The sequence below is a fragment of the Mustelus asterias genome, chromosome 26 (genome assembly GCF_964213995.1).
Source record: "Mustelus asterias chromosome 26, sMusAst1.hap1.1, whole genome shotgun sequence".
NCBI lineage: Eukaryota > Metazoa > Chordata > Chondrichthyes > Carcharhiniformes > Triakidae > Mustelus > Mustelus asterias.
In genome coordinates, this window is record NC_135826.1 from 143,663 (window position 1) to 287,841 (window position 144,179).

Genomic DNA, 144,179 nt, shown 5'->3' on the forward strand with positions numbered 1-144,179 from the left:
AATGCTGTGCGCAATTTTGATGCAATCCCGGTTACAAAGTCAAAACTCCCAAACTCAACCCTGCCTGGCTACAGAGACCAAACCACCGCTACCCCTCCCCTTCCAAACCCTGCTTTGAACCCCAAACCACTCCACCCCCAATTTAATTCCAAACCACTGCAAACCCCCCCAACTCCAATTTCAATCCCAAACCATACACTCCCATTCCAACCCCGATTCCGAACCCCAAACTACTACACCCCCCACTCCAAGCCACAGTGGTTAGCACTGCTGCCTCACAGCGCCAGGGACCCTGGTTCGATTACCAGCTTGAGTCACTGTCTGTGTGGAGTCTGTACGTTCTCCCCGTGTCAGCGTGGGTTTCCTCCGAGTGCTCCAGTTTCCTCCCACAGTCTGAAAGACCTGCTGGTTACGTGCATTGGCCATGCTAAACTCTCCCTCAGTGTACCTGAACAGGTGCCGGAGTGTGGCGACTCAGGGATTTTCACAGCAACTTCACTACAGTGTTAATGTCAGCCTACTTGGGACACTAATAAATAAACTTTAAATTTCAATCCCAAACCACTACACCCTCATTCCAACTCCGATTTCTAACCACAAACTACCATTCTAACCCCAGCAGCTCTAGCTCAAACCCTGGGCTTGGACCCCTGGCCCCAGCCTGGCAAAGCACAGCCTGTCCCTGTAGACAGGAGGCTTTGTGTCTCACCCGGACTCTCAGCAACAAGCAGCCACCCTGATAATCATCCTCCATCCACTGTTCTGACAATATTCTGACAATTGTACTGAAGACATGTGCTCCAGAACTTGCCGCTCCCCTAACCAAGCTGTTCCAGTACAGCTACAATACTGGCATCTACCCGGCAATGTGGAAAATTATCCAGATATGTCCTATATACAAAAAACAGAACAAATCCAACCCAGTCAATTATCACACAACCAATCTACTCTCGATCATCAGCAAGTGATGGAAGTTGTCACTGACAGCGCTATCAAGCGACACTTACTCAGCAATAAGCTGCTCAGTGACGCCCAGTTTAGTTTCCACCAGGGTCACTCAGCTCCTGACTTCATTACAGCCTTGGTTCAAACATTGAGAAAAGAGCTGAACTCTAGAGTGGGATGAAAGTGACAGCTCTTGTTATCAAGGCAGCATTTGACCGAGTGTGGCATCAAGGAGCCCTAACAAAACTGGAGTAAATGGGAATCAGGGGGAAACTCTCCACTGGTTGGAGTCATACCCGGCACAAAGGAAAATGGTTTTGGTGGTTGGAGCTCAATCATTTCAGCTCCAGGACATCACCTCAAGAGTCCCTCAGGGGAGTGTCCTGGACCCAACCAACTTCAGCTGCTTCATCGATGACCTTCCTTCCAACTTAAGGTCAGAAGTGGGGATGTTCGTAGATGACGGAAATGTTCAGCATCATTCAACTCACATCATAATCCCTAGATACCTCCAATGATAGTGAAGCAACCACCTCACTAGCTTTACCTACAAATTTTGTTTCAATCAATAATACCCACATAGTCTGTAGCCATTTCATTTGTTTAGCTACTTCAAATGAAATGAAAAAGGCTTCGACATCCTTCTCATCAAATCTTGGCAATACTTGGCCATATTTAAACAGATCCCCATCAGGCCTTTGACTACAATGTGCTCGCTCTTCCTCCTATCCTCATTACCATTCCCAGACTTTACCTTTACCTCCGCCATTTTACCTAGACATTCACTTTTCAGTTCCAGTTTCCAAAGTTCAAATTCTCTTTTTCCCTTTCCTCTCTCATTTTCTTTCTGTTCTGTCAAGGCTATTTTTTCCCTTTCTTTTTCCCTTGCCTGGAATTCAAGCAGTTTCAATTATTTTGCTTGTTCCTCTCTCTCTTGTTTTCTGCTGCAATTGCCTCTCTCTCTTTTGCTATCACTTCTACTTCAAGCTGTTTCATTTGTAATTGAATTCTAGCCATTTCCAATGACTCCGATTGTGTTTCTGAATTTTAAATGCTGAGCTATCGCTGCAATTATCTCCACTTTCCTTGTCCCTTCAGGTAATGTCAACTGCAGCATTTTCACCAATTCCAAAAGCTTTGCTTTAACCACTTTTTGTAAACCACCCTAAGTGACTTCTTCCACACCCAGGAAACTCATATATTCTGTATAAGCTTCGCTGTATCCAGTTATATTACCACATCTGTCAATCATCCCAATCAAGCTCCACTCTGCAAAATCCCAGGAGAACAGCAGAACAGCATTAGTACAGATTAAGCAATTATGCTGCAATAATACAGGATACCAATTGTAGACAGAACAGCACTGATAAAATGGAAAGGACTGCTAGAAACATTCTGCACAGAAACATGACTAAAATACATTTTTAAAGGCAGAGTATCGTCACAAAGGAAGTATGTTAAACACTAGAGAGTGTGTAAAGGAGATTTACGAGAATGATACCAGAGGTGAGAAATTTTAGATGCAAGGAAAAATTTGAGAAATTGGTCTTATTTTCCTTGGAGCAGAGAAAATCAAGAGGTGACATTATTGAGGTGTTCAAAATTATGAACAATTTTGACAGGGTAAAGAAGGATATTCTGTTTCCACTAGTTGATATGTCAGTGACTAGGAGTCATAATTTCAAGATGGTCAGCAAAAGAGCTGGGAGTGATAAGGAAAAACTTCTTAATTCAGAGGATTGTTGGGATTTGGAATATGCTGCCTGGGAGAGTGGTGTAGGTGGATTCCACAGGAGGTTTCAAAAGATACATATTTGAAAGTGATAAATTTGAGAGGGTGGGAGAATGGAACTCACTCGGTGAAGACATGATGGGTTGAATGGCCTTCTTCTGTGCTAGAATCATAGAATCCCTACAGTACAGAAGGAGGCCATTCGGCCCACCAAGTCTTTACCAACCACAATCCCACCCAGGTCCTATTCCCGTAACCCCACACATTTACCCTGCTAATCCCCTGAAACTAAGGGGCAATTTAGTGTGGCCAATCAACATAACCTGCACATCATTGGACTGTGGAAGGAAACTGGAGCACCCGGAGGAAACCCATGCAGAAACGGGGAGAATGTACAAACTCCACACAGACAGTAACCCAAGCCGGGAATCGAACCCAGGTCCCGGTGCTGTGAGGCAGCAGCGCGTGCTACCATGCTGTAAAAGTCTATGACTCTATGTCCAAATGCAGCAAGACCTGGATAATATTCCAGCTTGAGCTGATAATGGTAAATAAAGGCAATGACCAACTCCAACCAGGGAGGATATAATCATTACCTCTTGATATTCAATCATTACCATAGCTGGACCCCCCACATCATGCCCTCCACCCTTCACCATCCTGGGGTGATCACTGAAGCTTCATGGGACCAGCCAGTCTGTGGCTACAAGAGAGACCCGCTCTCCGCCAATCAGCGCCCCAACCCCGCCCCACTCTCCGCTCTTCACCAATCAGAGCTCTAGTCCCGCCCCACTCTCCGCTCTCCGCCAATCAGCGCCCCAACCCCGCCCCACTCTCCGCTCTTCACCAATCAGAGCTCTAGTCCCGCCCCACTCCCCGCTCTCCACCAATCAGAGCTCTATCCCCACCCCACTCCGCCAATCAGCGCCCCACTCTCCGCTCTTCACCAATCAGAGCTCTAGTCCCGCCCCACTCTCCGCTCTCCACCAATCAGAGCTCTAGTCCCGCCCCACTCCTCGCTTTCCACCAATCAGAGCTCTAGTCCCGCCCCACTCCCCGCTCTCCACCAATCAGAGCTCTAGTCCCGCCCCACTCTCCGCTCTCCACCAATCAGAGCTCTAGTCCCGCCCCACTCCTCGCTCTCCACCAATCAGAGCTCTAGTCCCGCCCCACTCCCCGCTCTCCACCAATCAGAGCTCTAGTCCCGCCCCACTCCCCGCTCTCCACCAATCTGAGCTCTATCCCCACCCCACCAATCAGCGCCCCAACCCCGCCCCATTCCCCGCCAATCAGAGCTCTAGCCCCGCCCCGCGCGCTCGGGGGGGAAACAATCCCGGTCACGTGTTGAAGCTCAGGTGACCCCGCAGTCGCGGCGCGAGCAAAGGGAGCACAGCGCCTCTAGTGGTGCGCAGAGAGCGGTACAGCCCGGTGTGTGAGAGCTCGAGCCCGGGTGGAGAGGGAGCCGCCTCGGGGACCGAGCCCGGGTGTGTGGGGAGACCGGGAAGACGGACCGAGCCAGCGAGGGGGCAGCACCGGGAGAGGTAGGGCCGCCTGGGACACAGACAGAGCCCTGAGCGCCCGGGGCAGTGGCTGAGAGAGGGAGCAGAGCCCTGAGCCTCAGAGAGACAGCTGGCCTGGGCTGCTGAGGAAACACTCTTACACAATACTGTCATTGGATTAGATTGGATTTGATTTATTGTCACATGTATTAGTATACAGTGAAAAGAATTGTTTCTTGTGTGCTATACAGACAAAGCATACCGTTCATAGAGAAGGAAAGGAGAGAGTGCAGAATGTAGTGTTACAGTCATAGCTAGGGTGTAGAGAAAGATCAACTTAGTGCGAGGTAGGTCCATTCAAAAGTCTGACAGCAGCAGGAAGAAGCTGTTCTTGAGTTGGTCGGTATGTGACCCCAGACTTTTGTATCTCTTTCCCGAAGGAAGAAGGTGGAAGGGAGAATGTCTGAGGAGTGGGGGGGTCCTTAATTATGCTGCTGCTTTCCCGAGGCAGCGGGAAGTGTAGACGGAGTCAATGGACGGGAGGCTGGTTTGTGTGATGGACTGAGCTTTGTTCACAACCCTTTGAGAACATTACATGTGCAGTGGACAATGGGGAACCTGTGGATGTGGTGTATCTGGGCGGCACGGTAGCACAGTGGTTAGCACTGCTGCTTCACAGCTCCAGGGTCCCGGGTTCGATTCCCGGCTCGGGTCACTGTCTGTGTGGAGTTTGCACATTCTCCTCATGTCTGCGTGGGTTTACTCCGGGTGCTCCGGTTTCCTCCCACAGTCCAAAAATGTGCGGGTTAGGTTGATTGGCCAGGTTAAAAATTGCCCCTTAGAGTCCTGGGATGCGTGGATTAGTGGGTAAATATGTGGGGGTAGGGCCTGGGTGGGATTGTGGTCGGTGCAGACTCGATGGGCCGAATGGCCTCCTTCTGCACTGTAGGGTTTCTATTCTATGATTTCCAGAAGGCGTTTGACAAGGTGCCGCACCAAAGACTGCTGCATAAGATAAAGGTGCACGGTGTTACGGGTAATGTATTAGCATGGATAGAGGATTGGTTAACTAACAGAAAGCAAAGAGTGGGGGTAAATGGGTGTTTTTCTGGTTGGCGATCAGTGACTAGTGGTGTGCCTCAGGGATCAGTGTTGGGACTGCAATTGTTTATGATTTACATAGATGATTTGGAGTTGGGGACCAAGTGTAGTGTGTCAAAATTCGCAGATGACACTAAGATGAGCGGCAGAGCAAAGTGTGCAGAGGACGCTGAAAGTCTGCAAAGGCCGAATTTGGAGTATTGTGTACAGTTTTGGTCACCTAGTTACAGGAAGGATGTAAATAAGGTTGAAAGAGTGCAGAGAAGGTTCACAAGGATGTTGCCAGGACTTGAGAAGCTGAGTTACAGAGAGAGATTGAATAGGTTGGGACTTTATTCCCTGGAGCGTAGAAGATTGAGGGGAGATTTGATAGAGGTGTATAAGATTTTGATGGGTATAGATAGAGTGAATGCAAGCAGGCTTTTTCCGCTGAGGCTAGGGGAGAAAAAAACCAGAGGGCATGGGTTAAGGGTGAAAGGAGAAAAGTTTAAAGGGAATATTAGGGGTGGCTTCTTCACGCAGAGAGTGGTGGGAGTGTGGAATGAGCTGCCGGATAAAGTGGTAAATGCTTTTAACTTTTTTAACTTTTTAACATTTAAGAAAAACTTGGACGGGTTCATGGATGAGAGGGGTGTGGAGGTAATGGTCCAAGTGCAGGTCAGTGGGACTAGGCAAAAAATGGTTCGGCACAGACAAGAAGGGCCAAAAGGCCTGTTTCTGAGCTGTAATTTTCTATGGATATAGATAATCTAAGTGAGTGGGCGAGGGTCTGGCAGATGGAGTACAATGTTGGTAAATGTGAGGTCATCCATTTTGGTAGGAATAACACCAAAATGGGCTATTTAAATGGTAAAAAATTGCAGCATGCTGCTGTGCAGAGGGACCTGGGTGTCCTTGTGCAAGAATTTCAAGGAGTTGGTTTGCAGGTGCAGCAGGTAATTACGAAGGCAAATGGAATTTTGTCCTTTATTGCCAGGAGGAGTTTAAAAACAGCGAGGTTATATTGCAGCTGTATATGGTGCAGGTGAGGCCACACCTGGAGTACTGTGTACAGTTTTGGTCTCCTTACTTGAGTAAGGATATACTGGCACTGGAGGGGGTGCAGAGGAGATTCACTAGGTTGATTCCAGAGTTGAGATGGTTGGCTTATGAGGAGAGACTGAGCAAGCTGGGGCTATACTCATTGGAATTCAGAAGAATGAGGGGAGATCTTATAGAAACATATAAGATTATGAAGGGAATAGATAAGATAGAAGCAGGGAAGTGTTTCCACTGGCAGGTGAAACTAGAACTCGGGGGCATGGCCTCAAAATAAGGGAAAGCAGAACTGAGTTGAGGAGGAACTTCTTCACACACCAGGTTGTGAATCTGTGGAATTCTCTGCCCAGTGAAGCAGTTGAGGCTACCTCATTGAATGTTTTTAAGGCAAGGATGGATACATTTTTAAACAGTAAAAGAATTAAGGATTATGGTGATCTGGTGTCAGTGGAGCTGAGTCCACGAAAAGATCAGCCATGATCTCATTGAATGGCGGAGCAGGCTCGAGGGGCCAGATGGCCTACTCCTGTTCCTAGTTATTATGATATGTTCTTGGTAGTTCCTTGCAGTCTTGGACAGAGGAGGAGTCATACCAAACTGTGGTACAACCAGAAAGAATGCTTTCTATGGTGCATCTGTAAAAGTTAGAGTTGTAGCAGACATGCCAAATTTCCTTAGCCTCCTGAGAAAGTAGAGACGTTAGTGGGCTTTCTTAATTATAGCACTGGCGTGGAGGGCCAGGACAGGTTGTTGGTGATCCATACACCTAGAAACTTGAAGTTCTTGACCATTTCCACTTCATCCCCGTTGATGTAGACAGGGGCATGTCCTCCACTATACTTCCTGAAGTCGATGACAATCTCCTTCACTTTGTTGATGTTGAGAGAATGATTATTGTCGTCGAACCAGTTCACCAGATACTCTATCTCATTCCTCTCTCGTCATTCATAGAATCATAGAAACCCTACGGTGCAGAAAGAGGCCATTTGGCCCATCGAGTCTGCACCGACCACAATCCCACTCAGGCCCTACCCCCATATCCCTACATATTTGCCCGCTAACCCCTCTAACCTATGCATCTCAGGACACTAAGAGGCAATTTTAGCATGGTCAATCAACCTAACCCGCACATCTTTGGACTGAGAGAGGAAACCGGAGCACCCGGAGGAAACCCGCGCAGACACGGGGAGAATGTGCAAACTCCACACAGACAGTGACCCAAGCCAGGAATCGAACCCAGGTCCCTGGAGCTGTGAAGCAGCAGTGCTAACCACTGTGCTACCGTGCCACCCATTGTCATTGTTTGAGATCTGACCCACTACGGTGGTGTTGTCAGCAAATTTGAAAATCGAGTTGGAGGGGAATTTGGCTACATAGTCATAGGTGTATAAGTAGTATAGTAGGGGGCTGAGAACACGGCTTTGTGGGGCACCGGTGTTGAGGATAATCGTGGAGGAGGTGTCATTACGTATCCTTACCAATTGCGGTCTTTGGGTTAGGAAGTCTAGGATTCAGTCACAGATGGAGGAGCGGAGTTTGGAGATTTGGTTTTGTAGGAATAATGGTGTTGACTGAGCTGTAGTGGTAGAAATTTGAAACTCCTATGTTGAGATAAATTTATGTTTTTTTCAGTTGTAAACTTTGGATATTTATTAACTGAGAATATTACGGTAAATGGGGCGTCGGTGGGTAAATAGTATTATATAGATCAGCTGTGATCTTGTTGAATGGTATGGAATGGCTAATGTTTAAGGAGCAAGTATATACTCCTCGGCATACAGCAATTCTGGTGCAAAAACACAACAAGAAATGTGGCTTACAAAGAAATTAAGGATAGCATTGGATCCAGTTAGGTTAAAAAAACTTAGAACATAGAACAGTACAGCACAGAACAGGCCCTTCGGCCCACGTTGTTGTGCCGAGCTTTGTCTGAAATCCAGATCAAGCTATTTCCTCCCTATCATCCTGGTGTGCTCCATGTGCCTATCCAATAGCTTCTTAAATGTTCCTAAAGTGTTTGACTCCACTATCCCTGCAGGCAGTCCATTCCACACCCCAACCACTCTCTGAGTAAAAAACCTACCTCGGACATCCTTCCTATATCTCCCACCATGAACCCTATAGTTATGCCCCCTAGTTACCACTCCATTCACCCGAGGAAATAGTCTTTGAACGTTCACTCTATCTATCCCCCTCATCATCTTATAAACCTCTATCAAGTCTCCTCTCAACCTCCTCCGCTCCAAAGAGAAAAGCCCAATTTCCCTCAACCTTTCCTCATAAGACCTACCCTCCAAACCAGGCAGCATCCTGGTAAATCTCCTTTGCACTCTTTCCAGTGTTTCCACATCCTTCTTATAGTGAGGTGAAGGATTGTTGTTTGGGTTTAATCTCAGTTGTTTGGATTTAATCTCAGTTGTTTGGGTTTCATCTGTCACCGCTCTGTGTTCCTGCTTTTTAAACTTCTTTCCCAGTGCACTCTGAGGAAGGGGAAAAAGGGTTCAGTGTTCCATTGGAGCAATTCTTTTTCTTTGTAGCAGTAAGTTATAAGGAGGGGATGGAAGTGAAGGCAGTGCAATGTACCTCCTGCAGAGTGTTTGAGGTGAGGGACACCGTCAGTGTCCCTGCTGATTACACCTGTGGGAAGTGCACCCACCTGCAGCTCCTCCAAGACCGCGTTAGGGAGCTGGAGCTGGAGTTGGATGAGCTTAGGGTCATCAGGGAGGCAGAGAGGGCCATAGACACAAGCTTCAGGGATATAGTTGCTCCAGGGAATGAAAATAGATGGGTGACAGTGAGAGGGGCTGGGAGGAAGCAGTCGGTGTGGGGATCCCCTGTGGTCGTTCCCCTTAGCAACAAGTATACCGCTTTGGATACTGTTGGGGGGGGGACACCTACCAGTGGTAAGCCGCAGTGACCAGATCGCCAGCGCTGAGTCCATCCCTGTGGCTCAGAAGGGAAAGGGGGAGAGCGGTAGAGCTATAGTTATTGGGGACTCGTTTGTTAGAGGGATAGATAGGAGGTTCTGTGGCAACAAGAGAGACTCACGGATGGTATGTTGCCTCCCGGATGCCAGGGTCCGTGACATCTCCGACTGTGTCTTCAGGATTCTAAGGGGGGAGGGGGAACAGTCACAAGTCGTGGTGCACGTCGGCACCAAAGACATAGGTAAGAGAGGGGACGGGGATTTAAAACAGGAATTCAGGGAGCTAGGGTGGAAGCTGAGAGCCAGGACAAAACAGGTTGTCATCTCTGGTATGTTGCCGGTGCCACGGGATAGCGAGTTGAGGAACAGGGAGAGAGTGCAGTTAAACACATGGATGCAGGGATGGTGTAGGAGGGAGGGTTTCAGCTATGTGGATAATTGGAACACTTTCTGGGGAAGGTGGGACCTGTACCAACAGGACGGGGTGCACCTGAACCAGAGGGGCACCAATATCCTGGGAGGGAAATTTGCTACGGCTCTTCGGGGGGGTTTAAACTAATTTGTCAGGGGGATGGGAAAAGGAGTTGTAGTCCGGAGGTCAGTGAGTGTAGTGAGGTACTGGGAAGGGTATCATGGTCAGAGGTGGGTACCAGCAGACAAGAAGGTGGGTTGAAGTGTGTCTACTTCAATGCAAGGAGCATCCGAAATAAGGTAGGTGAACTTGGGGCGTGGATTGGCACTTGGGACTATGATGTTGTGGCCATTATGGAGACATGGGTAGAACAAGGACAGGAATGGTTGTTGGAAGTTCCGGGGTATAGATGTTTCAGTAAGTGTAGGGTAGCTGGTAAAAGAGGTGGAGGAGTGGCACTGTTAATCAAGGAGAGTGTAACGGCTGCAGAAAGGCATTTCGAAGGGGATCTGCCTACAGAGGTAATATGGGCTGAGGTTAGGAATAGGAAAGGAGCGGTCACGTTGTTAGGAGTTTACTATAGGCCCCCAAATAGTAATAGAGATGTGGAGCAAGAAATTGCTAAGCAGATTATGGATAGGTGTGGAGGTCACAGGGTAGTTGTCATGGGAGACTTTAACTTTCCAAATATTGATTGGAGCCTTTATAGGTTGAATAGTTCGGATGGGGCAGTTTTTGTGCAGTGTGTGCAGGAGGGGTTCCTGACACAATATGTGGGTAAGCCGACAAGAGGTGGGGCCACATTGGATTTGGTAATGGGAAATGAACCGGGCCAAGTGTTGGATTTGGTTGTGGGAGAGCACTTTAGAGATAGCGACCACAATTCGGTGTCTTTCGTTATTGCAATGGAGAGGGATAGGGCCATGCGGCAGGGCATAGTTTACAATTGGGGGAGAGGTAATTATGATGCAATCAGGCGGGAATTAGGAAGCATAGGATTAGGTACAAAAATTGTCAGGGAAAGGCACTAATGAAAAGTGGAACTTTTTCAAGGAACAAATACTGCGTGTCCTTGATAGGCATGTCCCTGCCAGGCAGAGAGGAAATGGCCGAGTGAGGGAACCATGGTTCACAAAAGAGGTGGAATGTCTTGTCAAGAGGAAGAAGGAAGCATATGTAAGGTTGAGAAAACAAGGTTCAGTTGGCTCGATGGAGGGTTACAAGTTAGCAAGAAATGAGCTGAAAAAGGGCTTAGGAGAGCTAGGAGGGGGCATGAGAAGTCCTTGGCGGGTCGGATCAAGGAAAACCCCAAGGCTTTTTACTCTTATGTGAGGAATAAAAGAATGACCAGGGTGAGGTTGGGGCCGGTCAAGGACGGCAGTGGGAATTTGTGCATGGAGTCAGAGGAGATAGGAGAGGTGATGAATGAATACTTTTCTTCGGTGTTCACCAAGGAGAGGGGCCATGTTTTTGAGGAAGAGAGGGTGTCACAGGCTGATAGGCTGGAGGAAGTAGATGTTCGGAGGGAAGATGTACTAGCAATTTTGAATAAACTGAAAGTTGATAAGTCCCCTGGGCCTGATGAAATATGTCCTAGGAGTCTTTGGGAGGCAAGGGATGAGATAGCAGAGCCTTTGGCATTGATCTTTGCGTCCTCACTGTCCACGGGGGTGGTGCCAGAGGACTGGAGAGTGACGAATGTGGTTCCTCTGTTTAAGAAAGGGAATAGAAATGACCCTGGTAATTATAGGCTGGTTAGTCTTACTTCGGTGGTCGGTAAGTTGATGGAAAAGGTCCTCAGGGATAGGATTTACGACCATTTAGAAAGATGCAAGGTGGATATATGAAGTTATATACAAGTTGACCATGATTTAATTAAATGGGGTGGCGCAGTGGTTAGCACTGCTGCCTCACAGCGTAAGGGATCCAGGTTCAAATGCAGCCTCAGGTCACTGTCTGTGTGGAGTTTGCACATTCTCCCTCTGTCTCTGTGCGTTTCCACCGGGTGCTCCGGTTTCCTCCCACACTCCAGAAGATGTGCAGGTTAGATTGATCGGTCATGCTAAATTTCCCCGAGTGCCAAGGGGGACTAGCAGGGTAAATGCGTGGGGTTGCGGGGATGGGGCCTGGGTGGGATTGTTGCCGAATGGCCTCCTTCTGCACTGTAGGGATTCTATGATCACAGAATTCTGAGACTGAAGGGCTCAACTGTTCCAATGTTCATGCAGAGGTTCCCAGTCAAACTCAAAAATACTGATTGATATACCAACCCAATCACTGGAACGATAAGAGCTTTCTGCATCTGCGGTAAAGGAACACTTTGTCACAAATCAGTTCGAGATAACGGGAGCATTATTATTCTGAGTCCACGTTGGGATTTTGTTTGAAATAAGTACTTCAAATGAGTTGAACAGTTCCAAGCTGTTGCACTTGCTCCAGGGTGATTAATTACTAATGTTCTCATTTCCCCCCCCACCCAGGTTTAAAGCTGAAACATGAAGCTCTCTGTAATACTTTCCATCTGCTGTTTGCTCAGTCAGGCACTAAAAGCTGGTAAGTGTTACATAAAATATACAGCACAGAAACAGGCCATTTAGTCCAACCATGCTGCTATTGTATAGAGCCTTGGTGAAGTTGCACCTGGAGTATTGTGTCCAGTTTTGGTCTCCTTACCCAAGGAAGGATCTACTTGTGTGAGGGGACTAAGACTTCACACTGGATATTTTGAGAATATATATTTTATATATATATATAAACCTCAGGGCTGTTAATATGTTAAAAAATTGACAAAGATGGTTGAATCTATGTCTGTCCATGACCCTCAAAAGTAGCCACATGGTAATATCAAGGAAGCTTGTACCTCGTTATCCCTGAAGAGACACTAATGCATCTGTACAGACTAAATTCAAAGGCAGCTATACAAAGGTCATCTGAATTTCGTAGCCCAGGTTGACCAACTGGAATCTACTTGTCTGCTTGGATAAAGGGCCTGCACAACCTTCCTTTCAAATCTTAATGTTTGAGACATTGAACAATCTTGGGAACCCAGATGAGCATCCCTTATCAGAGACAGTGTAGAGAGGTGGGAGTCATGTGACATGGACCTCCAGCTTGTGGAGCCAGTTATATTGCCTTGCTGAAATGCAAACTCAGTCCATCAGCATCACTGAAAAAGAGCTCTGCCCAGACTGAATACCTGGCCCCGTCTACACTGATTCTACTGGGAATTCTGTACCATTGCCCACAAGACTGATTGATCCCTCCCTGTTTGTCTCATTGTGTGAAGTCAACAACGCCGGAAAAGCTCCTCTGGCCTTTGAAATTTTTTAATGTTATATTCCTAGATTCCCAGGACAGTCTGCTGTTAAATATCCAACCTTTCAACACCAAAGCAGGACTCCAGGCTGACTCCTAAATCCAGCCTTGAGTCAAAACCTCCTAAACACTGGATCTCTGGAAGATTCCTGCCATTGTCTGTAGAGTGGGCCAGGTTTCTGGATACCAACCTCATTTCCCTGACTGGAAAAGCTATAGTTCGAGTACTTTAGAGGGGTCGGTTTTTGTCCAATGTGTGCAGGAAGGCTTCCTGACGCAGTACGTAGATAGACCAACAAGAGGCGAGGCCACATTGGATTTGGTACTGGGTAATGAACCAGGCCAGGTGTTAGATTTGGAGGTAAGTGAGCACTTTGGTGACAGTGACCACAATTCGATTACATTTACCTTAGCAATGGAAAAGGATAGGTATATACCAAAGGGCAAGAGTTATAGCTGGGGGAAAGGAAATTATGATGCGATTAAAAACAAAATTGCTGCAAAACCCAGCAGCTCCACTGAGATTTAGCTGGCATAGGTTGGGGAAGGAAACTTCAGGGGATGGGCACAATTGTAATGTGGAACTTGTTCAAGGTACAGCTACTACGCGTCCTTGATAAATATGTACCTGTCAGGCAGGGAGGAAGCAGACGTGTGAAGGAACCGTGGTTTACTAAGGAGGTTGAATCTCTTGTGAAGAGGAAGAAGGAGACTTATGTTAAGATGAGACGTGAAGGCTCAGTTAGGGCACTTGAGAGTTACAAGTTAGCCAGGAAGGACCTAAAGAAAGAGTTAAGAAGAGCCAGGAGGGGACATGGAAGTCTTTGGCAGGTAGGATCAAGGAAAACCCTAAAGCTTTCTATAGGTATGTCAGGAGTAAAAGAATGACTAGGGTAAGATTAGGGCCAGTCAAGGACAGTAGTGGGAAGTTGTGCGTGGAGTCTGAAGAGATAGGAGAGGCACTAAATGAATATTTTTCGTCGGTATTCACACTGGAGAGGGGCAGTGTTGTCGAGGGGAGTACTGAGATGCAGGCTGTTGGACTGGATGGGATTGATGTTCATAAGGAGGAGGTGTTAGCAATTCTGGAAAGGGTAAAAATAGATAAGTCCCCTGGGCCGGATGGGATTTATCCTAGGATTCTCTGGGAAGCTAGGGAGGAGATTGCAGAGCCTTTGGCTGTGATCTTTGTGTCGTCATTGTCTACAGGAACAGTGCCAGAAGACTGGAGGACAGCAAATGTTGTTCCCTTGTTCAAGAAGGGGAGTAGGGACAACCCTGGTAATTATAGACCGGTGAGCCTTACTTCTGTTATGGGCAAAGTATTGGAAAGGATTATAAGAGATAGGATTTATAATCACCTAGAAAGGAATAATTTGATTAGGGATAGTCAGCATGGTTTTGTGAAGGGAGGGTCGTGCCTCACAAACCTTATTGAGTCCTTTGAGAAGGTGACCAAAGAGGTGGATGAGGGTAAAGCAGTTGATGTGGTGTATATGGATTTCAGCGAACCGATTGATAAGGTTCCCCATGGTAAGCTTTTGCAGAAAATACGGACACATGTGATTGAGGGTGGTTTAGTGGTTTGGATCAGGAATTGGCTAGCTGTAAGAAAACAGAGGGTGGTGGTTGATGGGAAATATTCATCCTGGAGTTCAGTTACTAGTGGTGTACCGCAAGGATCTGTTTTGGGGCCACTGCTGTTTCTCATTTTTATTAATGACCTGGATGAGGGCGTGGAAGGATGGATTAGTAAATTTGGGGATGACACTAAAGTCGGTGGAGTTGTAGACAGTGCGGAGGGAAGTGGCAGGTTACAGAGGGACATAGATAAGCTGCAGAGCTGGGCTGAGAGGTGGCAAATGGAGTTTAATGCGGAAAAGTGTGAGGTGATTCACTTTTTGGAAGGAGTAACAGGAATACAGAGTACTGGGCTAATGGTAAGATACTTGGTAGTGTGGATGAACAGAGGGATCTGGGTGTCCATGTGCATAGATCCCTGAAAGTTGGCACCCAGGTTGATAGGGTTGTTAAGAAGGCGTACGGCGTGTTAGCTTTTATTGGTAGAGGGATTGAGTTTCGGAGCCAGGAGGTCATGTTGCAACTGTACAAAACTCTGGTGCGGCCACATTTGGAGTATTGCGTACAGTTCTGGTCGGCGTATTATAGGAAAGATGTGGAAGTGTTGGAAAGGGTGCAGAGGAGATTTACCAGGATGTTGCCTGGTATGGTGGGAAAATCATATGAGGAAAGGCTGAGGGGCTTGAGGTTGTTTTCGTTAGAGAGAAGAAGGTTAAGAGGTGACTTAATAGAGGCATACAAGATGATCAGAAGATTAGATAGGGTGGACAGTGAGAGCCTTTTTCCTCGGATGGTGATGGCTAGCACGAGGGGACATAGCTTTAAATTGAGGGGTGAGACGTATAGGACAGATGTTAGAGGTAGGTTCTTTACTCAGAGTAGTAAGGGCGTGGAATGCCCTGCCTGCAGCAGTAGTGGACTTGTCAACATTAAGCGCATTCAAATGGTTATTGGATAAACATATGGATGATATTGGAATAGTGTAGATTAGAGGGGCTTTAGATTGGTTCCACTGGTCGGCGCAACATCGAGGGCCGAAGGGCCTGTACTGCGCTGTTATGTTCTATTACCAACTTTAAAGGACATCCTGTAACTCCTGCCATCAGCTTGCTGAACCTGCCTGAACTTTGACTCCAAGTGAAAAAGCCCTCATGGACTCTGACATTTATACAAATTAATATTCCTCTCTTTTTCTTTGTTCTAAGGTATTGCTAGTTGTAAAACTCTTCTTTACTTGCATGCACACAAGCAAATAGTTACATCAGCCATCCCCCAGGTTTGAATGTATGAATAAACAATACTTCTGATTTAACCCGAAAGAGAGTTTGCTGCAAGTCACTTTAAAATTCTCCTCTTGAAACGGAGGAACCTCAGTCTTATTTCTGAATTTAAAACATTTCTGCTTACAGACAAGCAGCACAGAAATAAGGGAATTCAGTTGGCCTCTCTCCCTATCCATAACGGAAATTGGGATCTCGAGCTTAAAATAGAATCCATGCCAAAATCGGACCAAATTTAAGAAACAAGTTTAATCTGACGCCAAAAGTAACCAATTGGAAGCAAAAAGGGAAAGTTCAGTAGCTGAAATTATCTTTAAAGCAATTAAACTATCGCAGGCAATTCTCTCACCCTAATGCCAGAGCAAAGTTGCAAATTTCAATGCACAGATGTTTGTACAACAGGGCAACTCAACAGGTGAAACACGAAGCAGAGAACCGTTCAAAGCTGCAGCTACGGAGGTTCAATTTAAAACTACCCAATAAGATAACCAGTTACTCAAGGTGTTGCTTAGGCATTTGGGTCTCAGTCCACAACCAGAACAGGATGAGGAGTTAGAACCTGAAACCAATCAACTTCCCATAGCCAAACTAAAGCTGCCAAAGCTTAGAATATGATGTGGAGATGCCGGCGTTGGACACGGTATAATATTGTATAATAATGGTTGGAATGCGAGTCTCCACAGGCAATCAAGTCTTAAAGGGACAGACAATATTTTTGCTTCCAATTGGTTACTTTTGGCGTCAGATTAAACTTGTTTCTTAAATTTGGTCCGATTTTGGCATGGATTCTATTTTAAGCTCGAGATCCCAATTTCCGTTAGAACAAAGAACAGTACAGCACAGGAAATTCGGCCCTCCAAGCCTGTGCCGCTCCTTGGTCCAACTAGACCAATCGTTTGTATCCCTCCATTCCCAGGCTGCTCGTGTGACTATCCAGGTAAGTCTTAAACGATGTCAGCGTGCCTGCCTCCACCACCCTACTTGGCAGCGCATTCCAGGCCCCCACCACCCTCTGTGTAAAAAACATCCCTCTGATATCTGAGTTATACTTCGCCCCTCTCAGCTTGAGCCCGTGACCCCTCGTGATCATCATCGTTATGGATAGGGAGAGAGGCCAACTGAATTTCCTTATTTCTGTGCTGCTTGTCTGTAAACACAGTAAGAAGTCTCACAACACCAGGTTAAAGTCCAACAGGTTTATTTGGTAGCAAAAGCCACGAGCTTTCGAAGCGCTGTTTCATCAGGTAAATGGGATTTCAGTTCACAAACAGGGCATATAAAGACACAAACTCAATTCACAAAATAATGGTTGGAATGCAAGTCTCCACAGGCAATCAAGTCTTAAAGGTACAGACAATGTGAGTGGAGAGAGGGTTAAGCACAGGTTAAAGCAGTGGTTCCCAAAGGGTGCGGCGCGCCACACTGGTGCGGCGAGAGAGGATGGCAAGTGTGGCGGGAAGATTCAAGAACAATCAAAGAAACATTTAAACATGGTTTAAACAAGCATTGTTTTATACTTTCTGAATGTCCCATGATATTATAAAGTAGTTGTGTTCTATGTTATGAATCAAGTACTGTTAGGAGTTGTTTTTTTTTGTTTTTGAATGTATTTCTTATCAATAAAAAATTCGGTGTGGCGCGAGCAAATTTTTATTCCAAAAGTGCGGCCCAGTGAAAAAAGTTTGGGAACCACTGGGTTAAAGACATGTGTCTTGTCTCCAGCCAGGACAGTTAGAGATTTTGCAAGTCGTAGGGGTTACAGATAGTGTGGCATGAACCCAAGATCCCAAGACGTGCCGGATCAATGACATGGATGCCATCATCTCACATGAGGACACCATTGATCAGGTACAGGTTGAGGCTGTCCTCGTGTGCGGAACTTGGCTATCAGTTTCTGCTCAGCAACTCTGCGCTGTCGTGTGTCGTGAAGGCCGCCTTGGAGAACACTTACCTGAAGATCAGAGGCCGAATGCCCGTGACCGCGGAAGTGTTCCCCAACAGGAAGGGAACACTCTTTGAATCATAGAAATCATAGAAACCCTACAGTACAGAAAGAGGCCATTCGGCCCATCGAGTCTGCACCGACCATAATCCCACCCAGGCCCCACCCCCATATCCCTACATATTTTACCCACTAATCCCTCTAGTCTACGCATCCCAGGACACTAAGGGGCAATTTTAGCATGGCCAATCAACCTAACCCGCACATCTTTGGACTGTGGGAGGAAACCGGAGCACCCGGAGGAAACCCACGCAGACACGAGGAGAATGTGCAAACTCCACACAGACAGTGACCCAAGCCGGGAATTGAACCCAGGTCCCTGGAGCTGTGAAGCAGCAGTGCTAACCACTGTGCTACCGTGCCGCCCTTGGTGATTGTCTTGCCTGGTGATTGTCGAGCGATGTTCGTTCATCCGTTGTCGTAGCGTCTGCATGGTCTCCCCAATGTACCATGCCTCGGGACATCCTTTCCTGCAGCGTATCAGGTAGACAACGTTGGCCGAGTTGCAAGAGTATGTACCGTGTACCTGATGGATGGCGTTCTCACGTGAGATGATGGCATCCGTGTCGATGATCCGGCACGTCTTGCAGAGGTTGCTGTGGCAGGGTTGTGGTATTTCGTGATCACTGTTCTCCTGAAGGCTGGGTAGTTTGCTGCAGACAATGGTCTGTTCGAGGTTGTGCCGTTGTTTGAAGGCAAGAAGTGGGGGTGTGGGGATGGCCTTGGCGAGATGTTCTTCTTCATCAATGTTGAAGGCTCTGGAGAAGATATCGTAGCTTCTCTGCTCCGGGGAAGTACTGGACAATGAAGGATACTCTGTCCGCCGTGGCCTGTGTTTGTCTTCTGAGGAGGTTGGTGCGGTTTTTTCGCTGTGGCGCGTCGGAACTGTCGATCGATGAGTTGAGCGCCATATCCTGTTCATATGAGGGCATCTTTCAGTGTCTGGAGGTGTCTGTTGCGATCCTCCTCATCTGAGCAGATCCTGTGTATACGGCAGCCCCGAACATCACCCAAGCACAACGCATCGCCATCCGCGCTGTCAAGACCAACCTCAACATTGTCACCAAACCAGCAGACAAAGGAGGGGCCATCGGCATACTGAACGGATTACTGCAAAGAAGTGTACTGACAACTGAACAATCAGGAATACTACAGACAGTTACCCGCAGATCCGACCAAAGAACACCCGTCAACTCAACAGACTGATCAAGACCTTTGATCCGGACCTTCAGAGCACCCTCTGTGCTCTCATCCCATGTACTCCCCGCGTTGGAGATCTCTACTGCCACCCGAAGATACACAAGACAAACACACCCGCCCATCCCATCCCATCGTGTCGGGCAATGGGACCCTGTGCAAGAATCTCTCCGGCTACGTTGAGGGCATCCTGAAACCCATTGTACAAAGAACCCCCAGCTTTTGTCGCGACACTACTGACTTCCTACAGAAACTCAGCACACATGGAGCAGTTGAACCAGGAGCACTCCTCGTCACAATGGATGTCTCGGCACTCTACACCAGCATCCCCCATGACGATGGCATTGCTGCAACTGCCTCAGTACTCAACGCCGACAACTGCCAATCTCCAGATGCAATTTTACAACTCATCCGCTTCATCCTGGACCACAACACCTTCACCTTCAACCAGTTCTTCATCCAGACACACGGAACAGCCATGGGGACCAAATTCGCACCTCAATATGCCAACATCTTCATGCACAGGTTCGAACAAAACTTCTTCACCGCACAGGACCTTCAACTGATGCTATACACTAGATACATCGATGACATTTTCTTCCTTTGGACTCATGGTGAACAATCACTGAAACAACTATATGATGACATCAACAAGTTCCATCCCACCATCAGACACACCATGGACTACTCTCCGGAATCGGTTGCATTCTTGGACACACGCATCTCCATCAAGGACGGTCACCTCAGCACTTCACTGTACCGCAAGCCCACGGATAACCTCACGATGCTCCACTTCTCCAACTTCCACCCTACACACGTTAAAGAAACCATCCCCTACGGACAATCCCTCCGTATACACAGGATCTGCTCAGATGAGGAGGATCGCAACAGACACCTCCAGACGCTGAAAGATGCCCTCATAAGAACAGGATATGGCGCTCGACTCATCGATCGACAGTTCCGACGCGCCACAGCGAAAAACCACACCAACCTCCTCAGAAGACAAACACAGGACACGGCGGACGGAGTACCCTTCGTCGTCCATTACTTCCCCGGAGCAGAGAAGCTACGACATCTTCTCCGGAGCCTTCAACATTGATGAAGACTAACATCTCGCCAAGACCATCCCCACACCGCCACTTCTTGCCTTCAAACTACCGCACAACCTCAAACAGACCATTGTCCGCAACAAACTACCCAAGCTTCAGGAGAGCAGTGACCACAATACCACACACTCCTGCCACAGCAACCTCTGCAAGACATGCCGGATCATCGACACAGATGCCATCATCTCACGTGAGGACACCATCCACCAGGTACACGGTACATACACTTGCAACTCGGCCAACGTTGTCTACCTGATACGCTGCAGGAAAGGATGTCCTGAGGCATGGTACACTGGGGAAACCATGCAGACGCTACGACAATGGATGAATGAACACCGATCGACAATCACCAGGCAAGACTGTTCTCTTCCTGTTGGGGAGCACTTCAGCGGTCACGGGCATTCGGCCTCTGATCTTCAGGTAGGCAGCCTTCACGACACACAACAGCGCAGAATTGCTGAGCAGAGACTGATAGCCAAATTCCGCGCACATGAGAACGGCCTCATGTCACACTATCTGTAACCCCCATGACTTGCCTGGGTTTGTAAAATCTCCAGCTGTCCTGGATGGAGACAATACACATCTCTTTAACCTGTGCTTAACTCTCTCTCCACTCACATTGTCTGTACCTTTAAGACTTGATTGCCTGTGGAGACTTGCATTCCAACCATTATTTTGTAAATTGAGTTTGTGTCTTTATATGCCCTGTTTATGAACTGAACTCCCACTTACCTGACGAAGGAGCAGTGCTCCAAAAGCTAGTGGCTTTTGCTACCAAATAAACCTGTTGGACTTTAACCTGGTGTTGTGAGACTTCTTACAAAGCTTGAAATATACAGTTCGAGTTTCAGGGCAGAAAGGCAAAGGAGTTTCTAGCTCTGAAAATTGGAATTACAGGCTGAAAGAGAGAGAGAGACCAGACAAGCTGCTGGGGAAACCCTCACTCTACCTGATAACGGTCCAGACACTGCTACCTCAGCACACGCTGGCCTGTATGATACTAGGTTCATTCCCAAGTTTGAAGGTGGTGATGTGGAGTCCTCTTGCACCACTTTTGAGGAGGTGGCAGATCTGCTACAATCGCCACCAGAAATTTGGACCCTAAGTCAGGGAAGGTTCAAGAGGTCATTCTGTGCTGACTCCTAAAATGTTTTAGTTCTGAATAGACCAAAGCCTCTGTCCTTGGCATTTAAGTTAGTGTTATAGAGGCACATAGCCAGCAATTCCAGAATGCTCATACAAAACCCATGCGGACCTACCAGAGTTTGAACGGCTAGAACAATTCACGTTGGATCTGCTCTTTAAAAGTACAGCTGACCAACAATGGGTTACAAGAGCTGATATCGCTGAGGTACTTAAACGCGGTCTGCTGTATTGGAACCAAATCTGCTGCTGATAGAGTATCTCCCATGCCACAGGTGTAGCACAGCAATGCAGCAGGATAATGGCTACCCCATCAGATCATTGCTCACTGTGTATTGTGCATACTCTCAAATGGACCAACAGGCTGCCACTTTCGGAACTACTAAGTCTGCTACTGCTATTTGCCATCTTTTCGATCTATTTTTCCAGTCCACTTTAACCACCTCTAACTTCACTCCTTTGGAATGAAATTCAAATTAAGTTTCTCATGCTCAAACTGAATCTGAAATTCCATCATGCTCCATCAATCTATATGAAGATTAAAATTGCCCAAGATTATTAAAATATCATTCTTGCAAGCCCCTATTATTTCTTGATTTCTACTTTGTCCAACAGTGCAGCACTTGTTGGGGATCTATAGACTATTCCCATCACTGACTTCTTTCCTTGCTATTTCTCATCGCCATCCAAATTGATTCTACATTTTGTATTGTTTGAGTCAAGATAATTTCTCACTGCCGTACTATTTGCCTCCTTTAACTGAACTACCCCACCTCCTCACAACACCAGGTTAAAGTCCAAAGATGTGCGGGTTAGGTTGATTGGCCAGGTTAAAATTTGCCCCTTGGAGTCCTGGGATGCGTAGGTTAGAGGGATTAGTGGGTAAAAATATGTGGGGATAGGGCCTGGGTGGGATTGTGGTCGGTGCAGACTCGATGGGCCGAATGGCCTCCTTCTGCACTGTAGGGTTTCTATGATTTCCTTTTCTGCCTATCTTTCCAAAACGTCAAGTGCTCCTGAAGGTTTAGTTCCCAGTCATTGTCACTTACTAATAGCTATCAGACCATACCCATTGATTTCTGTTTGTACCATCAGTTCATCTAATTGCAATTGCTGCATGCACATGACAACATTTAATTTGGACGTTTTACCATTTTTGACACTCTTTGACCAATATGTCCCTTCCTTCTCATTCTGGTTATCATTACCTGTAATTCTAATCAACACTTTTGCCTTGCCCTTTCTCTAACTTTCTAAATTTTCCGATACTTGAACCATCCCCTCTTTCCCCCATCTCTGCTATCCAGCCCTATCTACAGTCTATAATTTGATTCTTCAGAACACTGGTCCCAGCATAGTTCAGGCGAAAGCCATCCCATCTTTCCCCAGTACTAGTACCAGTGCTCCAAGGATCTTTGAGCCATGCAGTTCAACTCTCTGATCTTATTTCCCGATGGCAATTTGCTTATGACTGAGATAACCATTATTAATTTGTGATTCTACTTTTTAACCTGGGTCCTAGTCGTTCATACTCACTTTGCAGAACCCTATATGTTTGTCCCTATCTGGGTCACGACAACTGAATCCTTCTCCTCCCACACTGGGTTCCTCTCCAACCTTGAGGGGATGTCCTCATGTCTGGCACTGGGCAGGCAACACGACCTTCAAGACTCGGCTGTTGTGAAAGGGATCTACCCCGCTAAGTATAGTGTCCCTTACCTTTAGCATACCCTTTCTGCTCCCCCAACGTGAATGGTGCCCCATTTCATGGTGCTATGGTCTGTTTACCCATTCTACTTTTGTCCACAGGCTGCAAGAACCTCAAATCCGTTAAACAAAAACCAGGACTGATGTTCCTTTATTGCTACCCTTTATCTCTCTCTGTCACATCCGGCTGTCCCTAACCATGGACAAAATCTGAATTACTTATGAATATGCCCTGGAACGAAGGGTCCAGGTAACTTGCTGCCTTGTTGATGAATTGCAGGGTCTGAAGCTCAGACTCCAACTCACCAACTGTAATCTGAAGTTCCTTTAGCTTCTGATACATGCTGCAAATGTGCGTGCTGTTTCCACCAGCTCCCATATGCTGCAACACATCACCTTCCCAACCACCTCCACTACATTTTGTTTAATTTGTTTTTCACCTGATTGTTATTCCACCTCCTGGTGGTACTGAAGATTCTGACCATGCCTCATCTTCCTTAACCACCCACACAGGTCCTCTGATATGCTTCTCATTTGATGCTCATTTCTAGAAACCACTGGTTGGCCCCTCTCCCTCAAACAGTGATCATAGAGCCTAGATTACTAATCTACATAAACACAGCTGGGGAAGCAGTTATAACTTGTTGAAGTTAACAATCCGTTCAACGGCTTCAGCTAATTTATTGTGAACATTTGTGGACCAGGGATGGAGGTATCTGAATAGGAGTTCAGTAAATGGATAATGGTCTGACTTGGATGGCCATAATCACCATTTGATTATTCATGTTCCACTTGCTCTACAAGTGGCCACATCTTCTCTGGCCTGTCCTCGAGCAATTGAGCATTGTCCATATTTTCTGTGGAAGCAGGAACTTCTTCACCCGTCAGTTGTTAGGTTGTGGCTGGTGATGCTTGCAGTGTGCCATGGAGAGGTGGGGTTGTGGTTAGGGTGTGGAGTCTGCACCATGAGGGACTGTGGGATTTCAGATGAGTGCGTGGGACTTTTCGAGGCTTGTGTCAACGAGAGTTCAAGAAGGTGACAGAACCATGGCCACTGAGCTCCTGGTCAGAGGAGTAAAAACCCACTGGTGAGCTAAATCTGTTTGAACCAATATCTGAACCTTGAGGTCGTCTCGATCTGCGCAATACAGCGACCCATTAGGAGGACTCGCTGTACAGGTGCTGGCAGTACATGTTTGCTCCCATTTCGCTCTATATTCCTTTAACATTTACACGAGTATATTTCTAATTTTCTGCTTACTGCACTGAGGAGAAATTTAACCCCTTCTTTCTACCTGTTTTCAGAAATTGCTGTGACACTAAAGGCACCAGAACATGTTGACCTTCAGGTTGGTGGTGTTCGGACAATCAGCATTGCTCCAAGGTGGGTTCTGTTAAACCTGATTGGCCCAGCAAGCGCAGTGCATTTGTGATTGTGGTGTTCGGGTTATATTGTATTGTAGGGCTTCTTACGTCTAGGGAGGTAGGAAGAGCATAGGCTCAGGAGCAGGCCGTTCTGTCCCTTGAGCCTGTCCCAGTATTCAGTTAGATCATAGCTAATCTATATTTTAACTGTATCTAGCCAATGGTGGGTATTTAACATGAAGCCCTCAATCAGTATCAAATAGAAATTACCTGGCAATTTATCACATTGCTGTTCGTGGCACCTTTCTGTGAGCTAATTGCCTGCTGCTTATCCTCCAAAGGTCACAGCACAATTGACTGAATTATGTATTTTGATATCCTGATTTAGTGTGGTTCCTAAAATAGTTTATACTGTCAGTTAATTCTCGCAGGGAATTTTTGTACAGGCTGAATGATCACTTTCTATGCTTCAGTTATCCTTTGACTCTGTTAGCCATCACCTGGCCATATTGCTGCTGCTGATGTTTTAAAGAAGTCTCATAACACCAGGTTAAAGTTCAACAAGTTTATTTGGCATCATGAGTTTTCGGAACATTGCTCCTTCATCAGGTGAGGAGCAGTGTTCCGAAAGCTTGTGCTACCAAATAAACCTGTTGGACTTTAACCTGGTGTTGTGAGACTTACTGTGCTTACCCCAATCCAACGCTGGCATCTCCACATTGTTGTTTTAAAGATACAGCTAACAATGATTTGTACAGTTGTGAATGCGTAGAAACTTTCTGATCTGTTTTTTCCTCAGTGCGCCCCTGCAGGAGTCTCTAGTTGTCACATTCAACGTGACGTTCTCATCCAAACAGACCTCAATTGTTGAACTGCCTGAATATGTAAGTAATGATGTAATTTTCAGACATTGCTTAAATTTATTCTGTTCCTTCCCCAAGGGATTTTCAAAAGAGACATAAAATCTAGGTGGCACAGTGGTTAGCACTGCTGTCTCACAGCGCCAGGGGCCCGAGTACGATTTCCAGCCTCGGGTCACTGAGTTTGCACATTCTCCCCGTGTCTGTGTGGGTTTCCGCCGGGTGCTCCGGTTTCCTCTCACTTTCCAAAGATGTGCAGGTTAGGTTAATTGGCCATGCTAAATTGATTTTAGTATTAGTGGATTAGCAGGGTGAATATGTGGGGTTACAGGAATAGGGCCTGGGTGGGATTGTGGTCGGTGCAGTCTCGATGGGCTGAATGGCCTCCTCCTGCACTGTAGGGATTCTATGGATAAGTGTTTTTTGCATTTTGAATTTGGCTAGGATAAGCACGAGATGTTTTACTTCAGGTATTATTCAAATGACCCACTAGGGAGCATTTACCAAACACAGTTTATTTAAGAATACAATTAACATGTATAGAAACAAAATTAGCAACAACCTTTATCAATTACAAACAAAAACAAAACAACCACGATAATGTATAACCCTGAACAAATATATCTCAAATGTTTCAATCAAACAAAACTTCCCATAGACACAAACCCTTTCTACAGGTTTAACACAGCAAAGACTAATGCTCATGTGATACTGGAACTGAGTCTTTTGGTTAGAGAATTGAAAGCCTTGTAACTTCTAGCAGCCCTCTGGATGCACCCAGAGCAGCTTCCCAGAACACCAGGGAGAGGGAGACTCTAGGCAGGCAAGCCAACCACCAGCAGCAGATTTTCTACTCCAGGAAGGCAAGAAGCTTTGCTTTCAGCTAACCAGCAAAGTTTCCAATGCCAGGCAGAAACCGAGAAACACACTGCCTTCAGTCTGATGTCCACTCCCTTCTAAACAAAAACTGAAAATGAATCCTTAGATTTTTATTTCACCCTGGGGAGAAACCACCTGACTTTGACTTGTCAATCAATCTTCCCCCTCACAATGCAAGGTCATAAAAGATCCCAAAGTAAAAATAAACAAAACCCAGTTTGAGCCATTGAAGTTGTAATAAAAGGTCTTCTAGCAGTTGGCCCGGCAGCACTAAGGCCTGCTTGCAACTGCAGAGACCATGATTTTTAAAAATCTTAAAGGTACACTAATGGCCTGGAATGCGCTGCCAAGTAGGGTGGTGGAGGCAGACACGCTGACATCGTTTAAGACTTACCTGGATAGTCACATGAGCAGCCTGGGATTGGAGGGATATTGCACTTTGGAAGGACAAACCAAAGTAGAACGTACAGGGTAAATGGTAGGACTCTGAAGAGTGCAGTTGAACAGAGGGATCTGGGAATACAGGTACAGAATTCCCTAAAAGTGACGTCACAGGTGGATAGGGTCGTAAAGAGTGCCTTTGGTACATTGGCCTTTATAAATCAGAGTATCAAGTATAAAAGTTGGAGTGTTATGGTAAGGTTATATAAGGCACTGGTGAGGCCGAATTTGGAGTATTGTGTACAGTTTTGGTCACCTAGTTACAGGAAGGATGTAAATAAGATTGAAAGAGTGCAGAGAAGGTTCACAAGGATGTTGCCGGGACTTGAGAAGCTGAGTTACAGAGAGAGATTGAATAGGTTGGGACTTTATTCCCTGGAGCGTAGAAGATTGAGGGGAGATTTGATAGAGGTGTATAAGATTTTGATGGGTATAGATAGAGTGAATGCAAGCAGGCTTTTTCAGCTGAGGCTAGGGGAGAAAAAAACCAGAGGGCATGGGTTAAGGGTGAAAGGAGAAAAGTTTAAAGGGAATATTAGGGGGGGCTTCTTCACGCAGAGAGTGGTGGGAGTGTGGAATGAGCTGCTGGATAAAGTGGTAAATGCACTTTTAACATTTAAGAAAAACTTGGACGGGTTCATGGATGAGAGGGGTGTGGAGGGATATGGTCCAAGTGCAGGTCAGTGGGACTAGGCATAAAATGGTTCGGCACAGACAAGAAGGGCCAAAAGGCCTGTTTCTGAGCTGTAATTTTCTATGGTTCTATGGTAAACGATTGGTCTAGTTGGACCAAGGAGCGGCACAGGCTTGGAGGGCTGAAGGGTCTGTTTCCTGTGCTGTACTGTTCTTTGTTCTTTTGTTCTTTGTCACAGTGTAAAGTTTCTTCTTCTCCACACTTATCCTGAGTAAACTACTAGGTGAACAGTATTCCTGACCATCTGGCTGAGGGCTAATACACCTTGTCAAGTTGTTTGTTACTTGACTTCAGGTGTCCGTGTGACAAAAGTTTGATACATTGCTTTGTGAAGATCTCATGTAGTATCCAAAGGGTGTGATAGATCTAATAGTACAGTTACTGTGCTTTATTACTTTCCAATCAACTGTACCTGGAGCCCATCACCCTTCCAATTGATCCCTTCATGTTTATCCTTTTGTGTATTAGAAATATTAATTCCATATATTTTCTTCTGACAGATTACACTGCCTTCTCAGTCTATGAATTCAACAATTTTCCAAGTTAAAGGAGTTGAAGTTGGCCAGGCCACTGTGTATCTTCAAAACAACAGCAGCAGCAATGTGACCAGGTGGGTTGGTATGTAGCATAGAGTCAAAGAATAAAGCATGGAAGCTGAACATTTGGCCCATCCAGTCCTTGTAGCTTTCTGTAAGTGGAACTCAGCTTGTGCTACTTCCCTTTTCCCATAGTTCTCCTTTTTGAAAGCCATGATTGAATCTGCCTCCACCACACACTCAAGGCAATACATTTGAGGTGGCACGGTGGCACAGTGGTTAGCATTGCTGCCTCACAGCGCCAGGGACCTGAGTTTAATTCCAGCCTTGGTGACTGTGTGGAGTTTGCACTTTCCCCTCGTGTCTACGTGGGTTTCCTCCGTGTGCTCCAGTTTCCTCCCGCAGTCCAAAGATGTGCAGGTTAGGTTGATTGGCTGTGCTAAATTGCCCCTTAGTGTCAGGGGGGTTAGCAAAATAAATACATAGAGTTATGGGGCCTGGATGAGATTGTTGCTGGTGCATGCTCGATGGGCCGAATAGCCTCTTCCTGCACTGTAGGGATTCTATGATTCATGATTGAACTGTCTCCACCACACACTCAAGGCAGTTCATTTCAGAATCTAACCACTACATTTAAAATGGACTTTTTGTCATTTCTTTGCCATTCACCTTAAATCATTGTCCTCTGGTTATCCACCCTTCCGCCAAGGTGAACAGTTAGTTTCCCCCCTAGATCCCTCATGATTTTGTATATCTTTATCAAATCTCTCATCTATCTCTCCTCAAAGGAGAACAGTCCCAGCTTCTCCAACTGATCCACGTAACTGAAGTTCCTCATGTCTGGAAACATTCTTATCGACCTCATATCCACAGTTTAAAGTAAGAATATTGCCGCAGTGGGCAAACCTACCTCCAGATAACCCATGTAATGTCAGATGATGGAATAAACAGCGTTGAAGGGAACTGGATACAATGATCAATTTATCCTGTGCCAAAGATGTGTCACTGCACTTAGCTGTTTCACAGCACGCAATCTGTACACCAACTGCAATCAGGTTGTACTCTTTGCCCATCATAAAATTAATAAAATATGTTTAAGAAAAGAATACGACAGAAAATCTTCCCAGAATGGTTAGGTTGTGGGCATGAGCTTCATATGAGTCTTGTGACCTAATGACATTCAGTGGTTTGTTTTTATTCATTGTGTGTCCTATTGTTGGAATAATGTTCATCCACAAACTATTCCACACCTCTGGGCTGACCTTCCAGTGTGTTTGTTAAAATAGTGTTGGTTTGGGGTGGGTGGAAGGGAAAAGGGAAGATGTTTTTAAAAATGAAAAAAACAGTTTTAGCCCAGAGTGCCAGATATATTAAAATGCGGATAAACAATTTTTCTTTTCTCCTTCTCGTTTCTGGTGTTCTTAGTTTTATTGGATCAAGCAGCTTCCTTTTTTTTGAAAGCTAAGCTGGCTCATTTTGACATTAAGATTATTATAGAAAATAATTTCTATATTAAAAATGAATTTATCTCACCATATATTGGTACTTGTTGTTTTTCCATTTTCAAGGTATTCTTAGCAGCTAAATTTGGGTTATCTTAACTGAAACTCGCTGTTAGTAATTCTCAGCTGCCCTTTAAAGAACTCTCATTTCATTTCATCTCTATAGAGTTTTTTCTATCGTTGTTGTAGAATATTAAGAACATAAGAACATAAGAACATAAGAACATAAGAAATAGGAGCAGGAGTAGGCCATCTAGCCCTTCGAGCCTGCCCCGCCATTCAATAAGATCATGGCTGATCTGACGTGGATCAGTACCACTTACCCGCCTGATCCCCATAACCCTTAATTCCCTTACCGATCAGGAATCCATCCATCCGCGCTTTAAACATATTCAGCGAGGTAGCCTCCACCACCTCAGTGGGCAGAGAATTCCAGAGATTCACCACCCTCTGGGAGAAGAAGTTCCTCCTCAACTCTGTCTTAAACCGACCCCCCTTTATTTTGAGGCTGTGTCCTCTAGTTTTAACTTCCTTACTAAGTGGAAAGAATCTCTCCGCCTCCACCCTATCCAGCCCCCGCATTATCTTATAAGTCTCCATAAGATCCCCCCTCATCCTTCTAAACTCCAACGAGTACAAACCCAATCTCCTCAGCCTCTCCTCATAATCCAAACCCCTCATCTCCGGTATCAACCTGGTGAACCTTCTCTGCACTCCCTCCAATGCCAATATATCCTTCCTCATATAAGGGGACCAATACTGCACACAGTATTCCAGCTGCGGCCTCACCAATGCCCTGTACAGGTGCATCAAGACATCCCTGCTTTTATATTCTATCCCCTTCGCAATATAGGCCAACATCCCATTTGCCTTCTTGATCACCTGTTGTACCTGCAGACTGGGCTTTTGCGTCTCATGCACAAGGACCCCCAGGTCCCTTTGCACGGTAGCATGTTTTAATTTGTTTCCATTGAGATAGTAATCCCATTTGTTATTATTTCCTCCAAAGTGTATAACCTCGCATTTCTCAACGTTATACTCCATTTGCCATATCCTCGCCCACTCACTCAGCCTGTCCAAATCTCTCTGCAGATCTTCTCCGTCCTCCACACGATTCACTTTTCCACTTATCTTTGTGTCGTCTGCAAACTTCGTTACCCTACACTCCGTCCCCTCCTCCAGATCATCTATATAAATGGTAAATAGTTGCGGCCCGAGTACCGATCCCTGCGGCACGCCACTAGTTACCTTCCTCCAACCGGAAAAACACCCATTTATTCCGACTCTTTGCTTCCTGTCGGATAGCCAGTCCCCAATCCACTTTAACACACTACCCCCAACTCCGTGTGCCCTAATCTTCTTCAGTAGCCTTTTATGGGGCACCTTATCAAACGCCTTTTGGAAATCCAAAAACACCGCATCCACCGGTTCTCCTCCATCAACCGCCCTAGTCACATCTTCATAAAAATCCAACATGTTCGTCAAGCACGACTTTCCCCTCATGAATCCATGCTGCGTCTGATTGATCGAACCATTTCTATCCAGATGCCCTGCTATCTCCTCTTTAATAATGGATTCCAGCATTTTCCCTACTACAGACGTTAAGCTGACCGGCCTATAGTTACCCGCCTTTTGTCTCCTTCCTTTTTTAAACAGCGGCGTAACATTAGCCGTTTTCCAATCAACCGGCACTACCCCAGAATGCAACGAGTTTTGATAAATAATCACTAACGCATCCACTATTACCTCTGACATTTCTTTCAATACCCTGGGATGCATTCCATCCGGACCCGGGGACTTGTCCACCTTCAGTCCCATTAGTCTACCCAGCACTGCCTCTCTGGTTACATTAATTGTATTAAGTATTTCTCCTGCTGCCAACCCTCTATCGTTAATATTTGGCAAACTATTTGTGTCCTCCACCGTGAAGACCGACACAAAAAACTTATTTAAAGACTCAGCCATATCCTCATTTCCCACTATTAACTCCCCCCTCTCGTCCTCCAAGGGTCCAACATTCACTCTAGCCACTCTATTCCTTTTTATATATTTATAAAAACTTTTACTATCATTTTTTATATTAATTGCTAGCCTAGCTTCATAGTCTATCCTTCCTTTCTTTATCGCTTTCTTAGTCTCTCTTTGTTGTTTCTTAAATTTTTCCCAATCACTTGTTTCTCCACTATTTTTGGCCACTCTGTACGCAGCTGTTTTTATTTTAATACTCTCCTTTATTTCCTTCGTTATCCACGGCTGGTTCTCCCTTTTCTTACAATCCTTGTTTTTTGCTGGAATATATTTTTGCTGAGAACTGAAAAGGATCTCCTTAAAAATCCTCCACTGTTCCTCAGCTATCCTACCTGCCAGCCTGCTCTCCCAGTCTACCTTAGCCAATTCATCCCTCATCCTATCATATTTCCCTCTGTTCAAACAGAGGACACTGGTTTGGGACCAAACTTTCTCCTCTTCCATCTGAATCAGAAATTCGACCATATTGTGGTCACTAGACCCAAGAGGGTCCTTCACAATAAGATCCTTAATTCTACCTACCTCGTTACACAATACCAGATCCAAAATAGCTCGTTCCCTCGTCGGTTCCGTAACATGCTGTTCAAGGAAACTATCCCGACAGCATTCTAAGAACTCTTCCTCCATTCCACCCTTACCGACTTGAGTCTGCCAGTCAATGTGCATGTTGAAGTCCCCCATGATTATTGCCGTTCCGTTTTTACACGCATCCCTTATCTGCTTGTTTATAGCCCTCCCCACCTCAACATTATTATTTGGGGGCCTATATACCACACCTACTAGTGTCTTTCTCCCTCTACTATTCCTCATCTCTACCCATAATGATTCCACGTTTTGTTCCTCAGAGCCTATGTCATCCCTCAGTACTACCCTGATATTATCTCTTATTAATAGCGCGACCCCACCACCTTTTCCTTCCTGTCTATTCTTCCTAAACGCCTGATACCCCTGGATATTCATCTCCCAGTCCTGGTCACCTTTCAGCCACGTTTCTGTAATGGCCACTAGATCGTACCCACTCGTGCTGATTTGCACCATCAACTCATATACCTTGTTCCGAATGCTTCGTGCATTCAGGCAAAGTGTCCTTATTCCAGCTTTTATCTGGACCCGCTTTGATGAGTCGCGAACACCCTCTCCCTCTACTCCCTTATCTAAATTACCGCCTTCATTCACTTGCACCCTCTCCTCTACCATTAATTTTGTAATTCCCCTTACCCCTGCATCCTCCACCCCATCAATTAGTTCCTTGATCCTAGTCAACTCTTCTAGCTCCCCTCCCCCCAACCTATCTAGTTTAAATTCTCCCCAGTAACTTTAGCCAACCTACCGGCCAGGATATTGGTCCCCGTGTGATTCAAGTTCCACCCGTTTTTTGTATACAGATCACCCCTGCCCCTAAAGAGGTCCCAATGATCCAGGAACCTGAATCCCTGCCCCCTGCACCAGTCCCTCAGCCACACATTCATCTTCCACCTCACTCCATTCCTGCCCTCACCTTCCCGTGGCACAGGCAGTAATCCTGAGATTACTACCTTTGCTTTCCTCTTTCTCAGCTGTCTCCCTAATTCCCTGTACTCCCTTTTCATGACCCCTTCTCCCTTCCTACCCACATCAGCGGTACCAATATGTACCGCTACCTCAGGCTCCTCTCCCTCCCACCTCAGGATTTCCGGGACGCGACTAGCGACATCCTGGATCCCGGCCCCAGGGAGGCAGACCACCATGCGAGAATCCCGCCTACCTCCGCAGAAACGCCTGTCTGTCCCCTTCACCATCGAGTCCCCGATTAATACCGCCTTCCTCCTCTTTTCCTTAGCCCTCTGAGTTACAGGGCTGGACTCCACTGCGGAGACACGGCCACTGCTGCTTCCCCCAGGCGGGCTGTCCCCCCCAGCAGTACTCAAGCAGGAGTACTTGTTGTGCAGGGGCAAATCCACTGGGGTGCTCTCAACCACCCTAGCCTTACCCTTCCTGGCCATCACCCACTTGGCCTCCTCCCGTTGCCCTGGTGTGACCACCTGATGATAGCTCTTGTCTATCACCTCCTCATTCTCCCTCATCAGCCTAAGATCCTCGAGCTGCAGTTCCAGCTCCCTAACACGGTCCCTCAGGAACCGCAGCTCGACACACCCCTCACAGATGTGGATGTCCGGGAGGCCAGATGCCTCCAGGACCTCCCACATCCTACACTGGGAACAACACACTGGTTTCACACTCATACTGGACACTTTATGTCAAGTAAGACAGTGAAAAGTTAATAAGAGTGTAAGGAAACAAAAAAATAAATAATTAATTAAAGTCAGAAAACCCACTCTCTTACCCTCAGCCTGCTCCTGGGAACAAATCCCTGATATTAACAACTGATATTAAACCCAAACAACTGAGATTAAACCTAAACAACTGAGATTAAACCCAAACAACTGATATTAAACCCAGAACAACTGAGATTAAACCCAGAACAACTGATATTAAACCCAAACAACTGAGATTAAACCCAAAACAACTGAGATTAAACCTAAACAACTGATATTAAACCCAAACAACTGATACTAAATCCAAACAACTGATATTAAACCCAAACAACTGATACTAAATCCAAACAACTGATATTAAATCCAAACAACTGATACTAAATCCAAACAACTGATATTAAATCCAAACAACTGAGATTAAACCCAAACAACTGATACTAAATCCAAACAACTGATATTAAATCCAAACAACTGATACTAAATCCAAACAACTGATATTAAATCCAAACAACTGAGATTAAACCCAAACAACTGCGATTAAACCCAAACAACTGATACTAAATCCAAACAACTGATATTAAACCCAAACAACTGATATTAAACCCAAACAATTAAAACTATTTGTAAGAAAGAATCTCCAGATTTATAGTGTGTGATTAGACCTCCACCAGCTTCCACGCTGCAAGTAAAAAGCTGAATATTTACAACTGTTTTGTGACAAAACTGTGCCTTTAAGAAATGTATTTGTCATGTTTCTTTGTAGGATTTTTTTTTTAGCAGTCAGTTCTGTTTATAGGTGCCACCTTGTCTATAACCAGCAGCCTACATATTGATGAAAGAGAATTGTTTTTAATTGCTGGAATGTTTGTTTAATCTGGGCTAATGCAGATCTGCAATTTGTGTTTTCCCCTGGGGATTTTCAGAGTGGGGCTTGATTAGGTTGATTGGCAAGAAACGCCTTGTGACTGGGCAGAGCTAGACTCGGAGAGAAACAAGCTCAGTTGCAGCTTGGGATCTTTGGAGGGAAGTAGCTTTTTCTTTCCCTGGCGATTGGAGACTGGGATCTGCCAGGCATTAGGTCTCTTTCTCTGAAGTTCTGCTGTTTGAGGATATATCCTTCTTTAGAGATTGCTGTATGGGAATCAGAAGACAGGTGTCTTTCTCTGTCCAGAGGTGTTAAAAGCTGGAAATCTAGTATCCATGTGAGCATATCCTTTTTTGTGCTACTTGATTCTGAAGAAAGATTTGTGTCTGTGGAGATATTGCTTAAATTGGAACTATAATGTAGTTATGAGGAGTGATTGGATAGGTTGGGGGTTATTTTCATTGGAACAAAGAAGGCTGAGGGGTGACTTGATAGAGCTGTACAAAATTATGAGGGCAAGAGAGAGAGTGGACAGAACTAAGGGATATAGATTCAAGATAAGTGGCAGTGGGTGTAGAGGGGACACGAGGAAGAACTTTTTACCTAACAGGTGGTGGGTGTCTGGAATTCACTGTCCAAGTTGTTGGTGGAGGTAGAGACCCTAAACATTTTTAAGAAGTACCTGGATCTGCACCTTGAATGCCGTAAGCTACAGGGCTATGGGCTGGGTGTAGGAAGGTGGGATTAGAAAGGATACCTGGTTGTCCTCAGGCTGGCATGGACAAGATTGGCCAAATGGCGACAACCTGTTCTGTAACTTTTCTATTGTTCTAAGAGATAGATAACTGTTAAGGATTATATCTTGTCGTGTTTAAATATTTCAATTGGTAAAAGTTATGCTAATTATTTTTGTTATATTCTAACTCTTCTGAAATAAAGTTTGTTTTAATAAAAGCTACCTAGTGGGTCAATCGAATCATACCTGGAGTGAAACACCAGTCCTAATGCCAAAATCAAAAGAAATTGGGGTGCAGGCTACCTTTCAGAGTTTTTAATCTGATCCCTAACCATTTATATTGGGGTTTTTTTGTAGCCTTTGTACTTTTACACAGTGACTGTGAGCAATAAGGAGAGAACAACTGAGTTTATGAATACCGATGCAAGCACAGGGCACACTCCCTCCTCCTTCTTTCTTGTATTACTTTCAAAGATCTCGGTACATTTTAACATAAGTCCTGTTGAACCATTTATAAAAAAATAGCTGGTGCAGGCACGATGGGTCAAATCACCTCTTTCTGTGCTGCAATCATTTGTGATTCTTTTCTGAACGCGCTCTCCAAAGCCTTCACATCCACCCTAAAGTGTAATGCCCAGAATTGGACACACTGCTCCAGTTCAGGCTGATTCATTGTTTTCTAAAGGTTCCTCATAACTTCCTTGTTTTTGTTCTCTGCGCCTCTATTTATGAAGTCCATCCCTTGTGACTTTTAACCAGTTTTTCAGCCAACCCTGCCACCTTTAACAATTTGTGTACATATATTCCAGGCATCTCTTTATTCAACCATCCCATTTTATATTGGCTCACTTCATTCTCCCTATCAAAATGTATTCACACTACTTCTGTCATACTCCCACCCCCCCTTTATCTGCTTCAGTTTACTACATCTCTCATCCAGGGGCCTCTGGGTTTGGCTTTGATTGCCCTCCTACCTTTGTCCCTCTTGGGAATGATGCCTTGACTAAATTGTCTCCTTCAAAGGTAGCCAGTTGTTAACATTTTTGACTGCTAATCTTGATTCCAATTTAACCAGATTACCACCCTTAACCTGTCCTCCAGTTAACTACAGAAAACTCTGGATTGTTCCTTGTCCTTTTCCATGGCTAACCTACACGTTATAATACCATGATCACTGCTAGATGTTGTCACTTGACCCATCTCATTCCCCAGAATCAGATCCAGCGATGCAACATTTCTTGTTGGACTGGAAACATAACTGATCAAGAAAACGTTTGAGTGCACTTTCTGCTATTGACACCATTATTATCCCAGTCCTTTTTAGGATCATTAAAGTCCCTCGTTATCAGTACACAATAGTTTTTGCACTCTTCATAATTTCTCCGAATAGAAATAAATGAATATATTTGAGAGCCATTACAGAGATATGGCTGCAGGAGGACATGGACTGGGATCTGAATATTGAAGGGTACTGCATGTTTAGGGAGGACAGGAAGTGAGGAAAAGGTGCAGGATGGCTCAGTTTGTTAATGATGGTATTAGCACAGTGAAAAGGGAAGACCCAAGTTCAGGATATGGAAACAGTTTGGGCAGAAATGATAAAGGCAAGAAGTCGGTTCCAGGAGTGGTGTATAGGCCTCCTAATAACTACCGCATGGTAGTGTGGAGCACAAAGGAAGAAATAATTGGAAGTTGTTAGAAAGTGACAGTCATGGGAGGTTTTAATCCACGTATGGACTGGAAAAGTCAGATGGCAAAGGTAGTGTAGGTGAGGAGTTCACTCAGTGTTTTTGGGATAGTTTATTAGTACCAACAAGAGAGCAGGCTATACTAGACCTGGTATTGTGCATCAAGATGGGAGTAATTAATGATCCGAGTGAAGGTGTCCCAGAATAGCAGCAACCATAATATGATTGAATTTTGCATTCAGTTTGAGGGAGAGAAGAGTGGGTCCAAGACTATATTTTCAAACTTAAATAAGGGCAATTATGAGGGTATGAAATCAGAGCTGTCTGAAGTAATTGACAAATTAGGTTTAGCGATAGGTCAATAGAAATGCAGTGACAAACATTTAAGGAGATATTTCGGAATGCACAGGATAGATACATTCCAATGAGTAAGAAAAATTAGAGGAACAGACGTACCATCTGTAGCTAGAAAGGTTAGAGATAATATCAAATTTAAAGAGAAAGCATTTAATTGTACAAAGACAGGTGGAGGGTCAGAAGAACAAAGGATGATTAATAAATAGAGAAAAGTTAGAGTATGAGAGAGAACCAGCCAGAAATACAAAATCAGTAAGAGTTTCTATAAATATTTTTTAAAAGAAAAGAGGTAACAAAGTGAGCATCAGTCCTATAGAAAGTGAGTCTGGAGAATTGATCATTGAAATCAAGGTGAGGGCGGATGAATTGAACAGGTATTTTGTATCAGTCTTCACTATAGAGGATATCAGTAACATCCCAGAAGCAGCTATAAACCAGGAAATGGAAGAGTAGGAGGAGCTGCGAGCTGATAAGAGCCCAGGTCCTGATGGACTTTCATGAGATAGTTGATGCTTGGGTTTCAATTTTACTAAACTCCCTAGATTCAAGGAAGGTTCCATTAAATTGAAAAGTAGCAAATGTAACTTCATTATTTAAAGGGGGGAGACAAAGTGAGAAACTGTAGGCCAGTTGGCCTAGCAGCTGTAGTAGGGAAAATCTTCAAAGCTATTACTAAATAAGTTTCAGCAGGGCACTTGGATAAGCTCAACGTAATCAGGCAGAATCAATACGGCACCGTTGCACAGTGGTTAGCACTGCTGCTTCACAGCTCCAGGGTCCCACGTTCGATTCCCGGCTCGGGTCACTGTCTGTGTGGAGTTTGCACATTCTCCTCGTGTCTGCGTGGGTTTCCTCCGGGTGCTCCAGTTTCCTCCCACAGTCCAAAGATGTGCGGGTTAGGTTGATTGGCCAGGTTAAAAATTGCCCCTTAGAGTCCTGAGGTGCGTAGGTTAGAGGGATTAGCAGGTAAAATATGTGGGGTAGGGCCTGGGTGGGATTGTGGTCGGTGCAGATTCGATGGGCCGAATGGCCGCCTCCTGCACTGTAGGGTTTCTATGATTCTATGAACATGGTTTTGTGAAAGGGAAATCATGTTTAACAAACTAATTGGAGTTCTTTGAGGAAGTAACATGCTGTGGATAAAGGGGATGGATGCACTGTACTTAATTTACAGAAGATATTTGAAGTGCCGCAGCAAAGGTAATTACAGAAAATAAAAGCTCATGGTATGGTGGTAACATATTGGCGTGGATAGAAGATTGGCTGGCTCACAGGAAGCAGAGAGTATGCATAAATGGGCTTTTTACTGGATGGTAGGATATGACAAGTGGTGTGCCACAGGGATCAGTGCTGGGACCTCAACAGTTTCCAATTTATGTCAATGAATTGGAGGAAGGGATGGATAGGATGATTTCCAAATTTGCTGATGACACAAAGGTAGGAAAGTAAGTTGTAAAGAGGACATATTGGGCTACAACTGGATATAGCTAGCTAAATTAAGTGGGCAAAGACCTGGCAAATACTATGGGGAAAATGTGATTGTCCATTTTGGTAGGAAATATAAAAGAGAAGCACATTATCTAAATTGTGAGAGCTTGCTCATCTAGGTGTCTTTCTGGGTCAGAAAAGATCCATGCAGGTATAGTAAGTAATTAGGAAGCTAATAGAACATTATAATTTATTGCAAGGGGAATTGAATACAAAAGTAGGGAGGTTATGCTTCTGTTGTACAGGATACAGTGAGACCAAATCAGGAGTATAGTGCCAATCGGGACTAGCTGGAAGGGCACCATGGTGGGCATGGACCGGTTGGGCCGAAGGGCCTGTTTCTGTGTTGTATTGCTCTGACTCGGTTGGACACATTATTTAAGGTAGGATCTAAATGTGTTGGAAGCAGTTCAGAGAAGGTGTACCAGACTGATGGGTGGGTTGTCTTATGGGTAAAGGTTGGGCAGGCTAGGTTTACATCCACTAGCGTTTAGAAGAGTAAGAGGTGACTTGGTTGAACCATACAAGATCCTGAAGGGTGTTGACAGGGTGGATGTGAAGATGATGTTTCCTTTTGTGGGAGAATCTAGAACGAGGGGGTCACTATTTAAAAAAGGGGGTCACCCGTTTAAAACACATGCCCCATGTGACTCCAGGTCCCCAGCAATGTCGCTGACTCTCAACTGCCCTCTGGCAACTAGGGCAATAAATGCCAGCCAGCCAGCAACATCCATGTCCCACAAATGAATAAAAAAAGATGGTGATTTTTGTTTTCCTTGAGGGTGGTGAATGTTTGAACTCTGCTTTCACTGCCTTTTCGGGAAGAAATCATAGAAACCCTACAGTACAGAAAGAGGCCCATCGAGTCTGCACCGACCACAAATCCACCCAGGCCCTACCCCCATATCCCTACATATTTTACCCACTAATCCCTCTAGTCTACGCATCCCAGAACACTAAGGGACAATTTTAGCATGGCCAATCGGCCTAACCCGCACATCTTTGGACTGTGGGAGGAAACTGGAGCACCCAGAGGAAACCCACGCAGACACGAGGAGAATGTGCAAACTCCACACAGACAGTGACCCAAGCCGGGAATCGAACCCAGGTCCCTGGAGCTGTGAAGCAGCAGTGCTAACCACTGTGCTACCGTGCCGCCGGTAGCCTTTGAATATTTTTAAGGCAAAGGTGGATAGATTCTTGGTAAGCAAGAGGGTGATAAGTTATTGGGGTGGGAGGGATGCAGATTTGAGGTTACTATCAGTTCAGCCATGATATTAAATGGTGAAGCAGGCTCAAGGGGCTGAATAGCCTATTCCTGCTCCATGTTTGTAATTTCTTGGCAAATTTGTTCCTCTACGTCTTTCCGACTAGTCTGTGCACTAGCATGCACCTAGTAGTGCAGTAGTACATCTGTTGTTCCTTAATTTTTAACAAAGTGGTTAGTACTGCCGCCTCAGCGCCAGGGATCTGGGTTTAGTTCAGGCCTTGGGTGACTGTCTGTCATGTGGAGTTTGCACGTTTTCCCTGTGATTGCGTGGGTTTTCTCCCGATGTTCTGGTTTCTTCCCACAGTCCAAAGATGTGCAGGTTAGGTGGATTGTCCATGATAAATTGACATCCCAGGATGTGTAGGTTGGGAGATTAAAGTTTAAAGTTTTTATTTATTAATGTCACAAGTAGGTTTACATTAACATTGCAATGAAGTTACTGTGAAAATCCCCTAATCGCCACATTCTGGCACCGGTTCGGGCACACTGAGGGAGAATTAGCAGGATAAATGTGGGGTTAAGGGGAAAGGGCTTGGCTAACATAAAAAAGTGGGTCGAGGCAGTCTCAATGTGCCGAATGGTCTCCTGCACTATTGGGATTCTAGGATCTAAACAAAATACATTCTGTCCTTGACCACTCTAGGACATCCTGCCTCTCCAGTACTTCAGTATTCTCTCTAGTCAGTACTGCTACCAAACAGCAGTAGTCAACCAATTCCATGAGGACATTGGTCCCAGCTCTGTTACATTGCAACCCTATATGTCTATAGACCTATACAGCCCCACTTCCCCCAAGACCAGTCACAGGAATTCCTCCTGCACCATTTTCCAGCCATGCGTTCATTGGCTTCCTCCTTTTTCTACATTAACTCATGTGTGGAATGTTTTTGAGGTCTGCTTTCTAATTTCCTTACTAACTCCCTAAGTTCTGTACCATATCCTCCTTTCTACCCATGCTGCTAGTGCTGATATGGACTTCGAGCTCTGGCTGTTCACCCTCCCACCTCAAAATCCTTTTTTAATTAATTCATGGGACATAGACATTGTTGGTTGGCCAGCATTTATTGCCCATCCCTAGTTACCATTGAGAATGGTCTACAGCCACTCTGTCTTCCTGGTCCTGAGCACCAGGTGCTCAACATGCTAACATGCAGTGCCCAACTTGCTTCTATTTGAATGATGGGTGAGAAAGACATATTCATAAAGCACAGTAGTTTATGTTTTCAACTGAAGTTTAATTTTATGTACTTGAAGAGGAACCATTTTCAGAGCAGTGGAACAAAGCTAGAGAAGTAAAACTATAATTAACTTTTTCAAAGAGCTGGCACAGGGCCACATAGCTGCCTTTGCTGTCTTATTCTATCATAAAATGTAACTATAAATGTCCATTTCTCTACCTGACAGTCAGCATTTGCCCAATTTCCATTTTTTTTACTGAGGGCGCTATGAGCGAGGGGAACTTCGTTTTATGAATTCCCCTGATTATTGGATTGGTTTTTCTAATCGCAGCTTACAAAGGAGCAGAACCCCAGTTGACGGTAGAATAATATCTATTCAAATTCAGACCTGCGTGGAATGGGTGTGGTCTGAGGTGATCTCTAGTCCGTAAAAGTGGGGATAGTGGTTTAGTGGTAATGTCACTTGACTATTAATCCAGTGGCTCAGGCTAATGCTCTGAGGACATTGGTTCAAACCCCAACATAGCTTCTGGTGGAATTTAAACTCAATTAATAATCCGTTGGTTGACTCTTAACTGCCCTCTGAAATGATGTGACATGCCACAGGGTGGAAGGATAATTGGGGATGGGCATGAAATGCTTGCCTTGCCAGTGATGCCCTCCTCCATGAAAGAATTTTAAAAATAATTTGTAGTCCGACTTGGAGATCTGATGAGATTTGTTTTGTGACTATTGTCTGAGGCGATGGTTAAAAGTGTTGGAGAATGCCCGCACTTCATTGATGTATTGCTGACATTGGACTCGTAAGGTGCAAGATGAGAGGTGGGTCGTCTAAATAAGAGGTAGAAGGACAGAGAGTGGGTAATAAGGAGCAGCAGTAAGAATGTCAGGATGATCAAAGGAAATTGAAATATTAAACTGAAAGTACTTTGAACACAAGTGGAAATGTGGAACACATGGGAAAACAGTATAAAAGCAAAATACTGCGGATGCTGGAATCTGAGACAAAAACAGAAAATACTGGAATGTCTCAGCAGGTCTGACAGCATCTGTGGGGAGAGAATGGAGCCAACGTCTCTAATTAGATGACCCTTCATCAGAGCTGCTGATGTGAGAAAATGGAGCAACTGGGGAAGAGAGGAGAAAGCTGTGATGTAGTAGTGGTCAGTCGCTGCTCTGCAGCAAGTGAGGGGCCTGTAAAATGGTCAGTGTTAATGCTGGGAACTTGGTTTTATTTATCCACTCATAGGATGTAGATATCACTGGCTGGTGTGAGCTGCCTTTTTGAACCGCTGCTATTAGAGAGGGAGTTCCAGGATTTTGATCCAGCCACAGTGAAGCAGCAGCAGCATAGTTCCAAATCAGGATCGAGTGGGGCTTGGAGGGGAACTTTCAGCTGGTGGTATTCCCATGCAACTCCTGTCTTTGTTCTTGTAGGTTTGGAAGGTGCTGCCGAAGGAAACTTGGCGTGTCACCATAAGACATAGGTGCAGAATTAGACCATTCGGCCCATCGAGTCAACTCTACCATTCAATCATGGCTAATATTTTTCTCATCCTCATTCTCCTGCCTTTTCCCCATAACCCCTGATCCCCTTATCAATCAAGAACCTATCTATCTTTGTCTTAAAGACATTCAATGACCTGGCCTCCACAGCCTTCTGCGGCAAAACGTTCCACAGATTCACCACCCTCTGGCTGAAGAAATTCCTCCTCATCTCTGTTTTAAAGAATCATCCCTTTAGCCTGATGTGCCCTCTGGTTCTAGTTTTTCCTAATAATGGAAACATCCTCTCCATGTCCACTCTGTCCAGGCCTTGCAATATCTTGTAAGTTTCAATAAGATCCCCCCCTCATCCTTCTAAACTCCAATGAGTACAGACCCAGAGTCCTCAACTGTTTCTCATACAACAAGCTGTTCATTCCAGGGATCATTCTTGTGAACCTCCTCTGGACCCTTTCCAAAGCCAGCACATCCATCCTTGGGTATGGGGCCCAAAACTGCTCACAATACTCCAAATGGGGTCTGACCAGAGCCTTATACAGCATCAGAAGTACATCCCTCCTCTTGTATTCTAGCCCCCTCAATATGAATGCTAGCATTGCATTTGCCTTCCTAATTACCAATTAAACCTGCACGTTAACCTAAAGAGAATCTTGAACAATGACTCCTAAGTCCCTTTGTGTTTCTGATTTCCGAAACATTTCCCCATTTTAGAAAATAGTCTCTGCCTCCATTCCTCCTTCCAAAGTGCATAACCTCACACTTTTCCACATTGTAATCCATCTGCCACTTCTTTGCCCACTCTCCTAACCTGTCCAAGCCCCTCTGCAGCCTCCCTGCTTCCTCAATACTACCTGTCCCTCTACATATCTTTGTAGCATCTGCAAACTTAGCAACAGTGCCTTCAGTTCCTTCTTCCAGAGCAAGATTCCCACAACAGGATAAGGCACGTAGAGTGTGTTAGCTTGGGGGCTGTCATGTGACGTACCTCCTCTGTTGGACACAATGTGAGATGTCATAACCTTGTAAAGGGCATTAAGGGTCATTTGACCTGCTTGGGGACTCACTGGGACTGGCCTGGATTTGATCCAGTCAGTCGGAGTTTTGCATCTTTGGAGTTTTGCATCTTTGGAGTTTTGCATCTTTGGAGTTTTGCATCTTTGGAGTTTTGCATTAATTAGAGTCAGGATTTCTTTGTTCAGGGAGACACTGGTTTCTGGTTGGTAAACTGAAGGTCTCTTATCGTTGTGCTCGGACTGCTAATACTTCGGCAATAGCACCATTATGGGAGTGTAAGATCTGCGTAGGTTTACCTTTGTTTGTTTGAAGGTGGCTGGAGCAGACTCATGTCCACCTGACTATTATTACTTTGAAACTGCTGCAAGGCATCAGATGACCAGCTGGAGACAATTTGCCAGCTCAGCAATTGCCCATTTGGAAATGGGCAATTGCTCCGAAAGCTCATGCTACCAAATAAACCTGTTGGACTTTAACCTGGTGTTGAGAGACTTCTTACTGTGCCCACCCCAGTCCAACGCTGGCATCTCCACACCATTTGGAAATGCACAGAAAAAATGACTTTCTAAAATAGTCTAGCTGATGAATATATATGTCTTGACCATGCCACAGTGAAACATCCCAAAGTACTTCACAGGATATTATCTCTCCAAATATGACACTGAGCAGCGGGAGATAACAGGACAGGATAAAAAAATTAGTTCTAGGTAGATTTTGGGAGCAATTTCAGTGGAGAGCGTGAGAGAGTCCGGGATTTGGAACACAATTACATAGCTTAATGCATGACATCATTGTTGGAGCTCAACAAAATGCTAGACACCAGGAATGGACAGGCACATACTACTAGCAGTTGTGATTCTCAAGAAGTTCTGAGGAACAATGAGACGATGGAGGAATTTGAACACAACCATAGAAAAGTTACAGCATAAAAGAGGCCATTCAGCCCTTCTTGTCCATCCTTCCACAAGGAAGACCATTTTAAATTCAAGGTGTTGTCAGATCAGGAACTAGTCATTGAGCATGGATATAACTCCGAAGGTGGAATAATTCAAGTCCAAACCTTTGGGCTTGGATTTTAACCATCAACGTCATGAAGGATGTTCTTTGTGGGAGAAAATTTATTGTTAACGGTGGCTTTAAACATTTTGGCTTGTTCGGATTGAATTAGTGAAATATCAGACATTCACCACTGTTGAGCATCAGAATCCTGCAGAAGTCTTGGCAACGGTCATATGCGTGGAACCTAGCTGAGAATTTCAAACTTTTGATAGCGGTATGTTGCCCTAATCCCTCTGTGAAGCCTCCAACGCTGATTCCCACCATTGTAGGTTTGGTCTACGTTCCTTGATCTTGCCCAGAAATTTACTCGAGGATATTTGTGGTGTTAGTCATGGGTATAGCACCTGGGTAGAAAGTGATTAACAACAGAAGCTGTTTGGGAAGGCCTCAAAATGTATTAAAAGACACTCTTACAAATATATTAAGGATTGGGGGGGGGGAGGGGGGTGATACTCGTACTTGATGGATTATCACTCTGGATAGCCCTAGTTCTTTGAGTAAGGTGGGGTTTTGTGGGGAGGGAAGTGAGTATGGAAAGGCAATGGGTAACAAACAGTATTCATTTCTGTCGTTCTTGGTGATGATGTGGAGCTTATTAGCAACTGTAGATATATCTTGAGCAAGGCAGATTAAATGGGTGTATCTGATTCACAAGAATTGCTGCTTTGGGATGGATCTTGGGGCAATCTTCCAGAGCTACAAGATGTAGATCTTAGGACAGGGTACTACTTGGGATTTGATTTGTAGCCCAAACTCTTTTAATTTGAATTGCTGTATTAACAAGGATCAGTGCTGGGGCCTCAATTCTTTGCAGCTTATATAAATGATTTAGATGAAGGGACGGAGGAATGGTTGCTAAATTTGCTGATGACTCCAAGATAGGGAGGAAAGTAAATTGTGAAGCGTACATAAGGAAGCTGCAAAAGGATACAGATAGGTGAGTGGCAAATGGATTATAATGTGATGTTGGCCATTTTGGCAGGACAGATAAAACCGAAGCATATTATTTAAATGGTGGGAGATTGCAGAGCTCAGATCTGGAGGGATCTGGGTTTCCTAGTGCATGAATCGCAAATGTTGGCATACGGGTACAGCAAGTAATTAGCAAGGCTAATCATAGAGACATACAGTGCAGAAGGAGGCCATTTGGCTCATCAGGTCTTTACTGACTACAATCCCACCCAGGCCCTATCCCCATAACCCCATGCATTTACCCTAGCTAGTACCCCTGACACTGAGGCAATTTAAGCATGGCCAATCCACCTAACCCCGCACATCTTTGGACCTATTGTTTATTGTGAGGGGAATTGAATACAGGAGTATGAAGATTATGCTACAGTTATGCAGGACATTGGTGAGACCACATCTGGAGAGTGTATACAGTATTGGTCACCTTATGGAAGGATGTAAATGTGATGGACATAGTTCAGTTGTTTACTCGATTAATTCCTGGAATGGGTGAGTTGTCTTATGAGGAAAGGCTGAACAGGCTAGGCTGTATCCACCGGAGCTTAGAAGAGTAAGAGGTGACTTGATTGAAACAAATCCTGAGGGGTGTTGACAGGGTGGATGTGGAGAGGATGTCCTCTTGTGGGAGAATCTAGACCTGGGGGCCACTTTAAAAATTAGGGGTCATCCATTTTAAGAGCGAGGTGAGGAGAATTTGGGGTTGAGAGTCTTCAAAATTTTCTGCCTCAAAAGGTGGATGATGCAGAATATCTTTAAGTCAGAACAAAGAACAAAGAACAATACAGCACAGGAACAGGCCCTTCGGCCCTCCAAGCCCGCGCCGCTCCCCGGTCCAGGATTGAATCCTGAATCCAGGATCCCCGCCCAATTTTCCAGCCTATCTACATCCTAATATCCTATCTACCGAGCTGTCCCTCACAGCTACGATGCTTTGTTCATCACAACCTATTAACTCACCCCCACCCCCCCCATTCCAGACAATGTGATCTCCAGGGAGAGGCGAAAACCCAGAGTGAAAACCCCAGGGCCAATATGGGAAAAAAAAAATCTGGGAAATTCCTCTCCGACCCCCTGTGGCGATCGAAACGAGTCCAGGAGATCACACTGGCCCTGATCAGAAAATGCTTCCCAACCCTATTCATTTCCACTTCTGCTTTACGAACACCATCTGAATTCCCTGCCCCCGAGACAGGTTCCCAACTATCCGCAGTCTCGCTCTGTACTGGCACCAGCAAGATGATCATAGAATGAAGCCTTGAAACGAGAAACAAAGAACAATTAGCCCGCGCCGCTCCCTGGTCCAAACTAGACCACTCTTTTGTATCCCTCCATTCCCACTCCGTTCATATAGCTGCCTAGATAAGTCTTAAACGTTCCCAGTGTGTCCGCCTCCACCACCTTGCCCGGCAACACATTCCAGGCCCCCACGACCCTCTGTGTAAAATATGTCCTTCTGATATCTGTGTTAAACCTCCCCCCCTTCACCTTGAACCTATGACCCCTCGTGAACGTCACCACCGACCCGGGGAAAAGCTTCCCACCGTTCACCCTATCTATGCCTTTCATAATTTTATACACCTCTATTAAGTCTCCCCTCATCCTCCGTCTTTCCAAGGAGAACAACCCCAGTTTCCCCAATCTCTCCTCATAACCAAGCCCCTCCATACCAGGCAACATCCTGGTAAACCTCCTCTGTACTCTCTCCAAAGCCTCCACGTCCTTCTGGTAGTGTGGCGACCAGAACTGGACGCAGTATTCCAAATGCGGCCGAACCAACGTTCTATACATCTGCAACATCAGACCCCAACCTTTATACTCTATGCCCCGTCCTATAAAGGCAAGCATGCCATATGCCTTCTTCACCACCTTCTCCACCTGTGACGTCACCTTCAAAGATCTGTGGACTTGCACACCCAGGTCCCTCTGCGTCTCTACACCCTTTATGGTTCTTCCATTTATCGTGTAGCTCCTCCCTACATTATTCCCATCAAAATGCATCACTTCGCATTTATCAGGATTGAACTCCATCTGCCATTTCTTTGCCCAAATTTCCAGCCTATCTATATCCTTCTGTAGCCTCTGACAATGTTCCTCACTATCTGCAAGTCCAGCCAGTTTTGTGTCGTCCGCAAACTTACTGATCACCCCAGTTACTCCTTCTTCCAGATCATTTATATAAATCACAAACAGCAGAGGTCCCAATACAGAGCCCTGCGGTGCACCACTAGTCACAGGCCTCCAGCCGGAAAAAGACCCTTCCACTACCACCCTCTGTCTTCTATGACAGTATGGATCATGCGATCCTAGAATCAGAATTTATGTCACACTATTTGTAACTCCCACAGTTGCGTGGACCTGCAGAGTTTCACTGGCTGTCTTGTCTGGAGACAATACACATCTTTTTAGCCTGTCTTGATGCTCTCTCCACTCCCATTGTTTTGTTTCTTAAAGACTGGATTAGTTGTAAGTATTCGCATTCCAACCATTATTCATGTAAATTGAGTCTGTGTCTTATAAGTTCTGTTTGTGAACAGAATTCCCACTCACCTGAAGAAGGGGCTCAGAGCCTCGAAAGCTTGTGTGGCTTTTGCTACCAAATAAACCTGTTGGACTTTAACCTGGTGTTGTTAAACTTCTTTCTATGACCAAGCCAGTTCTCCACCCATCTAGCCACCTCCCCCTTTATCCCATGAGATCCAACCTTTTTCACTAGCCTACCATGAGGTTTCACTAGCCTACCATGAAGTAGAAAGATCCTTGATAAACAAGGTAGTGAAAGATTATTGAGGTAGACAGAAATGTGAAATTGAGATTAAAATTAGCTTAGCCAAATTCCAAACAATGGATGGTCACTGCTAAACCTCAGACTGTTTGCCTGCATGTTACTTCACACATACTGTTACAAAATAGGAGAGATCAGGCCATGTGCATTTCATAGGCTGTCATGAGATCACCAATGGAGCTTTGCAATCTTTGGATCGACTAATCTATATGTTGATGAGAACAAGTATAAGCTTGTCCTACATTCGTGTGTTTAAGTTCCATCAAGGTCCTACCCCTCGCTACCTCCAGTGCTACAAATTCCACCAAACTCCATTCATCTCTCTCTGACCTCTGTCACATCACTCACTCACTTGGTGGCTGTGTCTTCAGTCATCCATACCTGAAGCTTGGAATTCTCTCCTTAAATCCTTCTACCTCTCTCGCTCCTCCTCCTCCATTAAAACTTTCAAAAACTTGAAGAGTTAAGTTCTGAATAAATCATCTTGTCATTTTTTTTTTCCTTTAGACCTCTGAGAGATTTATCATGAAAGGTATTGTATACATTCCAGTATTTAGTTGTTCCTACTTTAACTGACTGTGTTCTGCTGTTTTTGTAGAACTCTGGCAAGAATTCATTTTCTGGTGGTGCAGAGCAGTGCCCTGAGAATCATATGTCAGGTGATTGGCTGGATTTATTTTGTGGCCTGGTCTATCTCCTTTTATCCGCAAGTGATTGAAAACTGGAAACGTAAAAGGTAAACTGTTCGTATGAGGAGCTCTTTGCAACATAAAATTTTGTGTATGCAAAAAGGTTTACACTGCTGCTACATTTTATTGTCTAACAGGAGTTTCGTGCTGGTGATTTTCATTGCTGCAATAGCTGTAATTTACTGTAATACCAATGATTGTAATTTGTAGCAAAAATAAGGGTGTGAAAGTTGCTCATTTTTAATTTTCAAGCTGGTTAGCAACTCGTGGCCAGAAAGTGAGACCCTATCAATCATACAATGCAGATTGCCACGAATAGCTTGTAATTTAGCAAAAATTACATCTCGCACTTAACCTCCCTGCAATTTCTATATTTGCGCACAATTGCCCATTAAGCCACAAAGTTAATTCTCATAATTAATAGTGCAAGTAATCTTTTAATGATGTGATAATTAATGACTTTCTGGTTCTTTAATTTGATTTATTTATAAGTATACAGTGAAAAGTATTTTTTCTTGTGTGCTATACAGACAAAACATATCATTCATAAGAGTACATAGGGGAGAAGGAAAGAAGAGGGCATGCAGAATGTGGTATTACAGTCATAGGTAGGGTGTAGGGAAAGATCAACTTAATATAAGGTAGGTCCATTCAAAAGTCTGATGGCAGCAGGGAAGAAGCTGTTCTTGAGTCGATTGGTAAGTGATCTAAGACTTCTGTATCTTTTTCCCACCGGAAGAAGGTAGAAGAGAGAATGTCCGGGGTGCGTGGGTCCTTGATTATGCTGGCTGCTTTTCCAAAGGCAGTGTAGACAGTGTCAATGGGTGGGAGGCTGGTTTGAGTGATGGACTGGGCTGCGTGCACAAACCTTTGTAGTTTCTTGCGGTCTTGGACAGAGCAGGAGTCATATCAAGCTGTGATACAACCAGAAAGAATGCTTTCTGGTGCATCTATGGTGCACCTGTAAAAGTTGGTGAGAGTCAGAACTGTGCAAAGTTCGTGGTTCCTCCCTTCCCTCTGTTCTTCTGAGACGTGATCGCTAAAACAACTACGTCCTGAAGTACCCATGATAAGCACTCAGGCTGCTTTGGTTCAGAAAATGAGCATAAAATATAGAGACTTATTCTTTATTCTTTGTACTTTTTCTTTGTTTTTCTTTTTCTCTCTCCAATTTTCTTTCCCCATACTTTGCCTCCTTGTACCTGATTTTACTCTTCTGACCCTTTCCTGTTTCTTTCCGAACCCTTTAATCTCACTGTTTGACCTGTTGCTTACCTAGGTTTCCTATGCCATGTTGCTGTCACTGGACCATTGCCTACACACTTCCAAATTACACTACAGAATTAATTTTAATGCTGAAGAACCCAATCTAATCAGTATATGGTGCGCTGCCCCATTCAGCAAATTCTGGGCCATTGGGAAAAGAGAAAAGGCCAATTTGCAGGCTTGTGATTTAAATGTTTGCCACATTCCTCAGGATAATAAACTTCACAATAATAAGTTTAGTATGGAAATGTGTATCAGATCCCAGTTGTATGGTTATAGTGCTCCTCACATGACTGCTGCCTGTGTACGTTGCTGAATTGCTGTTTCTGTCAGACCCATTCTCACTCAGCATCCATGCTGCTGCCCACAGTGTGCGCTCAGGATATAGCACTGACCTTAGGATATGGAAACTAATGAGCAGATTATGCTGATGAACCACAGTCTGTGTGTTATTTTACATTCTGTAATTTACACTTTGAATTTACACTGCATTGTTGTTTGTGAAGGTTAGTTCAAGCATTAGAAGTGCACTGGGGTTTTAGTGCTATTTTCAAACTCTTACCCTTGGGCATAATTTCATTCGATAAGGATGCGTGGAACACTTTACCAGGGAAGAGTTTAGATTAATAACAGCCTTGGAATTTATTACTGTGACGTTCGTCAAGATAGAAAATTTAAAATGCCTAATCTGGCCAGTTATTTAAATGAACAACCTTTTACTTTTCTCATTATTTTCTTGCCGCATTGCTGATAAACCGCAGAAATAGAACTAAAATTCATACCATGAGGTTAACCGTTTTATTTTGTCACGGGATATGAGCTTCTTCACTAACTCAAATCCGTGACCTCTATCAGAAGGATAATGGTAGCGGATACATGGAAACATCACAATCTGAGTTCCCCTGCAAGTCTCACACTTGCCTGATTTGGAACTTTATCGCTGTTCCTTCACTGTCACTGGGTAAAATTCCTGCAATTCGCTCCCTAACAGCACTGTAGGTGCACCAGCACTACGTGGACGGCAGCAGTTCAAAAAGGCAGCTTACCACTACCACCTCGAGGGCAATTGAGGATGGGCAATGAATGCTGGCACTGCCAGAAACCCCCACAGTCTATGAATGAATGTAAAAGGTTAATCTCGCAAGACAATAATTCTAATTCTTGTAAATTTGCAGTTTATATGTTGCTTTGGGAACATTCCTACAGTTTGTGGAATTAACCATTGATGGAAGAAATTAAACCAAGCAGCATTTTGTCTCTGGTTATAGTTGAACTTCATGATCGCTTATTTACATATCAGTTTATGAATAACACATTGACTTGGTATAAAGTGCTGCTGTTTATCCTGGCATCTGTCTTGGTGCTATTCTATACTATACGCTTTCATCTTGCTTCTCACTCTGAGGCTTAACCCCAAGCGATAAAAGAAGGGATGGGGAACAACTATCTAAATAGAATAGTTGTAAAGAGTGTACAGAAATCAAGGACCTGGGTTTTCATGTGCAGAGATCTTCGAAGGTGGCAGGATGTTTTGAGAGGGTAGCTAGCAAAGCAGATGGGATCTTCATACATCGAGAATAAAAGGCGAGAAGTTCAGGCTGCACCTTTATGAAGCTCTGTTTAGCCTCCAACTGTATTGAATCGAGATGTGGACACTAGATTTTATGAAGAATGTGAGGGTTGTTATGATAGCACAGAGAAGATTTACCAGAATGGCCCGAAGGATTTTTAGGTGGGTTTGTTCTCTTTGGAATAAAGAAAATTGAGGTGAATTTGATAGAGGTGCACAAGATAATGACAGATGAAGCTAATGTAGACACAGCAAAACTGTTCCCATCAGCTGTTAGTACAAAGACTAGGATTTAACACTTTGAGCAAACAATGCAGGGGGAATGGTAGGAAGCATTCTTTTATGTTGCGAGTGAATTTGCTGCCTTTGAGGGTGCTGGAAGCAGAGATGATTGAATTGGAAAGGAAAATGGTTGGGCTCTTGAGGGAAATCAGTTTGCAGGGGGACAAGGATAAAGTGGAGGAATGGAACTGATTGGATTGCCCCACAGAGCAGGTATTGACTCAATGGGCCAAATAGCCCCCTCTTGTCCGACAATGTGACTCTGACTCACACTGATGTTGCTGCAGAGTGGATTTGCTGGATCTTGTACATTTTACACTAGAAATAGGAGCAGAAGGAGACCACGCGGCCTGTCAAACCGGCTCCACCATTCAATATGATCATGGCTGATCCTGGACTTCAACTCCGTTCTCCTGCCTGCTCCCCATTTCTCTTCATTCCCATAGACACCAAACATCTGTCAATCCCATTCTTAACAATGGAGCATCCACAACCCACTGGGATAGAAAATTCCAACCCTTTGAGTGAAATAGTTTCTCCTCATCTCGGGTCGAAATGATCAGCCCCTTATCTTGAAACTATGCTCTGGTGTTTTAGATTCCCCGTCCAGTAGAAGCAGTCACTCAGCACCCGCCCTATTAAGTCTAAAGTTTGTAGATCGCTTCTTGTTCTGAACTCCAGAGAAAATAAGCCTAATTTCCTCCGCCTTCCATGATGGGACAACCTCCTCAATCCGGGGACCAATCTGTTGATCCTTCATTGCACCGACCTCATAGGAATATAGAAACTAGAAGCAGGAGTAGGCCATTCGGCCCTTCGAGCCTGATCTGCCATTAATTTTGATCATGGTTGATTATCGAATTCAATATCCTGATTCCCCCCCCCCCCCACATATCCCTTGATCCCTTTAGCCCCTCGAGTGTAAAGTAAAAGTATATCCTTTCTTAACTGGAAACCAAAGCTGAGCAATGTTCCAAATGTAGTCTCGTTAAAACCCTGTTCTGTACAACTTCGCACTTCTCTATATTATATTTCATCTTGTTTCCCCACTCACTTAACCTGTCTATATCTCTTTGCAGCCTCTGTTCCTTTCCCACAACTTACCTTCCCACTTTCAGGTGTCCAAGAAGTGTCATATTGGACTTGAAACATTAACTCTGTTTACACTCGCCACAATGCTGCCAAACCTGAATTTTTCCAGCATGTTGCGTTTCTGTATTACCTTTCCACCTAGTTTGGTATCATTAGCAAACTTGGATACATTACTCTTTGTCTCGTGATCTAAGTCATTAGCTGCTCTGACGAAGGGTCACCCAGACTTGAAACGTTGGCTCTATTCTCTCTCCACAGATGCTGTCAGACCTGCTGAGATTTTCCAGCATTTTCTGTTTCTGCAATGTTTAGCCACTCTCTTCCTTTTCATATATTAATAAAAGCTCATCGTTTTAATATCTCTGACTAGCGCACACTCATTCTTTATTTTTCCTTTTTTTAAAAAAAAAATGTTTTGGTGATCCTTTGCTTGTTTCTGAAACACTCTCATCCCCTGCAACATCGTAAGCCTTTTATAATGAGCAGCCTGGGAATGGAGGGATACAAACGATTGGTCTAGTTGGACCAAGGAGCGGCACAGGTTTGGAGGGCCGAAGGGCCTGTTTCCTGTGCTGTACTGTTCTTTGTTCTTTGTTCTAATCTCATACTTTCCCTAACTTCTTGACAAGCCATGGATGGGTCTTCCTTGCTGAGTTTTTATTTTTTCCATTGAATACACTTTTGTTGATCATTTTTTATTTCTTTTAAATGTTTCACACTTTTCCCACTTTATTTACCTCCATACCTTCCCGTCTGTTTACTCAATGAGCCTCACACCTATGTAATTGGCTTTGTTTAAGTACAAGATTCTTGTTTGCAGCTGGAGTATGTCATTTTTGAATTTAATGGTATTATCATTTCCCAATGGATCTTTTACTTCAACATTGTTTTAATAAAGTTGCCTCTTAACTCTTCTAAACTCGGTGGATACAAGCTGAGGATCATATTCCCTGATACACACCACCGATTGTTCTAAGCATGTCCGCAACCTCTTGTACTTCATCTGAATTAAAATTTAACATTTTTTGTATTGTGTTTTCCCGTTTGGATCTGTGATGGAAAGCAGATTAATTTCTAAATTATTGAGTATTCATATGTATTTTTCTCTTTTTGTTTCTCCCCCTCTCAGTGTGGTTGGATTGAATTTTGATTTTCTGGCACTTAATCTGACTGGTCACATTGCATATGGAATGTTTAACATTGGTCTGTTCTGGATTCCATATATCGAGGTAATATTTAATTTAGCGTCTTCCCAAATGCTGGGAACACGTAATTTCAATAAATGTTCATTGGGGAGCGGTGAAGGACATGGTCAAGTTACTGAAGTGGGGGGGTGGGAAGGAGAGGTGGCATTACTACTTTAACAGAAACCCCCCCCCCCCTCAGAGGCAGGTTATTCAAGAAATCCACTTCCCTGCTCATTTAGCAGGTGGTAAATTTGTTCTACATCTTGCAGGTTGAGGATTATTGTCCCACAACCACATTCTGGGCATATCTCTCTCTGATTCCAGTTGGTAGCATGTTAAAGGCTGTGATATGGAGCATTTCTCTTATAGCATTCGTGTTATTGACTAGATTTAATGACAGCACAGATCACTACAGACAGTTTGTACTTGAGGCTCTGGAACCTTTATTTCTAAACTTTACTCTGTTCACAGCATTATACAGGATCTATTACGTAAACTTAAGATAGGTAGCTTACCCACCTAGTTCATTCTACAAAAACATTGATTCCACTCATTCCTTTGTGTGCAGTTAGTCAATCCTCCACTCCAAAACTATGCGCCAGTCCAGTTTATCATTGCCTCAAAACAGACTAATAATACATCATCATAGTCCCAGATGACCATAGGCTGCTCTCCCATTCTGAGGGGGAGAGCTATCTGGTGGTGATTTAACCTGAGGATCACCACACCTCGGGCAAGGTTGAGAAGGCAAGGCCTTCATAAATAACCTCAGTCGGAACGGTAATTGAACCCATGTTGTTGGCGTTGCTCTGCATCACAGCTGTCCAGCCAACTGAACTAAACAGACCACTGCAGGCCTAGAAGTTTTATACAATGCAGTTAGATCAAATGGGCATCACCTAATCAAAATGATAACACCACTTACGCACACTACATCACCTGGTGTTCCACCAATCCTCAAGTTGGACTATACAGATATAATGTGTAAAGAATGCGTAACTTTAATTATTATGGGAAATAAGGAAGTAGCAGAGACATTAAACAAATACTTTATTTTCCACTTTGAAGATAGCTGCACAAAGAAACATTCTGGAAGCAGTTGGGGGCCCAAGAGCCTAGTGAAAATAAATAACTTGTGGATATTTGTACTATTTAAGCAATAATCCTGGAGAAATTCTATTATTCTCTGGCCCTGATAGATTTTAAAATTTTTATATAGCTGTGCTGTTGTTCCAATATTGTATTCCAAATCATCATAACATTATGTTTAAAAGAGAACCTCCCATCTCACCCCAAGTTCTTTTGCCAATCACCTTAAGTCTGTGTCCTCTGCTTATTTAACCAGCCTCTTGCTGCTAGAAACAGCTTCTCATTTACCCTTCAAATCCTTCACAATTCTAAATGTGTTATAAATACCTTCACCTTCCCTGCTGGATGGAAAATAATCCCAACTTCCCCGGTCTCCACATAATTCCAATCCATCACCTAGTTGCTTATCCCAGTTTTATAACTTTCTCCATCAGCATTTCTGTTCATTTTATGGGTTAGTCAATCAGGTTTGCAGCAATATTTTCTTTATTCTTTATCCCAGTCAACACTTTGCCAGAAAATGTTTTTGTCCTTCCCTACTTATTCAGCCTCAACGTACAAAGTGGGATGTTGTTGTTTTACTTGAGAAATCATGAACAGTCCAATAAGCCATTTTCGAGCCGTAACATTTAAAATCATTGTTTCTTTTTAAAGACTTTTTAAAAAGTTTTGAGATCTCCTTTTGTTCATTGCTTCTGGTGTCTCCATTTATTTTACTCTTTTTGAAGTCCTGCATCACTAATCATTCCCCCTCTGTTCCACTCTTCGTGCAGGTCAGAATTACACTGATTCTTTACACACTCCTCCCCTGTCCCACTACCACCCCCCACACTGCTTCCTGTATATTAAAGGGGTAAAGACTGCACCATGTGGGCCTCTGACAGGTCTCTCTCTTTCTCTCTCTCTCTCTCTCTCTCTCTCTCTCTCTCTCTCTCTCTCTCTCTTCCCCCCCCCCTCCCCCCAACCCTCCAGCTACTGGAAAATCTTAGCTCATCAGCTCGACTTAATCCACCCAGACTAAACCTTGGATAACATTTGGAGAAGGCAATGTTTTGTCATGATTGTGCATTCTGGCTCCCGGTTTCTATGAACCCATAGCTGAATGCAGCAGAATTGGATCTCCAACCAGAGATCAGAGTTTCCAAATTCCTCATTTCTTTGCCCTCTCAGCATCCATAATTCTGAAGTCCTCATCTCGAGTCCCACCATTTCCTCCTTGCATAATGTGGCAATAGGCAAATGCTGCAATTCAAGGTCATTGTCCAATACAAACACCGGAGGCTTCAGCCCTTACACAGTTAACACCCTTCAATATCTGGACATTTCTTGGAACCAAAACTCTCAGGTCTTCCCGGAGAGCCTTCTGCCCTCTAACCACAATGACCTGGTCAGCTAGAAATCCTGCTTGACTTGCAACTGGCGAAAGCAAAGATTACACTGCCACCCCACCACATCACATATTCCAGATCTGCCATAGTTCACACTCCAATTCTTCTGGACAGAAATGCAATCAAGATTGCATCCAGCAAGTAGACCAAGTCTCCCAAACTTCAAGTTGCTGCTGGGCAGATATGGAACAAGGCCTCTACATGTAGGCGAACACCAACTACACTACACCTACTGCCTTTCATTTAAAGTCTGGAAAACAGCAAGGGCCAGGTACCATAGCCCTGACTTTCTACAGCTGCTTAAAAGATGTAGCACCGATGGAGATGAAATGAAAGGTGCTATTGAAAGATGGCCCTTGGTAAATTCAGGAGTGAAGAACTTGCATTTATAAAGTGCCTCAATGCATTTTACAGCTGATGAACTTTTGAACTGTAGTCAGTTGAGTTTGAGATTATAGCAGCCACTTTATGAGCAGCAAGATCCCATAAAAACAATAAGATAAGCTGGTCTGTTTTGTTCATGGTGATTGGAGGATGAATATTGGCCAGTCTATCGGAAGACCTTTAAGAACTTTCACATTCATCTCAGAGAGCAGACAGGGTTTAATATCTTATCTAAAGGACAGCACCTTCTGCAGTGTAATGCTCCCTCAGTACAGCACTGACAATACTTGGTGCCCTGCTTACCCTCCCTATATGCGAGTAGTCTGAGTGGGATTCCCCTTCTGCTGTACGGATACATAGATTTGACCATCAACTGACCAGTCAGGTTGAGTCAATGACCTGACAGTGAAAGGAAAGTTAAACCAGTTGTGAGGTGAGCATCATTTGGAAGAGATTTACTCTGATCATTAGATTCTGTATAATGGATTTGTACCTGATCCTGACGGAGTTCTGATATGATTAAGACTTCATTTCAATTCCAAGTTATAGTGTTGAGTTGATTTGTCATGAAATGTACTAAATCTGTCACCTGCTTTTTCAGAATGAGTTCCTGAAGGATAATCCAGATGGGGTGAACCCAGTGCAAGGCAGTGATGTCTTCTTCAGTCTTCATGCAGTCCTGTTAACAATAGTTACGATATGTCAATGTTGTTTATATGAGGTCAGTCCATCTCCAGAGAGGTTTGTTACATTTGGTGTCAGAATTTATAGCCTGAATTAAACCAGCAGTTGGTGCACTGGTCCCATTCTTCTGTCCTTTCACTGTGTCTGGTGACATCCTATTGCAATTCCCTTTCAAATTAAGTCTCTTACTTAGTAGCCTCTTGTGATACTAGATCTTTCCATTCTAACAGCACTGAAACTCTTACTTCTAATTTCCTCCTTTTCATGTAAATGCAGAATCCCATTTTCCAACTTTTTAAATCCATGTAGAACATAGAACATTACAGCGCAGTACAGGCCCTTCGGCCCTCGATGTTGCGCCGACCAGTGGAACCAATCTAAAGCCCCTCTAATCTACACTATTCCAATATCATCCATATGTTTATCCAATAACCATTTGAATGCTCTTAATGTTGACGAGTCCACTACTGCTGCAGGCAGGGCATTCCACGCCCTTACTACTCTCTGAGTAAAGAACCTACCTCTTGCATCTGTCCTATATCTCCCACCCCTCAATTTAAAGCTATGTCCCCTCATGCTAGCCATCACCATCCGAGGAAAAAGGCTCTCACTATCCACCCTATCTAATCCTCTGATCATCTTGTATGCCTCTATTAAGTCACCTGTTAACCTTCTTCTCTCTAACGAAAACAACCTCAAGCCCCTCAGCCTTTCCTCATACGATTTTCCCACCATACCAGGCAACATCCAGGTAAATCTCCTCTGCACCCTTTCCAACACTTCCACATCTTTCCTATAATACGGCGACCAGAACTGTACGCAATACTCCAAATGTGGCCGCACCAGAGTTTTGTACAGTTGCAGCATGACCTCCTGGCTCCGAAACTCAATCCCTCTACCAATAAAAGCTAACACACCGTACGTCTTCTTAACAACCCTATCAACCTGGGTGCCAACTTTCAGGGATCTATGCACATGGACACCCAGATCCCTCTGTTCATCCACACTACCAAGTATCTTACCATTAGCCCAGTACTCTGTATTCCTGTTACTCCTTCCAAAGTGAATCACCTCACACTTTTCCGCATTAAACTCCGTTTGCCACCTCAGCCCAGCTTTGTAGCTTATCTATGTCCCTCTGTAACCTGCCACTTCCCTCCGCACTGTCTACAACTCCACCGACTTCCGTGTCATCCGCAAATTTACTATTCCATCCTTCCACGCCCTCATCCAGGTCATTAATAAAAATGACAAACAGCAGTGGCCCCAAAACAGATCCTTGCGGTACACCACTAGTAACTGAACTCCAGGATGAATATTTCCCATCAACCACCACCCTCTGTTTTCTTACAGCTAGCCAATTCCTGATCCAAACCAGTAAATCACCCTCAATCCCATGTGTCCGTATTTTCTGCAAAAGCTTACCATGGGGAACCTTATCAAACGCTTTGCTGAAATCCATATATACCACATCAACCGCTTTACCCTCATCCACCTCTTTGGTCACCTTCTCAAAGGACTCCATAATGTTTGTGAGGCACGACCTACCCTTCACAAAACCGTGCTGACTATCCCTAATCAAATTATTCCTTTCTAGGTGATTATAAATCCTATCTCTTATAATCCTTTCCAATACTTTGCCCATAACAGAAGTAAGGCTCACCGGTCTATAATTACCAGGGTTGTCCCTACTCCCCTTCTTGAACAAGGGGACAACATTTGCTATCCTCCAGTCTTCTGGCACTGTTCCTGTAGACAATGACGACACAAAGATCAAAGCCAAAGGCTCTGCAATCTGCTCTCTAGCCTCCCAGAGAATCCTAGGATAAATCCCATCCGGCCCAGGGGACTTATCTTTTTTTAACCTTTCCAGAATTGCTAACACCTCCTCCTTATGAACATCAATCCCATCCAGTCCAACAGCCTGCATCTTAGTACTCCCCTCGACAACACCTGTGTGAATACCGACGAAAAATATTCATTTAGTGCCTCTCCTATCTCTTCAGACTCCATGCACAACTTCCCACTACTGTCCTTGACTGGCCCTAATCTTACCCTAGTCATTCTTTTACTCCTGACATACCTATAGAAAGCTTTAGGGTTTTCCTTGATCCTACCTGCCAAAGACTTCTCATGTCCCCTCCTGGCTCTTAACTCTTTCTTTAGGTCCTTCCTGGCTAACTTGTAACTCTCAAGTGCCTTAACTGAGCCTTCACGTCTCATCTTAACCTAAGTCTCCTTCTTCCCCTTCACAAGAGATTCAACCTCCTTAGTAAACCACGGTTCCTTCACACGTCTGCTTCCTCCCTGCCTGACAGGTACATATTTATCAAGGACGCGTAGTAGCTGTTCCTTGAACAAGTTCCACATTACAATTGTGCCCATCCCCTGCAGTTTCCTTCCCCAACCAATGCCACCTAAATCTCGCCTAATCGCATCATAATTTCCTTTCCCCCAGCTATAACTCTTGCCCTTTGGTATATACCTATCCTTTTCCATTGCTAAGGTAAACGTAACCGAATTGTGGTCACTGTCACCAAAGTGCTCACTTACCTCCAAATCTAACACCTGGCCTGGTTCATTACCCAGTACCAAATCCAACGTGGCCTCGCCTCTTGTTGGCCTATCTACATACTGTGTCAGGAAACCCTCCTGCACACATTGGACAAAAACTGACCCCTCTAAAGTACTCGAACTATAGCTTTTCCAGTCAATATTTGTAAAGTTAAAGTCGCCCAGTACAACTACCCTGTTACTTTCGCTCCTATCCAGAATCATCTTTGCAATCTTTTCCTCTACATCTCTGGAACTTTTCAGAGGTCTATAAAAAAACTCCCAACAGGGTGACCTCTCCTTTCCTGTTTCTAACCTCAGCCCATATGTCTCTACCTCTGTAGATAAAAGCAAAATACTGCGGATACTGGAATCTGAAACAGCTCTGGCAATGGGTGATCCAGACTTGAAACATTAGCTCTGTTCTCTCCTCACAGATGCTGCCAGACCTGCTGAGATTTTCCAACATTTCTTGTTTTTTGTCTGTACCTCTAGTTCTCTGGTCCCCCATTTAAATGTTAGCATTTGGTATTCGCGCTCTTCCCGATGTACGGCTTCATATTTCTATGAATTGCAGTCACCATCAATCAGCCCAGTCTGTTCATTGACCAGTGCTCTGCTGCGATTTCTTGCATTTTTCCTTGCACTTTGTTGCATCACTTGATTTTAATATCAGCAAACTTTGTATTATTCCTCCCTGCCTGCAGACCATTTATATAAATGGACATTAGGAAATCCCAATAGAGATCTGGGATATATCTCAACCCTCTCACAAACACCATCTGCTTTGTTTCCTCAGCATCTCTCTGTCTAGGCTGTTTCACTTTCTTTGATTCTGAGACCAGGGTCTTGAATCTCAATGAAGGTAACTATGAGGCATGAATTGGCCATGACAGACTGGGAAACATTACTGAAAAGAAGGACAATGGATAAGTAACGGCAGGCATTTAAGGAATGAATAGATGAACTCCAAATATTGATTATTCCTGTTTAGTGTAAGAGAGCTGTGACCAAGCCATGACTTAGAAGGGAAATTAGGGATAGTATTAGATTCAAAGAAGAAGCGCACAAATTGACAAGAAAAAGCAATCGACCCGAGGACTGGGAGCAGCTCAGTAAAGGAGGACCAAGGAATTGATTAAGAAGGAGTCTGGGAAGGGTTTTTTAAGCGCGTGAAGTATAAAAGGTAGGCTGCAGTATACAGCGGGCAGCGTCGGGAGCGGGCAGGGGAGTGCGTGGGAAGCAGAGTGTGAGCTGTAAGGCTTTGGCTCACAGGGCTTAGGCAGAAAGGGCGAGCAGGGGTGAGTTTAATTCATTTTTGCTGTTTCTACCTGGTACTGGCAGGGTATCTAGAGGGGATGGGTGTGCAGGCAGTGCTATGTTCCTCTTGCACTATGTTTGAGGTGAGGGACGATGACAGTTTCCCTGCTGATTACACCTGTGGGAAGTGCACCCATCTGCAGCTCCTCCAAAACCGTGTTAGGGAACTGGAGTTGGACGAACTTAGGATCATTAGGGACGCAGAGGTGGCCATAGACAGAAGCTTCAGGGATACAGTTACTCCGAGGAATGAAAACAGATGGGTGACGGTGAGAGGGGCTGGGTGGAAGCAGTCAGTGCAGGGATCCCCTGTGATCGTTCCCCTTAGCAACAAGTATTCCGCTTTGGATATGGTTGAGGGGGATGACATACCAGTGGTGAGCCGCAGTGAGAGGATCTCCAGCACTGTGTCCGTCTCTGTGGCTCGGGAGAGTAAGGGGCAGAGCGGGAGGGCAATAGTTATTGGGGACTCGTTAGTTAGAGGGATAGATAGGAGGTTCTGTGGCAGCAAAAGAGACTCACGGATGGTATGTTGCCTACCGGATGCCAAGGTCCGTGACGTCTCAGACCGTGTTTTCCGGATTCTGAAGGGGGAGGGGAAACAGTCCAAGTCCTGGTACACATTGGTACCAATGACATAGGTAAGAGAAGGGACGGGGATTTAAAACAGGAATTTCGGGAGCTGGGCTGGAAGCTGAGAGCCAAGACGAAACATGTGGTCATCTCTGGTACGTTGCCGGTGCCACGTGATAGCGAGTTGAGGAACAGGGAGAGTGTGCAGTTAAACATGTGGTTGCAGGGATGGTGTAGGAGGGAGGGCTTCAGATACGTGGATGATTGGAACACATTCTGGGGAAGGTGGGACCTGTACAAACAGGACGGGGTGCACCTGAACCAGAGGGGCACCAATATCCGAGAAGGGAAATTTGTTACGGCTCTTCAGGGGGGTTTAAACTAATTTGTCAGGGGAGTGGGAAAAGGAGTTGTAGTCCAGAAGTCAGTGAGGGTGGTGAGGTATTGGGGAAGGTATCGGGGTCAAGGGTGGGTACCGGTAGACAGGAAGGTGGGTTGAAGTGTGTCTACTTCAATGCAAGGAGCATCCGGAACAAGGTAGATGAATTTGGGGCGTGGATTGGTACTTGGGACTACGATGTTGTGGCCATTACGGAGACGTGGGTAGAACAAGGACAGGAATGGTTGTTGGACGTTCCGGGGTATAGATGTTTCAGTAAGTGTAGGGAAGCTGGTAAAAGAGGTGGAGGAGTGGCATTGTTAATCAAGGATAGTCTAACGGCTGCGGAAAGGCACTTCGAGGGGGATCTGCACACTGAGGTAATATGGGCTGAAGTTAGAAATAGGAAAGGAGCGGTCACGTTGTTAGGAGTTTACTATAGGCCCCCAAATAGTAATAGAGATGTGGAGGAAGAAATTGCTAAGCAGATTATGGATATGTGTGGGGGTCACAGGGTAGTTGTCATGGGGGACTTTAACTTTCCAAATATTGATTGGAACCTTTGTAGGTCAAATAGTTCGGATGGGGCAGTTTTTGTGCAGTGTGTGCAGGAGGGTTTCCTGACACAATATGTGGATAGGCCGACAAGAGGTGAGGCCACATTGGATTTGGTACAGGGAAATGAACCGGGCCAAGTGTTAGATTTGGTTGTGGGAGAGCACTTTGGAGATAGTGACCACAATTCGGTGTCTTTTGTTATTGCGATGGAGAGGGATAGGGCCGTACGGCAGGGCAAGGTTTACAATTGGGGGAGAGGTAATTATGATGCGATTAGGCAAGAATTAGGGGGCATAAGATGGGAACAGAAACTGTCAGGGAAAGGAACTGATGAAAAGTGGAACTTTTTCAAGGAACAAATACTGGATGTCCTTGATAGGTATGTCCCTGTCGGGCAGGGAGGAAATGGCCGAGTGAGGGAACCATGGTTCACGAAAGAGGTGAAATGTCTTGTGAAAAGGAAGAGGGAAGCTTATGTAGGGATGAGGAAACAAGGTTCAGGAATGAGCTGAAAAAGGGGTTTAGGAGAGCTAGGAGGGGACACGAGAAGTCCTTGGCGGGTCGGATCAAGGAAAACCCCAAGGCTTTTTACTCTTATGTGAGGAATAAAAGAATGACCAGGGTGAGGTTAGGGCCGGTCAAGGACAGTAGTGGGAACTTGTGTATGGAGTCAGTGGAGATAGGCGAGGTGATGAATGAATACTTTTCTTCAGTGTTCACCAAGGAGAGGGGCCATGTTTTTGAGGAAGAGAAGGTGTTACAGGCTAATAGGCTGGAGGAAATAGATGTTCGGAGGGAGGATGTCCTGGCAGTTTTGAATAAACTGAAGGTCGATAAGTCCCCTGGGCCTGATGAAATGTATCCTTGGATTCTTTGGGAGGCAAGGGATGAGATTGCAGAGCCTTTGGCTTTGATCTTTGGGTCCTCGCTGTCCACGGGGATGGTGCCAGAGGACTGGAGAATGGCGAATGTTGTTCCTCTGTTTAAGAAAGGGAATAGAAATGACCTTGGTAATTATAGACTGGTTAGTCTTACTTTGGTGGTTGGTAAATTGATGGAAAAGGTCCTTAGAGATGGGATTTACGACCATTTAGAAAGATGCGGATTAATCCGGGATAGTCAGCACGGATTTGTGAAGGGCAAGTCGTGCCTCACAAATTTGATAGAATTTTTTGAGGAGGTAACGAAGTGTGTTGATGAAGGTAGGGCAGTTGATGTCATATACATGGATTTTAGTAAGGCGTTTGATAAGGTCCACCATGGTCGGCTTATGATGAAAGTGAGGAGGTGTGGGATAGAGGGAAAGTTGGCCGATTGGATAGGTAACTGGCTGTCTGATCGAAGACAGAGGGTGGTGGTGGATGGAAAATTTTCGGATTGGAGGCAGGTTGCTAGCGGAGTGCCGCAGGGATCAGTGCTTGGTCCTCTGCTCTTTGTGATTTTTATTAATGACTTGGAGGAGGGGGCTGAAGGGTGGATCAGTAAATTTGCTGATGACACCAAGATTGGTGGAGTAGTGGATGAGGTGGAGGGCTGTTGTAGGCTGCAAAGAGACATAGATAGGATGCAAGGCTGGGCTGAACAATGGCAAATGGAGTTTAACCCTGATAAATGTGAGGTGATTCATTTTGGTAGGACTAATTTAAATGTGGATTACAGGGTCAAAGGTAGCGTTCTGAAGACTGTGGAGGAACAGAGAGATCTTGGGGTTCATATCCACAGATCTCTAAAGGTTGCCACTCAAGTGGATAGAGCTGTGAAGAAGGCCTATAGTGTGTTAGCTTTTATTAACAGGGGGTTGGAGTTTAAGAGCCGTGGGGTTATGCTGGAACTTTATGCTACTATAAAATGTAGTTGAGGCCAAAACATTTCAAGAAGAAATTAGATCTAGCTCTTGAGGATCAAGGCATATGGGGGGAAGGCAGGATCAGGATATTGATCATGGCTGATCATCAAGTTCAAAATGAATGGCAGAGCAGACTTGAAGGGCTGAATGGCCTGCTCCTACTTCTAGTTTCTACGATATTATGTGTTTTGATTTTTGTAAGAATTCCCTTATGGCTGCAGGTCGCTGTACATTGAAGTAATGACCCGACTTACAAATCATTGCTCCTGGTTGCAGGTGTGGCACACTGCTACATTCTGGACCAAGACCCATTCTGGACCATTGCTTTTGACATTTGCAAGCTGTTTTGATCAGGATGTTTGGATATTGTATTGCTGCGCGCTGACTCTCTCCTGTACTTGTGTCACACAGAGAGGGGAACAGAAAGTTTCAAAGGTTGCGACTGGACTGCTGGTGGCTGCCTGGCTTTTCGCTCTTATCACCTTGTTTGTGACTGTAGCTGACAAAATCACCTGGCTGCAATATCTCTACTACTTCTCCTACATCAAACTTGTAATCACACTTATCAAATACATCCCACAGGTGGGTGATGGGGTGAGGAGTCTGCACAACAGTGTAGAGGGTGGTTAGCACAATGCAGGATGCAGCATGGGTTGGGGAAGTGGGTGGGATGGTTGTAAGTGGTCTGTAGAGCACAGAATACGTCAACTGGAGAGGAGGAGACATTTATGATTCCAGGTGTAAGGAATCCTGCAGCGCCTCTAGATTGTCTTTCTTTCCTGGCTGGAACTTTACTGAGGCTTTGGCTATACGGCAGCATGTAAATGCTGAAGGGTTTGACCCTGACACTGTTCTCTGGAAAGTGGCAGTGAAGGGATTCCTTTTCCTTTACAAATGCAGTAAGGAGTTTAACAACACCAGGTTAAAGTCCAACAGGTTTATTTGGTAGCAAAAGCCACACAAGCTTTCGGAGCTCCAAGCCCCTTCAGGTGAGTCAGGTGACTCACTGTGTTTACTGTGTTTACCCCAGTCCAACGCCGGCATCTCCACATCCTTTACAAATGGACAGAGTGCTGTTACCTGCATTACTAAGCCCAGCGAGTTGGCTGCCTTTGGGCTGAGGGAGATCAGTTGAGGCATTAATACTGTACAAACAAATCCAAAAAGGCCCCACTGCTCCATCAGACCTGACCTACATCATCCCCACCCCTCCATCTAATCCCATGGGAGAGAGAGGGATACCTAGGATTTGGTATTGAAAGAATATTCTGGAAAAGCCCCCTTAGATGATGATAACCAACCCAGGAGCTCACCTGGATGAAACTCGGATTGATAAAGACACTTCACCTCTCCCTGGTTTGATTTCTATCAGTGCGGAGACGGTTCAGCTTCAGCGTACCCAGCTACAAGCTGTTTGAAATGTCTTTGTGTCAGCACTAGTGATGTCGTTAAGTACAGATTGTAACATTCTTTCACTCACTCTCTCTCCAGGCCTACATGAACTATCGCAGAAAGAGCACAGTTGGTTGGTCCATTGGCAATGTGCTTCTAGATTTTACTGGGGGCAGTCTCAGCATTGCACAGATGTTCTTACAATCTTATAACAATGGTAATTGAAATATTCACTCTGGAATGGTTGCACTTACTAATGGTTATGCAGTGAGTGTGTGCTGGGGTCAGATACTGGCTGCTTCTGTTACCCTCCCCATTCTGCACCATGACATGAACAGCAATCCCATTCAGCATCTTCCAGTTTTTTATTAGTGTCACAAGTAGGCTTACATTAACACTGCAATGAAGTAACTGTGAAAATCCGCTGTGCGAGGTGCGGGCCCGGCTCCCCCGCTGTGCGGCAGTGGGCCTGGCTCCCCCACGTTATTGACATCTGTTACTCGGCTATGAATCTAAACACCCTCCAAACATTCCAGTTGAATGAGACAAACAAGAACAGGAGCCAACTCTTCAATTCATTAAACAATTTCCCTTTATTTAACACTTCAGGTACCAACTTAAACAGATGCACCTCATCAACTCTTAACTGAACACTAACTTTAATTATTTAAATGAAAATGGCTACTCCTGAGTTTAGGAAAAACCTTGGCCAAGAAATAGTCGCGATGTAGAATCTATCTTTGTAGTCTTCTGAGGAAAATTCTTGCAGGATGCACATGTTACAATGGTTAATCTGTAGAGCTGTTGTTGGCAAAGAAAGGACTGCAATGTCTCTTATCTACAAATTCTTCCTTAAGGTTCTCTGTCATCCAGCCAATTGTGTAACCAGAAACCGATCACATGGCTCAAACATCCAATCAAATTAGTTGTAAATGACACCATTATGCTTGCTTCACATGACATGTCCCACACACAACAACAATAAAATTCGAGGCCACTATGTCTGCTCAAAAGTAAACAACTTTCCTTACTCAGTCGACACTGGAAGCTTCAGGTCATAGTTTCCAGACCAGAGCCCTGATTCTGAGTAACTTTACGATCTGTATCTGGTTTTAATTATAAGTTGACCAAAAATCCCAGCATGCTTAACTCTGGCAGAACAAGCCACTTTTGCTATTATTGTTAAATCATTGTTGTAGCTGTTCTTTCTCCGTCTACACATCCATCGTCCTTGGTCTCATTCTAGTAAATCTCCTCTCTAAGGCTATGTAACCCTATTTGTATATTTTCCCCAATCTCTGTTATAAGCAGATGCTGCTACACTTGCCACCTTTCCTTTGGAGCAACAGTGGTGTAATGGTAATGTCACTGGATTTGTAATGCAAAGGCCGATGCTAATGCTCTGGGGACATGGGTTCAAATCTCACTATGGCGGCTGGTGGAGTTTAAATTCAATTAATCTGGAATTTAAAATTAGTCTCATTATGGTATCCACGAAGTTTTAATTGATTGCTGCAAAGACCCATCTGGTTCACTAATGTCCTTTAGGGAAGGTAATCCATCATCCTTACCCGGTCTAGTCTACATGTCCAGATCCACAACGATGTGGTTGACTCTTAACTACCCTGTGCAGTGGCCTCGCAAGTCGCTAAGTTCAAGAGCAATTAGGGAGGGGCAATAAATGCTGTCTGACCAGTGGTGTGCACATCTCCGTGAAAGAATAAATAAAACTGACAGCTAAATAGTGCTGTGAAATGAGTGTTCCAAAGCAGTTGCTTAAGTTGGGGGTCCTTGTGCATGAGACGCAAAAGCCCAGTCTGCAGGTACAATAGGTGATCAAGAAGGCAAATGGGATGTTGGCCTATATCGCGAGGGGGATAGAATATAAAAGCAGGGATGTCTTGATGCACCTGTACAGGGCATTGGTGAGGCCGCAGCTGGAATACTGTGTGCAGTATTGGTCCCCTTATATGAGGAAGGATATATTGGCATTGGAGGGAGTGCAGAGAAGGTTCACCAGGTTGACACCGGAGATGAGGGGTTTGGATTATGAGGAGAGGCTGAGGAGATTGGGTTTGTACTCGTTGGAGTTTAGAAGGATGAGGGGGGATCTTATGGAGACTTATAAGATAATGCGGGGGCTGGATAGGGTGGAGGCGGAGAGATTCTTTCCACTTAGTAAGGAAGTTAAAACTAGAGGACACAGCCTCAAAATAAAGGGGGGTCGGTTTAAGACAGAGTTGAGGAGGAACTTCTTCTCCCAGAGGGTGGTGAATGTCTGGAATTCTCTGCCCACTGAGGTGGTGGAGGCTACCTCGCTGAATATGTTTAAAGCGCGGATGGATGGATTCCTGATCGGTAAGGGAATTAAGGGTTATGGGGATCAGGCGGGTAAGTGGTACTGATCCACGTCAGATCAGCCATGATCTTATTGAATGGCGGGGCAGGCTCGAGGGGCTAGATGGCCTACTCCTGCTCCTATTTCTTATGTTCTTATGTTCTAATTGGATGTAATGATCAGAAGCTGCTCTCACTACCCTCACACACCCACAATACCAATATTGATTCCTAAATGGTGTAAAGCTGGGAGTTGTGGAAAAGCAAAGATTTAGGATCCAAGTACAGAAATCACTAAAAGCTGATGAATGTCTGTAACATTAAAAATTAGGAATACAAGAAATGGGAGCAGGACCATGTAAAACCATGTTGTTACTGTCTGATCGTACTCTGATTTTTAAGCGCATTAAGACTTCCTTAATAGATTCTAGCAAATAATTGGTGAATGAAGTTCAACACAAATGTGAGATTGTACATTTCAGTAGAAGCATAGGGAGATCACGAATTACTTGGTGGCTGCAAGTCTAGGTGGAGTAGAGGAACAAAGGAATCGGAGTACAAATACGTCAATCATCAGAAGTTGTAGCACAGGTTAGCAAGGCCATAAAAAAGCAAAGCAAGCAATCGGCCTTATTTCTAGAGGGTAGAATTGCAAAGTAGGGAGGTTGTGCAAATACTTGCTTTGAATCAAGGTTCGCACAGTACTGTATTAAATTCTGGTGACTATTGTAAAAAGAATAGAGGAATTGGAGAGATTGCAGAGGTTTACAAGGGTGTTCCCTGATGAGTGGGCCGAAGGGCCTGTTCTATGCTGTACTGTTCTATGAGTTGCCTCTGTCCTTGTACACACTTCATCCAGAAGGCAGCATAGCTCGATTTCTTGCTAACAGGGTTGTTTCCTTGCGTCTAGATGTGAAATGTAGGCTGTTTCAGGTCTACATTTTAATATTGCTTTTTGTTTGAGATTGGACCTGCTCAGACTATGAAATTATAAACAAATCTTTAATTTTCATTACAGATAAATGGTTACTGATTTTTGGAGACCCAACAAAATTTGGCCTTGGATTGTTCTCGGCTATGTTTGATATCCTCTTCATTGTGCAGCATTATTGTTTGTATCGAAACAAATCTGAGTACAGGTTACTGAATACAGATAACTGAGACTGCATGGCACCGGCAACCATTCACTGGGAAAGTTCTAAAGCACAAGAACTTCATACCTTAACAGATGTGAACGGAGCAGCAATAATTTTACATCAGTCAGTAAAATCAAAATGGAAGACATCAAGTTTCTGGCTCATGCACGTGTGACTGGAGCTTTCAACTGTTTCAAAACTCCAATTTCTAACACAAAAACATGAACCTTTCATTCCAAAAATCTGGTTTCTGCTGGATCTTGAATCCCATCTCCCAGGTCTCCGATACGGATCTGTCACCCTTGACCGCTGTGATTCAACGAGAATGTCACCATTCCCTTGGAGCCCCCAAGATTAAGCAGCACTTGCAGTCCTGGCAGCGTTACCCACACACACTGAGTACGTTTTCAAAAATCTGCAGGATTTCTCCGAAGCCCATAAAACTCAGAACAATGTTACAAAGGAAATGTCATTGATTTGAAATATGAGTAAGTGTCACTCGAGGTTGCAGTGGAAGGTCAATGTTAACTCTGTCTATCTCCACAACTGCTGCCTGAACCTGCTGAGTGCTTCCAGCATTTTTTTCTTTGTATTTTCTTGAGATGAGCCTGTCATTTTAAACTCTTATCCAGCAACTTGGGATGGCACAGTGGTCAGCACTGCTGCCTCACAGCGCCAGGGGCTTGGGTTCAATTCCAGCCTCGGGTCACTGTGTGGAGTTTGCACATTCTCCCCGTGTCTGCGTTGCTTTCCTCAGGGTGCTCCGGTTTCCTTCCACAGTCCAAAGATGTGCAGAATCTCCCTCCACCACCCCCTCAGGCAGTGCATTTAGATGCTAGCCACTCTGAAAGGGGTTTTCCCCATGTTGCCATTGCTTCTTTTGCCAATTGCCTTAAATCTGTGCCTTCTGGTTCTTGATCCTTCCACCAACAGGAACAGTTTCTCTCTACTCTGTCCAGGCCCTTTGTGATTTTGAATACTTGTATCAAATCTCCTCTTAACCTCCAAGGAGAATAATCCCAACTTCTCTGATCTATGTAATGAAATTCCTCAGCCCTGGAATCACTCTCTTGAATCTTTTCTGCATTCTCTCTAATGCCTTCACATCCCCTAAAGTGTGGAGAACCAGATGTAATCCTCTAGTTGAGGCCAAACAGTGTTTTATACAGGTTTTACAAAACATCCTTACTTACTCCATGCTCCTAAAGCCCAGGTGCCATATACTTTATTAACTGCTCTCCTAAGCTCTCCTGCCTCTATTTATATGCCTGTAGAAGATTTTGGGATTCCCTTTTCTGTTACCAGTCACTTCTCGTACACTCCTTTTGCTTCTCACGGGGCGCACGGTGGCACAGTGGTTAGCACAGCTGCCTCACGGTGCCAGGGACCCAGGTTCAATTCTAGCCTTGGGTCATTGTCTGCATGGGTTTCCTCCGGGTGCTCTGGTTTCCTCCCATAGTCCAAAGATATGCAGGTTAGGTTGATTGACTGTTAAATTGCCCCTTTGTGTCAGGGGGTTAATTGGCCATGCTACATTGACCCGTGGTGTCAGGGGGACTAGCTAGGGTAAATATTTGGGGTTACAGGGATAGGGTATGGGTAGGCTTGTTGGTGCAGACTTGATGGTGTAGGTGTTCTATGATTCTCTTATTTTCTTTCAATTGTATTTTCCACCTGACATCTATCATAAACACTCTTTCTGCATCATCTTTATCTCTTTCTTTGTCCAGAGAGCTCTGGATTTGTTTGCCTTACCTTCTCCTTTATGGGAATGTACACTGACTGTTCTCAAACCAGCTCTTCTTTAAAGGTAGATTTGCCTTTTAATCTTTGATTGCAATTTATCTGGGCTGGATCCATTCGTCACGGCCAAGACAGGAAGGAAATTGTGTGTGGAAATATAGATAGATATATCTATCTTTGTCAGCTGGACTACTTTGTAAAGTCAATTTTTAATATATGCTTTTCAAAATGGACAGCTGCTGAGCTGACAACATGCTTTGGGAGTTGGAGCCATTTCCAACTGAACAATGGCTACCGCCTTGAACATCTGGAATGTAAAACACACTACGTCGCATAAACAGAATCCCTACAGTATGGAAGGAGGCCATTTGGCTCATTGAGCCTGTACCGACCACAATCCCACCCCATAACCCTCATTTACCCTGCTAATCCCCCTGACACTGGGGTCAATTTAGCACAGCCAATCATCCTAACCCTTTGCACATCTTTGGACTGTGGGAGGAAACGAGAGCAGCTGGAGAAAACATATGCAGACGCGGGGAGAAAGTGCAAACTCCACACAGACAGTGACGCGAGGCTGGAATTGAACCTGGGTCCCTGGTGCTGTGAGGCAGCAGTGCTAACCACTGTGCCATCGTGTTGCCTAAACATTCCAGCCAAACTAACACAATGGCCTTACAGCCTGTGTGCTGCTGCAGCCAGATCTGGTCAAAATCAGCCATATGCAAGTCCTGGCCATTAACTCTTTTAAAAACAATAGCTTCAACTAGAGAGCTTGTGCTGCCTGAACTCCTTTTAATTATAGTGTTTGGATTTTATAGTCAGCTGCTGTTTGACCTCTATCGAGAACAGGACTTTGGACAACAGCCTGTGCTGTCCATCATCAAGCAGATGGCAGCAGGAAGAACTCTGGCCCTCATCAAACCTGCAAACTACTGCAACATTAGAACCCATGCCTCCAAGACGAACTCACTCCATGTCGCTTCTCCCATTGTGGAAGTCTCACTCTAGAAAGACGGATCACTCTGCAATCAAACAACCTCTCTGAAGAAATCTTCTATTAGACCTCTGATTCTGGCTATGCGTAACCCCATAACTTGCATTTTTATTGTGGTCCTACCCTGAATCCTCTTTCGCTTTGCTTATCCCCCATTTATTGGCCGTGTGTAAAAGGATGGACATTGTAAAACCCCTCGTGTGTGTGTGTGGAAATAAACTAACCCTTTTTATCTTACAACTTCTTCAGGGTAGGCATTCCTAGAAGAGAAGTGGGCATTCCTTTTCATCTTACCTTGAGTTAGCTGTACAAGTTATTCATAGAGGATTGGAACATTTCAAATTTAACGGTTGGGCAAAATAGACCACTCTTTATGAAGGGGGAAATTAAAAATCCAAACATTTCTGTTTGCGGATGGGTAGTGAGGGAGAAATCAGGACTGTTTAATTCCCCCCCCACTGTCTGTTACAGACATTGGAAGCTCAATTTCATCAGTGGACATTGGATGTCCAGAGGAGATCAAAGCTCTCTTCATGGTCGGTGCAAGCTTGGAGGGCCGAAGGGCCTGTTGCTATGCTGTAATGTTCTTTGTTCTCTCCAAGATGGGACCAGGAGACAAAAACACACAATGCTGGAAAATTCCAGCAGCTCTGACAGCATCTGGGGAGAGAAAACAGAGCTAACGTTTCAAGACTGGATGACCGCTCTCCTAAAAAGAAAATCTTGGTCCTCTGGGCCATATATGTTGGCAGTAGGTGACTAAAGTGAGGAGGGTGGCAGTAAACCAGCGATTTTTAAATATAGCTGGGTTGTGAGCTTGGCTGATAATCCCCTGCAAGTGAACAGGAAATTGGCAAAATGTGCTCTCCCCTGCAACCCATTTAGCCATCTCACAATGTTAAGTTAAGTAAGTGTGTTAAGGACCAGATCAGAAACTCCAAGGTATATTATGAAGTTAGACTTCAAATATTTTTGATTTTGGCATTAGGGTGAGGATAAGGTGTTTCACTCCAGGTGTGATTCTATTGACACACCAGAAGCTTTTATTAAAACAAACTTTATTTAACAACACAGTCTAACTATAACAAAAGGAATTAGCATAATTGAAATACTTAAACATGACAAAATACAATTCTTGGGTGCTAGTCTATCTCCATTAATTCCAATTTAAGTAATATTCCTCAGACCTCTTCAAAATCAGTTAGCAAAAACATAGGTCTATGTGCTGGTACGTGTAAGCAATCCTAGAGTCTTTTAATGCCTCGAGAGAGAGAGAGAGAGAGAGACACCTATTTTGTAGCTGGTCCCAAACAGCAATCTCCGGAGAGAGAAAGGGAGCTCCTGCTCCTTGCAGACCCAAGCAGAAAACTTCCTGTTTTTTCTCAACAAGCTTGGCTCTGCCCATTCACATGACTCTCTGTCTAACTAGACTGTACTCTGAAACCTCAGGCGACAACCCAAAAGATAAAACTGCATTACTTCCAGTTAAACTAAACACCCCATTATCTAGGACCAATTATGCTTCTGTACTTGCAGCATGTGGGCTGCCTAGCGGACAGGTTGGCACCGTAAAGCAGAGTTGAATTTCAAGCATTTCTTTCATGAGAAACATGGCAAAAATACATTTCTTAAGGCACAGTATCATCATAGGTTTGAGAGAAACTTCAAGAAGTTAAGAACATTCAAGGAAAGATGGCTGAGTAAGCTCTGTTTGATTCGGTTGCATGCAGCTGTTCAAATTGGATCACCACTTAGCCCAGGTATCCACTGAGTTCAAATCATGAAGCCATTTGGATTATTACTTAAAGCTCCATTAAACTGCCTCCACCCCGTCCAACCCTTTACACAAACTGACCCGTATTGTCCCCTTCCCTTCCTCACCCTACTCCCCACCTAGACAGACATCTTCCAATGTCTGCAATTCATGAAGCCATTGTAAAACACAGAAGCAGCTCATTGTCACATCTCTCAATATGGAGTTGGTTCCCTGCCTCTGAAAGAGTTTACCTCTTCCCCAGTATGGCACAACATTGAACTTCCAAGAGAAGGACTTTCCCTGAAAGTCTGATAACACCTTGAATGTGCCCCAGAAGCTGACTATACAGAGTCAATCTTTGGAACTTAGTGCTGACTATCCAGATGCTCTACTGTTCCCACCTCCGTCAGCTCTGGGACAGAAAGGTTGAATGAAGCCTGGAAACAAAACCTAGAGAGGGGTAGAAAATGGTTTGGAGGCTGCTGTGTGAGGAATCTTCCAATCCAAATGGGTGATGTTTGAAACTGAGGACATGTCAGACAGTGTGGGGCCTGCTGTTGGAGATACATTCAGCACAAACTGCCAGTGCAGTAACTAACCGGAGTGTGAGGAGAGGCACCAAAGCAGTCAGTATGGATGGAGCCACTCCACTTCTCCCACCAAGGGCCAAATGAGATGGTCTGATAGCCTATTGCCTACATTACAAAAATGCCTACTCTTTTAAAGAATTTCATTGGCTGTTAAGCATCCAAGAGGTCCAAAGGGTGTGGTAGGTATATAAGTGTAAGTTTTTTGAGGATGTCGTTAGTAGAATAGATAAGGAAGAACCAGTGGATGTTTTCGACTTTCAGAACACTTCTGGTAAGATCCCTCATAAGAGGTTGGTGGCAAAATGACAGCACACGCGATGGGGGTAATGGCATGGATTGAGAATTGATTGACAGGCAGGAAACAGAGTGTGGGAATAAATGGGTCTTTTTCCGAGTGGCAGGCAGTGACTAGTGGGGTACTGTAGGGATCAGTGCTGGGATCCCAGCTGTTCACAATATATATAAATGACCTGGATGAGGGAACCAAATTAACATTTCTAAATTTGGTGACATTAACTGGGTGGAGTTGTGAGGAGGAAGCAATGAGGCTTCAAGGTGATTTAGACAAGTTGAGTGAGTGGGCAAACATATGGCAGATGCAATATAACATGATAAATGTTAAAACCAGAGGAAGAGTATTATTTAAATGATGATTGGGAAGTAAGGATGTAAGGGCCAGTGGTTTTAGCTGGGGGAAGGGTAATTATGAGGCTATTAGGAGAGAATTAGGAAACATAGGTTGGACTAGGAGATTACAGGGACTGGGAACGTCCGACATGTGGAGTTTTTTCAAGGAGCAGCTACTGCGAGTCTGTGATAGGTATGTCCCTGTCAGGCAAGGAGGAATTGGTAGGGCTAGGGAACCGTGGTGCACCAAAAAAGTTTCTTTGTTGGTTAAAAAGAAAAAGGAGGCTTATGTTCGGATGAGACGTGAGCACTCGGGTAGTGCACTAGAAAGCTTTAGATTGGCTAAGAGGGAGTTGAAGAGCGAGCTTAGAAGGGCTAAAAGGGGACATGAGAAGACTTTGGCGGATAGGGTTAAAGAGAATCCTAAGGCGTTCTATAGGTATGTCAAGAACAGAAGGTTGGTTAGGGCAAGTTTAGGGCCAGTTATAGATGGCAGAGGGAAGTTATGTGTGGAACCGGAGGAGATTGGTGAAGCATTGAACCAATATTTCTCTTCGGTGTTCACGCAAGGGGACATGAATATAGCTGAGGAGGACACTGGGTTGCAAGGGAGTAGAATAGACAGTATTACAGTTGATAAGGAGGATGTGCAGGATATTCTGGAGGGTCTGAAAATAGATAAATCCCCTGGTCCGGATGGGATTTATCCAAGGATTCTCTGGGAGGCAAGAGAAGTGATTGCAGAGCCTCTGGCTCTGATCTTCAGGTCGTCGTTGGCCTCTGGTATAGTACCAGAAGATTGGAGGTTAGCGAATGTTGTCCCATTGTTTAAGAAGGGGAACAGAGACTTCCCCGGGAATTATAGACCGGTGAGTCTCACTTCTGTTGTCGGCAAGATGTTGGAAAAAATTATAAGGGATAGGATTTATAGTTATTTGGAGAGTAATGAATTGATAGGTGATAGTCAGCATGGTTTTGTGGCAGGTAGGTCGTGCCTTACTAACCTTATTGAGTTTTTTGAGAAAGTGACCAAGGAGGTGGATGGGGGCAAGGCAGTGGACGTGGTATATATGGATTTTAGTAAGGCGTTTGATAAGGTTCACCATGGTAGGCTTCTGCAGAAAATGCAGATGTATGGGATTGGGGGTGATCTAGGAAATTGGATCAGGAATTGGCTAGCGGATAGGAAACAGAGGGTGGTGGTTGATAGTAAATATTCATCATGGAGTGCGGTTACAAGTGGTGTACCTCAAGGATCTGTTTTGGGGCCACTGCTGTTTGTAATATTTATTAATGATCTGGATGAGGGTATAGTTGGGTGGATTAGCAAATTTGCTGATGACACCAAAGTCGGTGGTGTGGTAGACAGTGAGGAAGGGTGTCGTAGTTTGCAGGAAGACTTAGACAGGTTGCAAAGTTGGGCCGAGAGGTGGCGGATGGAGTTTAATGCGGAGAAGTGTGAGGTAATTCACTTTGGTAGGAATAACAGATGTGTTGAGTATAGGGCTAACGGGAGGACTTTGAATAGTGTGGAGGAGCAGAGGGATCTAGGTGTATGTGTGCATATATCCCTGAAAGTTGGGAATCAAGTAGATAAGGTTGTTAAGAAGGCATATGGTGTCTTGGCGTTTATTGGTAGGGGGATTGAATTTAGGAGTCGTAGCGTTATGTTGCAACTGTACACAACTCTGGTGCGGCCGCACTTGGAGTACTGTGTGCAGTTCTGGTCCCCACATTACAGGAAGGATGTGGAGGCTTTGGAGAGGGTGCAGAGGAGGTTTACCAGGATGTTGCCTGGTATGGAGGGGAGATCCTATGAGGAGAGGCTGAGGGATTTGGGATTGTTTTCGCTGGAAAGGCGGCGGCTAAGAGGGGATCTTATTGAAACATATAAGATGATTAGAGGTTTAGATAGGGTGGATAGTGATAGCCTTTTTCCTCTGATGGAGAAATCCAGCACGAGGGGGCATGGCTTTAAATTGAGGGGGGGTAGTTATAGAACCGATGTCAGGGGTAGGTTCTTTACCCAGAGGGTGGTGAGGGATTGGAATGCCCTGCCAGCATCAGTAGTAAATGCGCCTAGTTTGGGGGCGTTTAAGAGATCCGTAGATAGGTTCATGGACGAAAAGAAATTGGTTTAGGTTGGAGGGTCACAGTTTTTTTTTTAACTGGTCGGTGCAACATCGTGGGCCGAAGGGCCTGTTCTGCGCTGTAATGTTCTATGTTCTATGTTCTAAAGTGATCTAGGTGTGCTTGTGACACTAAGCATTGCTTCATGAATTATAGCTCCTCCCAGTACCTGTGATGTGAAATGTGTTGAATGAGAGAAGTTTGTTAAATTTCTGCTGAAATTGGATAGATGTTCACCAGAGCAACGGGAGTTTGAAAGGGGAAGATTTCAGAGGCCAATTAGTGGGAGAGATGGTGGCATAGTGGTTAGCATTGCTGCCTCACAATGCCAGGGACCTGGGTTCAATTCCGGCCTTGCGTGACTGTGTGGAACAAAGAACAGTACAGCACAGGAAACAGGCCCTTCGGCCCTCCAAGCCTGTGCCGCTCCTTGGTCCAACTAGACCATTCGTTTGTATCCCTCCATTTCCAGGCTGCTCATGTGACTATCCAGGTAAGTCTTAAACGATGTCAGCGTGTCTGCCTCCACCACCCTACTTGGCAGCGCATTCCAGGCCCCCACCACCCTCTGTGTAAAAAGCATCCCTCTAATATCTGAGTTATACTTCGCCCCTCTCACCTTGAGCCCGTGACCCCTCGTGATCGTCACTTCTGATCTGGGAAAAAGCTTCCCACCGTTCACCCTATCTATCCCCTTCATAATCTTGTACACCTCTATTAGATCTCCCCTCATTCTCCGTCTTTCCAGGGAGAACAACCCCAGTTTACCCAATCTCTCCTCATAGCTAAGACCCTCCATACCAGGCAACATCCTGGTAAACCTTCTCTGCACTCTCTCTAACGCCTCCACGTCATTCTGGTAGTGCGGCGACCAGAACTGGACGCAGTACTCCAAATGTGGCCTAACCAGCATTCTATACAGCTGCAACATCAGACTCCAGCTTGGAGTTTGCATGTTCTCCCCGTGTCTGCGTGGATTTCCTCCGGGTGCTCTGGTTTCCTCCCACAGACCAAAGATGTGCTAGTTAGATGGATTAGCCATGCTAAATTGCCCCTTAGTGTCAGGGAGATTAGCAGGATAAATACATGGGGTTCTGGGTTAGGACCTGGGTGGGATTGTGGTCAGTGCAGACTTGGTGGGCCAAATGGCCTCCTTATGCACTGTAGGATTCTATGATTCTATGCAGGAGTGTTTTACTTTTTGAAAAAGGCTGTGGTGTGTTTCCCTAAACTCCATTTGTAACATTGATTTTAAAGTGACTCACAGCAAACTCTCCTTCAGGTTAAATCAGAAGTGTAGTTTATTCATATATTCAAACCTGGGGGATGGTCATCACAACTACAATACATACTACACACATACATATGCATGTACACATTCATACACAGACATACACACATACACATTCATACATAGACACATTCATATACATACACACATGCACACGCATACATGCTCATAGACACATGCATACACGCTCATACACATGCGCACACATACATAAACATACACAAACACACGCTCATACACACACATGCTCATATACATGCACACAATGCTTATACACATGCTCATTCACACACACACATATATACACATACATACACACTGATACACACATACATGCTCAGAGACACACATACATGCTCATATACACACACGCACACATGTTCAAACACACATACATATGCTCATTTATAGACATACATACACATACATGCACAAATACATATACATGCGCACACACGTGCTCATAACACAAATGCACAGTAACAAGATGGGAAAGAGGAGTATTTACAACTATAAAGAACTCAAAAGAAAAAGAATCACAGATATTGGTTCACATTGATGCCAGAGTCAGAAAGTCAATGTCCAATGAAGGTTCCTGCAGAGAGGACCATAACACGTAGAAGCAATCGGCCATTCAGTCCATCAAATCTTCTCCACCATTCAATAAGATCATGCCTGATCTAATATGATGATCCTCAACTCCACTTTTCCGTCATATCCCCATAACCTTTGATTCCCTTACTGATTAAAAATCTGTCTATTCCAGCCTTGAACATACTTAACATCTCAGTCCCTACAGCCCCCTGTGGTAAAGAATTCCACAGATTCTTTACCCTCTGAGAGAAGAAATTCCTCCTCATCTCTGTCTTCATTGGGCAACCCCTCACTCTGAGGTTATGCTCTCTGGTCCTAGACTCTTCCACAAGGGGAAACAGCCTCTCAGAATCTCCCTGTCAAGCCCCCTGAGAATCCTATATGTCTCAATAAGGTCGCCTCACATTCTTCTGAACTCCAATGAGTACAGGTCCAATCTATTGAACTCTCTTCAAAAGAAAATTCCTCCATACCCAGGATCAACCTAGTGAACCTTCCCTGGACTGACTCTAATGTCAGTTCATTGTTCCCCTCAGAGACCACCTACAGGGCATTGTGTGGTGAAGTTATTGGAATTTTACAGATTAGAAAATCTATAAGGACTGTTGCCATTTAAAGGGAGGATTAGCTTTGAGTTATTTAAACCAAAATCTGTTTGGAAAGGTTTAGAAAGTACACTTAAATGTGTCTAGGTGTTTTTGGGTTTAAGTGTTTTTTTCTTATTTTGTTATCTAATAGAGCCTTTAATATAAAATCATCACAATTGATCTGGGAAGTTGCTTCTTGATTTCAGAAAACCTCCTCATAATACAAATTGCAAAATTGTTCTGGCAGCAGTTACAAGTTTCCCTTTGGGATTTGGGCATCTCGGCACTGACCTCATGGTGGGCCATAACACACTTTTCACAGACAATGTGAGTGGAGAGAGGGTTAAGCACAGGTTAAAGAGGTGTGTATTGTCTCCAGCCAGGACAGTTAGTGAGATTTTGCAAGCCCAGGCAAATCGTGGGGGTTAAAGGTAGTGTGACATGAACCCAAGATCCCAGTTGAGGGCGTCCTCATGTGTACGGAATTTGGCTATCAGTTTCTGCTCGGCAAGTCACAATTCACATCTCTTTAACCTGAGGTAACCCTCTCCCCACTCGCATTGTCTGTACCTGTAAAGACTTGATTATCTGTTAAGACTCGCATTCCAACCATTATCTTGCAATTGAGTCTGTCTATATATGCCCTGTTCGTGAACCCAACTCTCCACTCACCTGATGAAGGAGCAACACTCAGAAAGCTCGTGCTACCAAATAAACCTGTTGGACTTTATAACCTGGTGATGTGAGACTTCTTACTGTGCCCACCCCAGTCCAAAGCCGACATCTCCACAACATTAACTGGGACAGCCATAGCATTAGGGGCTTGGATGGAGAGATATCTGTTGAGTGTATTCAGGCGGAATTTCTAATTCAGTATGTGCATAGCCCGACTAGAGAGGAGGCAAAACTTGACTTCCTCTTAGGAAATAAGGAAGGGCAGGCGACAAGTGTTAGTGAGGGATCACTTTGGGACCAGTGACCACAATTCTATTAGTTTTAAGATAGCTATAGAGAACGATAGGTCTGGCCCAAAAGTTAAAATTCTAAATTGGGGCAAGGCCAATTTTGATGGTATCAGACAGGAACTTTCAAAAGTTAATTGGGGGAGTCTGTTGGAAAGCAAAGGGACGTCTGGTAAGTGAGAGGCTTTCAAAAGTGTGTTAACCAGGGTTCAGGGTAAACACATTCCTTTTAGAGTGAAGGGCAAGGCTGGTAGAAGTAGGGAATGCTGGATGACTCAGGATATTGAGGCCCTGGTCAAGAAGAAGGAGGCATATGACATACATAGGCAGCTGGGATCAAATGGATCACCTTAAGAATGTAGAGGTTGTTAGAGTAGAGTTAAGAGAGAAATCAGGAGTGCAAAAAGGGGACACACGATTGCTTTGGCAGATAAGGCAAAGGAGAATCCAAAGAGCTTCTACAAATACATAAATGGCAGAGGAGTAACTAGGGAAAGAGTAGGGCCTCTTAAGGATCAAAAAGGTCATCTATGTGCGGATCCACAAGAGATGGGTTAGATCCTAAATGAATATTTCTCATCGGTATTACTGTTGAGAAAAGCATGGATGTGAGGGAACTTGGGGAAATAAATAGTGATGTCTTGAGGAGTGTACGTATTACAGAGAAGAAGGCGTTGGAAGTCTTAAAGCGCATCGAGGTAGATAAATCCCCAGAACCTGATGAAATGTATCCCAGGACATTGTGGGAGACTAGGGTGGAAAGTGCGGGTCCCCTAGCATAGATATTTGAATCATCGACAGCCACAGATGAGGTGCCTGAAGATTGGAGGGTGGCAAATGTTGTGCCTTTGTTTAAGGAGGGCTGCAGGGAAAAGCCTGAGGACTACAGACCGGTGAGCCGAAAGTCTGTGGTAGGTAAGTTGTTAGAAGGTATTCTGAGAGACAGGATCTACAGGCATTTAGAGAGACAAGAACTGATTAGGGACAGTCAGCATAGCTTTGTGAGTGGAAGATCATGACTCGCGAATTTGAGTTTTTTGAAGGGGAATCAAGAAGGTAGATGAAGGCAGTGCAGTCGATGTTGTCTACCTGAACTTTAGCAAGACCTTTTAACAAGGTACCGCATGGTAGGTTGTTGCATAAGGTTAAATCTCATGGGATCCAGGGTGAGGTAGCCAATTGGATACAAAATTAGATTGACGACAGAAGACAGAGGGTGGTTGTAGAGGGTTGTTTTATTTTCAAACTGGAGGCCTGTGTCCAGCGGTGTGCCTCAGGGATCGGTGCTGGGTCCATTGTTATTTGTCATTTATATTAATGATTTGGATGAGAATTTAGGAGGCAGAGTTAGTAAGTTTGCAGATGACACCAAGATTGGTGGCATAGTGGACAGTTAAGGTTATCTAGGATTGCAATGGGATCTTGATCAATTGGGCCAGTGAGCCAATGAATGGCAGATGGAATTTAATTTAGATAAATGTGAGGTGATGTATTTTGGTAGATCAAATCGGGGCAGGACTTACTCAGTTAATGGTAGGGCATTGGGGAGAGTTATAGAACAAAGAGATCTATGAATACAGGTTCATAACTCCTTGAAAATGGAGTCACAGATGGATGGGGTGGTGAAGAAGGCATTTGGCATGCTTGGTTTCATCATTCAGAACATTGACTACAGGAGCTGGGACGTCTTGTTGAAGTTGTACAAGACATTAGTAAGGTCAGGCTTTGAATATTGGATATAGTTCTGGTCATCCTATTATTGAAAGGATATTAAATTAGAAAGTGTGCAGAAAAGATTTACTAGAATGTAACTGGGACTTGATGGTTTGGGATATGAGAGGCTGGATAGACTGGGACTTTTTTTCCCTGGAGCGTAGGAGGCTGAAGGGCGATCTTAAAAAAGTCTATAAAGTAATGAGGATCATAGATGAGGTAGATAGTCGACATCTTTTCCCAAAGGTATGAGAGACTAAAACTAGAGGGCATAGGTTTAAGGTGAGACGGGAGAGATAAAAACGGGTCCAGAGGGGCAATTGGGTGGTGGGTGGTGTCTGGAATGAGCTGCCAGGGGCAGTAGTAGAGACGGGTACAATTTTGTCTTTTAAAAAGCACAGTTACATGGGTAAGATGGGTACAGAGGGATATGGGCCAAAACATGGGCAATTGGGACTAACTTAGTGGTTAAAAACTGAGCGGCTTGGACAAGTTGGGCTGAAGGGCCTGTTTCCATGCTGTAAACCTCTATGACTCTCTGGCTGCTGAGTCGTTCCAACATTTAGTGTTTGTGTTGTGGACATGTCTGTGTTGTGAGAATTGCTGTATGCAATGATAACTCTGGATTGGAAAATAGCAAACCGTGTTGATGTGATTAGTACATGCTGATTGTTATGCATTTTTAATAAGTACAATGATGTAACTGATTGGGGAGTTCAGGAGCCAGCACCACATGCTCAAATAAACTGAACAAAGAAATTGGAGTCTCGTCTGATTGCTGTGGGTGAGGAGGAGTGAAGTCCCACTTATGTTGGCCACTACACTCCAATTGGAAGAGGCATTGCCATGGATAATGTGCCAGCTGACATGGTGGCACAGTGGTTAGCATTGCTGCCTTACAGCACCAGGGACCCAGGTTCAATTCCAGCCTTGGGCCTCTCTGCATGGAGTCTGCACGGAGTCTGCACATTCGCCCCGTGTCTGCATGTGTTTCCTCCGATTGTTCCGGTTTCCTCCCACAGTCCGAAAGATGTGCAGGTTAGGTGCATTGGCTATGCTAAATTCTCCCTCAGTGTACCTGAACAGGCGCCGGAGTGTGGCTACTATGGAATTTTCAGTTACTTCATTCGTGTTAATAGAAGCCTACTTGTGATAATAAATAAACTTTAAACTGTGACAGAGATAACCGTCAAGAATTGATTGGAGCTTAATCCATTCTCTTCACAAACTGGCTTCTTCAATCTGGACTTCAACCCAGATAAATGCGTAGTGGTCTATTTTGGCAGGTCAAATGGGATGAAGGAGTACAATATAAAGGGAAAGACTCTTAGTACGGTAGAGGATCAGAAGGACTCTAAAGGTGGTTAAGAAGGCCTATGGTGTGCTGGCCTTTATCAATCGAGGGATTGAGTTTAGGAGTCCGGGGATAATAATGCAGCTATATAAGACCCTCGTCAGACCCCACTTGGAGTACTGTGCTCAGTTCTGGTCACCTCATTACAGGAAGGATGTGGAAAAGATTGAAAGGGTGCAGAGAAGATTTACAAGGATGTTGCCTGGATTGAGTGGCATGCCTTATAAGGATAGGCTGAGGGAGCTCGGTCTTTTCTCCTTGGAGAGACATAGGATGAGAGGAGACCTAATAGAGGTATATAAGATGTTGAGAGGCATAGATCGGGTGGACTCTGAGGCTTTTTCCCAGTGTGGAAATGGCTGCTACGAGAGGACACAGGTTTAAGGTGCTGGGGGGTAGGTACAGGGGAAATGTTAGGGGGAAGTTTTTCACACAGAGGGTGGTGGGCGAGTGGAATCAGCTGCCGTCAGTGGTGGTGGAGGCAAACTCGATAGGGTATTTTAAGAGACTCCTGGATGAGTACATGGGACTTAATAGGACGGAGGGTTTATAGGTAGGTCTAAAAAGGTAGGGATATGTTCGGCACAACTTGTGGGCCTGTTTTGTGCTGCAGTTTTCTATGTTTCTATAAACAAGACTCAAGCTCCAAGTTAGTGTCTGAAGTGTTTTTATTGAAAGCAGTTTAACGGTGAAAAGTTTATTTTGTGCAATAGTAATCTCATTTCCTACTCTTTAGATCATTTATTAACAGTTTCAAACCAATCATTAGATTCTTTTATGTCAAAATACAAAAACATTTGATGATCCACAGGATTTATAAACAATGGACATGGTATTCGCCACATAGAAAGGATTGTGATTTGAAGTCAATTATTTAAAAACACAATCAGTAGGAGGTCCGAAGTTATAATTATACAATAACAAGTCAATGCTGTGAGGAGCTGAGGCTGCGTGCGCAGAGTGTCTCTGCAATCTGGACACAGCATTGGCTGTATAATACATATGATGCACAAAAGGAACTGGTAGAGCAAAATGTTAGAACCCAGGAACCCTGAGCTTCCCACAAAACATCCTGCCCAAACATTGTGGGTGTTCCAGCAACAACCAGGCATTTACATCAGCATCTACCAGGTGATCAGACAACTCAACACACATGCCTCTGCCACTTACCCAGATACTATTGCAGATAAAGGAAGTCCAATGTAGGCTTGTACAGCAGATGCTGCAATGAAACTTACTTTCCCTTCATGCAGCAAGAACTGGGGATGAAGGCACTTTAAAGGGCTTTGGATAGTTACTCAGTTGTGTATCCACAATTACAGTTCAAAAATGTAAGTGATGCTGTTGAGGGTAGTGTGACAATAATAACTTAGCTCCCACTTCTTTCGAGAGGAGTACATAGCACTCAGGGTTGTTCTTTGTATTTGAAGGTTAGCAAGTGAGGATTGAGTGTAAAGGCACGAGGCTGTGTTTAAAATATTAGAAAAGATTATTCAGTAAAAGACTATAAAAAGTACATATGGAAAATGACTTCAAACAAATCTCAAACTTCCAGACAGCTGCATAGGTTCAGAATTTAGAAATGTACGGGTGCAAGTTGTTTGGTACCGTTGACTTTTAAATGAATCGCTTCTTCCACCAAAAAATTCTCTTACTCATTGTCAGCGATCCCCAGGGCTGTCATTGCATTGCTCACCTTTCTTCACTGGACTCCATCTTTCCTCATTTTAGCCACAATTTCACTGAACTCTGACTTTAAACAGCAAGTGGCTGTGGGCTTGCTCAGTGTGAGAATAACAGAGGCCAACACCTAGTCCCTAGGCATATCCATTTCAATGACCTCATCAGTCAAACCACATCAAAGACATTTGGGAATAGCAACAATACCTTTTACAGAACTTCTGCAATTTGGTGACAATTTAATACCATTTAAAATGGGCTCCATTCTGCATTGAAATAGCAGCCAGAGGAATGTCAAGGTGAAATGTTTGTCCACTTAAGTCTCCAGTACGAAATGTGCCAGAGTCCCCTCACTGACATCATGGCCCTGAAGATAATGCTGTCCAATCGGTATCTGTGCAGCTTTTCCAAACAGTGTGCACTTTCCACAAAAGGATTTTCACCTGATTCTCAGTGAGGTGTGTGTGTGGGTATTTTATACATCTAAATAGCAAGTGCCTTTGCTGGTCTAGTAGTGAGGAATGCTAGTTGGTCATGGTCTGTATATCTTGCAGCAATATTAAATGGCCTTCAACTACAGGGTAATTTATCTTTAAAGGGTGAAGTTGAAGCAAGCCAGCACTCCCAGTGAGAGCAGGGTTAGTGCAGTGACTGGCGGATAGTCTGCTGCAGAGATTTCCGCGTTACCAGGAGCCGAACAACATCCTCATTCTTCTTAGTCAGACGTTTCCGAGCCTGGTCATGTGTTACCATCGTCATATCCCAACCATTCACCTGGAGAGAAAACAGACATCATGATGTTGTCCATTACAGTCATATTTATTCCTCACTGTGAAAGAACCTCTCTGCAATCGATGCGCATTGTTTCTGCGCAAGATGCTTCCTTGGTACCAATGAGCAGTCCCATAGAGGAGCTGGTGTTCCCTACGAACCAAAGCGCACCCTTTCCTACTCTGTAGCCAAGCCAAGGAATTGAACAGAGGCGCCTCCATGGTGTTCTTCACCTGACTAGAATGTAGCACAGGCTCGGAGATCTCCACTTCCATAGGCAGGTTTCAAACCGGACATGTTTGCTGCACATTAATCAGGTAAATGAACAGTACAAAACTTTTAAATTAGAGACCGGCATTTCAGGAGAGAAGCTGCGAAAAACACTCATTTGCACAAAGTGTGTAACCTGCTGATTAAACAGCGGAAATTTAATTGCCGATTTTAAATCCAAGATGGGGAAAATGTTGCTCAAGGGTAAAAGGAACTGCAGGAAATGCAGCTGAGGAAAACGGATGGAGATAGAAAACAGATCGGACACCCGCCCCACCCCCCACAACCCCTACTTCCCCACCCCACCCCCCACAACCCCACCCCATCAAACCACCACCCACAACTCCTTTCCCACCCCACCACAACCCCTACTTCCCCACCCCACCAAACCACCACCCCCTCCACCCACAACTCCTTCCCCACCCCACCACAACCCCCTCCAGTCCCCCACACTACCTCCACTCCCTCTCCCCACCCATATCCCCCCCCATTCCCCCTCCACCATTGTCTGACTACAACCAGTGTACAACCCTGAAAAGCCAACCTGCATTATCTTATCGCCAATCTGGAGTCCTGCAACTTCAGCCGGTCCTCCTTCTGACACCCTTGTTACATATATACCCTGAAATGAGAGAGAGAAACAGTACTGCTTGTGGTAGTGTAATCACTAAGGTTGGGGGAGGGGGGGGGGGGTATAATCATTTAAACAGATGAATAACCAAGCAACAACAACAAACGGAATTTAAAACACATTAATTACCAGTAAATATGAGCCTGTTTAATTAGCATCTCATTCACCACTTAAAACATTCACCCTCTCCAGCAGTGGCAGCCGTGTGTACCATGTAGAAGCTGCACAGCAGGAACTTATCAAGGCTCCTTAGACAGCACCTTCCAAACTGACAACCACAACCATCTATAAGGACAAGAGCAGCTGATCGCTGTTCCTTCACTGTCACTGGGTGAAAACCCTGGAATTCCCTCCCGAGCAGCACAGTGGGTGTACCTACACTACATGGATTGCATGGGTTCAAGAAGACAGCTCACCACCAACTCATGGGTAATTTTTCCCCCCAACCAAATTAACTTAGGGATAACTCAAAAGGGGCAGCTCCCTAAAAGGAGGGGAATCTTTTAATTTTAATAAATTTGCGTTTATTAACAGGGGGTTTGCGTTTAAGAGCCGTGGGGTTATGCTGCAATTGTACAGGACCTTGGTGAGACCACATTTGGAATATTGTGTGCAGTTCTGGTCACCTCACTATAAGAAGGATGTGGAAGCATTGGAGAGAGTGCAAAGGAGATTTACCGGGATGCTGCCTGGTTTGGAGGGTAGGTCTTATGAGGAAAGGTTGAGGGAGCTTTACTCTTTAGAGCAGAGGAGGTTGAGAGGCGACTTAATAGAGGTTTATAAGATGATGAGGGGATAGATAGAGTGGATGTTCAGAGACTATTTCCTCGGGTGAATGTAGCTGTTACTAGGGGGCATAACTATAAGGTGGGAGATATAGGAGGAATGTCCGAGGTAGGTTCTTTACTCAGTGGTTGGGGTGTGGAATGGACTGCCTGCTGTGATAGTGGAGTCGGACACTTTAGGAACTTTCAAGTGGTTATTGGATAGGCACATGAAGCACACCAGGATGATAGGGAGTGGGATAGCTTGATCTTGGTTTCGGACAAAGCTCGGCACAACATCAAGGGCCGAAGGGCCTGTACTGTGCTGTTCTATGTGAATCGCCCGAAATAAAAGACAAAGCAGAAAGGAAACTTACATCAAATTAAAAAGGGGCCAATAAGACACGCCCGCCCCTGTGGTGCCCAGCAGGCACGGAAGGCATCAACAGTGCCCTCAGACACCGCATGCTCCCTTTCCAGAGACAGCGAATGTAGCTGTAGGGCAATAAATACTAGCCTCTCCATGCTGACAGGCCCTGCCTCCACATGGTCTGCTCCTGCTATCTGTGTGTGTGTGTTCTGATCCAAAGTATTGGATCCCAGCTTCTGACCACCTGGAACCTCACTTGCTGGCTGGTTGCTGCTTCCATCAGCCTCAAGCAGAATTGTTACAGCAGTACACGAGGAGGTATTTCAGCCATCACTGGCTCTACAAATGAGCAATTCACCTAGTACCGCCACCACACCACCTCCACCCCCCCCCCCCCCCCCTTCCCCTGCACCCATACTTACTTTTCAGATAATAATCCAATTCCCTCTGGAATGTCTGGATTGAACCTGCCTCTACCAAGGCCTCAGGCAATGCATTCCAGATCCTAACCCCTCAGCCTGGAATGGGTTTTCCTCATATTGCCGTTGTTTCTTTAATCAATTACCTTACGTCAGTGTCCTCTTGTCCTTGATCCTTTCACCAATGAGCAGATTTCCCTATCCTGTCCAGACCCTTAAGATTTTGAATATTTCAATCAAATCTCCTTTTAACCTTCTTTTCTCCAAGGTGAACACCCGAACCTTTCCCAGCTTGAAGTTCCTCAGCGCTGGGATCATTCCTGCCAATCTTTTCTGCACCCCCTCTGATGCCTTCACATTTTTTCTAGTGTGACACCTATCGCTGGACACAAAATTCCAGCTGAGTCCAAACCACTTTGATACAAGTTGAACATGACTTCCTTGCTCTTGTACTCCATGCATCTATTGAAAAAGGCTAGGATGCTGCATGCTCGAGTTACTGCTCTCCCAACCCATCCTATAAATGGGTGAGGCCTGAGAGTTAAAATCTACCCCCCCCCCACCCAGACTCCCACTGCAGAAAGCCCACATTCTCCTCCACCCCAGCCCAATCCATATAAATTCCATTTATCCAATGTATACTCTTTAAAATAATCTACAAACAAATGTACAGCAATATTATCCAGCACAAGACCCGCAGAATGATGAAGGCCCATTTCAGACAATGTCCCAAGCATCTCTCTGACATTCAATAAAAAGCTTGTCAACTTCTATTTCTAATGGGAATTGGCATCAGCATTGTTGTAGTTAAATAAACTATTCCAAATTTTAATTCTCTTTTATGCTGTCTTTGTTCCTCTGCGTTGGGGATAGGTGGAGAAACTAACCAACGTGACTGATATGTGGGTGGTTTATAGCAGTCACCTGACTGCATGAGTGGTTTGATGGCTTCCTGAGCCCGTGACCTAGCTGTTGAGAGGAAGAATCAAAGTCCTTATGTGGGAGGCCTGTCTCAACAATGGTTACAGCTCAGAACCTGTGGGTTTGGCTCCAATGTCATCCACTAATAGGTCTTTCACTGCGTAAGGTTTCAATATTGCAACAGAAAAGACACAAAGCTTCAAGTCTGATACCTGCAGGCAGTGGAGAACTGAAAAAGCCAACATGATTGCAGTATAAACCACAGAGACCAGCAACGTATCACAGAGGGGTCACGTAGCAATGAAGCATTAAAAAAAAAGAGAGATAAAAAGTCTTGCATTTCTGTAGCACCTTTTACAATGTCAGGACGTCCTAAAGTGCTTTATAGCCAATGAAGTACTTTTGAAATAAGAGTGTTGTAATGTAGTGGATTTATGCTACAAGGAGCAATGTTATAATGATTGGGTAATCAGTCATTGAGGTTTAAATACTCATCAGGATACCAGGGATAACTTCCTTGCTCCTCATGGAAAGAGCAGCATCTTCTACACCCAACTGAAAGGACAGATGGAGCCACGGTTAAACCCCTCCAGCACAAGAGAGAGAGAGAGACCTTCACTAACTTTTGTGCTCAAATCCTGGGACTTGAATTCACAATCTTCTGAGGCAAGACAGCTGTTAGACAGTGGTTAGCACTGCAGCTTCACAGCTCCAGGGTCCCGGGTCCGATTCTTGGCTCGGGTCACTGTCTGTGTGGAGTGGGCGGCACGGTAGCACAGTGGTTAGCACTGCAGCTTCACAGCTCCAGGGACCTGGGTTCGATTCTCGGCTTGGGTCACAGTCTGTGTGGAGTTTGCACATTCTCCTCGTGTCTGCGTGGTTTTCCTCCGGGTGCTCCGGTTTCCTCCCACAGTCCAAAGATGTGCGGGTTAGGTTGATTGGCCATGCTAAAAATTGCCCCTTAGTGTCCTGAGATGCATAGGTTAGAGGGATTAGCGGGTAAATATGTGGGGGTAGGGCCTGGGTAGAAGTGTGGTCGGTGCAGACTCGATGGGCCAGATGGCCTCTTTCTGCACTGTAGGGTTTCTATGATTCTATGATTAATGCAGCCAAGGCTGACATACAGCCCAAGTATCGTTTCCCCATTCCAAGTTAACTTACACAGGAAAAGGAAACCACTGTCACTTCAGAGGAAAGATAACAGACATTGCGTGTTCCAGTTCAGCAAATGATCTTCCCCAATCTTGCATACCTTCCTCAGCACAAGCTGCAGAGCCTTGGTCAAGGCAGCAAAGACAACAACAGTGAGCACATAGCAAAAAACTGACATTTTGAAATGAATGTCATTCTCAGAGAATTGCTGAAAAACATGGAACTGTCAAAGCTTTTTGACCTGCATGCTTGCCGTCATCAGCCAGGGCATTGAGTACAAGAGTTGGGAAGTCATGTTGAAACAGTATCGCGCGTAGCTCTGGTCACCACACTACCAGAAGGCCGTGGAAGCTTTGGAGAGAGTGCAAAGGTGGTTCACCAGGACGCTGCCTGGTCTCGAGGGTGTTGGCTATGAGGAGAGGTTGAATAAACTAGGATTGTTTTAACTGGAAAGACGGAGGTTGAGGGAAGACCTGATAGAGGTCTACAAAAGTATGAGAGGCACAGACAGGGTGGATAGTCAGAGGCTTTTTCCCAGGGTGGAAGTGTCAATTACAAGGGGGCACAGGTTCAAGGTGAGAGGGGGAAAGTTTAAGGGAGATGTGCGGGGGTAGTTTTTCACACAAAGTGGTGGGTGCCTGGAATGCGCTGCCAGAGGAGATGGTGGAAGCAGGCACGTAAACAACATTTAAGAGGCATCTGGATGGGTCCATGGGAGGGAATAGAGGGATACGGACCAAGTAAGGGCAGGAGGTTTTTTTTTTTAAGTTTAGTTACAGCATCATGATCGGCACGGGTTTGGAGGGCCTGTTCCTGTGCTGTATTTTTCTTTGATACCAGTATAAGGGGAAAACAACAATTTATACTGTAGGAGAAGAGATTCCCGAGTGGTTAGTAAGTGGACTCTGATTGGTAGAGGCAGTGCAATGCAGAATGCATCAGTTGCTTGAAATTTTATTTGTTGTGTCAGTCACCATCAACTGATGCATTCTGTGCACTTTCTCCCCTCAAATGCTTCTTCCCAGTGCATTCAACATGCAGGAGTATTAATTCATCAGCAGAGGGAGGTGGCAATCAGCAGGTGATTTCCTTGCCCACATTTAACCCGACGTCAGAATGTACAATAATACATAAACAAATAAGCGCAGCAGTCAGCATCCCGAGGCTGCTCCATCGTTCAGTAAGATCAGGGGGGATCGGATCTTGCCCTCACCTCTACTTTCTCTGCCTGCTCCCAATACCACCGATATCATTCAAGATTGTATTTCCTGTTAGCTAGCCAAATCCTCTGTTCACAGTAACATATATTGCCTCCAACTGCACGAGTTCCTACCCTGTGCCAAAACCTTTACCGCTACATCATGTTGAATGCCTTTTGGAAATCCAAATACACTGGCTTTCCTGTATCCACCCTGTTCGTTACATTCTCAAAAAACAAATACTTTTGTCAAACATGATCGTTCTTTCACAAAACCGTGTGGACTCTGATTGTTATGATTTTCTAAATCTCTTGCTACCACTTCCTTAATCATAGAAATCATAGAAACCCTACAGTGCAGAAGGAGGCCATTCGGCCCATCGAGTCTGCACCGACCACAATCCCACCCAGGCCCTACCCCCACATATTTTACCCGCTAACCCCTCTAATCTACACATCCCAGGACTCTAAGGGGCAATTTTTAACCTGGCCAATCAACCTAACCCGCACATCTTTGGACTGTGGGAGGAAACTGGAGCACCCGGAGGAAACCCACGCAGACACGAGGAGAATGTGCAAACTCCACACAGACAGTGACCCGAGCCGGGAATCGAACCCGGGAGCTGTGAAGCAGCAGTGCTAACCACTGTGCTACCGTGCCGCCCTAATAACCGATTCGAACATTTCCCAGTGACAGATATTAGCTAACTGACCTATAATTTCTTGCTTTAGGACTCCCTCCTTTCTTGAAAAGGAGCATTCCATTTAAATTTTCCTGATGGGGTTGCAATACTGTGCCTCATACTGGTGTATCTAGATCTAGTATGTATGTTTAGAAGTCAGTTCTGTTTATACGCTGCCAAGGTGTCTGCACAAGGCAGCCCACATGCTGAAAAAGTAGGAAAATAATTGCTTTGAGATAATGGGGTGTTTACTTTAATCTGAGTTCATACATTTTTGTGTATTTTTGGTTTTTCCCCTGGGTTTCAGAGTAGGGTTTTGATTGGGTTGATTGACAAGAGGCAGAGTCACATGAACGGTAGTGGCACGGTAGCACAGTGGTTAGCACTGCTGCTTCACAGCTCCAGGGTCCCGGGTTCGATTCCCGGCTCGGGTCACTGTCTGTGTGGAGTTTGCACATTCTCCTCGTGTCTGCGTGGGTTTCCTCCGGGTGCTCCGGTTTCCTCCCACAGTCCAAAGATGTGCGGGTTAGGTTGATTGGCCAGGTTAAAAATTGCCCCTTAGAGTCCTGGGATGCGTAGGTTAGAGCGATTAGTGGGTAAATATGTGGGGATAGGGCCTGGGTGGGATTGTGGTCGGTGCAGACTCGATGGGCCGAATGGTCTCCTTCTGCACTGTAGGGTTTCTATGGTTTCTAACGGGTGGAGCTAAGCTTACCAGGAAAAACAGTTAGTTTCTGCTTGATGCTAAACAAAGCCCAGAGGAGTTTCTCTCTCTCTGGAGGCTGCTGTTTGAGTGTCAGATGACAGGTGTCTTTCTGAGTCTATCACCAGAGGTGTTCAAAGGTTTGTGGCCTAGCAGCCCACATACCAGCACATAAGCTTGTGTGTTTTTGAAGAGGAGTTGTCTATGAGAATATTGCTTAAATTGGAACCGAGAGAGATAAATAAGCAGTTAAGAATTGTATTTTGTCATGTTTAAGTATTTCAATTGGTAAAAGTTGAGGTAATTCATCTGTTATACTAAAACTATATTGTTAAAAATAAAGTTTGTTCTGATAAAAGCTTCCTAGTGGCTCACTAGAATCACATGGAGTGAAACACCTTATCCTTACACTAATGCCAAATTAAAATAAATAGTTGGGGTCTAGTTTAACTGCATAAAATACCTTGGGGTTTCTGATCCCCAACGAGATCTTGGGAAATTTATATTTTTTTGTTCATTCATGGGCTGCGAGGGTTGCTGGCGAGACCAGTGTTTATTGTCCGCCTCTAATTGCTTTCAAAAAGGTGGGAGTCCACAGCACTCCATGTGCTGTCGATACACCCACAGTGCATCTACAATAGCTATCCCCTGATTCCCTCTGTATCTCTCCCTCCTTCAAAACTGTCATGTTATAGAATAAATCTAGCTATGATTTTCTGAGGATAGGGCATAATTCTGAAATATCCAACCACTTCATCCAGATTCAATTCATCCTTTATCACCCAATGTTACATTTGGCAGTTTAGTGAGAGACTGCTCAAATAGGGGGTGAAAGCAGATGGAACGCTTTGCTGCTGCTAACATACATTCCAGATTTGATCCCCGATTCCCACCTTGTCTGTTTTGTCCTCAGAGTAGGGGTTTTGTGTTGGATCCTGGTCGATTCCGCCACCGATACTGAATCCCAGGATTAGGTTATCACCTTGCCGCAGTTTACGGATCTCAATACGTTGCTGAAAGAGAGCTCAGAGTCAGTAGGGAGTCTGGGAATATCCATACTCAGTAAACACGACAGCGTGGTTAACTGTTACTACCCCGCCAAGAACACTGGGCACTTTCAGAACGGGAAATGCCGTTCCCTGATAGGCCTCAGCCTCACCGTAAGCCTCAATGCCTCCCCCATATTTTGTTAATCCCCTTTACAGAATCCACTTCAATGGTCTCCCCTCGTTTGGCAAAAATAATTCCATCGGACTTCCCTTCTTGCTAATTTTCAACTCACGTCCTCAGTGTTTGAGCTGTTCCCCATCTTGAGCAACTACTGAACTAACGCCAATCTCTTCCCAACCTTGAAAACTCCCATTAGGAGACTTAGAGTTCCAACTTCTTCATTGATTTTTATAAATGTTGAATGTTTATCATCATCTCCTCTTACTAAGCAATGCTGACAATAACTCCTGGACATTTATTCTAATCAGTAAGCTGTGCTAATGGTACTGGGCAGATAGTTACTGTCAACTAGAATTGTCAACACTAAATTCAACTAATAACTTAGATTTTGCAATCAGCAGCAAACAAATGGCATTAACTATTTATCATGCATTGTGTGACAGGCTTTTATACTGAAAGTTGGAGTGGTCAATTCAAGGGTAATTAGGGATGGGGATAATAAATGCGGGCCCAACCAGCAACATCCACATCCCAGGAATAAAAACAGCAATTGGCCTCTTTGGAATTGGGGCCTGTAACAGTGTGTCCTCAATCCTTACTCAACCGTGCAGAGTCTAAATCAATTCGGGATGTCCCAAAACACTTAAAGTTTATTTATTATTGTCACAAGTCGGCTTGCATTAATACTGCAGTGAAATTACTGTGAAAATCCCCTAGTCACCACACTCCGGCGCCTGTCCGGGTACACGGAGGGAGAATTTAGCATGGCCAATGCACCTAACCAGCACGTCTTTCAGACTGTGGGAGGAAACTCACACAGACATCTTAGGACACCAAGGGGCATTTTAGCCTGGCCAATGAAACTAACTCTCACATCTTTGGAGTGTGGGAGGAAACCCACACAGACACGGGGAGAACGTGCAGACTCCATACAGACAGTGATCCGTGGCCAGAATCGAACCTGGGTCCCTGGTGCTGAGAGGCAGCAGTGCTAACCATTGTGCCACCGTGCCCCCCCACTTCACAGCCAATGAAGCTTTTTTATAAATACAGTCACTGATGTATTGTAGAAAAGATAGCAGTCAATTTGTGAAAAGCAAGCTCCCACAAATAGCAATATGATAATGATCAGGTTTTTTTTAAACTGATGTTGATAAATATTGGGCAGGGCATTTGGGAGAAAGCTTCCTCAAAGCGGAGTGAGCAGGAAGCAGAGTCAGAGCTATAAGGGCTTTGGCTCACAGGGCTTTGGCTCACAGGGCTTTGGCTCACAGGGCTTTGGCTCACAGGGCTTTGGCGAAAACAGGCGGAGGCAAGGAAGGTTGTTGTTTTTTTTTCCCCAAAACTATAAAGGAAATGGCAGGTACGAGTGAGGCGCCAGTTTGCTGCATTCGGTGTGGGATGTGGGAGTTCCTGGAGACGACTTGCCTCCTGGAGGTCCATATCTGTGCCAGATGCGTGGAACTGCAACTCCTGAGGGATCGTGTAAGGGAGCTGGAGCTGCGGCTCAATGACCTCAGTTTAGTTAGGGAAAATGAGAGATTATTAGATAGAAGTTATAGTCAGGTAGTGACACTGGGCCTCAGAAGGAAGACAAGTGGGTCACAGTTAGGAGGGGTAATAGTCAGAACGGTGATGTACCAGAAAGTACCCCAGTGGCAGTCTCCCATAATAGTAAGGGCTGGGCAACAGATGGGAGAAGGGAAGGGAGTGAGCAGTCAGTGGAGGGATCCCCTGTGGTTGCCCCCCTCCAAAATAGGTATATTGTTTTGGATTCTGTGGAGGGGGATGACCCTCCAGGGGTAAGCCACAAGGACCAGATCGCCTGCACGGAGACAGGCTCAGGGGTCCGGAAGGGAAAGAAGGGGTTTAGGAGAGCGATAGTGGTGGGGGACGTGATGGTTAGAGGCACGGACAGGCAGTTCTGTGGGAGCGAACGAGAATCCAGGATAGTAGTCTGCCTCCCTGGTGCCGGGGTACTGGATGTCTCCGAGAGAGTAGGAAGCATATTAAAAAGGGATGGTAATCAAACAGATGTAATTGTACACATTGGTGAAAATGACGTAGGTAGGAAGAGCAGGGGGGGTCATATGAGAGCAATTCAGGGAGATGGGTGGTAGGCTAAAAAATAAGGCCTCCAGGGTAGCAATCTCTGGACTGCTCCCGGTGTCTAGTGCAAGTGAGGCTAGGAACAGGGAGATTCTACGATTGAACACGTGGCTAAAGGACTGGTGCAAGAGGGAGGGTTTCAAATTCATAGATCATTGGGAAGTCTTCAAGAGAGGATGGCACCTGTACGGAAAGGATGGGTTACACCTTAACTGGAAGGGAGCAAATATCCTGGCTGGGAGTTTGGCGAGAGTGTTTCGGCCGGGTTTAAACTAGTGTGGCGGGGGGTGGGGATCAAAACAGTAGGTCAGTAAGTACTGAGGCTGGGGTCAAGCTGGGGGCCAGGGCAAGGTTAGCTAAGAAGAAGAGCATTCTGGAGCAGGATGATCTGAGTGGGCCTGGAGGTCTGGAGTGCATCTGCTTCAATGCGAGGAGTGTAATGGATAAAACAGACGAACTTAGGGCCTTAATGCTTATGCGGAATTTGGATGTGGTTGCGGTGACGGAAACTTGGTTAAAAGAAGGACAGGACTGGCAGCTGAATATTCCAGGGTATAAGTGTTTTAGGCGAGACAGAGGAGGGGCTAAAAAAGGTGGGGGAGTAGCAATATTAGTTAGGGAGCATATTACAGCGGTGCAGAGGGTGGACAATTTAGAGGGGTCGTGTAATGAGTCGCTGTGGGTGGAGCTCAGAAACAGGAAAGGTGCAATCACTATGCTGGGAGTGTACTACAGACCCCCCAACAGCCCACGGGAAGTGGAGGAAAGGATATGTCAGGAGATTCTGGATATGTGCAGAAAAAATAGGGTTGTTGTAGTGGGGGACTTTAATTTCCCTGGAATAGACTGGAAAGTGCTTAGAGCTGGGGTTCCGGACGGGGAGGAATTTGTAAAATGCATACTGGAAGGTTCTTTGGAACAGTATGTAGATAGCCCGACTAGAGAGGGGGCTATACTGGACCTAGTTTGCTCATTTGTTCGAAGTGGTGCAGGACAGAGGGAGAGATTCTCAGCAGGACTACTGAGGGTGAGTAAAGTGCTTTGATTTATTTATTTATGTAATCCGTTTTTTCGCGGGCTTTTTTCAAGGGTTTAAACTAAAGGAAGTGGGAGTAGGCTGCAGGGGATTCTGGGAGATTGTGTTTTTTAGTATAAAAGTCACTCTATACAGCGGGCAGCGTCGGGAGCGGGCACCAGAGTGAGTGGGAAGCTGAGTGAAAGTTGTAAGAGCTTTGGCTCACAGGGCTTGAGTGCGTGGGAAGCAGAGTGTGAGCTATAAGACTTTGGCTCACAGGGCTTCAGGGGAAAGGGCGAGCAGGGGTGAGTTTAATTCATTTTTGCTGTTTCTACCTGGTACAGGCAAGGTATCTAGAGGGGATGGGTGTGCAGGCAGTGCTATGTTCCTCTTGCACTATGTTTGAGGTGAGGGACGACGTCAGTGTCCCTGCTGATTACACCTGTGGGAAGTGCACCCATCTGCAGCTCCTCCAAAACCGTGTTAGGGAACTGGAGCTGGAGTTGGATGAACTTAGGATCATTAGGGACGCAGAGGTGGCCATAGACAGAAGCTTCAGGGATACAGTTACTCCGAGGAATGAAAACAGATGGGTGACGGTGAGAGGGGCTGGGAGGAAGCAGTCAGTGCAGGGATCCCCTGTGGTCGTTCCCCTTAGCAACAAGTATTCCGCTTTGGATACGGTTGAGGGTGACGACATACCAGTGGTGAGCCGCAGTGAGAGGATCTCCAGCACTGTGTCCGTCTCTGTGGCTCGGGAGGGTAAGGGGCAGTGCGGGAGGGCAATAGTTATTGGGGACTCGTTAGTTAGAGGGATAGATAGGAGGTTCTGTGGCAGCAAAAGAGACTCACGGATGGTATGTTGCCTACCGGATGCCGAGGTCCGTGACGTCTCGGACCGTGTCTTCTGGATTATTAAGGGGGAGGGGAACAGTCACAAGTCGTGGTACACATTGGTACCAACGACATAGGTAAGAGAAGGGGTGGGGATTTAAAACAGGAATTTCGGGAGCTGGGCTGGAAGCTGAGAGCCAAGACAAAACATGTGGTCATCTCTGGTACGTTACCGGTGCCACGTGATAGCGAGTTGAGGAACAGGGAGAGTGCGCAGTTAAACACGTGGTTGCAGGGATGGTGTAGGAGGGAGGGTTTCAGATATGTGGATAATTGGAACACATTCTGGGGAAGGTGGGACTTGTACAAACAAGACGGGGTGCACCTGAACCAGAGGGGCACCAATATCGAGGGAGGGAAATTTGCTACAGCTCTTCAGGGGGGTTTAAACTAATTTGTCAGGCGAGTGGGAAAAGGAGTTGTAGTCCAGAAGTCAGCGAGGGTGGTGAGGTATTGGGGAAGGTATCAAGGTCAAGGGTGGGTACCGGTAGACAGGAAGGTGGGTTGAAGTGTGTCTACTTCAATGCAAGGAGCATCCGGAACAAGGTAGATGAACTTGGGGCATGGATTGGTACTTGGGACTACGATGTTGTGGCCATTACGGAGACGTGGGTAGAACAAGGACAGGAATGGTTGTTGGACGTTCCGGGGTATAGATGTTTCACTAAGTGTAGGGAAGCTGGTAAAAGAGGTGGAGGAGTGGCATTGTTAATCAAGGATAGTCTAACGGCTGCTGAAAGGCACTTCGAGGGGGATCTGCACACTGAGGTAATATGGGCTGAAGTTAGAAATAGGAAAGGAGCGGTCACGTTGTTAGGAGTTTACTATAGGCCCCCAAATAGTAATAGAGATGTGGAGGAAGAAATTGCTAAGCAGATTATGGATATGTGTGGGGGTCACAGGGTAGTTGTCATGGGGGACTTTAACTTTCCAAATATTGATTGGAACCTTTGTAGGTCAAATAGTTCGGATGGGGCAGTTTTTGTGCAGTGTGTGCAGGAGGGTTTCCTGACACAATATGTGGATATTGATATTGAATACAGGGTATTCCCACGGACCTTGAGGGAAGCTAGTGTTGAACTTGCAAGGGGCCTGGCAGACATATTTAAAATGTCAGTACTCACGGGGGAGGTGCCGGATGATTGGAGGGTGGCTCATGTTGTTCCGTTGTTTAAAAAAGGTTCCAAAAGAAATCCGGGAAATTATAGGCCAGTAAGTTTGGCGTCGGTGGTGGGCAAGTTATTGGAAGGTGTGATAAGGGATAGGATCTACAAATATTTGGATAGACAGGGACTTATTAGGGAGAGTCAACATGGCTTTGTGCGTGGTAGGTCATGTTTGACCAATCTATTAGAGTTTTTCGAGGAGGTTACCAGGAAAGTGGATGAAGGGAAGGCAGTGGATGTTGTCTACCTGGATTTCAGCAAGGCCTTTCACAAGGTCCCTCATGGGAGGTTAGTCAGGAAGGTTCAGTCGCTAGGTATACATGGGGAGGTAGTAAATTGGATTAGACACTGGCTCATTGGAAGAACACAGTAAGAAGTTTAACAACACCAGGTTAAAGTCCAACAGGTTTATTTGGTAGCAAAAGCCACACAAGCTTTCGAAGCTCTAAGCCCCTTCTTCAGGTGAGTGGGAATTCTGTTCACAAACAGAGTTTATAAAGACACAGACTCAATTTACATGAATAATGGTTGGAATGCGAATACTTACAACTAATCAAGTCTTTAAGAAACAAAACAATGGGAGCATCAAGACAGGCTAAAAAGATGTGTATTGTCTCCAGACAAGACAGCCAGTGAAACTCTGCAGGTCCACACAACTGTGGGCGTTACAAATAGTGTGACATGAACCCAATATCCCGGTTGAGGCCGTCCGCGTGTGTGCGGAACTTGGCTATCAGTTTCTGCTCAGCGACTCTGCGCTGTCGTGTGTCGCGAAGGCCGCCTTGGAGGCAAACACACCCGGCCGTCCCATCGTATCGGGCAATGGGACCCTGTGCAAGAACCTCTCCGGCTATGTCGAGGGCATCCTGAAACCCATTGTACAAAGAACCCCCAGCTTTTGTCGCGACACGACGGACTTCCTACAGAAACTCGGCACACATGGAGCAGTTGAACCAGGAGCGCTCCTCGTCACAATGGATGTCTCGGCACTCTACACCAGCATTCCCCATGACGATGGCATTGCTGCAACGGCCTCAGTGCTCAGCGCCAACAACTGCCAGTTTCCAGATGCAACTTTACATCTCATCCGCTTCATCCTGGACCACAATATCTTCACCTTCAACAACCAGTTCTTCATCCAGACACACGGAACAGCCATGGGGACCAAATTTGCACCTCAATATGCCAACATCTTCATGCACAGGTTCGAACAAGACTTCTTCACCGCACGGGACCTTCAACCGATGCTATACACTAGATACATCGATGACATTTTCTTCCTTTGGACTCATGGTGAACAATCACTGAAACAACTATATGATGACATCAACAAGTTCCATCCCACCATCAGGCTCACCATAGACTACTCTCCGGAATCGGTTGCATTCTTGGACACGCGCATCTCCATTAAGGACGGTCACCTCAGCACCTCACTGTACCGCAAGCCCACGGATAACCTCACGATGCTCCACTTCTCCAGCTTCCACCCTAAACACGTTAAAGAAGCCATCCCCTACGGACAAGCCCTCCGTATACACAAGATCTGCTCGGATGAGGAGGATCGCAACAGACACCTCCAGACGCTGAAAGATGCCCTCATAAGAACAGGATATGGCGCTAGACTCATTGATCAACAGTTCCAACGCGCCACAGCGAAAAACCGCACCGACCTCCTCAGAAGACAAACACGGGACACAGTACCCTTCGTTGTCCAGTACTTCCCCGGAGCGGAGAAGCTACGGCATCTCCTCCGGAGCCTTCAACATGTCATTGATGAAGACGAACATCTCGCCAAGGCCATCCCCACACCCCCACTTCTTGCCTTCAAACAACCGCACAACCTCAAACAGACCATTGTCCGCAGCAAACTACCCAGCCTTCAGGAGAACAGTGACCAAGACACCACACAACCCTGCCACAGCAACCTCTGCAAGACGTGCCGGATCATCGACACAGATGCCATCATCTCACGTGAGATCACCATCCACCAGGTACACGGTACATACTCTTGCAACTCGGCCAACGTTGTCTACCTGATACGCTGCAAGAAAGGATGTCCCGAGGCATGGTACATTGGGGAAACTATGCAGACGCTGCGACAACGGATGAATGAACACCGCTCGACAATCACCAGGCAAGACTGTTCTCTTCCTGTTGGGGAGCACTTCAGCGGTCACGGGCATTCGGCCTCTGATATTCGGGTAAGCGTTCTCCAAGGCGGCCTTCGCGACACACGACAGCGCAGAGTCGCTGAGCAGAAACTGATAGCCAAGTTCCGCACACACGCGGACGGCCTCAACCGGGATATTGGGTTCATGTCACACTATTTGTAACGCCCACAGTTGCGTGGACCTGCAGAGTTTCACTGGCTGTCTTGTCTGGAGACAATACACATCTTTTTAGCCTGTCTTGATGCTCTCTCCACTCCCATTGTTTTGTTTCTTAAAGACTTGATTAGTTGTAAGTATTCGCATTCCAACCATTATTCATGTAAATTGAGTCTGTGTCTTTATAAACTCTGTTTGTGAACAGAATTCCCACTCACCTGAAGAAGGGGCTTAGAGCTTCGAAAGCTTGTGTGGCTTTTGCTACCAAATAAATCTGTTGGACTTTAACCTGGTGTTGTTAAACTTCTTACTGTGTTTACCCCAGTCCAACGCCGGCATCTCCACATCATTGGAAGAAGCAAGAGAGTGGTTGTGGAGGATTGCTTCTCTGAGTGGAGGCCTGTGACTAGTGGTGTGCCGCAGGGATCGGTGTTGGGTCCATTGTTGTTTGTCATCTATATCAATGATCTGGATGATAATGTGGTAAATTGGATCAGCAAGTTTGCTGATGATACAAAGATTGGAGGTGTAGTGGACAGTGAGGAAGGTTTTCAAAGCTTGCAGAGGGATTTGGACCAACTAGAAAAATGGGCTGAAAAATGGCAAATGGAATTTAACGCAGACAAGTGTGAGATGTTGCACATTGGAAGGACAAACCAAAGTAGAACGTACAGGGTAAATGGTAGGACTCTGAAGAGTGCAATTGAACAGAGGGATCTGGGAATACAGGTACAGAATTCCCTAAAAGTGAATAGGGTGGATAGGGTCGTAAAGAGTGCCTTTGGTACATTGGCCTTTATAAATCGGAGTATCGAGTATAAAAGTTGGAGTGTTATGGTAAGGTTATATAAGGCATTGGTGAGGCCGAATTTGGAGTATTGTGTACAGTTTTGGTCACCTAGTTACAGGAAGGATGTAAATAAGGTTGAAAGAGTGCAGAGAAGGTTCACAAGGATGTTGCCAGGACTTGAGAAGCTGAGTTTACAGAGAGAGATTGAATAGGTTGGGACTTTATTCCCTGGAGCGTAGAAGATTGAGGGGAGATTTGATAGAGGTGTATAAGATTTTGATGGGCATAGATAGAGTGAATGCAAGCAGGCTTTTTCCGCTGAGGCTAGGGGAGAACAAAACCAGAGGACATGGGTTAAGGGTGAAAGGAGAAAAGTTTAAAGAGAATATTAGGGGGGGCTTCTTCACGCAGAGAGTGGTGGGAGTGTGGAATGCGCTGCCGGATAAAGTGGTAAATGCGGGGTCACTTTTAACATTTAAGAAAAACTTGGACGGGTTCATGGATGAGAGGGGTGTGGAGGGATATGGTCCAAGTGCAGGTCAGTGGGACTAGGCAAAAAATGGTTCAGCACAGACAAGAAGGGCCAAAAGGCCTGTTTCTGAGCTGTAATTTTCTATGGTTAGGCCGACAAGAGGTGAGGCCACATTGGATTTGGTACTGGGAAATGGACTGGGCCAAGTGTTAGATTTGGTTGTGGGAGAGCACTTGAGATAGTGACCACAATTCGGTGTCTTTTGTTATTGCAATGGAGAGGGATAGGGCCGTACGGCAGGGCAAGGTTTACAATTGGGGGAGAGGTAATTATGATGCAATTAGGCAAGAATTAGGGGGCATAAGATGGGAACAGAAACTGTCAGGGAAAGGCACTAATGAAAAGTGGAACTTTTCCAAGGAACAAATACGGGGTTGTCCTTGATAGGTATGTCCCCGTCAGGCAGGGAGGAAATGGCCGAGTGAGGGAACCATGGTTCACGAAAGAGGTGGAATGTCTTGTGAAAAGGAAGAGGGAAGCTTATGTAGGGATGAGGAAACAAGGTTCAGATGGCTTGATTGAGGGTTACAAGTTAGCAAGGAATGAGTTGAAAAAGGGGTTTAGGAGAGCTAGGAGGGGACATGAGAAGTCCTTGGCGTGTCGGATCAAGGAAAACCCGAAGGCTTTTTACTCTTATGTGAGGAATAAAAGAATGACCAGGGTGAGGTTAGGGCCGGTCAAGGACAGTAGTGGGAACTTGTGTATGGAGTCAGTAGAGATAGGCGAGGTGATGAATGGGTACTTTTCTTCAGTGTTCACCAAGGAGAGGGGCCATGTTTTTGAGGAAGAGAAGGTGTTACAGGCTAATAGGCTGGAGGAAATAGTTGTTCGGAGGGAGGATGTACTGGCAGTTTTGAATAAACTGAAGGTCGATAAGTCCCCTGGGCCTGATGAAATATATCCTTGGATTCTTTGGGAGGCAAGGGATGAGATTGCAGAGCCTTTGGCTTTGATCTTTGGGTCCTCGCTGTCCACGGGGATGGTGCCAGAGGACTGGAGAGTGGCGAATGTTGTTCCTCTGTTTAAGAAAGGGAATAGAAATGACCCTGGTAATTTTAGACTGGTTAGTCTTACTTCGGTGGTTGGTAAATTGATGGAAAAGGTCCTGAGGGATGGGATTTACGACCATTTAGAAAGATGCGGATTAATCCGGGATAGTCAGCACGGATTCGTGAAGGGCAAGTCGTGCCTCACAAATTTGATAGAATTTTTTGAGGAGGTAACTAAGTGTGTTGATGAAGGTAGCCCAGTTGATGTCATATACATGGATTTTAGCAAGGCATTTGATAAGGTCCCCCATGGTCGGCTTATGATGAAAGTAAGGAGGTGTGGGATAGAGGGAAAGTTGGCAGATTGGATAGGTAATTGGCTATTTGATCGAAGATAGATGGATGGTGGATGGAAAATTTTCGGACTGGAGACAGGTTGCTAGTGGAAACCATAGAAACCCTACAGTGCAGAAGGAAGCCATTCGGCCCATCGAGTCTGCACCGACCACAATCCCACCCAGGCCCTACCCCCACATATTTCACCCACTAATCCCTCTAACCTACGCATCCCAGGACTCTAAGGGGCAATTTTTTTTAACCTGGCCAATCAACCTAACCCGCACATCTTTGGACTGTGGGAGGAAACCAGAGCACTTGGAGGAAACCCACGCAGACACGAGGAGAATGTGCAAACTCCACACAGACAGTGACCCGAGCCGGGAATCGAACCCGGGACCCTGGAGCTGTGAAGCAGCAGTGCTAACCACTGTGCTACCGTGCCGCCCGGAATGCCACAGGGATCAGTGCTTGGTCCTCTGCTCTTTGTGATTTTTATTAATGACTTAGAGGAGGGGGCTGAAGGGTGGATCAGTAAATTTGCTGATGACACCAAGATTGGTGGAGTAGTGGATGAGGTGGAGGGCTGTTGTAGGCTGCAAAAAGACATAGATAGGATGCAAAGCTGGGCTGAAAAATGGCAAATGGAGTTTAACCCTGATAAATGCGAGTTGATTCATTTTGGTAGGACTAATTTAAATGTGGATTACAGGGTCAAAGGTAGGGTTCTGAAGACTGTGGAGGAACAGAGGGATCTTGGGGTCCATATCCACAGATCTCTAAAGGTTGCCACTCAAGTGGATAGAGCTGTGAAGAAGGCCTATAGTGTGTTAGCTTTTATTAACAGGGGGTTGGAGTTTAAGAGCCGTGGGGTTATGCTGCAACTGTACAGGACCTTGGTGAGACCACATTTGGAATATTGTGTGCAGTTCTGGTCACCTCACTACAAGAAGGATGTGGAAGCGCTAGAAAGAGTGCAGAGGAGAATTACCAGGATACTGCCTGGTTTGGAGGGTAGGTCTTATGAGGAAAGGTTGAGGGAGCTAGGGCTGTTCTCTCTGGAGCGGAGGAGGCTGAGGGGAGACTTAATAGAGGTTTATAAAATGATGAAGGGGATAGAGTGAACGTTCAAAGACTATTTCCTCGGGTGGATGGAGCTATTACAAGGGGGCATAACTATAGGGTTCATGGTGGGAGATATAGGAAGGATATCAGAGGTAGGTTCTTTACGCAGAGAGTGGCTGGGGTGTGGAATGGACTGCCTGCAGTGATAGTGGAGTCAGACACTTTAGGAACATTTAAGCGGTTATTGGATAGGCACATGGAGCACACCAGGATGATAGGGAGTGGGATAGCTTGATCTTGGTTTCAGATAAAGCTCGGCACAACATCGTGGGCCGAAGGGCATGTTCTGTGCTGTATTCTATTTTTCTATGTTTCTCTATATAGTTCTGGGAAATGAGCCCGGTCAGGTCGTCAAAGTTTCAGTCGGGGAACATGTGACAAATAGTGACCACAACTCTGTTAACTTTACCTGGGAAGGTTTTTGGAGGGTTTAAAAGCAGGCCGCACTTTTGAGTGGGCAGAGTCGGGAACGGGCAGTGGAGTGAGCAGGGAGCAGAGTGTGAGCTGTAAGGGCTTTGGCTCACAGGGCTTCGGCGGAGGAGAGGAAGGTTGTTTGTTTTTCTTCTGTTACACCCCCTTTTTGTTTGATCTTCCAAAAACTAAAAAGGAAATGGCAGGTATGGGTGGAAGGCCAGTATACTGCATTCTGTGTGAGATGTGAGAGTTCCTGGAGATGACTTGCCTCCCGGAAGTCCATATCTGTGCCAGATGCATGGAACTGCAACTCCTGAGGGATCGTGTAAGGGAGCTGAAGCTGCGGCTCGATGACCTCAGTTTAGTTAGGGAACATGAGAGATTATTAGATAGAAGTTATAAGCAGGGAGTGACACCAAGGTCTCGGAAGGAAGACACGTGGGTCACAGTTAGGAGGGGCAATAGTCAGAAGGGTGATGTGCCAGAAAGTACCCCAGTGGCAGTCTCCCATAAAAGAAAGGGATGGGCAACAGATGGGATAAGGGAAGGGAGTGAGCAGTCTGTGGAGGGATCCCCTGTGGTTGTCCCCCTCCAAAATAGGTATATTGTTTTGGATTCTGTGGAGGGGGACGACCCTCCAGGGGTAAGCCACAAGGACCAGATCGCCTGCACGGAGACAGGCTCAGGGGTCCGGAAGGGAAAGAAGGGGTTTAGGAGAGCGATAGTGGTGGGGGACGCAATGGTTAGAGGCACGGACAGGCGGTTCTGTGGGAGCGAACGAGAATCCAGGATGGTAGTCTGCCTCCCTGGTGCCGGGGTACTGGATGTCTCCGAGAGGGTAGGAAGCATATTAAAAAAGGAAGGTAGTCAAACGGACGTAATTATACACATTGGTGAAAATGATGTAGGTAGGAAGAGCAGGGGGGTCATTCGAGAGAAATTCAGGGAGATGGGTGCTAGGCTAAAAAGTAAGGCCTCCAGGGTAGCAATCTCTGGACTGCTCCCGGTGTCTAGTGCAAGTGAGGCTCGGAACAGGGAGATTCTACAGTTGAACACATGGCTAAAGGACTGGTGCAAGAGGGAGGGTTTTAAATTCATAGATAACTGGGAAGTCTTCAAGTCAGGATGGCAACTGTACAGAAAGGATGGGTTACACCTTAACTGGAAGGGAGCAAATATCCTGGCTGGGAATTTTGCTAGAGTGTTTCGGCAGGATTTAAACTAGTGTGGGGAACAAAACAGTAGGTCAGTAAGTACTGAGGCTGGGGTTGAGCTGGGGGCCAGGGCAAGGCTAGCTAAGAAGAGGAGCACTCTGGAGGAGGATGACCTGAGTGAGCCTGGAGGTCCGGAGTGCATCTGCTTCAATGCAAGGAGCGTAACGGGCAAGACAGACGAACTTAGGGTCTTAATGCTTACGCAGAATTTGGATGTGGTTGCGGTGACGGAGACTTGGTTAAAAGGAGGACAGGACTGGCAGCTGAATATTCTGGGGTATAAGTATTTTAGGCGAGACAGAGGAGGGGCTAAAAAAGGTGGGGGAGTAGCGATATTAGTTAGGGAGCATATTACTGTGGTGCAGAGGGTAGACAACTTAGAGGGATCATGTACTAAGTCACTGTGGGTGGAACTCAAACAGGAAGGGTGCAGTCACTATGCTGGGGGTGTACTACAGACCACCCAACAGCCCACGGGAAGTGGAGGAAAGGATATGTCAGGCGATTCTGGATAGGTGCAGAAAAAATAGGGTTGTTGTAGTGGGGGACTTTAATTTCCCTGGTATAGACTGGAAAGTGCTTAGAGCTGGGGTTCCGGACGGGGAGGAATTTGTAAAATGCATACTGGAAGGTTCTTTGGAACAGTATGTAGATAGCCCGACTAGAGAGGGGGCTATACTGGACCTAGTTCTGGGAAATGAGCCCGGTCAGGTCGTCAAAGTTTCGGTTGGGGAACATGTGGCAAATAGTGACCACAACTCTGTTAACTTTAGGATAGTAATGGACAAGGATGAGTGTTGTCCTACGGGCAGGGTGCTAAATTGGGGGAAGGCTGACTATAGCCGGATTAGGCAGGAATTGGTGGATGTTGATTGGGAGAGGATGTTCGAGGGTAAGTCCACGTCTGGCATGTGGGAGTCTTTTAAGGAACAATTGATAAGGCTGCAGGATAGGCATGTGCCTGTAAAAAGGAAAGATAAGAAAGGTAGGATTCGAGAGCCGTGGATAACCAGGGAAATTGAGGATCTGATTAAAATGAAAAGGGAGGCGTATGTTAAGTCCAGGCAACTGAAAACAGATGGAGCTCTGGAGGAATACAGAGAGAGTAGGAAAGAACTCAAACGGGGAGTTAGGAGGGCAAAAAGAGGTCACGAGATGTTCTTGGCAGGCAGGATTAAGGAGAATCCTAAGGCATTCTATTCATATGTTAGGAACAAAAGAGTTGTCAGGGAGAAAATCGGACCTCTCAGGGACAAAGGAGGGGAATTATGCTTAGAACCCAAGGGAATAGGGGAGATCCTAAATGAATACTTTGCATCGATATTCACGAAGGAGATGGACATGTTAACCGGGAGTATCTCGGAGGGAGGTGTTGACCCGTTAGAGAAAATCTCCATTACAAGGGAGGAAGTGTTAGGTTTTTTAGGGAACATTAAAACTGACAAAGCCCCAGGGCCTGATGGCATCTATCCTAGACTGCTCAGGGAGACAAGAGATGAAATTGCTGGGCCTCTGACGGAAACCTTGTCGCTTCTTTGGACACAGGTGAGGTCCCTGAGGATTGGAGGATAGCGAATGTGGTCCCTTTGTTTAAGAAGGGTAGCAGGGATAACCCGGGAAATTATAGGCCGGTGAGCTTGACGTCTGTGGTAGGGAAGTTGTTGGAGAGGATTCTTAGAGACAGGATATATGTGCATTTAGAATGGAACAATCTCATTAGTGACAGGCAGCATGGTTTTGTAAGAGGGAGGTCATACCGTACAAATTTGGTGGCGTTTTTTGAGGAAGTGACAAAAACGGTTGACGAAGGAAGGGCCGGGAATGTCGTCTATATGGATTTCAGTAAGGCATTTGACAAAGTCCCACATGGCAGGTTGGTTAAGAAGGTCAAGGCTCATGGGATACAAGGAGAGGTGGCTAGATGGGTAGAAAACTGGCTTGGGCACAGGATGTGGAGATGCCGGCGTTGGACTGGGGTAAACACAGTAAGAAGTTTAACAACACCCGGAGTGTCCGGAGATGCGTAGGTTAGAGGGATTAGCGGGTAAATGTGTAGGGATATGGGGGTAGGGCCTGGGTGGGATTGTGGTCGGTGCAGACTCGATGGGCCGGATGGCCTCTTTCTGCACTGTAGGGTTTCTATGATTCTTTCTATGGTGTTGTTAAACTTCTTATTGGGCACAGGAGGCAGAGGGTAGCAGTCGAAGGGTCTTTTTCTGGCTGGAGGTCTGTGACCAGTGGTGTTCCGCAGAGCTCTGTACTGGGACCGCTGCTATTTGTGAGATATATATATATGAAAGATGTAACTGGCGTTATCAGCAAGTTTGCGGATGACACGAAGATGGCTGGACTTGCGGATAGTGATGAACATTGTCGGACAATACAGCAGGATATAGATAGGCTGGAAAATTGGGCGGAGAAATGGCAGATGGAATTTAATCCAGATAAATGAGAAGTGATGCATTTTGGAAGAACATTTTGGGTGGCACGGTAGCACAGTGGTTAGCACTGCTGCTTCACAGCTCCAGGGCCTTGGTTTGATTCGCGGCTTGGGTCATTGTCTGTGTGGTTTGTACATTCTCCTCGTGTCTGCGTGGGTTTCCTCCAGGTGCTCCGGTTTCCTCCCACAGTCCAAAGATGTGTGGGTTAGGTTGATTGGCCATGCTAAAATTGCCCCTTAGTGTCCGGAGATGCGTAGGTTAGAGGGATTAGCGGGTAAATGTGTAGGGATATGGGGGTAGGGCCTGGGTGGGATTGTGGTCGGTGCAGACTCGATGGGCCGGATGGCCTCTTTCTGCACTGTAGGATTTCTATGATTCTTTCTATGATGATGCAGCTGTATAGAACGCTGGTTAGGCCACATTTGGAGTACTGCGTCCAGTTCTGGTCGCCGCACTACCAGAAGGAAGTGGAGGCTTTAGAGAGAGTGCAGAGAAGGTTTACCAGGATGTTGCCTGGTATGGAGGGTCTTAGCTATGAGGAGAGATTGGTTAAACTGGGCTTGTTCTCCCTGGAAAGACAGAGAATGAGGGGAGACCTAATAGATGTGTACAAAATTATGAAGGGTATAGATAGGGTGAACAGTGGGAAGCTTTTTCCCAGGTCAGAGGTGACGATCACGAGGGGTCACGGGCTCAAGGTGAGAGGGGCGAGGTATAACTCATATCAGAGGGACGTTTTTTTACAGAGTGGTGGGGGCCTGGAATGCGCTGCCCTCTTTTTAGGTCAAACCAAACCAAGTAAACAAACTCAGATTAAATCAGGACAAAGTAAAAGGGGCAGCTCCCCAAAAAGGAGGGGGTAGGGTGGTGGAGGCAGGCACGCTGGCATCGTTTAAGAGTTACCTGGATAGTCACATGAGCAGTCTGGGAATGGAGGGATACAAACGAATGGTCTAGTTGGACCAACAAGTGGCACAGGCTTGGAGGGCCGAAGGGCCTGTTTCCTGTGCTGTACTGTTCTTTGCAATCATTTCCCCCAGCCAATAGTGTATCGGGTGGGGGAAATGTACCAGAGAGTAAGGCTTTATCCTTTACTCCCAGATTGCCAGGCATTATGATGACAATATGGAATTCAAAACCTGTAGCAGTCAACGCAATCTTTCAGTCAGGTTCGAACATGACTAAATGGAGGCAAAGGAAACAGTGTACTGAGAATTCCTGAGACACCAGTGAAAACACCATGCTCCAGCCCTCAATCCACCGACATATGGGAACCACAGCCTTAGTCCAACTCTGATAGTCACAAAGGAGCGCCCTTCATAAACTAACAGTCACAGAGCTGCACCCTCAGCAAACAGGAGGCACCACTCCCAAAGTTTACAGCATTCTATTAAATGAAGTGATGGGTTTACTGCCGTGCACAGTAATTTACAATCAGTACAGAAACATGCTGTCAGCCCTGAATTATGTATAACTGAAATGCTCGACTTCCCCAGCAGCTCAAACTGCTTCACGATTAGAGAACAGCAGAGTACTCCTATCACAAAGGAAGGCCTCACCCACTGACCTCATCATCTGTCTCAACATTGTGGAATGCAAACCTTGCAGTGACAAGTACATACCACTCATTCAAGGAGCGGGGCTGAAAATAATAAATCATTCAGCCTAGAAAACATCATGTAGCTGTGGCCCTGGCGCCGCCCTCATGCACAATAAAAATCTCTCACTCTGTACCAGTCATTAAAAAAACCTTTGTTTCACAAAGGCACAAGAATAATGGACATTGGGCCCAAAGGGAAAGGGAATGAAAAACTTGGTCAAAGGGTTCACACCTCAAGGAGCAGTGTAATGAGGAGGCAAGGTTTAAATAATATCTCAGAGCTGCCCGAGGTCACAGGCACAGGTGGGTGGGGGTGGAAGGTGGGTGGGTAAAGCGGGTGCGTGTGGGTAAAGCGGGTGCGTGTGGGTAAAGCGGGTGCGTGTGGGTAAAGCGGGTGCGTGTGGGTAAAGCGGGTGCGTGTGGGTAAAGCGGGTGCGTGTGGGTAAAGCGGGTGGGGGTGGGTAAAGCGGGTGGGGGTGGGTAAAGCGGGTGGGGGTGGGTAAAGCGGGTGGGGGTGGGTAAAGCGGGTGGGGGTGGGTAAAGCGGGTGGGGGTGGGTAAAGCGGGTGGGGGTGGGTAAAGCGGGTGGGGGTGGGTAAAGTGGGTGGGGGTGGGTAAAGTGGGTGGGGGTGGGTGGGTGGGTCAGGGGGACTGGGCAGTGAGAGGTTGTACAGCTGGGTATAGTTACAGAGTTGGGGCAGAGTGGCAGCATGAGGTGATGTGAACAGAAAGGTGCGAGTACAGAGGACCGGGATGGTTGGGATTGGGGCAGCTTTTAGTGATGAGCTGAACCGTACAGAGGGTGACAGTGGGTCAGCGCTGCTGCCTCTCAGCGCCCGGGAACCGGCTTCAACTCCAGCCCCGGGCTCTGTGTGTGTGGACTCTGCACAGTCTCCCCGTGTCTGCGGCCCTTTCCCCCGGGTTCCTCCCACAGTCCATGGCTCAGGCACCCCGCCCCACCCCCGCCCCGGGGCCCCGCACTCACCACAACCGCAGTGACGGGCTGCCCGGCGATGAATGCCATGGCAGGGCCGGGTTGTCGGCTCCGGGCTGTCTGTCTCCCCGGGGCCCGGTTATCCGCTCCGGCTCTCTCTGCCCCCGGGTTTACTCACTCCGGGACTATTCTCTCCCTCCGCTCCGGAACTATTTTCTCTCCGCTTTTCCGCGCAGTGATCACCGCCCCAACCGCTTTAGCCAATCACAGAACAACGTCAGGGAAACTCCACTCAGAGCCAATCAGAACGGTGCATTCTGTTGATTGACATCCAGGGGGCGGGATCATGGGCGGGGCACTGAGGGGGCGGGGCTCGGTGCGGGCGGGGCGGGGCTCGGTGCGGGCGGGGCGGGGCTCGGTGCGGGCGGGGCGGGGCTCGGTGCGGGCGGGGCGGGGCTCAGAGCGGAGGGGGAGCGGCGCCTGGTCGGTGCTCTGTTCACAGATGGGCATCAGCTGGCAGCACAGGTGATGAGTTGGCCGCTTTCGTTCACAAACTGATACGGGCATCACTGGCCAGGCCAGCATTTATTGCCCATGCCTAATTTCCCCTTGAGAGGGTGTTGGTGGGTTGCCTTGTTAAACTGCTGGAGTCCATGTGGTGTAGGTACATCCATAGTGCTGTTAGAGAGGGAGTTCCAGGATTTTCACCCAGTGACAGTGAAGGAATGGTGAGTGGCTTGGAGGTGAACTAACACAGATAGATAATTAGGAGCAGGTGAAGGCCATTCAGCCCTCAGGGCTGCTCCACCATTCAATAACATCATGGTTGACTTGATTGTAGTCTTAACTCTAGTTTCCTCGCTACCAAATCCCCCTCTTGACTCCCTTGTCATTCAAAAACCTATCTAACGCAGTCCTGAACATATTTAATGACACATACTCCACCTCTTTGAGGTGTTCACTGATTCAGTCAGCTCTAAGACTACCCAACAGGGTTCCATACTGGGAAGAGTTAATTGCCCAGAGGTCACCTGACCTGCACTCTTAAAGGGGCAGTATACACATATATCACAACCCCTAATAACCTTTAATTCAAACACAATTTCCTTTCAGAAAACCATGTTGACTCTGCGTAATCTGTATTGTGGTTTTCTAGATGTCCTGCTATTACTTCCTTAATAATAGATTCTAACGTTCCCCTAGATGTTAGATTAACTGGCATATAGATTTCTGCTTCTGTCTTCCTCCTTTTGTAAGTACTGGTAAACATTTACCGTTTTCAGATTCACTGGGACCCTTTGAGAGTCGAGGGAATTTTGGAAAATTACAACCAATGGATCCGCTATCTCTGCAACCACTTCCTTTAAGAGTCCAGGATGCAAGGTCCAGGGGACTTTCAGCCTTTAGACTCATTAGTTTTCAGAGGACTTTTTCTCTAATGATAATAATTCTTTTAAGTTCCACTTCCCTATCGCCCCTTGGTTTTCTACAATTATTGGGCTGTATTCTGTGTCTTCTGCTATGAAGACAGATACAAAATACTTGCTCAAAGTCTCTCCCATTTCATTGTTCCCATTATTAAATCCCCAGTCTCAACCTCAGGGACTTTTATTGCTTTTTAAAAAATATTTGCAGAAGTTCTTACTGTCTATTTTTTTTTCTAACCAGCTTATTCTCTTGTTCTGAAAAATCACTAAATTATTATTTGTAATTATCTTAACGCTGATTGGTAGACCAGGGCTTGATAGCAATCATAATAGTGGTCAGGACACAGGACAGAGATATTGCATTCAAAGACCAATTGCCCAGAATTACAACCCAGAAGAGTCCAATGGATGAGGGATGTGACAATCGTGGGACATGCAAGTAAAGTTAAAATTTAAATATTTGTGAATATTCAGGATGTTGGCCAAGAAGCGGGATCCATGGACTGGCAAAATGAGTGAAAGAGTAGAGAGTTAAAAAGCACAGAGGGGGTCCCAATAGGAAATCTAGAAATGACTCTTGTGTCAGATAATGTTCATGGACTGGAGAAAGAACCTTCTCTGGTGCAAGAAGGAGATCTTGCAGTTATAGACCCAACAGACAGAAAAGTGCGAGCAGAGGGTGTAGCTAGATAGGTTAGTCCATGAAATAAATACTGGAAACCTCTGACCTCATCTGCGCTGGGATTCTCCCGGTGTTGCTGCAGTGAATGGAGTGCCAAATTCACCATTCTTGCTGGCAGCGGGGGTGGGGGAACAAGCTTGGAGAATCCCGCCCAAAGAGTATTGGAACAGAACTAGAAGCACATGTTCCCATGACTGTGAGGCTTCTTGTGGCTGTCAATAAACTTGAAGATGAACTAGTAAAAGACCAAAGGGCCTCCTAAGAAAGGGAGTTGGAGAGAGTTTGAAGTTTATTCTGTGGTGCTAGCTTTGACACATCGGTGGGTTTTGTACAGAAAAGTTCTTACAGATGGGAGTTACAAAGCTAAAGTAAAACTAGTTGTTAGGGGTCCAGATACGATCTAAGGAGATGCATCAAAGATGCTAAAAGACAGTACCGGACCAAGCTAGAGTCCCAGGCTAGCCACACAGACCCTCACTGATTATAGCAAGGTCTGCAAGACATAAAGATGAAGGCATGTAGACTCACCAGCACCAACGCACCCCTCCCTGATAGAATCACCAGCACCAACGCACACCTCCCTGATAGAATCACCAGCACCAACGCACCCCTCCCTGATGAGCTCAATGCATTCTATGCCCGTTTTGAGCAAGAGGTCAGCAAGAGCATGCCCTCCACCCTGGAAGCTTCGGCTGAACCGGTATCCGAGGTCAGTATTGCCAACGTCAGAGCAACTTGCTCAAAAGTCAACCCACGGAAAGCAACTGGCTCGGATGGGTTACCTGCAACACAGTAAGGAGTCTAACAACACCAGGTTAAAGTCCAACAGGTTACCTGCAACACTCAGATCTTGTGCGAACCAGCTGGCGGGAGCATTCGCAGACATCTTTAACCTCCCCTACACCAATCTGAGGTTCCCATATGCTTCAAGAAGACGACATTCATCCCGATATCAAAGAAAAGCCATGCAGCGTGCCTTAATGATTATCATCTGGTGGCTCTGACATCCATCATTATGAAGTGCTTCAAAAAGGTTAGTCATGGCACAGATCAATTTTCAGCCTCCCAGATTGCCTGGATCCACTACAGTTTGCCTACCACCGCAACATGTCATGCCTCTACTTTCTCAGGATGCTAAGGAAATTTGGCATGTCAGCTACAACTCACTCCAACTTTTACAGATGCACCATAGAAGGCATCCTTTATGGTTGTATCACAGCTTGGTATGGTTCCTGCTCTGCCAAAGACTGCAAGAAACTACAAAGGGTCATGAATGTAGCCCAATTCATCACACAAGCCAGCCGCCCATCTAGAAACATAGAAAAACTACAGCACAAAACAGGCCCTTCGCCCCACAAGTTGTGCCGAACATATCCCTACCTTTTAGGCCTACCTATAACCCTCCATCCTATTAAGTCCCATGTACGCATCCAAGAGTTTCTTAAAAGACCCTATTGAGTTTGCCTCCACCACCACTGACGGCAGCCGATTCCACTCGCCCACCACCCTCTGTGTGAAAAACTTCCCCCTAACATTTCCCCTGTACCTACACCCCAGCACCTTAAACCTGTGTCCTCTCGTAGCAGCCATTTCCACCCTGGGAAAAAGCCTCTGAGAGTCCACCCGATCTATGCCTCTCAACATCTTATATACCTCTATTAGGTCTCCTCTCATCCTACGTCTCTCCAAGGGGAAAAGACCGAGCTCCCTCAGCCTATCCTCATAAGGCATGCCACTCAATCCAGGCAACATCCTTGTAAATCTCCTCTGCACCCTTTCAATCTTTTCCACATCCTTCCTGTAATGAGGTGACCAGAACTGAGCACAGTACTCCAAGTTGGGTCTAACGAGGGTCTTATATAGCTGCATCATTATCCCTGGACTCCTAAACTCAATCCCTCGATTGATAAAGGCCAGCACACCATACGCCTTCTTAACCACCTCCTCCACCTGCGGGGCCAATTTTAGAGTCCTGTGGACCCGGACCCCAAGGTCCTTCTGATCCTCTACAGTACTAAGAGTCTTTCCCTTTATATTGTACTCCTTCATCCCATTTGACCTGCCAAAATGGACCACTACGCATTTATCTGGGTTGAAGTCCATCTGCCTCTTTTCCGCCCAGTCTTGCATCCTATCTATGTCCCTCTATAACTTCTGACATCCCTCCAGACTATCCACAACCCCACCAACCTTCGTGTCGTCGGCAAACTTACCAACCCATCCCTCTACTTCCTCATCCAGGTCATTTATGAAAATGAGAAACAGCAAGGGTCCCAGAACAGATCCCTGGGGCACACCACTGGTGACCGACCTCCATTTAGAAAAAGACCCATCTGTACACACTCTCTGCGTCCTTTGGGCAAGCCAGTTCTGGATCCACAGGGCAGCAGCCCCTTTAGTCACATTTCCGAAGAACTCCACCAGGCTCATAAGGCACGATTTGCCTTTGACAAAGCCATGCTGAGTATTCTTGAGCATACTAAACCTCTCTAAATGCTCATAAATCTTGTCCCTCAGGATCTTCTCCATCAGCTTACCAACCACTGAGGTTAGACTCACCGGTCGGTAATTTCCTGGGCTATCCCTATTCCCCTTCTTGAAAATAGGAACCACATCCGCAATCCTCCAATCCTCCGGCACCTCTCCTGTCTCTGTCGACGACGCAAAGATCATCGCCAAAGGCTCTGCAATCTCTTCCCTCGTCTCCCACAGTAACCTGGGGTACATCCCATCCGGACCCGGTGACTTATCTATCTTGATGCCATTCAAAGATTCCAGCACAACCTCTTTGTTAAAGTCCACATACTCTAGAATACTCAGCATGGCTTTGTTAAAGGCAGATCGTGCGTACGAGCCTGGTGGAGTTCTTCGAAAATGTGACTAAACACATTGACGAAGGGAAAGCGGTAGATGTGGTTTATATGGATTTTAGCAAGGCGTTCGATAAGGTCCCCCATGCAAGGCTTCTAGAAAAAGTGAGAGGGCATGGGATCCAAGGGGCTGCTGCCCTGTGGATCCAGAACTGGCTTGCCCAAAGGAGGCAGAGAGTGGGTATAGATGGGTCTTTTTCTAAATGGAGGTCGGTCACCAGTGGTGTGCCCCAGGGATCTGTTCTGGGACCTTTGCTGTTTGTCATTTTCATAAATGACCTAGATGAGGAAGTGGAGGGATGGGTTGGTAAGTTTGCCAACGACACGAAGGTTGGTGGGGTTGTGGATAGTCTGGAGGGATGTCAGAAGTTATAGAGGGACATAGATAGGATGCAAGACTGGGCGGAGAAGTGGCAGATGGACTTCAACCCAGATAAATGCATAGTGGTCCATTTTGGCAGGTCAAATGGGATGAAGGAGTACAATATAAAGGGAAAGACTCTTAGAGGATCAGAAGGACCTTGGGAACGCTCTCAACGTTGACGAGTCCACCACTGCTGCAGGCAGGGCATTCCACGCCCTTACTACTCTCTGAGTAAAGAACCTACCTCTAACATCTGTCCTATATCTCTCACCCCTCAATTTAAAGCTATGTCCCCTCGTGCTAGCCAACACCATCCGAGGAAAAAGGCTCTCACTATCCACCCTATCTAATCCTCTGATCATCTTGTATGCCTCTATTAAGTCACCTCTTAACCTTCTTCTCTCGAACGAAAACAACCTCAAGCCCCTCAGCCTTTCCTCATACGATTTTCCCACCATACCAGGCAACATCCTGGTAAGTCTCCTCTGCACCCTTTCCAACACTTCCACATCTTTCCTATAATACGGCGACCAGAACTGTACGCAATACTCCAAATGCGGCCGCACCAGAGTTTTGTACAGTTGCAGCATGACCTCCTGGCTCCGAAACTCAATCCCTCTACCAATAAAAGCTAACACACCGTACGCCTTCTTAACAACCCTATCAACCTGGGTGCCAACTTTCAGAGATCTATGCATATGGACACCCAGATCCCTCTGTTCATCCACACTACCAAGTATCTTACCATTAGCCCAGTACTCTGTATTCCTGTTACTCCTTCCAAAGTGAATCACCTCACACTTTTCCGCATTAAACTCCATTTGCCACCTCTCAGCCCAGCTCTGCAGCTTATCTATGTCCCTCTGTAACCTGCCACTTCCCTCCGCACTGTCTACAACTCCACCGACTTTCGTGTCATCCGCAAATTTACTAATCCATCCTTCCACGCCCTCATCCAAGTCATTAATAAAAATGACAAACAGCAGTGGCCCCAAAACAGATCCTTGCGGTACACCACTAGTAACTGAACTCCAGGATGAATATTTCCCATCAACCACCACCCTCTGTTTTCTTACAGCTAGCCAATTCCTGATCCAAACCACTTAATCACCCTCAATCCCATGTGTCCGTATTTTCTGCAAAAGCTTACCATGGGGAACCTTATCAAACGCTTTGCTGAAATCCATATACACCACATCAACCGCTTTACCCTCATCCACCAAAACAGGTCCAGTTTTTTACACATTAACCAAAGAAGAACTAGTTTGGCAATGCCATGCTAACCAATTGTTTTTTGGATTTAATCTCAGTTGTTTGGGTTTAATCTCAGTTTGTTTGGATTTAATCTCAGTTGTTTGGATTTAATCTCAGTTGTTTGGGTTTAATCTCTGTTTGTTTGGGTTTAATCTCAGTTGTTTGGGTTTAATCTCAGTTGTTTGGGTTTAATCTCAGTTGTTTGGGTTTAATCTCAGTTTAGAGTCTCCCACCCTCCACCCTCCTCGAACCTAAAAAAAAAGGACTCGGAGTGAGAGCAGGTAAGCTTTTTATTTCTCTATTTTGTTTCTTATTAAGGGAAGTTAGCAGGGATGTCAGTGCAGGATGTTCCTCCTGTGGGATGTTTGAGGTGAGGGACACCAGTCGTGTCCCAGCTGAGTACACCTGCAGGAAGTGCATCCAATTCCAGCTCCTTGAAGACCGTGTTAGGGATCTGGAGCTGGAGCTGGATGGACTTCGGATCATTCGGGAGGCAGAGGTGGTCATAGACACAAGCTTCAGGGATGTAGTTACTCCGAAGAATGAAGATAGATGGGTGACGGTGAGAGGGGCTGGGAGGAAGCAATCAGTACAGGGATCCCCTGTGGTCGTTCCCCTCGGCAACAAGTATACCGCTTTGGATACTGTTGGGGGGGGACACCTACCAGTGGTAAGCCACGGTGACCGGATCTCCAGCGCTGAATCCATCCCTGTGGCTCAGAAGGGAAGCGGGGAGAGCAATAGTTATTGGGGACTCGACAGTTAGAGGGACAGATAGGAGGTTCTGTGGCAGCGAAAGAGACTCACAGATGGTATGTTGCCTCCGGGTGCCAGGGTCTGTGACAAAGAACAAAGAACAAAGAACAATACAGCACAGGAACAGGCCCTTCGGCCCTCCATGCCTGCGCCGCTCCCCGGTCCAGGATTGAATCCTGAATCCAGGATCCCCGCCCAATTTTCCAGCCTATCTACATACCAATATCCTATCCACCGAGCTGTCCCTCACAGCTACGATGCTTTGTTCATCACAACCTATTAACTCACCCCCACCCCCCTATTCCAGACCATGTGATCCCCAGGGAGAGGCGAAAACCCAGAGTGAAAAACCCCAGGGCCAATATGGGGGAAAAAAAAAATCTGGGAAATTCCTCTCCGACCCCCTGAGGCGATCGAAACGAGTCCAGGAGATCACAATGGCCCTGATCGGAAAATGCTTCCCAACCCTAGTCATTTCCACTTCCATGAACACCATATGAATTCCCTGCCCCCGAGACAGGTTCCCAACTATCCGCAGTCTCGCTCTGTACTGGCACCAGCAAGATGATCATAGAATGAAGCCTTGAAACGAGAAACAAGGAACAATTAGCCCGCGCCGCTCCCTGGTCCAAACTAGACCACTCTTTTGTATCCCTCCATTCCCACTCCGGTCGGAGGGGGAACAGTCACAAGTCGTGGTACACATTGGTACCAATGACATAGGTAAGAGAAGGGATGAGGATTTAAAACAGGAATTTCGGGAGCTCGGGTGGAAGCTCTGAGCCAGGACAAACCATGTTGTCATCTCTGGTTTGCTGGTGCCACGTGCTAGCGAGTTGAGGAACAGGGAGAGAGTGCAGATAAACACGTGGCTGCAGGGATGGTGTAGGAGGGAGGGTTTCAGTTTCATGGATAATTGGAGCACATTCTGGGGAAGGTGGGACCTGTACAAACAGGACGATTTGTGCCTGAACCAGGGGGGGCACCAATATCCTGGGAGGGAAATTTGATACGGCTCTTCAGGGGGGGTTTAAACTAATTTGTCAGGGGTATGGGAAAACGAGCTGTAGTCCAGAAGCCAGTGTTGAGTGTAGTGAGGTACTGAGAAGGGTATCAAGGTCGCAGGAGTGTACCAGCAGACAGGAAGGTGGGTTGAAGTGTATCTACTTCAATGCAAGGAGCATCCGGAATATGGTAGGTGAACTTGGAGCGTGGATTGGTACTTGGGACTACGGTGTTGTGGCCATTACAGAGACATGGTTAGAACAGGGACAGGAATGGTTGTTGGAAGTCCCGGAGTATAGATGTTTCAGTAAGTGGAGGGAAGGTGGTAAAAGAGGTGGAGGAGTAGCATTGTTAATCAAGGATAGTTTAACGGCTGCTGAAAGGCAGTTCGAGGGGGATCTGCCTACTGAGGTAATATGGGCTGAAGTTAGAAATAGGAAAGGAGCGGTCACGTTGTTGGGGGTTTTCTATAGGCCCCCAAATAGTAATAGAGATGTGGAGGAGGAAATTGCAAAGCAGATTATGGATAGGTGTGGAGGTCACAGGGTAGTTGTCATGGGTGACTTTAACTTTCCAAATATTGATTGGAACCTTTATAGGTCAAATAGTTCGGATGGGGCAGTTTTTGTACAGTGTGTGCAGGAGGGTTTCCTGACACAATATGTGGATAGGCCGACAAGAGGTGGGGCCACTTTGGACTTGGTACTGGGTAATGAACCGGGCCAAGTGTTAGATTTGGTTGTGGGAGAGCACTTTGGAGATAGTGACCACAATTCGGTGTCTTTTGTTATTGCAATGGAGAGGATAGGGCCATACGGCAGGGCAAGGTTTATAATTGGGGAGAGGTAATTATGATGCGATTAGGCAAGAATTAGGGAGCATAAAATGGGAACAGAAACTGTCAGGGAAAGGCACAAATGAAAAATGGAGCTTGTTCAAGGAACAAATACTGAGTGTCCTTGATAGGCAGGGAGGAAATGGCCGAGTGAGGGAACCATGGTTCACAAAAGAGGTTGAATGTCTTGTCAAGAGGAAAAAGGAAGCGTATGTAAGGATGAGAAAACAAGGTTCAGTTGGGTCACTTGAGGGTTACAAGGTAGCAAGGAATGAGCTAAAAAAAAGGGCTTAGGAGAGCTAGGAGCGGGTATGAGAAGTCCTTGGCAGGTCGGATCAAGGAAAACCCCAAGGCTATTTACTCTTATGTGAGAAATAAAAGAATGACCAGGGTGAGGTCAGGGCCGGTCAAGGATAATAGTGGGAACTTGTGCATGGAGCCAGAAGAGATAGGAGGGGCGATGAATGAATACATTTCTTCAGTGTTCACCAAGGAGAGGGACCATGTTTTTGAGGATGAGAGTGGGATACAGACTGATAGGCTGTAGGATGTAGATGTTCTGAGGGAAGGTGTATTAGCAATTTTGAAAAACCTGAGGGTCGATAAGTCCCCTGGACCAAATGGGATATATCCTAGGATTCTTTGGGAGGCAAGGGATGAGATTGCAGAGCCTTTGGCTTTGATCTTTGGGTCCTCACTTTCCACGGGGATTATGCCAGAGGACTGGAGAGTGGCGAATGTTGTTCCTCTGTTCAAGAAAGGAAATAGGAATGACCCTGGTAATTATAGGCCAGTTAGTCTTACTTCGGTGGTCAGTAAGTTAATGGAAAAGGTCCTGAGGGATAGGATTTATGACCATTTGGAAAGATGCAGCTTAATCCGGGATAGTCAACACTGATTCGTGAAGAGTAAGTCTTGGCTCACAAATTTGATTGAATTCTTTGAGGAGGTAACTAAGTGTGTAGATGAAGGTAGAGCAGTTGATGTCATATACATGGATTTTAGTAAGGCGTTTGATAAGGTTCCCCATGGTAGGCTCATGAAGAAAGTAAGGAGGTGTGGGATAGAGGGAAATTTGGCCGATTGGATAAGTAACTGGCTATCTCATAGAACACAGTAAGAGTTTTAACAACATCAGGTTAAAGTCCAACAGGTTTATTTGGTAGCTGTTGGACTTGAACCTGGTGTTGTTAAAACTCTTACTGTGTTTACCCCAGTCCATCGCCACATCATATCTCATAGAAGACAGAGGGTGGTGGTGGATGGAAAATGTTCAGACTGGAGACCAGTTACCAGCGGTGTACCACAGGGATCAGTGCTGGGTCCTCTGCTATCTGTGATTTTTATCAATGACTTGGAGGAGGGGGCTGAAGGGTGGGTCAGTAAATTTGCTGATGACACCAAGATTGGTGGAGTAGTGGATGAGGTGGAGGGCTGTTGTAGGCTGCAAAGAGACATTGATAGGATGCAGAGCTGGGCCGAAAAATGGCAGATGGAGTTCAACACTGATAAGTGCGAGGTGATTCATTTTGGTAGGACAAATTTGAATGCGGATTACAGGGTCAACGGCAGGGTTCTGAGGAATGTGGAGGAACAGAGAGATCTTGGGGTTCATATCCACAGATCTCTGAAGGTTGCCACTCAAGTGGATAGAGCCGTGAAGAAGGCCTATAGTGTGTTAGCGTTTATTAACAGGGTGTTTGAGTTTAAGAGCCGTTGGGTTATGCTGCAACTGGAGAGGACCTTGGTGAGACCACATTTGGAATATTGTGTGCAGTTCTGGTCACCTCACTATAAGAAGAATGTGGAAGCATTGGAGAGAGTGCAGAGGAGATTTACCAGGATGCTGCCTGGTTTGGAGGATAGGTCTTATGAGGAAAGGTTGAGGGAGCTAGGGCTTTTCTCTTTAGAGCGGAGGGGGATGAGATGATGAGGGGGATAGATAGAGTGGACGTTCAGAGACCATTTCCTTGGGTGAATGTAGCTGTTACTAGGGGGCATAACTATAAGGTTCGTGGTGGGAGATATAGGAGGGATGTCCGAGGTTCTTTACTCAGTGAGTGATTGGGGTATGGAATGGAATGCCTGCTGTGATAGTGGAGTCGGACACTTTAGTAACTTTCAAGCGGTTATTAGATAGGCACATGGAGCACACCAGAATGATAGGGAGTGGGACAGCTTGATCTTGGTTTCGGACAAAGCTCGGCACAACATCGAGGGCCGAAGGGCCTGTACTGTGCTGTACTGTTCTATATTCTATGTTCTAATTGTCATCTCAAACTGGTTTCTCAGAATCATCTCCAGAAGTACCAACTTAGAGTCATAGAGGTTTACAGCATGGAAACAGGCCCTTCGGCCCAACTTGTCCATGCCGCCCTCATTTTAAAAAAAAAACCCCAAACCTAATCCCAATTGCCCGCATTTGGCCCATATCCATCTATACCCATCGTACCCATGTAACTATCTAAATGCTTTTTAGAAGATAAAATTGTACCCGCCTCTACTACTACCTCTGGCAGCTTGTTCCAGACACTCACCACCCTCTGTGTGAAAAAATTGCCCCTCTGGACACTTTTGTATCTCTCCCCTCTCACCTTAAACCTATGCCCTCTAGTTTTAGATTCCCCTACCTTTGGGAAAAGATATTGACTATCTACCTTGTCTATGCCCCTCATTATTTTATAGACCTCTGTAAGGTCACCCCTCAGCCTCCTACGCTCCAGAGAAAAAAGTCCCAGTCTCTTCAGCCTCTCCTTATAACTCACCCATCAAGTCCCGGTAGCATCCTAGTAAATCTTTTCTGCACTCTTCCTAGTTTAATAATATCCTTTCTATAATAGGGTGACCAGAATTGCACACAGTATTCCAAGTGTGGCTTTACCAATGTCTTGTACAACTTCAACAAGACATCCCAATTCCTGTATTCAATGTTCTGACCGATGAAACCAAGCATGCCGAATGCCTTCTTCACCACTCTGTCCACCTGTGACTCCACTTTCAAGGAGCTATGAACATGTCGATCTCCTTGTTCCGTAACTCTCCCCAACGCCCTACCATTAACTGAGTAAGTCCTGCCCTGGTTCAATCTACCAAAATGCATTACCTCGCATTTGTCTAAATTAAACTCCATCTGCCATTCGTCAGCCCACTGACCCAATTGATCAAGATCCCGCTGCAATTGGAGATAACCTTCCTCACTGTCCACCATGCCACCAATCTTGGTGTCATCTGCAAGCTTACTAACCATGCCCCCTATAATTCTCATCCAAATCATTGATATAAATGACAAATAACAGTGGGCCCAGCGCTGGTCCCTGAGACACACCGCTGGTCACAGGCCTCCAGTTTGAAAAACAACTCTCTACAACCACCCTCTGGCTTCTGTCAAGAAGCCAATTTTGTATCCATTTAGATACTCACCCTGGATCCTGTGAGATTTAACTTTATGCAACAACCTGCCATGCGGTCTCTCAAAATACCTTCCAACAATTTACCCACCACAGATGTGAGGCTCACTGGCCTGTAGTTCCCAGGCTTTTCTCTGCAGCCCTTTTTAAACAAAGGCACAACATTTGCCACTCTCCAATCTTCAGGCACCTCACCCGTGACTGTAGATGATTCAAATATCTCAGCTAGGGGACCCGCAATTTCCTCCCTCGCCTCCCACAGCGTCCTGGGATATACCTCATCAGGTCCCGCAGATTTATCTACCTTGATGCGCTTTAGGACTTCCAGCACCTCCTTCTCTGTAATATGTACACTCCTCCAGACATCACTATTTATTTCCCCAAGTTCCCTAACATCCATGCTTTTCTCAACAGTAAATACTGATGAGAAACATTCATTTAGGATCTCACCCATCTCTTGTGGATCCGCACATAGATGACCTTGTTGATCCTTAAGGGGTCCTACTCTCTCCCTTGTTATTCTTTTGCCCTTTATGTATTTGTAGAAGCTCTTTGGATTCTCCTTTGCCTTATCTGCCAAAACAATTTCGTGTCCCCTTTTTGCCCTCCTGATTTCTCTCTTAACTCTACTCCTACACCCGCTTTACTCTTCAAGAGATTCACTTGATCCCAGCTGCCTATGCACGTCATGTGCCTCTTTCTTCTTCTTGACCAGGGCCTCAATATCCCGAGTCATCCAGGGTTCCCGACTTCTGCCAGCCTTGCCCTTCACTCTAAGAGGAATGTGTTTACCCTGAACCCTGGTTAACACAGTTTTGAAAGCCTGCCACTTACCAGACATCCCTTTTCCTTCCCACAGACTCCCCCAATTAACGTTTGAAAGTTCCTGCCTGATACCATCAAAATTGGCCTTGCCCCAATTTAGAATATTAACTTTTGGGCCAGACCTATCATTCTCCATAGCTATCTTAAAACTAATAGAATTATGGTCGCTGGTCCCAAAGTGATCCCTCACTAACACTTCTGTCACCTGCCCTTCCTTATTTCCCAAGAGGAGGTCAAGTTTTGCTCCCTCTCGAGTCGGGCCATCCACATACTGAATGAGAAATTCCTCCTGAATACACTCAACAAATTTCTCTCCATCCAACCCTCTAATGCTATGGCTGTACCAGTCAATGTTGGGAAAGTTAAAATCTCCGACTATCACCACCCTATTTTTCTTGGAGATATCTGTAATCTCCTTCCATATTTGCTCCTCAATTTCTCACTGACTATTTGGGGGCCTATCAAAGTGATTTCCCCCTTTTTATTTCTCAGTTCTACCCATATAGACTCAGTGGCCGAACCCTTGGATATATCCCCTCTCAGTATGGCCGTGATGCTTTCCCTAATCAAAAGTGCAACTCCCCCTCCTCTCTTACCTCCTGTTCTATCTTTCCTATTGCATCTGTACCCTGGAACATTGAGCTGCCAGTCCTGTCCCTCTCTTAGCCATGTTTCAGTAATTGCTATAATATCCCAGTCCCACGTACCCATCAATGCCCTGAGTTCAGCTGTCTTGCCCGTCAGGCCTCTTGCAGTGAAATAAATGCATTTTAATCTGGACTTCCCTTGTCCTGCTTTTGCCTGGTCTGTCTGGTACTAGGATTACTGTAAGAAGTTTAACAACACCAGGTTAAAGTCCAACAGGTTTATTTGGTAGCAAAAGCCACACAAGCTTTCGAGGCTCTGAGCCCCTTCTTCAGGTGAGTGGGAATTCTGTTCACAAACAGAACTTATAAGACACAGACTCAATTTACATGAATAATGGTTGGAATGCGAATACTTACAACTAATCCAGTCTTTAAGAAACAAAACAATGGGAGTGGAGAGAGCATCAAGACAGGCTAAAAAGATGTGTATTGTCTCCAGACAAGACAGCCAGTGAAACTCTGCAGGTCCACGCAACTGTGGGAGTTACAAATAGTGTGACATAAATTCTGATTCTAGGATCGCATGATAAAGACTCAGGAGGAAAAAAGCAGAAATATTTATGTGAAATAGTGTGACATAAACCCAATATCCCGGTTGAGGCCGTCCTTGTGTGTGCGGAACCTGGCTATCAGTTTCTGCTCCGCGACTCTGATAGCCAGGTTCCGCACACACAAGGACGGCCTCAACCGGGATATTGGGTTTATGTCACACTATTTCACATAAATATTTCTGCTTTTTTCCTCCTGAGTCTTTATCATGCGATCCTAGAATCAGAATTTATGTCACACTATTTGTAACTCCCACAGTTGCGTGGACCTGCAGAGTTTCACTGGCTGTCTTGTCTGGAGACAATACACATCTTTTTAGCCTGTCTTGATGCTCTCTCCACTCCCATTGTTTTGTTTCTTAAAGACTGGATTAGTTGTAAGTATTCGCATTCCAACCATTATTCATGTAAATTGAGTCTGTGTCTTATAAGTTCTGTTTGTGAACAGAATTCCCACTCACCTGAAGAAGGGGCTCAGAGCCTCGAAAGCTTGTGTGGCTTTTGCTACCAAATAAACCTGTTGGACTTTAACCTGGTGTTGTTAAACTTCTTACTGTGTTTACCCCAGTCCAACGCCGGCATCTCCACATCATGACTAGGATTACTGACACTGCCTTTACTACTTAATGTGCTCTCTTTAACTTCTGTACTGTCCTCAAACTTCTCTTCTGTCTCCCTAAAGCTTTGGATCCCACCCCCCTGCCAAACTAGTTTAAACCCTCCCGAGTGGCTCCAGCAAATCTCCCCGCCAGGATGTTAGTCCCCCTCCAGTTCAAATGTAACCCATCCCTCTTGAACAGATCAGCCCTTCTCCAGAAAAGATCCCAATGATCCAAAAATCTCAATCCCTGCCCCCTGCACCAGCCCTCAAGCCAGGCATTCATCTGCCTAATCCTCCTATTCTCACGAGCACATGGTACCGGTAGTAGTCCTGAAATTACTACCTTCGAGGTCCTGCACTTTAGCCTTCTGCCTAACTCTCTATATTCACATTTCAGGACCTCATCCCTTTTCCTACCTAAGTCATTGGTACCAATATGTACAATGACCTCTGGCTGCTCACTCTCTCCCTTAAGAATGTCCTGCAATCGCTCAGAGACGTCCTTGACCCTGGCAGCAGGGAGGCAACACACCATCCTGGAGTCTCGATCGCGGCCACAGAAATGCCTGTCCATGCCTCTAACTAGCGAGTCCCCTATTACTACTGCTCGCTTGCTGTTTGCCTGACCCTTTCCCACAGCAGATCCAGCTGTGGTGTCACAGGCCTGGCTACTGCTGGTATCTCCCCCTGACAGGCTCTCCCCCTCAACAGTATCCAAAACGATATCCCTGTTTGAAAGGGGAATAGACAAAGGAGACTCCTGCACCACCTGCCTGCCTCTCCTGGCAGTCACCCATCTACCTGTCTGAACCTGTAACTAGTGTCTATCACACTCTCTGCCCCCTGTATGCTCCACAGTGCATCCACCTGCCGCTCCTACCGAACAATGCGATCTGTGAGCAGCGGCAACTGGACACACTTCCTGCAGACAAAGTTGTCAGGGAGACTAGATTGCTCCCTAATTGCCCACATCTGGCAAGAGGAGCATGCCACTGCCCTAACTGCCATATTGACCTTATACAGATAAAAAAAACGAACTTCTTTAGTTCCCAGTGTTGTTTATACTACTATGGAAGACTTAGTTGAATCTGAGTTGCCTGATGATTGTATATTAGCTACTACACCACATGAGAATGGTGCAAAATCAGTTTCAAGAGAAGGAATGTTTACTGAAATTCCAACCACCCTTCTAAGGTCAAAGACAGTCAAATTCCAGAACACCATATACAACCAAACGTTGTACCAAATAGGTATCCTCCTAACTGACTTTTTATGGACTGTGTATGATGATTAACGGTATATAGTATTGTGCCTAGAGTTACTGATCCTATGTATAACATTGTAGTAATTTGTTGTCATGACCACAGAAGTAAACGGGGAGGGATGTTATATATTGGGCGGCACGGTGGCACAGTGGTTAGCACTGCTGCCTCACAGCACCAGGGACCCGGGTTCAATTCCCGGCTTGGGTCACTGTCTATGTGGAGTTTGCACGTTCTCCCTGTGTCTGCGAGGGTTTCCTCCAGGTGCTCCGGTTTCCTCCCACAGTCCAAAGATATGCGGGTTAGGGGGATTGGCCGTGCTAAATTGCCCCTTAGTGTCAGGGGGGACTAGCTAGGGTAAATGCATGGGGTTATGAGGATAGGGCCTGGGTGGGATTGTGGTCAGTGCAGACTCGATGGGTTGAATGGCCTCCTTCTGCACTGTTGGATTCTATGATTAAGTAGTTGCATGATTGCTTTAAGACCACATCTCACATTTTGATGGTGATATCTTTGGGGTGTTTCAGAGGCTCCTGCTTTTAGTTTCAGTCTGTACTCTATACAGGCTAGAGCTCCTAGAATAAAACTGTTGTGAGCTACTTTGAATCTATGTGTGCAAACCACATCTTTTTATTTTTGTTTAACCTCCACAACCCCTAAATAGTTAGTACATTAAATTAACCAGGATGAGAGTAATACTGTTTAAACAGGATTATTGATTTAAAGTTATTCCACACCTACTCTGCTTAAAATCTAAACCAATATATTTAAAAGCCCCACCAATCTGACTTTCACTTTTAAATTTTACACTAATCTTATTAATAACACTTTTCTCAAACTCTGCAGTACCACTCTTGTAAGAAATCATCAACATGTATCATCAAAGTGCCTGAACGTTTTGCCAATAAAACATGGTGAGATTCATTTTTAATTGAACATAAACAATTTCAGCAAAACGTATCTCACTGAAAAATAACTCATCTGACAAGCATTACTCAAGTCATAGATACATTGGTCTAGATTTATGGTTTTCCTCCTACATCTGCTGTTTCTTGGGAGGATTCAGAAACACTTCTCTCTGAAAACTACTGCCTTGCAGAAATGTGGCTTTTATGTTGATTGAACTTTACATAGAAACATAGAAAACTACAGCACAAAACAGGCCCTTCGGCCCCACAAGTTGTGCCGAAACTTTTAGGCCTACCTATAACCCTCCATCCTATTAAGTCCCATGTACTCATCCAGGAGTCTCTTAAAAGACCCTATTGAGTTTGCCTCCACCACTACTGACGGCAACCGATTCCACTCACCCACCACCCTCTGTGTGAAAAACTTCCCCCTAACATTCCCCCTCCATTTAGAAAAAGACCCATCTATACCCACTCTCTGCCTCCTTTGGGCAAGCCAGTTCTGGATCCACAGGGCAGCAGCCCCTTTAGTCACATTTTCGAAGAACTCCCCTGTACCTACACCCCAGCACCTTAAACCTGTGTCCTCTCGTAGCAGCCATTTCCACCCTGGGAAAAAGCCTCTGAGAGTCCACCCGATCTATGCCTCTCAACATCTTATATTCCTCTATTAGGTCTCCTCTCATCCTACGTCTCTCCAAAGAGAAAAGACCAAGCTCCTTCAGCCTATCTTCATAAGGCATGCCACTCAATCCAGGCAACATCCTTGTAAATCTCCTCTGCACCCTTTCAATCTTTTCCACATCCTTCCTGTAATGAGGCGACCAGAACTGAGCGCAGTACTCCAAGTGGGGTCTGACGAGGGTCTTATATAGCTGCATCATTATCCCCGGACTCCTAAACTCAATCCCTCGATTGATAAAGGCCAGCACACCATACGCCTTCTTAACCACCTCCTCCACCTGCGGGGCCAATTTTAGAGTCCTATGGACCCGGACCAAGTGGTTATTGGATAAACATATGGATGATATTGGAATAGTGTAGATTAGAGGGGCTTTAGATTGGTACCACTGGTCAGCGCAACATCGAGGGCCGAAGGGCCTGTACTGCGCTGTAATGTTCTATGTTCTATGTTCTATGTTTTTGCTGAAACTATGACAGTACCCATTTTTCACATAATTACATGCTAACACTCAACTTCCTTGTTGAAATGTTGTTTTGTCCTCATTTCACATCCAGCAATTTGAGATTATTGTTGATGCTTTATTATCTCTGAAGTTTCTGGAGGTAATAACAAATCAAACAGTTCTCACCATTTACTTTGAGATAATCCTCAAACCCTTGTGAAATAAACTGTGAACCATTATCTTTAACAATCTGTTCTGGTTTACCAAATCTTGCAGAAGAATTGTCAAATTTTTCAATGGTTTGTTCAGTTGTAGTAGATCTCATGATAACGTCTGGTCACTTTGAGTGTGCATCAATTAGTACTAAGAATATGTAACCCTCAAACGGACCAGCCGAGGCAGCGGGAAGTGTAGACACAGTCAATGGGTGGGAGGCTGGTTTGAGTGATGTATTGAGCTACATTCACAACCTTTTGTAGTTTCTTGTGGTCTTGGGCAGAGCAGGAGCCATACCAAGCTGTGATATAGCGAGAAAGAATGCTTTCTATGGTGCATCTGTAGAAGTTGGTGAGAGTCATAGCTGACATGCCAAATTTCCTTAGTCTCCTGACAGGTTAAACATGGGCAAGGAAAACACTTACCGGTTACCACGTACTGTCCTCCTTCAAAGAACAATACAGCACAGGAACAGGCCCTTCGGCCCTCCAAGCCCACGCCGCTCCCTGGTCCAAACTAGACCATCCTTTTGTATCCCTCCATTCCCACTCCGTTCATGTGGCTATCTAGATAAGTCTTAAATGTTCCCAGTGTGTCTGCCTCCACCACCTTGCCCGGCAGCGCATTCCAGGCCCCCACCACCCTCTGTGTAAAATACGTCCTTCTGATACGTCCTTCGGCTGATGAATCAGTATTCCTCCATGTTGAACAATACTTGGAGGAAGCACTGAGGGTGGCAAGGGTGCAGAATGTACTCTGAGTGGGGGATTTCAATGTCCACCACCAAGAATGGTTGGGCAGCAGCATTACTGATCGAGCTGATCGGGTCCTAAAGGATATAATTGCTAGACTGGGTCTGCAGTAGGTGGTGAAGGAACCAACAACAGGAAATAACATCCTTGACCTCATCCTTACCAATCTGTCGGCTGCAGATGCATCTGTCCATGACAATATCGCTAAGAGTGATCACTACACAGTCCTTGTGGAGATGAAGTCCCGCCTTCACATTGAGAATAATCTCCATCATGTTGTGTGGCACTATCACCATGCTAAATGGACAGTCTTCAAACCGATCTAGCAACTCAAGACTGGTGCTGTGGATTATCAACAGCAGCGGAACTGTACTCCAGCACAATCTGCAACCTCATGACCCGGCATACCCCCACTCAACCATTACCATCAAGCCAGGAGATCAACCCTGGTTCAATGGAGAATGCAGGAGGGCATGCCAGGGGCAGCACCAGGCATACCTAAAAATGAGGTATCAACCTGGTGAAGCTACAACACAGAACTACTTACATGCCAAATGGCAAAAACAGCAAGTGATAGACAGAGCTAAGCGATCCCACAACCAACGGATCAGATCTAAGCTCTACAGTCCTGCTACATCCAGTCTTGAATGGTGGTGGACAATTAAACAACTCACTGGAGGAGGCGGCTCCACAAATATCCCCATCCTCAATGGTGGAGGAGCCCAGCACATCAGTGCAAAAGATAAGGCTGAAGTATTCGCAGCAATCTTCAGCCCAGAAGTGCCAAGTGGATGATCCATCTCGGCCTCCTCCAGTGGTCCCCAGCATCTCAGATGCCAGTCTCCAGCCAATTCAATTCACTCCATGTGATATCAGGAAACGGTTAGAGGCTCTGGATACTGCAAAGGCAATGGGGCCTGATAACATTCCGGCAACAGTACTGAACACTTGTGCTCCAGAACTCGCTGCTCCCCTAGCCAAGCTCTTTCAGTACAGTTACAACACTGGCATCTACCCAACAATGTGGAAAATTTCCCAGGTATGTCCTGTACACAAAAGGCAGGACAAATCCAACCCAGCTAATTACTGCCCAATCAATCTACTCTCGATCAGTAAAATGATGGAAGGGGTCATCAACAGCGCTATCAAGCAGCACCTGCTCAGCAATAACCTGCTCAGTAACGCCCAGTTTGGGTTTGGCCAAACTGGTCACTCAGCTCCTGACCTCATTACAACCTTGGTTCAAACATGGACAAAAGAGCTGAATTCCTGAGGTGAGGTGAGAATGACAGCCCTTGACATCAAGGCAGAATTCGACTGAGTGTGTCATCAAGGAGCCCTAGCAAACCTGGAATCAATGGGTATCAGGGAGCAAACTCTGCTGGTTAGAGTCATGCCTGGTACATAGGAAGATGGTTGTTGTTGTGGAGGGTCAGCCATCCCAGCTCCAGGACATCTCTGCAGGAGTCCCTCAGGGGAGTGTCCTAGGCCCAACAATCTTCAGCTGCTTCATCAATGACCTTCCCTCGGTCATAAGGTCAGAAGTGGGGCTGTTCGCCGATGATTGCACAATGTTCAGCACCATTCGCAACTCCTCAGATACTGAAGCAGTCCATGTTCAAATGCAGCAAGATCTAGACAATATCCAGGCTTGGGCTGACAAGTGACAAATAACATTCGTGCCACACAAATGCCAGGCAATGACCATCACCAAAAAGAGAGGAGCTAACAATTGCCTACTTGACATTCAATGCCATTACCATCACTGAATCCCCCACTGTCAACATCCTTGGGGTTACCATTGACCAGAAACTCAACTGGACTCACCACATAAACACAGTGGCTACAAGAGCAGGTCAGAGGCTAGGAATACTGCGGCGAGTAACTCACCACCTGACTCCCCAAAGCCTATCCACCATCTACAAGGCACAAGTCAGGAGTGTGATGGAATACTCCCCACTTGCCTGGACAGGTGCAGTTCCAACAACACTCAAAGAACAAACAAAGAACAAAGAACAATACAGCACAGGAACAGGCCCTTCGGCCCTCCAAGCCCGTGCCGCTCCCTGGTCCAAACTAGACCATTCTTTTGTATCCCTCCATTCCCACTCCGTTCATATGGCTATCTAGATAAGTCTTAAACGTTCCCAGTGTGTCCGCCTCCACCACCTTGCCTGGCAGCGCATTCCAGGCCCCCACCACCCTCTGTGTAAAATATGTCCTTCTGATATCTGTGTTAAACCTCCCCCCCTTCACCTTGAACCTATGACCCCTCGTGAACGTCACCACCGACCTGGGGAAAAGCTTCCCACCGTTCACCCTATCTATGCCTTTCATAATTTTATACACCTCTATTAAGTCTCCCCTCATCCTCCGTCTTTCCAGGGAGAACAACCCCAGTTTACCCAATCTCTCCTCATAACTAAGCCCCTCCATACCAGGCAACATCCTGGTAAACCTCCTCTGTACTCTCTCCAAAGCCTCCACGTCCTTCTGGTAGTGTGGCGACCAGAACTGGACGCAGTATTCCAAATGCGGCCGAACCAACGTTCTATACATCTGCAACATCAGACCCCAACTTTTATACTCTATGCCCCGTCCTATAAAGGCAAGCATGCCATATGCCTTCTTCACCACCTTCTCCACCTGTGCCGTCACCTTCAAGGATCTGTGGACTTGCACACCCAGGTCCCTCTGCGTATCTACACCCTTTATGGTTCTGCCATTTATCGTATAGCTCCTCCCTACATTATTTCTACCAAAATGCATCACTTTGCATTTATCAGGATTGAACTCCATCTGCCATTTCTTTGCCCAAATTTCCAGCCTATCTATATCCTTCTGTAGCTTCTGACAATGCTCCTCACTATCTGCAAGTCCTTGCAACAAGCTTGACACCATCCAAAGCCCACTTGATTGGCACCACATCTACAAACATTCAATCCCTCCACCACCAACGCTCAGTAGCAGCAGTGTGTACTATCTACAAGATGCATTGCAGCAATTCACCAAAGATCCTCAGAGAGCACCTTCCAAACTCACGACCACTTTCATCTAGCAGGACAAGGGCAGCAGATACATGGGAACACCATCACCTGCAAGTTCCCCTCCAAGCCACTCACCATCCTGACTTGGAAATATATCGCCATTCCTTCGCAGTCGCTGGGTCAAAATCCTGGAATTCCCTCCCTAATGGCATTGTAGATCAAGATGTGGAGATGCCGGCGTTGGACTGGGGTAAACACAGTAAGAAGTTTAACAACACCAGGTTAAAGTCCAACAGGTTTATTTGGTAGCAAAAGCCACACAAGCTTTCGAGGCTCTGAGCCCCTTCTTCAGGTGAGTGGGAATTCTGTTCACAAACAGAACTTATAAGACACAGACTCAATTTACATGAATAATGGTTGGAATGCGAATACTTACAACTAATCCAGTCTTTAAGAAACAAAACAATGGGAGTGGAGAGAGCATCAAGACAGGCTAAAAAGATGTGTATTGTCTCCAGACAAGACAGCCAGTGAAACTCTGCAGGTCCACGCAACTGTGGGAGTTACAAATAGTGTGACATAAATTCTGATTCTAGGATCGCATGATAAAGACTCAGGAGGAAAAAAGCAGAAATATTTATGTGAAATAGTGTGACATAAACCCAATATCCCGGTTGAGGCCGTCCTTGTGTGTCCTTGTGTATTGTCTGGAGACAATACACATCTTTTTAGCCTGTCTTGATGCTCTCTCCACTCCCATTGTTTTGTTTCTTAAAGACTGGATTAGTTGTAAGTATTCGCATTCCAACCATTATTCATGTAAATTGAGTCTGTGTCTTATAAGTTCTGTTTGTGAACAGAATTCCCACTCACCTGAAGAAGGGGCTCAGAGCCTCGAAAGCTTGTGTGGCTTTTGCTACCAAATAAACCTGTTGGACTTTAACCTGGTGTTGTTAAACTTCTTATTGTAGATCAACCCACAGAACATGGACTGCAGCGATTCAAGAAGGCAGCTCACCACCACCTTCTCAAGAGCAACTTGAGGGTTCAGTGTTGGGGCCACAGCTGTTCTCTTTATATATTAACGATCTAGATGACGGGACTGGGAGCATTCTGGCCAAGTTTGCCGATGATACAAAGATAGGTGGAGGGGCAGGTAGTATTGAGGAGGTGGGGAGGCTGCAGAAAGATTTAGACAGTTTAGGAGAGTGGTCCAAGAAGTGGCTGATGAAATTCAACGTGGGCAAGTGCGAGGTCGTACACTTTGGAAAAAAGAATAGAGGCATGGACTATTTTCTAAACGGTGACAAAATTCATAATGCTAAAGTGCAAAGGGACTTGGGAGTCCTAGTCCAGGATTCTCTAAAGGTAAACTTGCAGGTTGAGTCCGTAATTAAGAAAGCAAATGTAATGTTGTCATTTATCTCAAGAGGCTTGGAATACAAAAGCAGGGATGTACTTCTGAGGCTTTATAAAGCACTGGTTAGGCCCCATTTGGAGTACTGTGAGCAATTTTGGGCCCCACACCTCAGGAAGGACATACTGGCACTGGAGCGGGTCCAGCGGAGATTCACACGGATGATCCCAGGAATGGTAGGCCTGACATACGATGAACGTCTGAGGATCGTGGGATTATATTCATTGGAGTTTAGGAGGTTGAGGGGAGATCTGATAGAAACTTACAAGATAATGAACGGCTTAGATAGGATGGACGTAGGGAAGTTGTTTCCATTAACAGGGGAGACTAGGACGCGGGGGCACAGCCTTAGAATAAAAGGGAGTCACTTTAGAACAGAGATGAGGAGAAATTTCTTCAGCCAGAGAGTGGTGGGTCTGTGGAATTCATTGCCACAGAGGGCTGTGGAGGCCGAGACGTTGAGCGTCTTCAAGACAGAAATTGATAAATTCTTGATTTCTCGAGGAATAAAGGGCTATGGGGAGAGAACGGGTAAATGGAGTTGAAATCAACCATGATTGAATGGTGGAGTGGACTCGATGGGCCGAATGGCCTTACTTCCGCTCCTATGTCTTATGGTCTTAACTAGGGATGGGCAATAAATGCTGGGGCAGCGCTCCGAAAGCCAGTGGCTTTTGCTACCAAATAAACCTGTTGGACTTTAACCTGGTGTTGTGAGACTTCTTACTGTGTTTACCTCAGTCCAGCGCCGGCATTCTCCACATCAATAAATGCTGGTCAGCCAGCAATGCCTGCATCCCACAAATGATGTTTTTTTAAAGTAGAGGCGTTGTTGGGCTTTCTTAACTATAGTGTCGGCATGGGGCACCAGGACAGGTTGTTGGTGATCTGGACACCTAAAAACTTGAAGCTCTCGACCCTTTCTACTTCATCCCTGTTGATGTAGACAGGAAGAAGTCTCACAACACCAGATTAAAGTCCAACAGGTTTATTTGGTAGCAAATACCATAAGCTTTCGGAGCGCTGCTCCTTCGTCAGATGGAGTGGAAATGTGCTCTCAAACAGTGCATAGAGACACAAAATCAAGTTACAGAATACTGATTAGAATGCGAATCTCTACAGCCAGCCAGGTCTTAAAGGTACAGACAATGTGGGTGGAGGGAGCATTAAACACAGGTTAAAGAGATGTGTATTGTCTCCAGACAGGACAGCTAGTGAGATTCTGCAAGTCCAGGGGGCAAGCTGTGGGGGTTACTGATAATGTGACATAAATCCAACATCCCGGTTTAGGCCATCCTCATGTGTGCGGAACTTGGCTATCAGTTTCTCCACCCACATTATCTGTCCCCGCCAGCTCAGTAAGAGTTTTAACAACACCAGGTTGTTACTGCTCCCCAGACAAGCCTGTTACAATGTAACCGGTGACAGCTTTGTATTGGATGTAATGTGACCAATGGTAAGAAGCTGGAAGGGTCAGCTGACCCAGTAACCCATGGAACCAATTACAGAATGGTGTGATGATCAGCTGACCAGCTGACTCACTATAAATAAGAACCTGTTGGGATTTGTGGGGAGCTTGGATTGGCCCAGGGAGAGGCCCCAAGTTTGGAGCAATGATGGGCCCGACTTTACCATTTTCATTCTAAGTGCTGAATCTGGGCGTAATGCAGATCCGACTTGGAGATCTGCTTTCAGGCTCCCCCCATACACACTCAGCCTGAAAAACAAAATCACCAGTCCCATTCGATTGGAGCTCTGAACTGCACATGTGCAGTTAAAAAATTGAAAAAGCGCGCCCGCGTCAGATCTCTCCCGGGCCGCAGGAAGCAGAGGAAGCAGCCCGGGAACGAAAAGCGGGAGCGATGGTGCACACACACATCGCTGTCTCCCTTACCCACCCCCCCACTACCCACACACATCGCTGTCTCCCTTACACACCCCACCACTACCCACACACATCACTGTCCCCCTTACCCACCCCCCCACTACCCACACACATCACTGTCCCCCTTACCCACCCCCCCCACTACCCACACACATCGCTGTCCCCCTTACCCACCCCCCCCACTACCCACACACATCACTGTCCCCCTTACCCACCCCCCCACTACCCACACACATCGCTGTCCCCCTTACCCACCTCCCCCACTACCCACACACATCGCTGTCCCCCTTACCCACCCCCCCACTACCCTCACACATCACTGCCCCCCTTATCCACACCCCCCTGCTACCCACACACATCACTGCCCCCCTTATCCACACCCCCCTGCTACCCAGACCAATTGCCAACCCTGCCCCCCTCCCCCCCGATCGCCCACAGAGTGTCAGTGGACCCCCCTGCCCGCCCCGACCCCTCACCAGTGATCCATCTATCCACCCCCACCAGAGATCCATTTGCCCCCCCCCCCAACCAGTGAGTGATCGAGCCTCCTTCCCCCACCCCCCCCCCCCACCAGAGATACATCTTACCCGCCTCCCTCCTCCCCCCCTCAGAGAACAATCTGGCCTCACTCCCCCCCCCCCCCCAGAGAATGGTCTGGCCTCACTCACCACCACCCCCCAGACAACGATCTGGCCTCACTCACCCGCCCCCCCCCCTCCCCCACCCCGAGACGAACATCTGACCCACCTCCTCCTCCCTCCCCACCAGACAATGATTGGCCCTCCCCCCCACTGGACAACGATGCCCCCCCCCCGCCCCCCCCACTGCCACCAGACAATGATCAGCCCTCCCTCCCCCCCGCCACCAGAGATACATCTGGCCCTCCTCCCCCCCACCCCCCCCAACCAGACAACAATCTGGCCTCACTCCCCTCCCCCCCCCAACCAGAGAATGATCTGACCCGCCTCCCTCCTCCCCCCACGCCACTGATCTGAGCCAGAGAACCGTTGGAAGCTCTGAACGCATCCTTCAGAAGCTGGAGCGCCCGATTCAGACTTTTATTTAGCAGGTCCATTACGGCGCGGTTCCGGATTGGCGAACGCGGTGGTGACGGGGGAAATGCTGAAAGTTGGGCGGGCAGTTCATTAATTCAATTGAAATGCATGCAAATGCATTTAAATCACCGTTGCGCCCGTTTTGGGCGCGAATCGAATCGCCGCCATTCCTGGGTTTCGGTAAAGTGGCAATCTGCGCGGACACGGGCGCGGATCGCGTTAATGGCCTCACACCCGACTTTACCATGTTTTCTTTATTAAACCCTTTCTTTGATTTATAAGTTGGAGTAAGTTTTGTTATATTTTTATTGTCTGTATTTGAAGAGTTCCTTCCGAAGGAACATTGGTAGCAGAGGGAAACCCATCGTAACTTGGTGTTTGTTTTTGAACAAGTGCTACAACCATGGCAGGAGGTAGAAGTAAACCGGTGGGATTGGGCTTTCCCCCTGTCTGAACCATATGATGCTGAACCATATCGACAATGGAAGGCAGAGGTGGAAATGTGGACTCTTGTCACTGCAATACCGAAAAAAAAGCAAGGTATGGCATTAACTTTGTCGCTTCAATTAGGAGCAAGATAAGAAGCAAAGTATTTTCCCATTGAACAGCAGATGCCCTGAATAGAGAAGAAGGGCTCCAGCTCCTGCTACAATACTTAGATACGTTTCACCAGAAAGATGAGTTCTTGGAGAATTGTGAAGGATGGGTGATGTTTGACAGGATTAGGAGACAAGACACCCAGTCCATGGAAGAGTGTATCATGGATTGTGCTAGGGCCCGTAACAGGCTAATGAAATTTAATTTAGAGATTCCAGATGTAGTATTGGCCTTTAAGTTTTTGGACTGTCCATGTCTGTCACAAATGGATACTATTTTAGTAATTATATTATAAAATTATAATATAATAATTTAATAAAAATTATAATAATTGTAATTATATTATATAATTAATTATACAGTAAATGGTAGGACCCTTAGGAGTATTGACAGGCAGAGCGATCTGGGCGTACATGTCCACCGATCACTGAAAGTGGCAACGCAGGTGGATAAGGGAGTCAAGAAAGTATACGGCATGCTTGCCTTCATCAGTCGGGGCATTGAGTATAAAAATTGGCAGGTCATGCTGCAGCTGTACAGAACCTTAGTTAGGCCTCATTTAGAATATTGTGGACAATTCTGGTCGCCACACTACCAGAAGGATGTGGATTCTTTGGAAAGGGTACAGAAGAGGTTTACCAGGATGTTGCCTGATATGGAGGGCATTAGCTATGAGGAGATGTTGGATAAACTCGGTTTGTTCTCACTGGAACGACGGAGGTTGAGGGGTGACCTGATAGAGGTTTACAAGATTATGAGTGCCATGGACAGAGTGGATAGTCAGATGCTCTTTCCTAGGGTAGAAAAGTCAAGTACTAGGGGACATGGGTTTAAGGTGCGTGGGGAAAAGTTTAGAGGAGATGTGCGAGGGTAGTGAGTGTCTGGAACGTGCTGCCTGGGGAGGTGGTGGGAGCAGGTACGATAGCGGCATTTAAGGGGCATCTAGATGAATACATGAATAGGATGGGAATGGAAGGACTCCGTAAGTGCATACGGTTTTAGTTTAGGCAAACGTCATGATCGGCGCAGACTTGGAGAGCCAAAGGGCCTGTTCTTGTGCTGTGCTTTTCTTTGTTCTTTCTTTCTTTAATGGCTGGAATATAATTAAGGGGAACAGGGCCCCTCTTTGATCAAATGTCAGCATCATTAAAGAAGTTTTTCGGGAAACAATCCTTCCCCACCACCTTGTTCAATACAGACCAGAATGCCATAGCACCCAGAACGGAGGAGTCAATGGTGACTCAGCCACGTGCCAGACCAAATGGTTTAACGAAGGCCGTTAAACAGAGACAGTTAATAACAGACCTAGTGTCCAAAACGGTTATAACCGATTTGAAAATGGGGAAAGAAGAATCACATGGGTGATGCGCTACTCAAACACGAGGCCTGAAGCTCGGTAAATGAAAGGCTTTTATTTACTGTAATGAAGCAGCCAGTAATTATATACACTATCCCAGACTGAAGGGGTCCCGGCCAGAGCAGGGACTCTTATACCTCTCCCAGGAGGCGGAGCCCGACTGGGATGTGCCACAACACTACAGTACAAAGGTGTAACAACCCCACCCTAACCCCAACAGCAACAATAGCACAACCCAACAGTAACATATGTACACCCTTGTAGTACTGGCCAGACCCTGGCTCAGTACTATCCAGTGGGAACCAACGATGGTTCACCACAATGGGATACTGAGAAAAGACGTTTAAATCGAAGGAATGCTAGAGGGATTGTGAATCGCTATTTTCAATGCGATTCCCCATCCCACTACATTAAACTGTCTGAAAAGAAGAAATCATGTCTTTAAAACTACATGTGACACAGAATATGTGGAAACCGACAGTGACGAGGATAAGGATCAGGAAGGCATTGTTTTGGTGGCAGAAAAGTTGAGTCCCATAATGAGCGTCCTGATGATAGACTCTTTCAACTCTGCTGTTTTAGATAGTGGATATACGTCCACTGTCTGCGGCCAAGATTGGCTAGATTGTTATTTAGGGTCTCTTGATCATTAAGATCGAAAGAAAGTAAAAGAACAAGATAGTTCCACCTGCTTTAGATTGGAGATGACAACACTTTAATATCCTCCATAAGGGTGATACTTCACTGTAGGATTGCAGGAATCAGTTTATTTATAAGTACAGATGTAGTTCCCAGTGAAATACCTTTGTTGTTAAGCAGGTCTGCGATGAAAAAAGCTCAGATGACCGTCGATTTGAAACAGGATAAAGCTGAGGTATTTGGGAAAACTGTGGACCTACATTTTACAAGATCCGGCCATTATTGTCTTCCTTTAAGTGAACCAAAATTATCAGACCAAAGGATTCATGAGGCATTAGTGTCACTAACAGACAACAGCACGATGGACAAAAAAAAGATTATTCTGAAACTCCAGAAGCAGTTTGCTCATCCAACACCACAGAGACTGAGAGCACTGCTGCAGAATGCAGGTGTGCTGGACCAAGGGTATAATGATCTCATAGAACAAATAACAGCCCAGTGTGAAACTGGCATAAAATATAAAAGGACACCCTCGCGTCCAGTTGTGAGTCTACCACTAGCACGAGATTTCAATGATGTAATGGCGATGGATCTAAAGATATGAGACAAGGACAAAGGTGGCTATCTATTGCACTTTGTGGACATGGCCACCCAGTTTAGCATATCCACGGTGATTTACAGCAAAGATAAAAAGACCATTATAGATAAAATTTTGACCTACTGGATTGGAACAGGATTGGGGGCACCGTCTAAATTTTTGACAGACAATGGGGGTGAATTCGCAAATGATGAGTTTCAAGATATGTGCAAAGATCTAAATATTGTAATAATGCACACGACAGCAGAAAGCCCATTCAGCAAAGGACTCTGTGAAAGGAATCACGCAGTTATAGATGACATGCTGCATCAAATTTTGGTGGATCAACCGGGCTGTAAATTGCAGGTTGCATTAGCATAGGCAGTGCACGTGAAAAATTCGTTACAGATGGTGGGGGGCTACAATCTATACCAGTTGGTATACAGGAGGAATCCAAAGTTGCCATCAGTATTAACAGATGCTCCTCCAGCACTAGAAGGGACAAGTATCAGCTCCATGTTTTCTGCACACTTAAATGCAATGCATGCAGGGAGAAAGGCCTTCATTAAGGCTGAGGTTTCAGAACGGATAAGAAGGGCCTATAAGATATCATAAGACAATCGGGGATACACTTTGAGAAAGGGGATAGAGTCTACTATAAAAGCAAGGGCAAAAAAGAGGGGAAAGGGCCCGGGAAAGTGATAGGAACAGACGGCAAGGTAGTTGTATTACAACACGGTAGCCAGACAGTGCGAGCTCACTCTTCGAGAGTACTGAGAATTGGGTATGAATTTGGAGCATCTGAGCAAGATGCAGAAGTGCCGGAGGCAGCTTGTACCTCACATGCACATACCCTGAGTTATTGTGAGGAGCAGTCAACAATAGATGAGAGGGAATCTGATGATCAACAAAGTACCAGTGAAGCAGGGAATGAAGCTGCTACTTCAAAAGGTTCAGCTACCCAAAATAGGCACAGTGGTATCATACATATCTGAATGGTCAAACATGTGGAGAGAGGCTACTATAATCGGGAAAGC

The 144,179-nt window shown here is 45.7% G+C and overlaps 2 protein-coding genes across 6 annotated transcripts; one reads left to right on the forward strand and one right to left on the reverse strand.

Annotated features, from left to right (window-relative positions):
• Window positions 1–4,071: 4,071 nt before the first annotated feature.
• ctns (cystinosin, lysosomal cystine transporter) lies at window positions 4,072–73,157 on the forward strand. 4 transcript variants are annotated; one of them, XR_013495524.1, is made up of 12 exons: window positions 4,072–4,218; window positions 12,134–12,206; window positions 24,290–24,368; window positions 25,149–25,233; window positions 27,724–27,833; window positions 49,055–49,192; window positions 54,485–54,584; window positions 58,005–58,124; window positions 65,728–65,898; window positions 66,808–66,925; window positions 70,064–70,830; window positions 72,539–73,157. XR_013495524.1 is itself a non-coding variant. In XM_078198055.1 (11 exons), the coding sequence occupies exons 2-11, from the start codon at window positions 12,149–12,151 to the stop codon at window positions 70,204–70,206; spliced, it is 1,122 nt and encodes a 373-aa protein (XP_078054181.1). In that variant the 5' UTR covers window positions 4,072–4,218; window positions 12,134–12,148; the 3' UTR covers window positions 70,207–73,157. The 4 variants fall into 4 exon arrangements, 1 of the variants encoding a protein (XP_078054181.1); XR_013495525.1 differs by having other exon boundaries at window positions 70,064–70,812; XR_013495526.1 differs by having other exon boundaries at window positions 70,064–70,669; window positions 72,746–73,157.
• A 12,018-nt stretch (window positions 73,158–85,175) lies between these two features.
• Window positions 85,176–113,421, reverse strand: tax1bp3 (Tax1 (human T-cell leukemia virus type I) binding protein 3). Of its 2 annotated transcripts, XM_078198021.1 has the most exons (4): window positions 113,194–113,421; window positions 94,981–95,100; window positions 87,791–87,868; window positions 85,176–86,979 (listed from the first exon to the last, which is right to left on the reverse strand). In XM_078198021.1, the coding sequence occupies exons 1-4, from the start codon at window positions 113,230–113,232 to the stop codon at window positions 86,845–86,847; spliced, it is 372 nt and encodes a 123-aa protein (XP_078054147.1). In that variant the 5' UTR covers window positions 113,233–113,421; the 3' UTR covers window positions 85,176–86,844. The 2 variants fall into 2 exon arrangements, with proteins under 2 accessions (XP_078054147.1, XP_078054148.1); XM_078198022.1 differs by lacking the exon at window positions 87,791–87,868.
• Window positions 113,422–144,179: the final 30,758 nt, after the last annotated feature.

What these genes read in the sequence shown, in the direction of transcription:
- ctns (XM_078198055.1), top strand. Translation starts at nt 12,149, where the DNA reads ATGAAGCTCTCTGTAATACTTTCCATCTGCTGTTTGCTCAGTCAGGCA. An exon ending in ACAATCAGCATTGCTCCAAG is followed by an intron (nt 24,369 to 25,148) that starts GTGGGTTCTGTT and finishes TTTTTTCCTCAG; the next exon opens with TGCGCCCCTGCAGGAGTCTC. An exon ending in CTTACAATCTTATAACAATG is followed by an intron (nt 66,926 to 70,063) that starts GTAATTGAAATA and finishes TTTTCATTACAG; the next exon opens with ATAAATGGTTACTGATTTTT.
- tax1bp3 (XM_078198021.1), bottom strand. Translation starts at nt 113,232, where the DNA reads ATGGCATTCATCGCCGGGCAGCCCGTCACTGCGGTTGTG. An exon ending in AGCCCGTCACTGCGGTTGTG is followed by an intron (nt 95,101 to 113,193) that starts GTGAGTGCGGGG and finishes GCTCTCTTTCAG; the next exon opens with CAACGTATTGAGATCCGTAA. An exon ending in TTGGCGATAAGATAATGCAG is followed by an intron (nt 86,980 to 87,790) that starts GTTGGCTTTTCA and finishes TTTTCTCTCCAG; the next exon opens with GTGAATGGTTGGGATATGAC.